General features: G+C 36.4%; 3 protein-coding genes and 1 pseudogene across 4 annotated transcripts in view; 3 read left to right on the top strand and 1 right to left on the bottom strand.

The window, feature by feature from the left end:
- The window catches only part of NMBR (neuromedin B receptor), an 18,628-nt gene extending 3,752 nt beyond the window's left edge, over nt 1–14,876 (bottom strand). The window contains exons 1-2 of the mRNA XM_039221759.1: nt 14,455–14,876; nt 86–434 (exon numbers count right to left, since the gene is read on the bottom strand). Of these exons, the coding sequence (XP_039077690.1) occupies nt 86–434; nt 14,455–14,876 (771 nt within the window). The remainder of the gene's footprint in view (nt 1–85; nt 435–14,454) is intronic.
- Nucleotides 14,877–20,101: 5,225 nt separating this feature from the next.
- Nucleotides 20,102–20,593, top strand: LOC120223559 (annotated as a pseudogene).
- A 25,292-nt stretch (nt 20,594–45,885) lies between these two features.
- Nucleotides 45,886–47,706, top strand: GJE1 (gap junction protein epsilon 1). The gene is made up of 3 exons (XM_039221760.1): nt 45,886–45,924; nt 46,599–46,781; nt 47,311–47,706. The coding sequence occupies exons 1-3, from the start codon at nt 45,886–45,888 to the stop codon at nt 47,704–47,706; spliced, it is 618 nt and encodes a 205-aa protein (XP_039077691.1).
- Nucleotides 47,707–58,268: 10,562 nt separating this feature from the next.
- On the top strand, nt 58,269–121,523 carry VTA1 (vesicle trafficking 1). Of its 2 annotated transcripts, XM_039221762.1 has the most exons (8): nt 58,269–58,408; nt 79,155–79,249; nt 82,025–82,152; nt 83,072–83,147; nt 100,562–100,670; nt 108,530–108,703; nt 114,671–114,751; nt 120,177–121,523. In XM_039221762.1, the coding sequence occupies exons 1-8, from the start codon at nt 58,297–58,299 to the stop codon at nt 120,320–120,322; spliced, it is 921 nt and encodes a 306-aa protein (XP_039077693.1). In that variant the 5' UTR covers nt 58,269–58,296; the 3' UTR covers nt 120,323–121,523. The 2 variants fall into 2 exon arrangements, with proteins under 2 accessions (XP_039077693.1, XP_039077694.1); XM_039221763.1 differs by lacking the exon at nt 79,155–79,249 and having other exon boundaries at nt 58,289–58,408.
- Nucleotides 121,524–129,754: the final 8,231 nt, after the last annotated feature.

A 129,754-nucleotide genomic window follows, 5' to 3' on the forward strand; every position in this document is an offset into this window, starting at 1 on the left:
TATTGAGAACTCACACCATAGAACAGCAAATAGCGATTACTGCATCTGACCCACACACTCCCACCCACACACCTACCAAGCTTACCTGTTTTTTGGTATGTTCGTTGTATTCTCCAGGAAGATTATGTGCACTTTTAATTAAGGTCTTTGCAATATGATAATAATAAACGCTAATAATAGCAAGTGGTATAAGGAAGTAGACCAAGAAGATGAGCACTGAATGAATCTTTGGGTGTAATTCATCCGTCTGAGGGTAGGGTACACACGCCGTGAAGCTGCCATTTTCAACGCTCTCAATGCGCGTCACTTCCGAAAACACGGCTTCTGGAAGCGCCAGCAGCACAGAGACCACCCAGATCCCCACCGCCTTCACGCAGGTCCACAGCAACGCCCCAGACATCTGGATGTCCATGGGGTTGACGATGGCTCTGTACCTGGGAAGACAATGTGACTCACATTACTCTCTTAGAAAGAGAAATGTAAGAGAGAAAGAGGAAGGGAGGGAGGGAGGAAGGAAGGAAGGAAGGAAGGAAGGAAGGAAGGAAGGAAGGAAGGAGAGATCCTACTGGCTGAGAGAGAGGTGGTAACACTTTTTGTTATTCCCTGGCTGTTTTGTAGTGTATGGAATACTTAATATCTCCGATGTCTGTCTGCCTATAAGACATTCCACTGTTTATTAGCACAGAAGACAGAAAGATAAGAGATTTTAAATTGTCATTCCCCAAATTCCATTAATTTCCTTACCTCTTTTGTAAGTATTTTTCTAAATCACACATACAGCGAGTATCATCTCTATTGAATATTTTCATTTAAATCACTGAATTTTCAAAAAAACTATCACTGCTATAATTGCAATAACAGGCAGAAACCCTGCAATATAAAATGTCTACAAAATAATGTTACCAAGTTCTATTTTGATGCTCTTCTTCACCTTCTGAGACTCAGTCTCCCACTTCTTTCCCTAAAGGCATTAGTAAACCTTAAGACTGGAATTTTCTCCATAATTCAATCATAAGAACCAAAAGAACTGAAGATGAAGTAACACTCTGTCTTTGTAGCTGAAATTTATTTCACATTGGCACCTCATGAATCCTCTCTCTTCCCACTATCATAGTGGTAAAGTAGCCAATCTCCAGGACACAAGGGCTTAAAGAATCCAAACAGCTAACTCAGCCACACACTTTAGGGTAATCATAAGGCAAACAAGCCAAAATTATATGTGAACATCAAATTATTTATATTTTTCTGAAAGTATTTCAGGTTGTAGTACACCTAGGAGGTTAACACGATGTAGTAAAAAAAAATTATTTTAGTCAAACAAATCTGAGCCATTTTCTCATCTCTAATATCCTTTGGAAAATCACTTAAGGTCTTTTTCATCATCTGTAAGGTGGGGATAAAAGCATTTCTCTCAAAGTTTTGTGATAAAACTTAGAGAGACCACCTATTACTGTGCCTGCCAATTAGCAGATACTAACCATGCCATGATTCTATACTTTCTCCTTATTTACAGTTGATTTTTTAAAAAATATATAACATATTTATTTCTGAGAGAGAGAGAGACAGTGTGTGCAGGGGAGGGACAGAGAGAGAGGTAGACACAGAATCCAAAGCAGGCTCCAGGCTCTAAGCTATGAGCACAGAGCCGACGTGGGGCTCGAACCCACAAACCGTGAGATCATGACCCAAGCCAAAATCAGATACTTAACCAACTGAGCCACCCAGGCACCACTACAGTTGACTTAGTATGGTGTTCTAAAATTCCAGAATGTTTCAAGCAACATAACAAGCAGACAAGATCTTCTGTAAGAAGATCTTCTGTAGGAGTGCCTGGGTGGCTCAGTCGGTTAGGCGTCTGACTTGGGCTCATGTCATGATCTTGCAGTTCATGAGTTTGAGCCCTGCATCTGGCTCTGTGCTGGACAGCTTGGATTCTGTGTCTCCCTCTCTCTCTCTGCTCCTCTCCTGCTCACACTCTTTCTCTGTCTCTCAAAAATGAATAAACATTTTTAAAAATTTCTTTTTAAAAGTCTTCTGCAAGAGGTTCTGTAAAGATGTTTCCCATTGCCCACCAGAAAGAAACAACTTCTAGACGCAACACCACTCTGAGGGGAGCCTCTCTTCTTCCTAATTTGCATCAAGCATCATTCCCAGACCCTCAGTCAGAGAAAGACAGTTTGCATTTTGATCTAGAGGGTCTTCCCCTGTATAACAGGAAACATAAAAATTAAAGTACAGCAACAGCAAAGAGCCTCAACACCAAATTAAAGTCACATACATACTGCGTTTATTTCGCCCGGACTTTGCACATGGCAGAAAAAGCATGTGTTCCTCCTCATTCACTTAATTGCATGTTCTGAAGAAAGTAAAAGAATTACAATTGGTAACTAGAATGAGCTGTCTTTTTCTGTCTCTTTTTAATGTTTTATTAGATTAATATATTCAAAGAGTTTTTTGTTTTGTTTTAAGGTTTTTTTTTTTTTCTGAGAGAGAGAGAGACAGCGTGAGCAGGGGAGGGTCAGAGAGAGAGGGAGACACAGAATCTGAAACAGGCTCCAGGCTCTGAGCTAGCTGTCAGCACAGAGCCCGATGCGGGGCTCGAACCTACAGACCGTGAGATCATGACCTGAGCCGAAGTCGGATGCTTAACCGACTGAGCCACCCAGGCGCCCCTCTTTTGTTTTTATCAGAGAACACTAACAGCCTAAAAGGAAAAACTGATTTCATTTCAGGTCCAACTCCTGGGTTGAACCAAATTTCATATCTTTACCTCCATTTGACTAAGAAATGTCTCTTGAATGAAATACTGAAGACATTTGCTCTTGACATCCTGTTATGGAAGTTGAGGATTTTCTCTCTTCTACACTTTTATCTCTCTTATTACCAACCTCCTAATTCTGTAAGTTATATTAAATGTTTATACAATAGCCACTAGAGTGTTATTGTGATCAACCAAATATCTCTTACTACAGAATTAAGTAATATATTGTCTTCTTTCTCAAACATGTCTCTGGTTTACCTGCAGTTGCTACTTGATCTTTTATTGTTTGCATAATTTTTCATGTACCTGAATTTGATTTTTTTAACTGTTCTTTTCCACCTTGCTGAGTAATTGGAGCCCTAGTATTTGAATCTCAATTCTTCCTTCTTAGACTTTCACTTTGTCAAGCTCCTCTCCACCTTCTTTTTGGTTTTGCTTTCTAAGATGCTTTATTAGCCTTAGTTCCCATTCCTTCATATATTTTTTTTTAATTCCTGACAACACATTTTTAAATGTTTTTAATTTTTATTTTGAGAGAGACTGACACACAGAGAGAGAGAGAGAGAGAGAGACAGAGAGAGAGAGAAAATTACAAGCAGGCTCCACACTCAGTGTGGAGCCCAATGGTGGGCTCACAACCCTGGATCATGACCTGAGCTGAAATCAAGAGTAAGATGCTCAACTGACTGAGCCATCCAGGTGTCCCTCTGCTATCATATTTTTAATTTCTAAAAGTTCTTGCTTCGCAAGTGAATAGATAATTAGAAGAAACTGTTCCCTTCATGAAGTCAAGTAACTATATTTTAGTACCAATATACATTATTTTCTCTGTGGATCCATTTTTTTTTTCCTTTTTGCATGTTCAAATATCTCTTTGCTTTTTTTAGCATTAATTACGATGATGTTATTGGAATTCATGGAAGTATAAGTAAAGCAAACTTTTAAACAAACCAAAACCGAACAAATACTTTTAGAGATATTTGTTTGGTGATATGTTTGCTTGGTTTCTTTGCTAGAATTTCTCCTCAGAAGGTAGATGTCTACAACCTCCCAACTCATATTTAAGGTCAAAGTACCAAAAGGCTGATACAAATTTTTTGTACATAGCAGAGATGGGGAAAGAGCAGAGAAGTTTTTGGGTTGATGGTTACCAAAAATTAATCAATTAACCAGCCTACCTTGTTGGATTGTCAGAAAACTCAAAGAATATTCTGAACTTTCCTTTGTGGATTTAAAAAGGAGGAAAACACCACTCCCTACTCTCATTCCCACCTCATCTTTAAGCACATAAACATAAAGGTGTTGGGGAAACTGCAAAGAAGAATGGAAGTTTTAGCTCTTTCATTGTAATAACATTGCCAATAACATTGTAATAACAGAGCTGTAGCAACAGCTCTTGGATTCTTGGTTTAGGGGAAGTAAGAAACCCAGTGGGAATATAAGGTATGGGTAGAGAAGGCCTTTTCAACAAGGACATTTCTTGGCCACATCCTGCAGGAAAGAGAAATAGACTTCGGATCTTCCACTAAATGGTATACATTTGCTAGAAAGGGAGTATTGACAATTCTATAAAGCTGGATTTATAGTTTAAAACAATAGATTATTGAAGCATCATTATTAGTACTTAAGCATCATTATTAGTACTTAACCATGGCTTAGAATTGTCAGAGAATAAGGTTTACACCGATGTTTCATGTACATCTTTGAAAGGATAAAAAGTAAAACAGTACAGTGCAAATTAATATGGATATATTTAATCATCCTTTATTTAAATATTTATAAAAGTATAGGAATGAGCGGCACGTGGGTGGCTCAGTTGGTTAAGCATCTGACTCTAGGTTTTGGCTCAGGTCATGGTCTCACATTTTGTGGATCTGAGTCCCACATTGGGTTTTGCACTGACAGTGCGGAGCCTGCTTGGGATTCTCTCTTTCTTCCTCTCTCTCTGCCCTTCCCTCCACCAAAAAAAAATAAATAAATAAACATTTAAAAATATATAGGAATGAAGCATCCCTCAGTACAAAAACTACCTCATTAAATGTAGTAGTATAATACATATGCGTGAAAATTTACATTTCTTTCTTCCAGATAGTCTCAGAAAGGTATCCCTAACTGAAAACTAAAAACAAAAATAATGGATCAAAAGGGATTAAAGAAAACATAATCACCATTCATGTATTAAATATCAATAAATACATATGCTTCTTCATTAATTTCTGTTTTGGATTTTGCACTTACCATATCTGCATATAGTCTAAAGTTAAAGAAAGGGATAATGAAATGTCATTGTATTAAAATACATACAATGAAAATTAGATAATTTGTAGCTCATATAAAGTCATCTCAGTTTCTCAAAATCTCTGTCTACACATTTCTGCACACATACTAGTTACACTATCCGTAATTTCTCTTTTTTTCTTTTATTTTCCTTTTTTTTGCTTATCATACTTTCTTTTTCTAAATTTTTTTTTTAGTTTATTTATTTGTTTTGAGAGAAAGAGAGAGCACAGTAGGGGAGCGGCAGAGAGAAGGAGAGACAGAATCCCAAGCAGATGCCATGCTGTCTGCAAAGAGCCCGATGTGGGGCTTGAACTCACATACCTTGAGATCATGACCTGAGCTGAGATCAAGAGTCATACGCTTATACAACTGAGCCACCCAGGCACCCTGTCATACTTTCATTCATAAGACACTAACAAAGAGTTTAAATGTGGACAACCTGACAAAGGAGAGGAAAGTATCGTGGAAGCAAGAGAAAGATAGAGAAAATTTCAAGAAGAAGTGTAGACCTCAGTGTCAAATGCTCCCTTTTTTTTTTTTTTTTTGTTAAATATTTTTATTTCTAGGAGAGAGAGAGAGAGAGAATGTGAGCAGGGGAGGGTCAGAGAGAGAGAGAGATACAGACTCTGAAATAGGCTCCAGGCTCTGAGCTGGCAGTCAGCACAGAGCCCGATGCGGGGCTCGAACCCACGAACCGCGAGATCATGACCTAAGCGAAAGTCAGACGCTTAACCGACTAAGCCACCCAGGCGCCCCTCAAATGCTCCTTAAACATAAAAACAAAAACAAAAACCTCCTTTGAAACCAGAGCCTGTGTCTTACTCATTGTATCTAAAGTGCATAACAGAATGCATGACCCGTAGTCATTTCTCAATGAACATTTGTTGAACTAATAAGGAAATGTGGTCCAAGCAGCAAGGAGAACACTTATGAAGACAGTTTTGGTAGAGTAGGATGGTCATCTTTGGGTACTAATTGAGGTTAAAAATGACATCAGAGATGGGGACAAAGTCTAGTGATACCCAAGCTGGATCAATATTCAGAATCACCTAGAGAGCTGAAAAAAGATAGAGTATTAGGTTTCTCCTGAGACTTAAGATGTAGAATGCGAGGTTCTACATTTTACTAAGATTTTCAAATGATTCTGAATATAAACCAGGTTCAGAAACCACCTTTCAAGAAGATTAACTGTGGCAGTGAGCATCTTTTTGCAAGACCCCTGTGAGCTTGTCTGGTGCAAAGGACACACATTCAGCAGTGGAGAGTATCTGGAATCCAGCAAAAGTTCAGTGTTAAGAACTAGATGTCTGCTCTTTACAATATGTCACATCATGTTTCAAAAAGTATTTACAGCTTACAGCAATAAAATTTATTCTGAATAAGATTACTAAATTTATTATTTAAAAATATATATTCACGGGGCGCCTGGGTGGCTTAGTCGGTTGGGCGTCCGACTTTCGCTTGGGTCATGATCTCACGGATAGTGGGTTCGAGCCCCGCGTCGGGCTGTGTGCTGACTGCCAGTTCAGAGCCTGGAGCCTGTTTCAGTCTGTGCCTCCCTCTCTCTCTGACCCTCCCCTGCTCACGCTGTCTCTCTCTCTCTCCTAAAAATAAATAAAACATTTAAATATATATATATATATATATTCATGATCATAGAACAGAATGTCTAAAATGATAATCTTTTAAAAATAATGTAGTAATTGGGATGTCACCTTGGAAAGGATGAGACATAGTGGATTCAATTACAGAGGGCTCAGCAGTTCCATTTGTCCTTTACCCTCCTGCCAAATCACTTTGTTCTTAACTGACTAAAGTGTATGACTTAAATAGCACATGAAAGTCTTGTGAGAAGGGCAATGACAATGACAAGTCACGCTGATGAAGGCAACAGGCTAGAACTAGCCAGTCTATGATTAAAGGAATTGGGGAAGGGCTATAGAAGGTAGAGAGATCATCTTCATTAATTTTACAATAGGTTCATTTTGTTTTCTACTTCAGTGCCTATTATCTGATAATTAACTACATATATGAATAAATATTGGCTTGAATTAACTGGTCATTTGCCATCCTGACACATAGGTGACATAGCAGAAGCAGTTACACATCAACCTACTGTTTGTGTGAACTATGTCAATTGTGTCATTTGATAAAATAATCCTATGCTGTAAAATTGATTAGTTTATCCATTTTATGGAAAAGTTCATTGAAACTATGGGATTAAATGATGTTGAAATAATCACAGAGCCAGTAGGCAGATGACTTAGAATTCACACAAGACTATCTTGTGACTTCGGACTCTATATTTTTTCAGCTTATGGCACATTGCAGAGAAGGCAACTGAAGAATTAAATGCTTGACCTATTCTATCCATTTTGGGACATTTGTCTCCTTTTTTTTTTTTTAAGTCAGTGATATTTTTAACTAGAAAGACTGAACTTATGTCCATAATTATGCCTTCTAAATTTAATGGCCATTTTTTATGGTAAAATAACTAAGCCTCAACAGGTAATATTTCATATTTTTAAGTCATCTCTAGAAACTGCATTTTCATCAAATCATTTTAAGTATCTATAATCACCTCCAGGCCAAGCTCTCATAATCTAAAACTAGCTCCTCATGAGATATTTAATGCTGGTTGTCTCTTAAAATGTGATTCTTTTCCAAAAATCAATGTAAGTTAAATCACAATTATTACAATTTTATTTTCAAAATATCCTCCCCAAATTTCCACAAATAATAAAATCAAAGAAGGTCTACATTTAAAGTTGAAAAAATATTGTTTGTTTGTTTGAGAGACAGAGAGTGAGCAAGCACACTCTCATTCTCAAGCAAGTGGAAGGGAGAGGGGCCAAAGGAAAAGGAGAGAATCTTAAGCTTGGGTCCATCTGATGGAGATGTGGGGCTCCATCTCACAACTGTGAGATGACCTGAGCCAAATTAAGAGTGGGACGCTCAATCGACTGAGCCACCCAGGCATCCCTTGAAAAAATATTCCTGATGAAAATCTGCAGAAGAAAAAAATCAAAACTTAATGGCAAATAGATGAATCAAGAGAAGGGCTGGGGACAAATAAATGTTTAGTGTTTATTCTTGTTCCCCATGAAGATCCATAAATAACTGGAAATATAAAATACTGAGCAGCACATCAATAAATCAGTGGTGTTCACCAAGATGGGCTATTAGCCTAATAGCATTGAATATTTTATATCAATAATTAGGACAATAAGTTAAGAGACAGTTCATTAAGCTTGAACCTCCCAATATTAAGTTAGGTCATCACTCTAAAGCTTGTATTGAAACTCAAAATAACTTTGGTCATACAGAAACTAGTAAAAATACAGGAATAAAAATAACAAACAATTAAAAAAGGATATGTAATGAAGATATACCTTTTTGTATAGAAAAATAAACAAATGGACTTTCCAAATACCAAGGTTGCCAGTATATTTGGGATGTGGGTGGAGTTCTCGATAGAGCTGAAAATAATATAATGGTTACATTAATATTATCTAAAACTTCCATACAATTTCAAAAGTAAAAGTAATAATGGAAAGTAAATACACAAATATAGCCTATAACTATCTTGTACTGAATATTGGATCAATACCTTCTAAAAGAGAATCATCTACATCCCCATATCATTATCAACTTTTCCAGAAATGCAATAAGTAAACAAGTAAGGACTAAATAAAAAACTTTAAGAAAGAGCTTATTGAATGGAATATTCCATAGCCATAATATAGAATGAGATCATGCCACTTGTGATAATATGGATGGACATAGAGGGTATTATACTAAGTGAAATGAGACCCATTGAGAAAGACAAATACCATATGATTTCATGCATGTGTGGATTCTAAAAAACTAAACAAATGAATTTTTTAAAAGGCCAAAAAGCGGAATCAGATCTACAAATACAAAGAATGAGCTGATGGTTGCCAGAGGGAAGAGAGGTGGGGAGATGAGCAAAATGGATAAGGAGAGTGGCAGATATAGGCTTCCAGTTATGCCATGAATGTTATGGGAATAAAAAGAACAGCATAGGGAATATAGTCAACGGCATTGGAATAGGATTGCACACTGACAGACGGTAGCTATACTTGTGTTGAGGATAACATAATTATGGAGAAGCTGACTCACTATGTTGTACACCTGAAACTAATATAACATTGATTGCCAACCATACGCAAATTTTAATTTTTTTTTTAAAAAAAGAACTTGTTGAGAATGAGAAAATAAAAATGCAATTAAGATTATTAAAGACCTTAGAGATTGGTCAACTCTCCTGAGGAATCAGCAACTGGAAGAACCAAAGTCAGTTGTTATTTTTGTTCTTTAAACACACAAACAGGAAGTACTGGTGGGACATCTAACAATAAGGAAAGTGTTGAACTTCACCCACTTCCTGGCTCAGCCAGAGCAGATGGCGCCCTATTTAAATGCACCACCACAGGCGAAAGACTGACAAGTGCGCCTTAGAAAGTGTTTCCTCTGAGAAGTGGACCAAATAGAATCAGCAAAAGTGATTAACCGAAAGACTTGTTGCAACATAGAGGGCAGTGATAGAGCCCCAGAGACAACACACCATTCAGCTGCCCCACCAATACTAGTGTCCCTTCTCCCCTGTGGGTCCTTCTCCACTCAATACTCGGAGAGGGAAATAATAGGATCCTATCTACAGTCCCTCAGCTCTACAGTTGAAGACATTATTCTTATTTTGCAAATGAGGAAAATACTCATTTGAGCATGTGTTTTACACTATTTTATCATCTTCTCCAACTAGAACATTTGAACCTAACAGATACAGGATTGGTACCCACATGCCCAGGGCATCCCTCCTTAGTTACAGTGTGTCCCAAAACTTTCAGACCAAGGTGGATGAATAATCTTCAAAAACTATAAAGTAGTCCACAAATTATGGCAATAGTATGAATATTGTGAGAATTATACAGCCTGTCCAACCTCTCAGATCCCTTCTAAAGAGAAGGAGAAAGGACATAAGCGAGAAGCATTTGAGACTGATGAATAAAAGATATCTGACTTATTGGAGTCAAATATAGCAACTTTTATTTAACAAAAAAAAAAATACCCAGATAAATTCAAATTAAAAACTGATAAATTAGTGCTGGCTACAATTTGTTCTGTTTTATGACTACATAAAACTAACAACTGAGCACTTCATTTATAAAAATTTTCTTTTTTACACTGGCAGATAGAAAGTTCACAAACATGTGACTCACATTTGTGACAGTATAGATTACCTTATACTCTTCAACTTTTATTTTTCCTCTACCCGGCTTTCCTCCCTTTTTTATATCTGTTGTATGTTGTATGTGTCTTTATTTTTAAGTTCCCTTACTTTCTTTCAGAACAAGTTGAAAATAAAAAAAGTCCTTGCTCTGGTAAAATGCGTTATCTGTAGGGTGAGTGTGGCGGATTCTCTTAGGTAGGTATGGCTGGTCTGAACTCCCCCTAAAGAGTTTAGAAACACACTCTAAGTGCTAATCTCAGCACCGAGAAGTAAGGGCTTCTGAATATACTATCCAGGGCTCCAGACCAAAGAAGAAAGCGTCTCCAGTGGGGCCAGCTGGTTACTCAGTACCTGAGCTTCAGTCAGGAGTTTTGGTAAAAACCCAGAAAACAAATTATGGCTTTCCCTCCCATCACTGGGCTAAGACTCATAAAAATGCTTCTGAAGGCCTAGGGAGTGTTAGATCCAGGGCCTACATTTGATCTGATTCAATATTTTAACAAATAATTATATTGAAGAGCATATCTGTTTGCATTGGTATAATATCCAAATAATGTTGATGATTCAAGGTTCATACCTAACAGAACCAGCTCAGTTATGGAATTAAATCTGATTATCCTAACTAGCTAAGAAAAGCTTGAAATCATTAATATATTAGCACTTTAGTTAGATTTGGTGAAAAATTACGTTTGCATTCAATCCAAAATCGGTTATTCGATACCAGAAAAACAACATTAAGTTAAGGATACATTAAATTAATATTAATTGCATTTTTATTATTTTACAGGTTGTTAATATTTAATTTATAAATGCATTTTAGTTCAGTTATATTTTAAAAAGAAAATATCTAGTTTTACATTTATAAATGCATAAAATTATAAAGTTTATAGTTCAGCACTAGGAAATCGGGGAAATTTTTCCTATGAAGGAAAGAGGAGAACTCATTCTTAAAAGTTATTTGCATTTTAATTAAGGGCTTATAGAGGTCAAAATGTCTTCATGAATCAAAGAAATTATATCCTAAGTTTGGAAGTGAAGCCACTGTAATAGATATTGAAGGAGATCTCTGTAAGCCAACCATAAACAAAATATGTTTATGGGACTCCGCTTGCTCAGTATCACAGCACGTGTGTGTGTGTGCGTGTGCGTGTGTGTGTGTGTGAAACTGTTAACATGATACCACAGAGAATATGCACATACCTTTAATCAGCTATTTCCTATTGGCAAGCAAGCAAGTACATTTTCAAAATATAAAAAAATCATCAAGATAAAAGTAGAAAATAAACTAAAATCCGCACACTCACCATCTCCGATTGGGCCCTATGTCTCCTTCCCACCTTGAGGTATGAAATGCCTCTGAGGCACCACTACAGAGGACACAAATGACCTTTCCTAAGCATGTTATCTGTTGAAACTTCTCAAGAAACCTCCGAAAGTCAAGGAATAATAATCTCAAAAACCAAAAGTGTCACCCACACAACCCTTTGGTCATATCGAACAAGGTGATTTAAGCCCCAAGGTAGATTCATAAATATTATATTTCTTATTTCAGTCTCTGCTCTCTACGGATGCTGCCACCAGTGCTCTATAACACTGAAGTCCACCTCACACTGGAATGTGCTTTCTGAAAAAAAATGATCTTCCTGTTTCTTTTTCTATATTACTGTGATCTCTACTTCTATACTCTCTATCTTTATTTTCTTCAGCAAAGGCATTTAAGCCACCTAGTGAAGATAGGGTATTTGGTTTAATGAACAATTGAATTTGTTGCTTAAAAAGTTTCCTATTGCTATCACTACTACTTAATTTTGAATTTTTATGATGTTCTTTTCTTTTGTTGAATCTAATGAATCAACTTTTGAGATCATTTTTCCTTTTGTACTCTTGGGTGCTTTGCTTTAAATTGAATTTTTCAGTCTATCATTAAATAGGAAAAATCATTAATAATTTCTTAGACCTGTAAAAATAATAATGTGGCTTAATGGTAAAGAATATGGGCTTTGAACTGAGCTCAAATGCCAGCTCTATCACTGTGAGTTCATGAAAACGTTGCTTAATTTCAAGACTTACATTTCTTCACTTTAAAATAGTAATGATAATAGTGTGTACTTCATAGTATTGTGAAGGTAATAAACTCACACACAGAAAAAAGCACAGTGTTAAGGACAATTAGTCTTCTACCTGTTTCCAGATTCACAGTATATCCAAACCTTTGGTGAGATAAAATGTGGGGAAATCAAATACTTAGCAACACTTGATCACTATGTTCTGGAAGAAAAAGAGAAATGAAGACAATATATAGCAAAACATTTCCAAACTGCTTAATTGACTATTAGGATGTATTGGGTAATTTCATCACCAATGATTCCAGATCCTTCATTTATAGTTCCAAAACACACATTGATAGGCACAAGTAGAAGCTAGACCAAGTAGAAGAGGCAACCCACCTTCCTTTATCCTCATTATTAAAGTATCCATGTAGCATTTACAAAGTACATGATATATATAACCAACCAAAAAAGCCAATAAATACATGAGTAATAGCATGTTCTCTAACCTTGGTGAGAACCAATTTACCTGTGGGTCTCCATGACAATAGATTGAGAAAAATCTCATAAAATAAATTCAAGCCCTGGATCTTGCTACTTACTAGTAGAAATATAAGCACAATGATAGTAATTTTAACTATTGTAGTCATAGATATTCATTACCTTTTATTCTAATCATTAAGTAGAATTTTTTTAACTTTCTAATTAAAATGGTTCCTATAAAGGGGGCAGCTAAACTAAAAAGTTGTATTTTAATTACAGGGTTCAAAAATATTTATGAAAGGTAATAGAAATAGTGTCATATTAACAAAAATCAAGTTTACCTTTACCCAAAGGCACTCATTTTTATAGGAATGTGGTTTTAGAAAGAATATGGCACAAACTAAAAACTCAATAATATTTGGTTTAAAAAGACAGAAGCTCTCAACTCTCCAGTGAGTATTGTCTTTCCTTCAATGAAGATTAACTCTTCAATGCCAAAGTGATGGAAGGGCATTGTCACAAATACCAGGACATTTAGATGGAGTCATTTTCCACTAATAACATGTAAATTGAAGAAGAGGATCGTAAACACTACCTTAATCATCCGAGTTCAACTGTTTATTTAAATAGCTTAAGTCAACACCCCATCCTGAAGGAAATTAAACCACGGCTCCATTCGCAATTGCCTAAGATGACAATTGTCCCCACCCCCATCCAGACATTTCCCCTGCTTAAATGCGAGCATGATGACTGAGACAGTGAGGTAGAGGCACGGACCAGCAGTCAGCAGACCTGGGTTCTCCTCCCTGCTCTGCCAGACTTACTTTCCCTGGGCCTCAATATCTTACCTCAATACCTAGAAAATGACATAGTTGAACTTAGTTGATCTGCAAGGTAAAATAATAGACACGTCCGATCTTTAAAATTTGTGAAAGCAGATTTGATATCAAATGAGTATTTTTAAAGCATCATTTTAAGATACTAAAATTCAGTACCTACCTGTTTGCGGGGGAGGGGATCCCTTAACTCGAGGTATTAAAGCAAGAATGTGTAGTCATCTGTCTGAAGAGCATTTACTATTGTAGTTGTTTGACTTAAATAAATAACAATTTAGTTAATGAGTATAAATGATGTTCCCCCATATTTGAAAAAAACTCAAAATCAAACCCTTCCCTAATATTAAGTCAGACATTCTTACCTTCAGGTTATTAAAAGACTAAGGAAAAGTGCAATTCTAAGATTTTAGCCCACTCAAAAAGCTTCTACATGCTACGTGTGCTGCTGCCCAATTATCCTACAGCTTTTCTATGAAATAGACAATAAAGATTTTCAGAGTGTGTGCGGGGCAGGAAGGAGACTAGGCTCTGCAATTTTAAAACTACTTTCAAACTAACACAATGTTAATTATTTTTAAAGTAATAATTTTCTTATATATTTTTTCAAGCTTCCAAGCTCACAGTCCTTTTTAACTCCTTTTACTCCAATTCCCAGATACCTTCTCTCTTCCTCTGTCCTTGCTCATGCTCGGGCTTTCCTTTCTCCCTTTACCCCCCACCCCCACCCCCAGAGACACCCTTGCTCCTCTCCACCGCTTTTCCAGGCCGCCCCACCTCTACCTGAGCCCTTACCTGTCGGCGCTGAGGGCGGTGAGTGTGAACACGGAAACCCCCACCGAGGTGAGCTGGAAGACCGGGATCAGTTTGCACCCCACCTTCCCGAACATCCACTCGTCAAAGAAGTAGCGGGAGGCGTCCACCAGGACGCAGGTGAGCAGCAGCAGCAAGTCCCCGGCGGCCAGGTTAGAGATGAAGATGTTGGGGGCGCTCCTCATGGCGCTGTTGGTGATGAAGATCTTCACCAGCATGATGTTGCCTAGCAAGCCCACCGTGATGATGAGCAGGTAGAGAGACGGGATCGCGCAGCGGATCGCGAACTTGGCGCTCGCCCCGTCGGCGGCGGCCAGCAAGTCCCTCTCGGACACCCCGGGAACGAAGCCGCTCTGATTCGCGCCCGCGGGCTGGGAGAGGTTGCACAGAGACTTGGGGGGCATGTTCTCCTTTCCAGGAAGGTGCGCTGGGGTTTTCATGCGCCCAGGTGCCCTGAAAAGTGCAACACTCACTTGGACGTTATCCGTTTCCCTCTCACGGGGACAAGTTTACTGTCTGGGGACAGCGAGTCACACTGCAGCGTCTTAAGAGGATCCGGCCTTGGTGAGGAGTCTGTCCACGCGCTGGGGCTTCACTTCTGAAAGGGGCACATGGCTCCTGCTGGCTCCCGATTGAAAAAAAAAAAAAAAAAAGGCAAAGCAATTGCGTCTTCGTTCCAGTCTTCAATGGTTTGTTCTCGTCTATAGCTAGCGGAAATAGTTCTTTTGTGAACAAAGACGTTTCCCTCTGAAATTAATAAAAATGCCTGCCAGACAGTTCGCGGGGGAAGAAGTCATTTTGTCCTTGCCCAGCGATCCGCAGGTGAACCCCCGGGTGCTGGGGGTGGGGAGGAGGGGGGGCACTTTGCTCTTTCCACAGCTTTGCTCTTGTTTCTGCAGTTCCTGCTGTAAGGTGTGGAATTGGAGGGGATCTGAGTCCTCTCTCTCATTCTGCGCCCCTACATAGTTACATCCTTGCCCGCCTCCAAGCGGGAGGAGCCCCAGTTTGCGACCCTCGGAATTCAGGGGCTGAGCTGGCAAGGCCCTGGCACTGTAACACTGAAGTTAGAAGATGGAAGGAAAAGGAGAGAGTAAATGAATGGAATTCCCTCCCCGCTCTTCTTCCTTCATCCATTTTTCTCACCCTAAAAATGGAAACTCTCTCCAACAGCTGGCATATTAGTTTTAAACATCTTTATTGAAATGTAGCATGCACAAAGTACACAGTTCTTCAATGTACAGCTTAATCTAACCACCATTCAGAGTCGACAATCTAGCTGCTATCCCTTGAAATAACCACTATTTATTCTGCTTTTTATCATCGAAGATTAGTTTGCTGCTTTTGAGTATCCTATAAGTGGAACCAGTAAGTATTTAATCTTGTGTCCAGTTTCTTTCAGTCAACATTATATCTGTGAGACCCACTCATGATTTTGTGTGTAGCATTTTTTCATTCTTGCATAGTACTCCAGTATAAATATACCCACTGTATATATCCCTTCTAATGATGACATTTAGATTCTTTATAGTTTTAGCTAATCCATTGGACAATGCTTCCATAAATATTCTTTGCCTGTCTTCTGGTGCATATTTGAATCCCAGGTGTATATGTATTGGGTCACAATGATTGAATATGTTCAGCTTTAGCAGAAATGGACAACTTTCCAAAGTGAACCCCATTTTTTTTTTCTTTTGGAAACTTGCTGGACAATATTTATTAAGGCTAAACATACATATGCCTATGACTGGGCAAGGTTACTTCTAAGTACATCCTCGATATATATGTAATACACTATTTTTTTTAGGTTCAGGTGCACGATAGAGTGATTCAGCAGTTCCATACATTACTCTGCGATCATCATGATAAGTGTACTCTAATCCCCATTGCTGATACACTGCTTTAAACAGGATATTCCTAAAACCAAAATGACTTTCCAAATTCACACCATTTAAGTTTAATGTAATCTTCTCAGAAGTGGCACAGTTCTGAAGTGAGCCAAATAACACTCTTCATTAGGAAAAACATTGGCTGATTCTCGGTAATTAAAGAAGAAAACTATGTGATAAAAAGAAAATTAGTCAAGAACTACCTACAATGATGTAACCGTAAGCTAATGAAATCTGCCAACCCATTTCTAAAAAGTATGCAATTTTTTCCAGATATTTCTGACCAAGAACAGCATTTAATTATCATAGTTCCATTAGACAAGTTAAACATTTGCACTGTAATCAATATTATGCTTTTTAACTCGATTAGAAGTCCTTAACTATACTCTTCTTGGATTTCATTATTTAAAATAATCTGTTATTAGGTTAAGTTTGGTTAAATAAAATAAGTTTGAATATATATATAAATCACAATTTTTATAAATCACTTTTATATATCATATATATCAAGGCAATTCTTACTACATATTACACGTCTCTAGGAATTTTATCTTCAAAGTTATTTAAAGTTTGTGTTTTAACACCCAATCGTATTACACAAAGCAAATTAACTACTAAAGCAATCTTCTACATTATGAAATCTCTCGCTTTCAAGCTGCAACTATCCCATTTTAATCTATTTTATATAAAAACATATTATCATCTAAAGTGCTCTACGAATATCTGTATTCTCCTCTAATTGTGTCTGTATGATGCTAAGCATTTAGGTGAAATATTTAGTCTAAAAACTGGACTAATAAATATCTAATTGCATGACATTATAGAAATGAGGCATCTTAATTATTGAATTTTGGCATTTTAAGTGAATCCATATGTATTTACTCAAAATATTCAGTTCATGGGTTTGGAGAATATAATGAATGATTTAATAATGATAGCATTACTCATATTTTATTAAAATATTATAAAGTTATTATTTGAATATATTGCCAAATTATATTTAGGTGTATGGGTATTGTCTCTTTTGTATACAATCATCAGAAAGATATCTACCAAAAGGACTTTTTTTTATCATAGTCAATGCTTTATACATCACATTAAGTTCCTTAAAGTCATATCTAATTTAACGTTTGTAAATGTTCTTGAAGAACATATTTGAGTCTTAATTTAACATATGAGAGAATCAAAACCCATAAAAGTATGTTAACTTGCTTAATTTTCTTAAGACTTTAGTAAAATTATCTTTTGAAGTTTATTATATTTGACTTCAAAGTCTACTGTATCTCCTTGGACCAAGAGAAAAAAAATTGTATGAAAAAATGGGATTTCTATATAATGAAAGGACATTTTAATGCTGAAATATTCAATGTTTATAAAATATATACTATATATTTCATTGCCCTGAGCTGAACAAAATCTTCTCAGAAGTATATATAAATATTCCTTGTTGTTTAAAATTCATCCAAAAAATAAATAAATAAATAAATAAAATTCATCCAAATAAGCTGTAAACCACAACCTAAAAAAGAAAAAAGAAAAAAAAAATCAGTCAATGGAAACTAAGCCAATAATGATACAGATATACAGATGCTATAATAAGTAGATAAGGATATTAAAAATATAACTAAAACCTTATTCCATGTGTTTGAGAAGGGAGAAGAAAACATTAGCATTAACAGAGAAATGACTATAAAAAGACATGTATTGAATTTCTACAGAGGAAAAAACAGTCTGTAATGGGAAATATTATAGGATTAACAAAAGATTAAATACTACAGAAGAAGAGATTAGTGAACGTGAAATATACTAATAGAAACTATACAAAATAAAAAACTGACATAAAAAAAACTGAAAAAAAGTGAACAGAGTATCAATGCACTGTGGGAAACATTCAGTGGCCTAATCTTTCAGTAAGTAGGTCCCTGAAGGACAGGAGAGAAAGAAAATTTCAAATAATGACCCCATATTTTTCCAAATTTGATGAAAGCAAATCTCAGGCAGAAGAAAGATAAAGAAAATTCTACTAAGAAGAAAAACTGGAAGCTTTCCCACTAGGATTGGGAAGAAAGAAAAGTTACCTTCTTTCACCACTTTTATTATACATTGTATTGAAAATCCTAGCAACATGATAAGAAAAGGAAATGAAAGAAGTTACACTGGTTGGGAAGGAAGAAATAAAACCTGTCATTATTCAAAAATGGCATGATTGTCTCTGTGGAAAATAAAAAAAAATCAACCAAAAATCTCCTTCAGCTAATAAGTGATTAGTTGCAAAGTTGCAGGATACAAGATTAATATACAAAAGTCAACTGCTTTTATTTAATACCAGCAATGAAGTGGAATTTGAAATTTAAAATGCAATACCATTTATACTAGCTCCCCCAAAATTAAATACTTGTACAAACCTGACAAAATATACGTAAGATCTATATGAGGAAAACTATAAAACCTTGATAAAAGAAATCACATAAATAAAAGAATGAAATAAATGGAGAGATAATCCTTGTTCATTAATAGGAAGACTCAATATTTTTAAGAAGTCACTTCTTCCATACTTGATTGCAATGAAATGTCAATCAAAATCCTAAGTTAATTTGTGGATACTGACGAAATGAATCTAAAGTCTATATGGTAAAGCAAGAGACCTAGAATATCCAACATAATATTGAAAGAAAACAAAGTCGGAGAACTTCAACTACCTGATTTGAAGACTTATTATAGAGCTACAATGACCAAGACAATCTGGCACTGGCAAAAGAATAAACAAGTAAATCAATGGGACAGAATAGAAAGCACAGAATAGACTCACATAAACATAGTCAACTAATCTCTGACAAAGAAGCAAAGGTAATACTATGGAGCAAAGATTGTCTTTCAGCAAACGGTATTGGGACAACTGAACATGCAAAAAAAAAAAAAAAAAAAAAACCCCAAAAAACGAATCAAGACATAGACCTTGCACTCTACACAAAATTAACCATCAACCTAAGTGTAAAACAATAAAACTCCTAGAAGATAACATAGGAGAAAACCTAGATGACCTTGGGCATAGCAACAATTTTTAAGATACAATATCAATAGCACAACATATAAAAGAAAGAATTTAAGCTTTACTAAATTAGTGAGTCAAAAAAAATGTACTTCTGCTCTGCAAAAATACTGTCAAGAAACTGACAAGTCACAAATTGGGAAACAGAAATATTTCTAAAACATATAGCTGGTAATGGGGCGCCTAGGTGGCTCAGTCAGTTAAGCATCCAACTTTGGCTCAGGTCATGATCTTGTGGTCTATGAGCTTGAGCCCCACATCGAGCTCTGTGCTGACAGCTCAGAGCTTGGAGCCTGCTTTGGATTATGTCTCCCTCTCTCTCTGCTCCTACCCCACTCATACTCTGTCTCTCTCTGTCTCTCAAAAATAAATAAATGTTTAAAAAAATTTTAAACATATAGCCGGTAAACGTTATTCAAAAATGCAAACACTTAATATTCAACAATAAAAAACAAAAAACTCAATATTAAGTAGGTAAAATAATCCTGGCCGCTTACCAAAGAACATGTACAGATGGCAAATAAGCATATGAAAAGATGCTCAACATCATTAGAGAATTACAAATTAATAAATAGTGAGCTTTCCCACCCATTTCCCCCTCCTCCAGAGTGCCCTTCTGACTGCATTCCACTTAACTCCCAGCTCTGGGCTCCTGCTAAGCTAGCACCACCATTGACTCTCTCTAGCCATTGTCATGACCATCTACGGGCACCTCACCCACCATGATGAGATGTTCTCCAATATCTACAAGCTGGGTTGTGCTTGGAGGTAGAGGGAAATATGGTCAGTAAGATAGAGAGTAACACTGGTGATTTGCTCATTAATGGAAATGCCTTCACTGGAGGCCCCATAGAAAGCATGGTAATCACTGATGTTGATATTGTCATGAACCATCACTTGCAAGAAACCGGAGTCACAGAAGGAGCCTACAAGAAGTACATCATGGATGATATGAAATCAATTAAAGGCAAACTTGAAGAATGGAGACCAAGAAAGAGTTAAACTGTTTATGACAAGGGCTGCAGAACAAATCAAGTACAACCTTGCTAATTTCAAAAACTACCAGTTCCTTATTGGTGATGCCATGAATGCAGATGACATGGTTGCTCTGCTGCATTACTGTGATGACGGTGCGGCCCCATATATGATTTTCTTTAAGGACGATTTACATGTGAAAAAATGTTAACACATTTGGCTGCTACTTTGGACATTATCACCCGTTGTCATAATTGACTGCTGCTTTTCATCCACACAACACCAGAAGTTAGACAAAGGGATTGTTGTCATCTTGAGCTCTTTATTTATTTTAATCTTGATTATTTGGAGTAGAGGCATTGTTTTTCAGCAAAAGAAACATTTCATGTAGGTTGCCTAAAAACAAAATGCGTTTAAATTCAAAACAACAACAACAGTGAGATACGAATTCACATCTCTTAGAGTGGCCAAAATTCAAAATACTGATGATATCAAATGCTGATGAGGATGTGGAATAATAACTCTCATTTATTGCCTCTGGAAATGCAAAATGACACAGCCAGTTTGGAAGACAGTTTGGACTTCCTTACAAAACTAAATATATTCTGATGATAAAATGTTTCAGCTGTGCTTCTTAGCATTTACCTCAATGAATTGAAAACTTACATCCACACAAAATCCTGTGTATGGAAGTGTATAGCAACTTAATTCATAATTGCCAAAACATGGAAGAAAGCAAGGTGTCATTTAATAAGTAGAAATATTAACTATGGTATATACAGAAAATGGAATATTTTTTGCCCTAAAAAATGAGCTATCAAGCCATGCATGATATGGGGGAAATTTAAATGCAAGCTACAAGTGAATAAAGCAATCTGAAAAGGTTACATAGTGTGTGATTCCAACTATATGATATTCTGGGAAACACAAAACTATTGAAACAGTAAAGGATCAGTAGTTGTCAGAGGTTACTTTAGGGAGGATGTAGAGAAAATGAGGCAGTGCACAGAGACTTTTTAGGGCAGTGAAACTACTCTGTATGATACCATAATGGTAGATACATGTCATTCCTTTGTCAAAAGCTATACACGATATGCTAAGGGTGAACTCTAATGTAAATTATGGACTCTGGGTGATAATGATCTATCAGTGTAGGCTTATTAATTAGAACAAGTGTACCAACCTTTGCAAGATGTTGACAGTGAGGCTATGAGGGGAGGGAATGTATAGAAAATCTGTAACTTTCAGTCAACTTTTTTGTGAACCTAAAGCCACTTATAAAATTACTCTAAAAAACAGGGGCATCTGTGTGGCTCAGTCAGTTAAGTGTCCGACTTTAGCTCAGGTCATGATCTCACAGTTTGGTTTGTGAGTTGGGCTCTGTGCTGACAGTTCAGAGCCTGGAGCCTGCTTGAGATTTTGTGTGTGTGTCTCTCTCTCTGCCCCACCCCCGCTTGTACTCTTTGTCTCAAAAATGAATAAAAGTTAAAAACAATTTTAAATGCTCTAAAAAACAAAGTCTTTTTTTAAAAAGATAAATATGAGAAAATCATAGTTAGCTACTAGGGTGCTGCATTTTACATGGACATTTATGTCTATAAGAACTCCTTGATAGAATTATCTGTTTTATATATATATTTTTTTTTTACAAATAGTTTATTGTCAAATTAGTTTCCACATAACACTCAGTGCTCATCCCCACAAGTGCCCTCCTCCATGCCCATCCCCCCTCCCCCCCACATCCATCAGTCCTCAGTTTTTGTCAGCATTCAGGAGTCTCTCATGGTTTGCCTCTCTCCCTTTCCCCCACCATTTCCGCCCTTCTCCCCCTTGTTCCTCCGTCAAGTTCCTCCTAATCCTCCTATACGTGCAAACCTATGATATTTGTCCTTCTCTGCCTGACTTATTTCACTCAGCATAACACCCTCAAGGTCCATCCATGTTGCTACACATGGCCAGATTTCATTGTTTCTCATTGCCATGTGGTATTCCATGGTATAGATAAACCACATTTTCTTGAGCCATTCATCTGTTGATGGACACTTAGGCTCTTTCCATGTTTTAGCTATTGTGGAGAGTGCTGCTATGAACATTGGGGTACATGTGCTCCTATGCCTCAGCATTTCTGTATCCCTTGGGTAAATTCCTAGCAGTGTTATTGCTGGGTCCTAGGGGAGTTCTATTGTTAGTTTCCTGAGGAAGCTCCACACTGTTTTCCAGAGGGGCTGTACCAGTTTACATTTCCACCGACAGTGTAAGAGGGGGCCCGTTTCTCCACATCCTCGCTAGCATCTAGAGTTCTCTGATTTGCTCATGTTAGCCACTCTGACTGGCGTGAGGTGGTATCTCAGTGTGGTTCTGATTTGTATTTCCCTGATGAGGAGGGATGCTGAGCGTTGTTTCATGTGTCTGTTGGCCATCTGGATGTCCTCTTTGGAGAAGTGTCTGTTCATATCTTCTGCCCATTTCTTCACTGGGTTGTTTGTTTTTCGGGTGTGGAGTTTGGTGAGTTCCTTATAGATTCTGGATATTAACCCTTTATCTGATATGTCATTTGCAACTATCTTTTCCCATTCCGTTGGTTGCCTATTAATTTTCTGGGTTGTTTCCTTGGCTGTGCAGAAGCTTTTAATCTTGATGAGGTCCCAACAGTTTATTTTTGCTCTTGATTCCCTTGCTTTTGGGGATGTGTCAAGTAAGAAGTTGCTGCGGTGGAGGTCAAGGAGGTTGTTTCCTGCTTTCTCCTCTAGGGTGTTGATAGTTTCCTGTCTCACGTTCAGGTCCTTTATCCATTTTGAGTTTATTTTTGTGCATGGTGTGAGAAAATGATCTAGTTTCATTCTTCTGCATGTTGCTGTCCAGTTCTCCCAACACCGTCTGTTAAAAAGGCTGTCTTTTTTCCATTGCATATTCTTTCCTGCTTTGTCAAAGATTAGTTGGCTGTATAACTTTGGGTCCAGCTCTGAGTTCTCAATTCTGTTCCATTGGTCTATGTGTCTGTTTTTGTGCCAATCTGTTCTATATTTTAATGTCAAAGAAAGTCTTTTGGGGATTGTTCTTGTTTTTTTTTTTTTAAACCTCTACCTATGGCTTAAACAAAATTGTGCCAAGGTACATCATAGTCAAATCAGCACTCAATGACAAAGAGATTTTGCGCTAGGAAGAGATAAGCTATGAAAGCAGAGTTCCAAAGCTCTCCCTAAGGAAACTACCCATATCAGGAACAGAGTATGAAGAAGTTCAAGGTAAAAGATGCTCTTGAAAACAATGAAACAAAGAAAGTGACCCTGACAAGAGTTCAAATATACGTGAAAAATCAATGAAAATGAGTAAATTTAAATAGAAAGGATGGCATATCTCTTCCTTTCACTTCTTTTAACTTATTTTTAAAAGCAATTAGATAAAACAACACATACAAAATTGTATGGTTGTGCCCATAACATATAGAAATGTAATAATATTTGACAATTAATGCACAAAGTAGCTGAGTGGGAACAGGCCTAGATAGGAGTAAGACAAAGATACTAGATGAATCCACAAGAACAAATGAAAAGAGCCAAGAATGGTAAATAGGAAAGTTACTACAACAAACAGTAAAAACATACTCACTCTTTCTTCTCCCAGCATCTTTAAAAGACATAAATTATAGAAAGTAAAAATTATAACAATGTATTGTTGGGCTTGTACCATGCTCATACACATGTATTAATTTAGTGTTAAGTCCAAAGTAGATTCTGATAAGATATGTATGATAAGCCCTAGAGAAACAAAATAGCAGAAAACAGGGGCACCTGGGTGGCTCAGTTGGTTCAGCATTCAACTTGGGCTCAGGTCATGATCTCACAATTCATGAGTTTAAGCCCAACATGCTGACAGCTCAGAGCCTGAAGCGCCTTTGAATTCTGTGTCTCCCTCTCTCTGTGCCCCTCCCCTGCTCACACTGTGTCTCCCTCTCTCAAAAATAAATAAATAAATACATAAATAAACATTAAACAAATTTTTTTTTAAGTTTTTACAAGCAGGGGCACCTGGGTGGCTCAGTTGGTTAAGTGTCTGACGTGGGCTCAGGTCATGATCTCGCAGTTCACAAGTTGGAGCCTGCATAGGGCTGTGTGCTAACAGCTCAGAGCCTGGGGCCTGCTTCAGATTCTGTGCCTCCCTCGCTCTCTGCCCCTCCCTGGCTCATGCACTTGCTCTCTCTGTTTCTCAAAAATAAACATTAAAAAAACCCCAGAAAACATATAGTAAAAAAACTATTTAAAGCATTAAAATATTAAACTAGAAAACATTTACTTTATACAAAATAGAGCAATAATGGAGGGACAGATGAACAAAAAAAAATATGAAACATGCAAAAAACCAAAAGAAAAATATCACACAAAATCCAACTGTATCAATAATAACATAAAAGGTGAGTGAATTAAACCAACCCAAGTAACAAGCAGAGACAGGCAGACTGGATTAAGAAAAAACAAAACAAAAACACAAGATCTAACTCTGCATGAGACAGATACATTTTAAATTCACATAAAGGTACACATAGGTTGAAAGGAAAAGCATGAAAAAAGAAATATGCAAACAGCAGCCATGAGCGAGCTGGAGTGCTATACTAGTATCAGACAAAATAGCCTTTATAATGGGGGTGCCTGGGTGGCTCAGTCAGTTAAACCTCTGACTCTTGATTTTGGCTCAGGTCATGATCTCATGGTTCGTGAGTTCAAGCCCCACACTGGGCTCTGCAGAGTGTAGCCTGCTTGGGATTCTCTTCTCTCTGTCTCTTTTTGCCCCTCCCCTGCTCACGCTCTCTCTTTCTCTGTCTCTCTCTCTCTCTGTCTCCAAATAAGTAAACATTAAAAAAAAAAGTCTTTAAAACAAAAAGGGTACTAGAGATAAAGAAGGGCATTCTATAATAATATATTGTTATATTGTATTATGCCTTTCATAAAAGGATTAATCCATCCAGAATATTTAGCAATTCTAAACACATTTGTGCCTAACCACTACATCTCAAAATACATGAACCAAATATTGGCGGAACTAAAAGGATAAACTGACAATCAACAGTAATAGTTGGAGTCATTAGTATCTCGCTTTCAGTAATGACTAGAACAGCTAGACAAAGAAGCAACAAGGAACTGAAGGCAATAAACAGACTAGACACAACAGACATCATTAAAACAATCTACTCAGCAGCTGAAAAACACATATTTTTCTCAAGTACATACGAAACACTCTCCAGGTTGGATCATAGGATTGGCCACAAGGCAATCTTCAATAAACATAAAATTATTAAGATCATACAGAGTATGTTTTCTGATCACAATGGATTGACACTCTAAATCATTACAAAGAAATTTAGGCAATTCACAAATACGTGTAAATTAAACCGCAAATTCCTCCTTAATTAACGGGTCAAATAAGAAATCACAAGGGAAAGGAGAAAATATTTTAAGATGAAAATAAGGATGTAACAAACCAAAATTACAGGAATACAGCCAAATCAGTGTTTAGAAAGAAATTTATAGGGGCGCCTGGGTGGCTCAGTTGGTCAAGCATCTGACTTCCGCTCAGGTCATGATCTCACAGTTCGTGGGTTTGAGCCCCGCGTTGGGCTCTGTGCTGACAGCTAGCTCAGAGCCTGGAGCCTGCTTCAGATTTTGTGTCTCCCTCTCTCTCTGCTCCTCCTTCACTTATGCTTTGTTTCACTCTGTCCCAAAAATAAATAAACATAAAAAATTAAAAATAAAAAGAAAGAAGTTTATAGCTCTAAACACCTATGTTTAAAAAAAAGAAAAACTTTAATGTAATATCCTAATCTTTCATCTTAAAGCAATGAAAAGAACAACTTAAACTAATCAGCATTGCTTCACTGGGTAGATTAAAATAATTCATATCCAATTAGGGAACTTATAGGGACAAGAAATATATTAAAATTTTCTCAGAAAATCCTACTGAGAAGTTGAATGGCTGTCTTAGCAGACTCCTTTCACTGGGAAACCATTTCACCTTGATCCTATAAAATCATCAAAGATATATGGCTATGCCCACAAAATATTTGTACCTTGAATTCATTAATGTATGGCCTTTGGTTTACACCACTGTGCACAACAAAATCTGGTACCTGGGAAGAGATCATTTTTTTTGGAAAGAGCAATGAATACAACAGTCATAATCTCTCATTTGTTGATAAAAAACAAAGTTAAATATGTTTCTTCATGAGAAAAAAATTGATCTGGTTATACAATAATGTGACTTATATGAGTTTACAATCATTAACATTACTTAGGAAGAAAATAAAAGAGTTAACTAGACTATCCTTTATATAGCCATCTCTTAACTTTAGTCATTTAGAGGGAACTTGCTTGAAGTAGTTTTATCTATCACTAGTTTCAAATAGGATACATAAAGGAATGCGTGGGTGGCTCAGTCGGTTAAGAGCCTGACTTTGGCTCAGGTCATGACCTCATGGTTCGTGGGTTCGACCCATGTGTCAGGCTCTGCGCTGACAGCTCAAAGCCTGGAGCCTGCTTCAGATTCTTTGTCTCCCTCTCTCTCTGCCCCTCCCCAGCTCTCACTCTGTCTCTCTGTGTGTCTCTCTCTCCCTCTCAAAAAATAAACATTAAAAAAAAAAAAAGAATGGCTCTTTCCTTACACTTTACACTTGTGCCACTGCAATGGATGAAACAAAAATTGTATCTTTGCTAAATTGATCACAGAAACTGAGATTCTATTGTAGTTTCCAGTTTGTATTAAAAAAAAAAATAGGATACATAAAAATGTGAAATTGACCACTTTATTCAAATTAGAACATAGACTTGGGATTCTATATTTTTGGAAGAAAATTAAATATTGAAAAACTGAAGATACCAAAAATGTCAAAGACCATTTAATCTACAAAGAAGTGTGACTTCAGAGAACACATATTAGTATGTTTTTAGTACTAACTCTGCTGAATTCCCTATTTAAAATGCAACTCTTTATTTCTTGGTGGGATATTGCTCAAATAACTTGCTCAGGAAACACCAGGGCACTTTCTAACACATGAATGTATGCTATTTGTGTACCTTAATTGTTAAATTGACAAAATAAACGAATACTTGAATCTTTTCTAATTAAATAGCATTTCCTTATTCTGAAAAGTTCATTTAATTGCCACAGTACATCAGTTTTTATGCTGAACGTTTAGTAGAGCCACAAGACAAAAGGAATTTTCCAGCTTGGAACACTTGACCTGAATCCTAAAATAGTAAATAATCTGCTAGGCATCCTCAAAGATAAATAAGATTATAATTTCTTGGGAGTTAGTAGTTCCCAAGAATCTCTTTTGAATTCCATATTTTGTGCTTAAAGGAATAAGGACAATGAGATTCAGTTTTTTTCCCAGCATATGAATGGAAGAAAGTTCACACAGGCAAATGAGTAGGTTTATCTTTCAGTGAAAGAAAGTGCTTTATTTTTTTCAAATATTATGAAATACACAAGAAAGAATAAACATTATCTTCAAACTCAGTATAAAGTAGGGGTTGAATAAATTTCTAAAGTCATTTCATGTGACATCAGCACTCCTCAAATGAGAAACAATGTGATCAAGTTGTCTTTGCCCCCAACATTCTTATTACTAAGCTAATAAAGTTCTGGCTGCAGGAGTTGACGATTCAATATTTTGTGTCTCATTAGCGCCACCTGCTGAGTGCTGCTCGCATTTCATAAATCTCAATTACAAATAAACCGCTTGTAAAGGCAAGAAGAACCAAATCAAAATAACAAAAGAATGACAATGGGATTATTATATCTCCAGCAATTTCCTTTCATCTGTGCTATTTGAGTCTAGGTACAGTAACCAGATCAGTGAATGTAAGGTCAGAAGAATTAGCTTTAAATTTTGTTTATATAAGGATGATACTTAATTTGATTAATAGAGGCTTTACCTTGACAAAATCAAATATTATTAAGTCATAGTTCTCTTACACATGTCATGGGTTTATATCAATTATCTAAAATAATGCATGCAAAAAAAATCTTTGTAAACCACAAAACATTAAAAACGTAAAACATCCTATATTATTTAACCCATAATGAAATGGCATTTTCGCTTTTATTTTAATTTTTTCAAAAATTGTTAAAATTCCATAGCTGAATTTATTATCCAAGCTAGGCTGATACTTTAGTTTCTATTGATTTAAGCATGTGGAAAAGCTGAAATATTTCATTTCACTGGAAAGCATTTTCCTGCCTTTGATGGTTTGGAACACCCTTCTCATATCTTCTTATTTCCAAAAACAAAAATAAAGGAGTAGGCCTTAGAGCCTAAAGTCATTTTTATTTTTCAGTTCTGAAATGCACTGAATCTCATGCACCAAACATGGCATAAGATGATTTCACTAACAAAAATGTAGTTGGTAATTCAAATTTTTGATTTTGCTGAGACTCCTGAGTCATGAAGCACATGAAGAACTCAATGTGGTTAAATATCAAGTTCATTGACTTTTGGCTGTTGGTGAGTATTATGAAACAGGATGATTTCATGTAAGAAAAGTTCCTCCCTCTAACTCTGGTTCTTTCACCACCTACCTGCAGATCTTGTCTAAAGTAATAAGATAATAATAAAAAAAAAACAAAACAATATAAAATAATAAGTAATAAAATAAAAAGGAAATAATTCCATATATCTGATCAAGTGAATTCATTACACTCATTTTTATATAGAACACCAGGACTGAGGAATCAAACAAATGCCTACATTGTTTATTTTCTTATCCACACTATCCAATTATATAATAAGCAGCTTACAGAACTTGGAATCCTCTAAATATGCATAAACATTCAAATATTTGTCATGAATTGTCATGTTGCCTGAATTGTCAACTTTTACCTGAATGCTTCCTTTTCACAGGGAGGCTTTCATATTTTATAAATAGAAACATAGCCAAAACATTGAAGTCACTTACACTCTCTGGAAGCAAATACGTGAATGTTTAACAAGTATCTTCTTTTGGCCTGATACTTTCCTACATTCCTATCTTCTTGGCTGACCCTACTCATTCCCCAAAGGTTTCTCAGCATGAAGAACCCAATTATCAAATAGGAAAAGTTCCACTCAAAGCCGATACATACAGTTACAAAGTGCTCTGGAGAGGTTAAAAGACTGATATGAATTTGGTCCACTGAATATAACCTGCAGCAATATTGCCAGAGAGGACAAGAATTTGAATGAGCTTAGGTTGGAAAAATAAATTACTTTGTCGCCTTGAAGGCACTCTCCATGGGTCAAGGCTAAGGTCTTTTTCTTTGGTGTTGTGTGGAGAATCATCTCTATCGCTGTTTTTTCCAGATAAGTAGGTGGTTTTGACATTTTTGTGGTTAGTAATCTGATATTTTTTTCACAAATTGTCTTTCAGAAAATGGAAAAAGTTCTCATTAGTTGAATGAGAATGACTGATCATACTAACAAATGTCTTTCTCAAAATCTATCATGACTTTAAATCAAGACCAGGGTATTAATAAGACTACTACCTTCCTCATATTTATTTTTTCTCTCTAACCTTATATGTCTATATGTTTCTAGCTAATAAAAACAGCAGAAAAAATAATATCTTGGTCCAAGAAACATAGTCTTGTTAATATTTATTTAAGAGGTACTGATCTAATAATGATCATCAGTAAACATTTCAGTCAAAAAAAGAAAAGTGCATTTGTGTCTACAAATGTATTGAATTCCCATACACAAAACTTTAATTCAAGGAGAAAAACAGACTAGCCCTGAAACTAACAATGGTGGCATAAAACATAATCATTGTGAAGGTCAATACAATTTACTGATTAGAGTTTGTATGCCAACTATCCAGCTAGACAATCTACATTCATTATCTTATATATTATTATCAATAGTATGAATTTGAATTTGGATAATATGAATATGAGTGAATTTCATATTTTATCCCCATTTTCCAGGGAAGAAAACTAAACCTAGAGAGGTAAAATAATATATCCGAGGTCAATCAACTAGACAATGACAGAAAAGAGAACTGAAATCTAGCAAATGTCCATTCTTTAAGCCCCACATTCTGGCAAGGAGCTGTATCTGTAAGGATTAAGAGGTACTTTTCCTAATTCACTTAGAGTCAGTCTGCTCACCATGCTGTGTGCCTATGAGACTGTCCGTCCAAATGAAGTGGGTTTTTCTAATTTGTTTACAGATGTCAAGTGGCCTAGTATTAGCCCTGTATGTTGCCAAATGTTTTGAAAATTCAGAGAGAACGTTTGCTGCTTGCTCAGTTGATCAGTAATGAAATCATAGACGTAAGAAATTTAAATTTTGCTGTACAAAATGGGTATGATTTTAGTGAGGAAAATAAACAGTATGGTGGGAAAATAAAATAGTGCATTCTTGGAAAATACAAAGGATCTACATATGGAAATGAATAATGCACATTTGAGGTATACGACATAGTCTGGAGTGGGTGAAGCATAGATTTTTCTAGAAGGATGGGAGAACAGACTGAAAAAAGCCAACTTGTGGAATACTCATAATGCTAAATTAAGGCATGTTGTCTATGGTCATTAAGATTTGGGGAGCAAAGAGGCTTTTGGAGGGAAACAACAAAACCATATGTAGGACAATTATTCTGACATTGTGTGTAGAAGCATTTGAGCAGGTAATATGGCAATAAGAAACAGTCTCGAACTATAATACCTGACCTGAACTACGCTAGCAGAGGTGGAGGAAAGAGGAGAGATAATCACTAGAAATACATTATAGTTCTTTCTTCCTATGAATGCTTTTTTTAAAGTTCTTAGTTCTAATATTTTTCCATGTATACATCAAGTTAAAACACTAAGGTCTTTTGAGATCTGATATAGGAGTAATGGTTATGAAAAATTATCCAAAGACCTTGAATTGTGATTTCACAGAAATATTAAATCAAAGAAAGAACTTCCATATCCATTGTTCTCTGCAGACTCTTAATCTCACAAAAAGATACACTTACCTAAACACATATACCCACATTTACACAAAAATATATCTTCAGCCTACAATCATTATAAGAAGCTATACATAGAATATTTGGCTCCAAGGGGGTGTGAAGAGTTGTTAAAATCTTATTTGGACACAGAGAAAACCAAGTTTTCTATATTTAGAAACTTTTATAAAGGATTCAAGGATAAACCACGAGAGAGAGAGAGCACACAGTGGGGAAGAGGCAGAGAGAGAGAGAGAGAGAGAGAGAATTCCAAGCAGGTGCCACACCACCAGCACAGAGCCCCATGCGAGGCTCAAACTCAAATCATGAGATCATGACCTGAGCCAAGTCAGACACTTAACTGACTGAGTCACCCAGGTACCCCTACTGACAGTCTTAAAACCCTAATAAATTGTTGATGCTTTTGAGTTCTGATGTATCAGCAATCAATGGAAGGTCTCTATATCAGATCTGTGATACCATTCAATTCCAAATTGCTCTATCAACTCCAGGAAATTGACCCCAGAAGAGTTTTGCTTTTTCACAAGATCTTTTCAGGTCATTTAATAACAAATGAGCAATTTTCAGCCTGGTAGTATTGAGGCATTCTTTTATTTTCTTATCCATTTACGTTTTTATTCATAATTCAGTGTTATATGTTTTTTAACAGATCTGTTGGCACAAAGTCCTCTTTCAGCTTATTGTTACATACTGCGAGGTTTAATGACTGTTAGCCAGATAACTTCATATTATTATCTTCATCCTTAATATAATTGCTTTTAATAAATAAACCTCTGACATTATCATGATTAACATTACTAGAAACCTGCCACCTCGCCCAAAATAAGAAGTTCCATATTAATTTTACAGATTAAAAAATGCTATGAGAAACTTGCAGCACAACACTCATCTTAGCTATTTTTATCTCAATAACAAACAAAAAATGAGATTGGTATCCATTAACTGCAGTGTCTAAGGATGCTTGTGATCATAGGTTCGCTAAATATCTACAGGACCTTTTAATACGTCTTGAAAAGTTTATGCCCCTAACATATAAAGCTGGAAAAGTCATTCCTTCTGAAACTATCAGAATATTGGATGGTTTTAGTTCATATGACTCATAAAACTCAAATAATTATAGTCATGAGCATATTAACAAAGTCATCTCACATATGGTTTCATATTTTACTAGCTTCAGTACATTTCCATCCCAAGATCTATATTAACGTTTTAAAGATAAATTAGCACATTCCAATACTTAATAAGTAAGAATTCATAGAAAAATGGCAATTAAATTTTCCTTATAAAAAGAAGCAAAGGTGGTTTATATATTAGGTGTTCAAAACAGAGAAAGGCATTAATCAGCTTTCAAAGGCTAAATTTGTCTCAAGCTCATTATTATTCAAAGCAATGAATTTTCTCTGGTAACATGTCACAGAGGGAATAAGGAATGGAAATTCTAATGATAGCCCAGCAATTTAGCATGGGGTTTTAATTCAGTAATCTGGAGTTTGTGCACATAAGACTGAATATATGCACTAAAGCTTGATTCTATAAGCATTTCATAAATTAAAGGAATGCTATGTATTTCAAAAATACAAAATAGGAGTCCACAGATAGTAAAATAAAGCAGCAGTTACCAAACATAGAAGGGTCACAATTCTCCCCACACAAAAGCATACAACAGGGATATTTACAATTTCTCAGTATATCCAACATTGAAAACTTACAACAAACTGATGACTTACAGAACTTATATTGGTGAAAATTGGAGTGAAATAAGGAATAACCACCAACAGAGAGGAGTACTAGACATGAGCTTCCTAAGTTTTAGTCTATAGCAAATAATTTTTAAAAAAACAAACCATATGCGATCAGATGTGCACCCCCCTAAAGCTACCTGGTTCATGAAAAATAAATAAATAAAACTGGGCATGCCCAAATGAAAAATTCAATATTTTTCAGAAAGATGAGAATAACCTTCAACTAATAAATCTAAAGGATCCATCAGTGCCACAATGCTCACTAACTCTTTCAGCACTGAAACAATTTGAAATAACGTGAACACTTGAACATGTAGAAAGGTGTAGGCTAACACAGTCCTATTTGTAGTCATCACAAAGATATTAATAGGAATATTAATCACGTGCACAGAGCCAATCCTGATGTGCAAGGTTTTCATTTGTGAATGGCAATTTGTGGTCACTTCAGATAAGAGCCCTCCAAAATCACATTTAGAAGACGCAGGTAGTTTCATAATGAAGAATCTTTCCATTGAGAAAATGCCAGACTATCCTTTTAGGTTTATCTAGGAATCGCTCTTAGGAGAAATGCCTATGTGTAAAGATCTTTTGAGTTATAATGATTATTTTGAAAGTGTCAGGGGACCTGAAAGATTTTGAGAAGTTAATGTGAATCTGAGGGCCAGGAAATATTTCATCTTCTGACACATCTGAGGTCAGACACCTAGATTGCAGACAGTGATATATATAAATTTTTTGAACATCGGAGGGTGCTGAGCTAATTGGTCTAACTACCATCTCCCTTTCTACACTTTCTCCATATACTTCCTTCCTCTTTAACCTCAGGTGTATCAGGCATGAGCTGTATACAGGAATACATGTTCAGTTTAAAAATATAAAACATTTCCGGGGCGCCTGTGTGGCTTAGTCGGTTGAGCGTCCGACTTTCGCTTAGGTCATGATCTAGCGGTTCGTGGGTTCGAGCCCCGCGTCGGGCTCTGTGCTGACTGCCAGCTCAGAGCCTGGAGCCTGTTTCAGAGTCTGTCACTCCCTCTCTCTCTGACCCTCCCCTGCTCACGCTGTCTCTCTCTCTCCTAGAAATAAATAAAAATATTTAAAAAAAATTTTTTTAATAAAAAAATATATAAAACATTTCCATGTTCTTTTGGGTGGCAGAAGATTGGAGTTAAAAGCCACAGGGAAGAGAGGCATAGGAAACCATCTGAACAGCTATACAATAACCTCGGATCTCAACACTCCCAATTCAGAGGCCTATGTCAGTCCTCAGAGAGCACCAGAGCAATGGGTTTTCTGCACTGAGAAAACAGCATTCTCTCATTGTGTAGTTTTCACACTCATTTTCCCCAAGTGTCTTAGCCTGGATTTTGTAGAAACAAATTCTGAGATGGCCACATGTATGCAGGAGGTTTACTGAAGGATGCTTTCAGGAGTTGACCCTAAAGGGAGACGAGGAAGGCAGGACTGAGAAGGTGAAGAAACACCTGCAAAGTGGTTGTACCCGAAAGCTCCATCACTCCAAGAGCTGAGATGCCCTGAAATGTTGTTCTGAAATGGAATGGGAGCAGACCTTTCAACTCTGCTTCAGCCAGTTTCTGGCCATGTGTCACCCTCTGGGAAGGGACACAAGCTGAGGTGAGACATTTCCCTGTACCAGAGGGCTATGCTCAGTGAAGGATGTAGTCATATCAGCAGCCAATATTCCTAGCAATATTCCTAGTGGGGGGATAGCATATAGGAAAAGCACCGTAGTCTTTAATACACAAGGAAGAGAGATATGACTCAGTCAGGCTAACCCCATTTAAATAAGAAGACCTCCTTATGCTTGGCCTTCTGAGTTAAGCTAATTCATGGATGGCTTTGGCTGGTGCCCTAAAAGCCGGTCCAGTCCGTTGCAGCCAAATAAATTGGTCTGCTTTCATCCAAATGATAAAGCACAAAGAATTTCCAGGGACTCTAGCATGGTGGGTACTTAAAGGCTTACTGACTCATTTTCAGTACAATAAATGACTAGCTTCTCAGCAACAATCATATCAACAACAATATAATAATATTTTATGTTAATTTGGTACTTACAGTGCTAGATATTCTCTTAAATACGTAATCTAATTCATTTGATCCTAATAGCAACCCTATGAGGTGGGCATTATTTTTTGTTGTTGTTCTAGATAAGAAATTGAAACCCATGAAAAAAAAAAAGCAGAAATGTATCCAAAATCACACAACTTATCAGTTGTATAGCTTGAAATGAAGCACTTCAGACTCCTTCATTCTAAGAAACTTTACTAAACTATCTATGTAGCCTGACTTATTGCTGACCCTATACTATTTGACACTTGGCTATAATTCTGTTGACTTCTTAATTTTAAGTATGAAGTAAGATATACTGTATTACACATATTGCCAAATTGAAATTATATTTATTCAGAGTTCCCATGACCTTTACTCTTCAGAACATTGTTGAGAACCATGAAACTAATTTTAAAGGCTTTTGTGTGATAGTAGAAATAGAGTGATGAGGACTGGATGTTCATTTCTACTTTCTGCTTCAAACAACTGGAAAACTAGACCCCAAAAGGAACAAACATTGTAAAATATGAGACAGGCATTGGAAACCCAGCAGCACAGGACTGAAGTCACTGGCAATAAGTAAATAAACATTGCAAGCCCAGCCTGCATGGGCTTCCCTACAAGCAGTCAGGGCACTGTTCGGGAGATAGAAACCCTAACATAGCTCATTGGCCTTAATGAATTGAGGAACCAGAAAGTAGTGTTTGAAGAGGCAAAGATGGCTAGAGTTTGGAGAGCAGAGTACTACGGAAGCAGGAGCAAAACAAAGAGAACCTGGAGATCAGCAGTGGGGAGTTCATTTGAGGCTTTGACTGAGTACTGATCTGCTCAAGCATAGGGGAAACTTTCCAAGGTCAGAGAAAGAACAACCCATAGAGTTGAGGTACAAAGTGGGTTGAGAATAGTTTGTGTCTCTCCAGCCAGGGTGGAAAGACTTTATAATACAATGTGTATACTGTAGAATACACAAGATATATACGCATTACTTTGGTCGTGAGCCTAGATTTGCCCTACTACAAGGTAATCTAAACTCATCTTAACACAACTGGAAGGTATCCAATGGATTTGAATGGCCTACCCACATGCGAGGAAAATTTCTAACACCACTGAAAGAAACACAACAAAATTCAGCAACCAACAAAATGTTAGGAATCCAGTTATAAATTACTAGGCATACAAAAAACAAGAAAATATAACCCATAATGAGGAAAAATTGATCATTAGGATAGACATAAAAATGACAGAAATGATGGAACTAGAAACAAGGACATTAAGGGATATCTGGGTGGCTCAGTCGGTTAAGTGTCCGACTTCGGCCCAGGTCATGTTGAGTAAGAGTTATTTTCCCCACTTCACAATTAAGTAAATGAAAACTTACAGAGTTAACACAGAATGTTTAAATAACCACCAGTAATGGTAGAAAAAGACACAAATTCAGGTCTTCTGGATTTATAGACTGTATTATCCTATGGGGCTTGACTGCATGGAATAAGCATCCGGAAAAGAAAGAAGGCATATGCGTTATATACCTAGAAACCATACAATATAGGCATACGAGAAATATCTAAAATGTGCAAACTCATTGATAAAGAAGAAAACTGAGGTCTTCAATTTGACCATTAGGTCAAGCAATTATTGGCGACATCCAAATTACTGACAAATCTCACTGCAAGTACAGTAACTCCAAGTATGATTATAAGACTTAGAATCCTAAAACCACAGTATTGTGAAGTTATTTACAGATTGTGGAATTCAGTCTATTCCTTTGGGAGACACGGAAATGCAACCCAGCAGGTTAAATCATTTGCCTAAAATAAACATGATTGGTTATTGACCCTTTCTGCTAAGGCAACCCCAGTTCCATTCCAGAGAATATGAATTATTCATGCCGAAAGACAAACCCAATTTTGGCAGGTCAGAGATTTCAGTGAGATGTGAATTGGTTAAGGATTGTTTATTTATGAATTGAGGCAGCTGTCCAGATTGCCTTATCTCAGCTGTCTTTCTGTGAAATCTACTACTGGGAGTACCTAAATTGATCTCTATTTCATCCCATTCAGCAGTCATTGGATATCTCATGAAGAGGAGGGTAAAGTAGTGTAATACAATGCAAAATTCTGAGAGTCAAAGAATGCTAGAGAGGAAACTTATAAAGAGATTATTTCACCTTGTTTGCCAGATATAAAATAAGCCAAGATAGTTTGTGACCATACTCTGAAGAATTAAATATAAATCATGCTTCATTTTAAGCAAATTACCAGCATTACGTAAACCACATATATTTATACATATGTATACATACATACTTACACATACAAGCACATATAGTCTACTATGAGATCCATGAAAGAAGGGTCTGTATTATTCTCACATATTCCCAACAATGTACATAGAAGTTGATATTGTAGGTATTCAATATTTATTGAGTGAATGAAAAAATTAAGGGTGAATAGGAACAAACACTAGAAAAGCATAGATGTAAAACAGTACATGTAGGGGTGCCTGGATCACTCAGTCAGTTGAGTGTCTGACTCGATTTCTGCTCAGGTCATGGGATCAAGCCCCACATTGGGCTCTGCCCTGACTTTGGAGCCTGCTTTAGATTCTCTCTCTCTCTCTCTGTCTCTCTCCCTCTGTCTGTCTCCCCGCTCATGTGCTCTTTCTCTCTAAAAAATAAAATAAAGTAAAAATAAAATAAAATAATACATGTGACTAAATTTAAAATATTAATTTAGAGCAGATTGTAAATAGTAATAATAAAAAAATATATAGGTTGATATATGTTAGCCACCATGACCAGGTGCTTTTCTACACTTTTGTTTCATGTAATCCTATCTTGGTTCTGCACAAAATTAGAGGTTTCTCACCTTTCTAGCCTATACCACACAGGTCTTAAATGTCTTTAATCTCAGAAATCAGAATATCTGTCAAAAGATTACATACAGCTCCCATGGTTTAGAGCACTACTGGAAATAGTAGTAATCAACATTTATTGATCAGCAATTTGTACCTGTATGTGAACATGTGTGTACGTGTGTGTGTTTGTGTGTGTGTGTGTGTAAGAAGCAGTAGTAGTAGACAAAGATCAGAGCCTGTCTTCACTCCTCTGCTAAAGTTAAAAGCCCCAAGCAAGTTTGAGCAAACAAGCTGGTACTACTGCCTCAAATTTTAGGCCCTTTACTTAGGAAATTGATGGGAGTGACCTGGTCATTTTAAAAATCTTTGGAGCTAGGAGAGCAGAGGTATGTTTTAATGATTAAATTTACTGAAGCTTCACTAGGGTTTGATTCCACTAGGCTTGCTGAGCAGAATCCCATGTCTTGGCACCTTAGGAGGCTCTAAAGAAGAGACAGTCCCTCCCAAAAAGATTAAACAGAGATAGAGGAGACACATTGAAAATAGACATCCATATTTCAAAGTTACTAAAAGAGTAAATATTAAAAATTCTTATCAGAAGAGAAAAACTTTATAATTATGTATGGTAACAAATGTTAACTACACTTATTGTGGCAATCATTTTGCCATATATACAAACATCAAACCATTACATTGTACACCTAAAACCAATATAATGTTATATGTCAATTATACCTCAACAAAAATTTTTAAGAAACAGATATGGGATTTGCATATGTTATTCATTCTTTCCTAAAGTGTTCTTATGACCAACACAAATGTTCTTTACGTTAGAGAAAGCAGTGACTCTTCCTTGTTTGAAAAGGATTATTAATTTGTTAACGTTCTGTAATCTGCACAAAAAAGAAAAGTTAATAGAAAATAATAGATGATTCAGGGTCCCAGCAAAGAAAGGAAGAATATTGAGGTGCCTCGGGGGCTCCGTTGGTTAAGCATCCAACATCGGCTCAGATCATGATCTCACAGTTGGTGGGACCGAGCCCCACATCAGGCTCTGTGCTGACAGCTCAGAGCCTGGAGGCTGCTTCAGATTCTGTGTCTTGCTCTCTCTCTGCCCCTCCCACTCTCATCCTCCCTTCCTCCCTCTCTTCTTCTCTCTCTCTTTCTCTCAAAAATGAATAAACATTTCAAAATTTAAAAAAAAGAAAGGAAGAATAGTCTCCCAAATGCTTTAATAATCCTCATCCAGCAACCCTGTGAGGTAAATACTACCATCATACCCAGTTGGGCAAACTGAAATTCAGAGATGGTAAATAACTTTTCCAAGATTTCAAATCTAACCAGGTGGTGAAACCAGGGTTCAAGTATAGTTTTTCTGATTCCAGAGCCCATGGTCTTAGATATCACATATTTCCTCTTCTTCATAAGGAGGCCAGATGAGGAAGAAACTCAGCTGAATTTCTATGGAATCCTTCATGTTTCTCAAGTGCTCCCCTGGCACGTATTATACTTTGTTAGTTCTCTGCTTGGCTTTTCCTCTTCACGTGGAGATCAGGCCAGAAGCATGGGATACTCGCCAAGCTCTACAGCACCATCCAGCTGCTGAGTATCCCAATCACCCCTGGGCTCTTCACGGAGAAACTAAGAAAGTCTGGGCTTATTTCCCCTTAATTCGTCATATTTCAGGGTCTGAGTAATCAGCCTAATAACATTCTCATGTGCCTGCAGCCCCACCAGTTAACAATAAGCAATTCACCACATACTAACTATAACTCTGGATAAATTACGTAAACTCTCTAGGCCCTACCTGTAGAATAGAGCTATAAGAATACATACCTCACAAATTTGTAAGAATTCAGGGAGGTAATTTGTTTTAAAAACTTAATAGCAAATAGAAACCATTCCATAGGCTAACACACTGTTATTGGATGTTTATTGTAAAAGATTCTTTTCCCCTCTGCTCTAGTTCTCCCATCCCTTTCACCTCAGGAAGAAAAGGCTCAGTGGACAGCATACACACATGGTCCCAAACTTTAGCTTTCATTAATTGATTCTAGGCTTGCTAGGAAGCAAGCACAAATCCTTGATTCCCAAATTGCATTTTGAAACAGATGCAGTTCTTGAATATTAGCTATTCTCACTTAATGCCCCCTGACTTGGGGTTGATTGTCAAATCACTACAAATTCCTCACCTCTCCATCCTTGCCTTTGGAATGTAACTTCAGATCTTCTTGCTGAGAGCTAGAGCCCAAGTTTGCTGTGAGACTCGCTTTAGCCAGTGGGGCATTAGCACCTCTGAAGCAAGCAGAGGCTTGAAAAGCTCTTGCACTTTTGGCCTTTACAGTCCTTTCTGCTTTGGATGAAATTCTGCAACCCCCTCACCCCCTCCACAAGCAGAAGTCTGGGCCAGTCTCCAGAATGACAAACAGACATGACCTTTAGTCACCCTGATCAGTCTGCCCAACGTCTGCCAACCTTCAAGCATGTGAGTTAAGTCATTCTGGATAATTCACATAGCAGCTGACCTGTTGCCTGACCACATACGCATGCAAGGACCCAGCAGAGATCACTGAGCTAGCCCAGAGCAGGAGAAACAACCACTCAGACCATGAGCTATATAAGTGCTTGCTATTTGGTCACTAAATTTGAGAATGCCTGTCTATGAAATAATTCTTAACTGATATAGATGTTGCTACTAAGGGTCAGGTACTACTATAACAAAAACCTAAAAATGTGGCAACATCTTTGGAACCAGGCAGTACGCAGAAGGTGGAAATGTAACAAAAACTATTACCAAAGGCAGGAAAAGCAATGTGAAACTCAGTGGAAGCTGGAAAAGCAGTAAGGGAATAACTGTAGCAGGCTAGAAAAATGGTGAATGTTATCCTATAATAGGAAGCCAATCTGCACAATAGTCATCTGAAATCACTTGGAAGATAAAAAATATACTAATGAAAAATTGGATTTGGCTAAGAAACAATCCAGAAAGGACTCTAAAGGTAACAGTTTGTTACTTGTGGGTGTAACAGGAGAGTGATGACGTAGTGAAGGAGCCTAGAGATGAGTTTGCAAGCAAAATTTGGGGAAAATATAGAGAGATCAGGATTTACAACATGAGAATTCTTTTCTTTCCTTTCTGTTTCTAGTGTCCCTGGCAAGTAAAAATTCCTAAGGCAATAGTAAGACATAGTAAAAAGCAAATCAATAATATGGCTACAACATCCTTTGATAAAGCTCAAGATACTTAAGACATGACTGATGACCATCTCAATTACACAAAAGTTTTCTAAAAATCTTTAAAAGCACAGTCCCAGAGAAGTCTAATCCCAAAACAGAAGTAAATGTGTGTATATATATATATAGAAAGAGGTATTTCTCTAAAATAATTGTAGATATAACTTCTTTTCAAACTCAGTACATTAAAACTGATACATGGAAAACTAAAACAGTGATTAAGAGAGTTCTACCAGCAAACAAAATAAAACAAGCAAACAAACAACAAAATGGCTAGTTTGGATCAAACAAATATTGATCGAATTGTAAATGAAACTTTTGGTCCTCCAAATGTCCAGCAGAGAGCGGTCTGAGGAAGCTCTTCAGCTTCAAACACAGCCATTGTTTTAATGAAAAAGGTCAGATGTTTTCAGTGAAGAACACGAGAATGGAGCCACAGACTACTGATACTAATGAACTGGGGGGTCCCTGGGTGGCTCAGTTGGTTAAGCATCCAACTTTGATTCAGGTCATGATCTCCCAGTTCGTGGGTTTGAGCCCTGCATCGGGCTCTGAGCTGACTGCTCAGAGCCTGGAGCCTGCCTCAGATTCTGTGTCTCCCTGTCTCTCTGCCCCTCCCACGCTTGTGCGCTCACGCTCTCTCTCTCTCTCTCTCACATAAATAAAATATTTTTAAAAAAATAATGAACCGGGAAACCACCTGGATGAAGCACAGTCCAGTGGACTGGGGATCATCTTTCAAGGGGCAATGCTATGCCTTAACCATGGGATATTCTTTACCTCCAGAATAGGGAGAACTGGAAATATGTCCTGTGCAAAATTTCAGAATTGCTATGGACCAGTGACAGCAGTGTGCCTCCTGTTCTTCCCCTTGGGAAGTGGAGGGTCTATTAGAGTCATTCTATCCCTGCATCATTATTGTGCATTAACGTTGTGTGCAAGATAACTTTTGTTTCATTAGATTCTGAATCACAAGGAGCCCCATCTCAGCCACATCCATTTGCACATGACAGAAATTCACAAAATCCTGGATTTCAACCCTAATGCTATAATTAGGTAAGAGTTTCTACATTCTGGAATGAGGGTGAAGACGTGTGGAAGAAATGTGAATGTAGGTGATGAGAGGGCACATTGTGGTAGAATACAAAATCAGTTACAAATTTTTCCTGTTTCTGCACCCACACTTCTGCAATGTGACCGCAGATCCTTCAAGAAGTAGTGGTTATTTCTCGAATCTGGGTGGTCACTGCAACTTGCTTTGCCTAATGTCATATTAGCAAACAGGAAGCAAGCAGAGGACTAAATGATGCTTGCACATTGGGGATTGCCTTTTTTTTTACTGTTTCTGGTACTCTGCAAGTCTTAGCATGTAAAGGAGCTCAGGTTGTCATCCTAATTAACAGCCCTACGAATTGCCATACATATGAGGCTAGCGTCACTATAACCACTGTCTTATCTGGTGAGTTTGTCTTACATTTGGAAGGTAAAACTGGCCATTCATCATTTCTTATCACTTTCCCCTTGGGAGCCAGTTGTCCCCAGAGATCAGCACTCTTACTCTGCTCTTCTCATATGTAAATCTCATAGAGGCTGGGAGGCACTTCATGCAGGGAAGGCAGCCATGATACAACATTGGCCAGGCCTGCATCTGTGTGTGCCTAAGAATCACACTTTCCCAAAGAGAAAAACCATGTCCCTCTTCCAACATAATCTTTATGGTAATAAGTATAATAAAGGCACAATTTTGGCCTCCATCTGCTATATTCCTTTGTCTTATGACTCATTTGGATCATAACCTATAAAGGGAAAAGCAGTGTTATTTTTTTTAATTTTTTAATTTATTTCTTAAATTTACATCGAAGTTAGTTAGCATATAGTGCAACAATGATTTCAGGAGTAGATTGCTTAATGCCCCTTACTCATTTAGCCCATCCCCCTCCCACAACCCCTCCAGTAACCCTCTGTTTATTCTCCATATTTAAGTCTCTTATGTTTTGTCCCCCTCCCTGTTTTTATATTAGTTTTGCTTCCCTTCCCTTATGTTCATCTGGTTTGTTCTCAAAGTCTTCATATGAGTGAAGTCATATGATATTTGTCTTTCTCTGACCAACTAATTTCGCTTAGCATAATACCCTCTAGTTCCATCCACGCAGTTGCAAATGCAATATTTCATTCTTTTTGATTGCTGAATAGTAGTCCATTGTGTATATATACCACATCTTCTTTAGCTATTCAATCCATCAGTGGACATTTGGGCTCCTTCCATACTTTGGCTATTGTTGATAGTGCTGCTAGAAACATTGGTGTGCATGTGTCTCTTCAAAACAGCATACCTGTATCCCTTGGATAAATACCTAGTAATGCAATTGCTGGGTCATACAGTAGTTCTATTTTTAATTTTTTGAGGAATCGCCATGCTGTTTTCCAGAGTGGCTGCACCAGTTTGCGTTCCCACCAGCAGTGCAAGAGAGATCTTCTTTCTCCACATCCTCGCCAGCATCTGTTGTTGCCTGAGTTGTTGACTTTAGCCATTCTGATGGGTGTGAGGTGGTATCTCATTGTGGTTTTGATTTTTATTTCCCTGGTGATGAGTGACATTGAGCATTGTTTCGTGTGTCTGTTGGCCATCTGGATGCCTTCTTTGGAGAAGTGTCTGTTCATGTCTTTAGTCCATTTCTTCACTGGATTATTTTCTGGGTGTTGACTTTGATAAGTTCTCTATAGATTTTGGATACTAATCCTTTATCTGATATGTCATTTGCAAATATCTTCTCCCATTCCATCGGTTGCCTTTTAGTTTTGATGATTGTTTCCTTCACTGTGCAGAAACTTTTTATTTTCATGAGATCCCAATAGTTCATTTTTGTCTTTGTTTCCCTTGCCTCTGGAGATGTGTTGAGTAAGAAGTTGCTCCGGCCAAGGTCAAAGAGGTCTTGCCTGCTTTCTTCTCAGGATTTTGATGGCTTCCTGTCTTACATTTAGATCTTTCATCCATTTCAAGCTTATTTTATTTTTCTGCATATTGCTGTCCAGTTTTCGCAGCACCATTTGCTGAAGAGGCTGTTTTTATTCCATTGAATATTCTTTCCTGCTTTGTCAAAGATTGGTTGGCCATACATTTGTGGGTCTATTTCTGGGCTCCCTATTCTCTCCCATTGATCTGAGTGTCTGGAAAAAGTGGTATTATTTATTTGGCCTCACATAGATCCCAACAATGAAAATGCTACTGCATTTCTCCCATCTACACATGCAATTACATGCAATTAAGGTCCAAGTCAATTGTGTTCATCTATATAAAACACAGGAAGCCTTTGATGGTTTTCACGTGTCTGACCCTAGTATATGTTGCTCTAAATGATCACATTCATTACTCTACATAGTAGACGTCAAAGAAAGATTCCTCCCATGCAAAAGATTGTTTTGGCTTTGGGCTGTCTCTTCATAGGAATTGATACATAGCAAACCTAGAATTCTTTTTCTGAACAAGATGAGAATATATGCCAATTTCTCTCATGCAACAGCTCTGAGGGATCATTACATTGTCCGTGTTTATTTTTCTCTATCCGCTACAACACTGATTCAACAAAGCCACTGCCCTTGCACATTGGCTACAGTTGTACATGTTATATGGTTTCTTCTCCACTTGCTGAGGAGAGCAATGCAACTGTCTAGACTTACACTCTTGCAGATCACAAACAAACCAAATATGAGAAATATGATTCACCATTGGCTGTATGGAAGTATCAGTGGGTGGAAGATATTATACAGATATATCAGTTGGAAGGCATCCCCTTGTCTGTTTTGGCCTCTGCTGATCTCAGCACCCATAATAATGTCTAGCAGATGACGTGTCTATTGAAGGACAAAAAAAGGAAGGCATTATTGATCACATAATTGTGCGAGATCATGGTTTTATCTTGGTTGGCAGGAAACTATCTTTTTACTTAGAATAGAGATCTAACTACAGATTTTTTATGTCGTGGTTAAGCATTTGACAAAAAGAGAAACAAAGCAACATCAGTAATATTCGATGCTGTAATATCTATCATAATCTGTGTTACAATTTCTTAAAAGTCCCAGGAATTAGTTCTATTCCATAAAGGTAAACAAGAAAGAAAGAAACAGGAATATTTTCCATGTGCTTATCTTTTCAGATACACCTAAATGGGGGGGGGGGGGGGGGAATCACTTGACATTTTGGGAAAAACTCTAAGCTTAAGAGTCCACTGACTTACATGTAGGCAGTTCTCAGGTAACTGAGAGGCACTGAGTGTTGAGAGCCTTTGTCAGTCTGGGCTCCTGCTTTGCTGGCACTCCCATCTGGCTGGCTGGCTGTGCTGACAGTGTAAGTCAAGGGATTATTAGGTTGAACACATGCCCTCAGCTTTTCTTTGTTTTTGTTTTGTTTTGGGACAGAGATAGGAAAGTTGACTGGGGCCCCAGAGATCTATGAAAAAAAAAAAAAAAAGACAGAACAGGAGGAGGGGAGAGAAATTTGCAGTGATAAGTGTTTTCTGCTGTAAGAGTCATGAGAGAATATGAGTTTGGCTCTGGCAGGAGCAAAGTGTCAATGTGGGTCAAGAATTAACCCACAGGGATGCCAGGATAACAACTCCTGAGACATGTCTCTAAATTACATCAAAAACTTCTATGAAGGATGTGTAAGTATTATGCAAACAAACAAACAAAAAACAATTGTTTTAGTCTTGTCTTGTACTTTAACCTGATTTGCGTAAGTGTTGATCAATAAGAACCTCTACATGTGTGGAGAATAATATACATATTAGCTATATACTTCAAAATATGCTGAATTTAAAACTATATTTGGGAAATGCTTTTAGCTATTAGTGTTTTAAAGTAGCGCACTCTCTTTCAATTCGATAATTAAGAAGTAGAAAATAAGCTGTAATGACAATTAAATAAACATCATTTGGTTGTTAAGATAGTGTGCATACCAATGAGTTTAATGTTAGATTTGTTATCTAATATTCTAAAAGAGGTCCCAGATATTCTAACATTCTCTTGACTTTATTGCAGAAGGATTAGAGAGGCGAGGATACTCATTAAATTCAGAGTTTTTTAAATATTTCCAAACTTATACATTTGATTAGCAACATGTCCTTGATTGTTGCATTTCATATTTTCAGAGTGAAAAGTGCTGGGCAATCTTTTAATGCAGAATACACATTGGGATTAATGATGTCTAAAGTTATACCTTGCTTCAAAAATTCATGAACCTTAAATATTATAAAATGTGATCATGAAAGCATCCTTTAAAATGTACTTCTTTAATGTTTGTTTTCAAAATATTTTTTTCTCCTAAAATCATTAACAGGTGAAGCCTCCAACCGTGATCGGCCAATTCCACACCCTATTCTTTGGATCAATAAGAATGTTCTTCCTTGGAGTGTTAGGCTTTGCGGTCTATGGGAATGAGGCTTTGCACTTCAGTTGCGACCCAGACAAAAGAGAAATAAACCTCTTCTGTTACAATCAGTTCAGGCCAATCACTCCACAAGTAAGTTTTTCTGTGTGTACATACACTTTCCTCTACACCAGATAAAAATTGGTTTCTTTTTAAATGTAAAATTATGTCATAATAAGATGAAGAATATCCTAACAAGCATTGTTTGTAGAATTATTACTTTTTCTCTAACTCGCTGTATATTTCAGGTACATTAATTTGAGTTGGTCAAGTGTTCCTCCCATCTCCAGAATTCTGTTATCTATTGATGTTAGAATTATACTCGATGCCTGTAATTAGAAAATGGAAATTGGGTAGTACTAAAATAAAGTAGTTCATTATAATTAATCATTGGTAGATACGACAGCAAAATATAACAATTTTTTTAGTAATTTTTCCTTTAAAATGTTAAAGATCTCAGTAATTAAACATATGCAACATTACTATCTTCCTTATACTATTTTTATTGCTTGTAAGACTTATGAAACATAATTAAGTTTGCTTCTGTTGAGAGACAGTCTCTTTAGTGTGTTTTTGGTAACACATGGATTGATTTGACTATGATGTTTCTGACACACTTTAGGTGTTCTGGGCGTTACAATTAGTGATTGTCCTGGTTCCTGGAGCTATTTTCCATCTTTATGCTGCGTGTAAAAGCATCAATCAAGAATGCATTCTTCAGAAGCCTATCTACACTGTGATTTATATCCTCTCTGTTTTGTTGAGAATTAGTCTAGAGGTGATAGCATTTTGGCTTCAGATTCACCTCTTTGGTTTCCTAGTTAAACCTCTCTACTTGTGTGATGCTGGATCTTTTGGAGAAAAATTTACTATTATAAAATGCATGGTGCCAGAACACTTTGAGAAGACCATCTTTCTCATTGCAATGTATACATTTACTGTAATTACAGTAGTATTATGTGTTGCTGAAATTTTTGAAATCATATTTAGAAGATTCTGCTTTCTAATCAGGCAATGACTGAAAGGTTGACTACCTATCGACATGCCACAATTCTTTATCAATCATGTTCCTTTCATTTCATCTTATTCAATGAATATCTCAATTTCATACATAAATATCTATTCTCTAAACTTACCTCAGTGTGTCTACACTTTATGTCTAATATAAAATATAATACTAAGCTCTAAGGCAAGTATTCTTGAACAAACATTTCATTGTATTTTAATTTTGTTATATATTAGAAAATATATACAGACCTAATGTTAATTCTTTTTAAAATAGACCTTGTATAGAGTTCTCACACATATAACATCTTAATCACAGTATTTCGTGGCCAGAGAAACTTTTATTATCTATTTCACACAGAGTGGAAAATTGAGTTTCAAGACAGTTAATATGTATGGCTAAAGTCATACAACCACATTAGAATTAAGATCTCCTAAATATAAAGGCTGAACTCTTTTGGTTAAACTTTGACATAATTATATTTGCGTTCATATAAATATAACTTATTTAAGTGCAAAAGTTGTAAATTAATTATTAAAAGTCATTCTATAGTTTGATCACTAACTTAAAGAAATGGAGTAATTACATTTTTAATATTATACTGTTTTCTTGACATTTTTAACATCAAATGATATGATAACATAGCCACCAAGTAAATTAAAAATGCTATGGCAAATATTGCGAATGTTTCTTTGTTTCTTTTTTTAAAAATATCTATTTATTTTTGAGTAGGAAGGAGCGGCAGACAGACAGGGAAACAGAGGATCAGAAATGGACTCTGTCCTGACAGCAGAAAGTCCTATATGGGGCTTGAACTTGAGAATCATAGGATTATGACCTGAGCTGAAGTTAGATACTCAGCCGACTGAGCCACCCAGGTGTGCTGGGAGCCACACTGGCCTCGCTGGATGACAGTCACAGAGAGGAAATGGCAGTGTTTGCACAGCTCCTGCCATGAGAAGTGAAACTTGTATCTCCTTCTGCTACTACAGGCTCATGTTGGAAATGAGCCTGCTGGTATTGACCAGGCCTCAAAATATTCCAGATCAGACCGATATTCCCTACACAGATTGCTCATAAGGAAAAGCATATTCCTGCCTCTTCAAAAGAGACTTTAGGTGAAAGCACCGTGGATGATTGCCAAAAGGCTCTTCCTATGGGCCTTGTAGATCCAAGACTTAGATAATAAAGGGGGCTAAGAACACAAGAGTTACAATGGAGTCTGGCCCTGAGACAAAGAGCCTAATTTAGAGTTAAAGACAGATATCCACCCCCACCCAATTGTTTCTGCTTGGAACACTCTCGCCCCCCACCCAAGGCATTTGTGATCAATATTTGGAGTAACTTATTCTGGCCTTGAAAATGCTGATTGCACCCTGTGAAGGAACCTATTGAGGAACTTTTTCTTTTGTGATTATGGGAGCAAACACTGTGTTTCCTGAAAGATCTGTTTTTCTTGATACTTCTCCTAAAACAAACAAGCTATTGACCCCTTGCTCACAAAGAACTAACTTCACCCTTTTTATGCTAAAAACATTGTCTTGTATGCTAAAGATACCTTCCTTCCCCATAGGATAAGCATCTAAATCCCCTACCTCAATCACTATTGATAAAGGTAATGTAGGAGTCTTCTACAAATCTATGTTCTGGGAAATTCTTACATATCAGAGAAGTTTGTCATCAGAAATCATTGTCTAAGGCAAATGCCACTGCTGTGCCATCCCCCAAACACTTAATTATAAAATAAAGTTGAGCCCCAGTCAGAGCAGAGATGCTGCCTGGTGACCAGAAAGACTCTCGGGGTGCTCTCTCTCTCTCTCCAACACCGCCCATCCTTCAGGGACCCTTGACCTGACAGGAGACGGCCTCCAACACAGGTGCCCTGGTTTCCTTGTTTCTTATTGAAGAAAACAAAAACAAAAACAAAACAACTCTGTGCTCACAGATATTCTGATAGCTTTTATGTTCAAAATTATTGAAATAGAAAAGTATAGTTATATTAAGTTAGACTTCCTAAAGAGTTATAAGGTTATTTCAAAGAAATTTATATTAGTTCAGTTTATTCTTTTTATATTTACCAATAATATTCATGTGATATCATTTAAAATCTTTTGTTAAAGTTTATTTTGAGATAGAGACAGAGAAAGAGAAAGAGGGAGAGAGAGAGAGCACAGTGGGGGGGGGGCCAAGAGAAAGGAGAGAGAGAGAATACCAAGCAGCTCTTGCACAGACCCAGTGCAGGGCTTGATCTCAAGAACAGTGAGATCATGAGCTGAAATTAAGAGTCAGACACTTAAACTGACTGAGCCACCCAGGCACTCCTCATTTAAAATCTTTATGTATGACTGCCTTGTACCAACTCCTTATTAGTAAAGAAACTATAATCAGTCAAATACTGAGGTTTTTCATTTTTTCTTAACCATTATTCAGCCTATGTTTAACATAATGAATTTCTAGATGTAAGGGTTTTTAACTGAGGCTTCATCCACATAAAAAGCACAGGAGAAAAGCCAACTCACTTTCATTCAACAAAGAGCTGCTAAGTATCTGTCATTTAGCATGCACTGCATTAAGAGTTCATATACAAAGATTGGGACACCTAGGTGGCTCAGTTGGTTAAGCGTCCAACTTCCACTCAGGCCATGATCTCATGGTTCATGGGGTTCCAGCCCCACATCAGCCTCCACGCTAAGTGTGGAGCCTGCTTGGGATTCTCTCTTTCTCTCTCTCTGCCCCTCCCCAACTTGCACTTTCTCTCTCTCTCTCAAAATAAAAAATAAACTTAAAAAAAATGGTTCATATACAAAGATAACCAAGATTCAGTATCTTTATGAGATATTTAGTGAGTGGTTGGTGACACATCCCAAAAGAGTGGGAGCTGTGAAAATAGCTCACCCTGAAGGGAAGAAGTATTTGCTTATTCAATATCTTTGTTTCAAATTACTGCAGGGCACCTGGGTGGCTTAGTCAGTTAAGGGTCTGACTTTGGCTCAGGTCATGATCTCACAGTTCATGGGATCAGGCCCCACATCAGGCTCTGTGCTGCCAGCATGTAGCTTGCTTGGGATTCTCTCTCTGTCTCTCTGCCTCACCCCTGATCATGCTTTCTTTCTCTTTCAAAAAAAAAAAAAAAAGGAAAGAAAAGAATCACTGGCTATGTGCTAATAAACAACAACAATGTTTAGTTCACTTTATTCTTATTTCTAATTCTCTATAGATAACACACCTTTTACTGTCTGCACCCAGGGAAGATTGCTTTCACCAGTCTTTCCACAAACACGTGTTTATTATGGATCATTTTCCTGCATCTTTGGAAGGCTGGTAATTTTAATTTTTTTTTTAATGTCAGACATTGTGTGCTTTACTTTGTTGTTGGATGTGGGATATTTTTGTCTTCCCATGAATATCCTTAAACTGTAACCTGAGGCACAGTTAAGTTGCTCAGAAATGGTTGATCCTTTGCAGTTCCTTTTAAGTTTTGTTAGATGGGACTAATATAGCTCTCACTGAAGGGCTAATTTTGTCCCTTTACCAAGGCAAACCCTTTCCGAGTACTCTATCAGATGGCTCTTTATTTTATTTTATTTTATTTCTTTTATTTTATTTTTTAAAAAATATTTTTAATTATTTCTGAGAGAGAGAGACAGTGTGAACAGGGGAGGGTCAGAAAGAGAGGGAGACACAGAATCTGAAACAGGCTCCAGGCTCTGAGCTAGCTGTCAACAGAGAGCCCGACGCAGGGCTCGAACCCACGAACTGTAAGATCATGACCTGAGCTGAAGTCGGAGGCTTAACTGACTGAACCACCCAGGTGCCCCTATTTTATTTTATTTCTTAATGTTTTATTTATTTCTGAGAGAGAGAGAGGCAGTATGAGCAGGGGAGGGTCAGAGAGAGAGGGAGACACAGAATCCAAAGCAGGCTCCAGGCTCTAAGCTAGCTGTCAGCACAGAGCCCAATGCAGGGCTTGAACCCACGAACCGTGAGATCATGACCTGAGCTGCAGTAGGACGCTTAACTGACTGAGCCACCCAGGCACCCCTCAGATGACCCTTTAGTATTTTGTAAATATCATGTTTCCCTAGAATTCTCAAAATTCTATCCCCAAACTGGTTCACTCCTCTTAGTCCATTTGAGCTGCTATAACAGTGTACATAGACTGGGTGGTTTATAGACAACAAACATTTATTTCGCAGTTCTAAAGGCTGGAAGTCTGAGACCAGGGTGCTAATACAGTCAAGTTATGGTAAGAACCCTCTTCTGAGATAGACTTGTCCTGGCAGAAAAAGATGAAGGCCCTCTAGGGTTCTTTTTATAAGGGCATCAATCCCATTCATGAGAACTCTACCCTCATGACCTAATCACCTCCCCAATGTCCTACCTCCTACCGTCACATTGGGTGTTAGGATTCTAAAATATGAATTTGTGGGGGGGAGACAAAAACATTCAGTTTGTCACACTCATGAATGCAACATAAATTGCTATAGCTATAGAAGCAGATCTTTGCTGTACTCAAGAAGGGAGAAAAAGCAAAGGACATTCTTCTGGTTTGCCTCTTAGGATTTCTTTCAGGGAAGACTTTTCTTTCCTTTTTTTCCCCAAAATCCCACAACAGACTTCCTCTTAATGTCATTACCCACTCTGATTTATACTCTGATTCATCCTCTAAGACATTGTCAAAGTTTAACTCTTTTAAAAGAGATTCTCTAATTTGGTTATTGGGAAAAGCAAGAAGTCTCAATCTTGTGTCAATCTTGGATATTGTTGCTTTCAATCTTTTCAGGAGTTCTTTTCCTTTAAGGATATTTAAAGATGTTACACTGATCAGGACTCTGTTGGAGACCCTTTACAGATCTCTGGAGTTCTCTTGCTTTGCAGTTCTTCCCTCTAAGGTAGCCTTCCTTGCAAAATCTAGCTTCCTTACCCTCTCCCCCCTCCCCCAGGCTCTCTCTCCTCACTGGACAGGTGATGGCATTTCTAAGCCACTGTAAAAACTGTTTACCTCTGCTTTTTTTCAGCAAACAGTACCTGTTATTATGTTTAAAGATCCAGATCCAGTGAGAGAGTTGGTTTGGACAATCTTTTTAATTACTTACAATTCTTCTCTTTTATGATTTTATTTCCTTGGTAAACTATATCAGGATTTTAGCAAACAGCTATATGCTCCTGAATAATAAATGATATATATAAATATGGCACTTACAAAGCAATTATAAAATATATAAAAATATATTTTCTAACCAGAATGCAAATATAGTAAAAAAATTAATAAGAATGTCAAAGCTAGACAAACATTTAACCATTTGAAAATGCATTTAAAATTACTCCATAAAAAGCCTTTGGAGCAAATAAGGTAATTTAAAAAGAAATTTTTTCTATATTTATAAATGAACAACAGTCAAATACTACATATCAAAAGCCTGAGATGAGACCAAATCTGTAGTACACAGAAAACTGACAGCTGAAAATATATTTCTTTAAAAACATTATTTTATTTCTTAAATTTTTAAATTTTTTAAATTTTGTATAGTTAGTTGTCAAGTTGGTTTCCACATAACACCCAACGCTCATCCCAACAGGTGTCCTCCTCCATGCCCAACACCCATTTTCCCCTCTCCCCTAGAAAATATATTTCTTATTAAAAGGAAATAATAAATGTAATTTAAAAAGTAAAAATAAGAACTTCAATATACAACTAAAAAGTGAAAATTTGGAGTGCCTGATTGGCTTAGTTGTTTAAGCCTCTGACTCTTGATTTCAGTTCAGGTCATGATCTCACAGTTAGTGGGTTTGAGCCCCAAGTTGGGCTCTACCCTGACTGTGCAGAGCCTGCTTGAGATTCTCTTTCTCTCCCTCTCTCTCTGCCCCTCCTGCTCTCTCTCTCTCTTTCTAAATAAATAAACTTTTAAAAATGCAAAAATAATTAGGATAAAGGCAGAAAGTACAGTAATAAATTAGAAAACAAACATATAAAATGGTACTGGAAAACAATAATAAAATAGATAAATCTGATGAATCAAATTAAGTGTGATACTACACTATTATAAGATTTTTACAATATATATAAAGTTGTATATTATCACTTAAAGTATACAGTGATAATATATCTTTAGATATATGCTATAACGTATAAGTTAGCTGATTAAACAAAACAAGAAAATTTGGGCTGAAAAGCCAACAAAGATATTAAATGGAATCATAAAACACTCAATTAGTCCAGAAGGTGGCAGAAAAGAGAAAAAAGGAACAAAAAATGATGGGACAAATTGAAAGCAATGATAAGAAGGTAGACCTAAACCTAAAAATATCAATACTAACAATACAGATAAAAGCTCTTAGTGCCCTAAACAAAAGCAAAGATTATACGAATGTACTCTTTTAAAAGCCAGACCAAACAATTAACACAAACCCCACTTTAAATATTTTTGAATAATTAAAGATTTAAAGATGGTATTTAAGCCATTCAAATATTTTTACAAATAATAAGAAAAAATGGAAAAAGATAGATCATGCAACAGGGTTAGGGAGCTGAATTGGTTATAATATGAGAAAACTCAAGTAGATTTCAGGGCCAGGGATAATGACAGGGATAAAAGAGACATTTAATAATGATTAAAGTGTAATTTTATCCGGAAGCATAACAGTTCTAAATGTGTATGTCTTCAGTTACAGAGTAGCAAACTGAACAAAGCAAAACCTGGTAAAATTCAAAAGAGAAATAAATCCAATTATAATTAAAGATTTCAACACCCATCTCTCACTAATCGAGAAGATAGAAAGAACCTCAGAAAGGATATGGAAGTCTTAAACATTACTGATAGCTGACTTGAACTAATTGATATTTAGAAATCCCTTCACCTAACCACAGCATATTATGCTTTTTTTCCCCATGTGTCTATGGAACATTCACCAAGAGAGACTATATATTGGGCCATGACAAAGTCTGAAGGAATGAAATCACACAGTATATAAGCTGATCACAATGGAATTAAACTAGGGATTAATAAAAATAAGATACCAGGAATACGCCCAAGTATTTGAGAAACTAACAATACAAATTTATTAACCCATAGATCAAAGAAGAAATTATGTGGGAAATTGAAAACTACTATAAATAAATGCTAATATAAACACAATTTCTGAAAAATTATGGAAACCAGCTAGAAGAGTAGTTGACAGAACATTAAAAGTTCTAAATGTTCTATTAGAAAAAAAATTGAGTATATTATAAAGTGATTTAAACCTCTCCCTTTAAGAAAGTATAAAAAGAGCAGTTTAAATACAAATTAAATAGGAAGGAAATTAAAAAAAAAAGCACAAATCTTTGAAATAGCAAAATGAAAGACAATAGAAAAAAATCAATGGAACAAAAGTGGTTCTTTGAAAAGATTAGTAAAACTCATACATTTTTCACAGACAGATTGAGATAATAAAAGAGAAAATGAAAATTACTCAGATCATAAATGAAAAAAAGGGGCATCACAACAGAATATTTAAATGCTTGTAAGGAAACATCATAAACAATGTTATGCCAGTAAGTTTGCTACTTATATAAAATGAACGAATTCATTGAAAAGCATATGTTATTAAAAATTTTAAACAGAAAATATGAATACCTTTATGCCTATTAGAGAAATTACATTAAAAATCAAAAGCTTTCCCACAAAGAAAATGCCAGGTCTAGGTAGCTTCGCTGGTGCATTCTATCCATGCCCTCCTCCACCTCGCGTAGATTCAAGCCCCAACCTAGAAGGTGTTATAAGATCCTTGAGCAACCGTTCAGAGCTGCAGGGAGGAGAGTCCGGGTCTTTCTTCATAGTAAGTTCTTCATTATAAAACATCAACAAGAAAAAGCAATCTCATGTTAATATCTATTTTCTTTCACAGCATAATTTTAATGTGCTGTTACTCTAACAGTCTCTGTTTTTCTTCCTCATATCAATTATCCTCTCCTGATGGGAGTTCAGTGCTCAGAAAGAAGAGAGCATGTGTTGGCAGATGGAGTAAAATCCAATTTTAACCATTTTACTTACTTCCTCCTAGAATATATGCCAATGAGAAAGAGACCTGAGCAACCTCCAGCCCTGAAAAGAGAGACCAGGAGAATAACAGGAAGGGGCACCCGGGTGGCTCAGTTGGTTAAGTGTGACTTTGGCACAGGTCAGGATCTCACGGTTGGTGGGCCTGAGCCCATGTCGGGCTCTGTGCTGACAACCTGGAGCCGGGAGCCTGCTTTGGATTCTATGTCTCTCTCTCCCTCTCTCTGCCCCTCCCCTGCTCACACTCTCTGTCTTTCAAAAATAAAAAATAAAAAAAATTAAATTAAAAAAAATAATAAACAAAGGAGAATAACAGGAAGGTACAGTCTTCATTGGGAATAGGAATACATGATTTTCAGACGACGATTCAAAAGGAAAAACATAAAATACAATAACATACTGGTCTAGAGACATTAAAGTCAAGTAGTAGTGGCTAGATTTACAGGCTCTGAAACCAAAGCACATGCATTTTAATAACAAACATTCATATTTACTGGCTGTCATCTGGTGCAAGTTACATTAACTTCTAAGTGCTTCATTTTTTCCTCTGTAAAATAGTGAAAATGATAATACCTATTCATAGGGTTGTTGTAAAGACTAAATGAGTTGACGTTAAATCCCTAGAAACAGACATGATTCATGATAGATGCTCAGCAAGGGCTGGCTAGTTGTTATTACTTCACTGTGGCATAGGTGAAGTCAAACAATTCATATCTGGTGACCTTAGTCTCAGTAGCAGGAATTTCGGTGTCTGCTCAGGGCAATCAGGGCAGAGGGTCTGGCTTAAAGAGGGTGGAGAAGAGCTGAAACATCAGCTATGTGTTGAATATGCGTTATGGCACTAGTCCTCACCTCTAGATGTGCCATTAAAATTTCTTGAGACCTTTTAAAAATACTGATATTTAGGCTCCAACCCAGAACAATTACATCTGAGTGCTTGGGAGTGATATCTAGATATGAGTCTTCAAAAAACAAAACAAACCTTTCTTAGGTGAACTTTAAGAATAAGCACAGTTGAGAACAAAGAATGGGAAAAAAAAATAAGTGAGAAGCCTTAAGGACAGAGTGATGACATTTATGGGCATCCCATTCTGCTTTAATGGGACATTTTATGTCTAAGATATGGGATCCAGCGCGGTCAGGCTCTGGTGAGACCCTTCTTCTAGGTTGTTGCCCTCTTATTGTATCCTCACATCATGGAAGAGCCAGCTAGCTTTCTGGGGTCTCTTTCATAAAGGCATTAATCCCATTTATATAAACTCTGCCTTCATCACCCAATCACCTCTCAAGGATTCCACCTTCTAATACCATCCCATTGGGTGATGTATTTTAACATATTCATTCTGTAGCACATACATACTCAAGTGATAGTGAATGTGTTACTGAGATTGGGGAGAATATATAACTCAGTTTTTTGTCAGGTAAAAAAGGCAGACCGAGAGTAATGAACTCTGCAAACAAAGACAGACAAAGGGTGTGGAGTAGGGGTAATAATAGGGACACAGAGCAGTTTCTGCAAAGGTTGGGGGAGAAGGGAGGATGGTTTGGTGATTAGATAACAGCATGCAGGGTAAATCTCAGAGCTGGAGGTCGTTTTCTTTGGAGACAGTATGATTTCAACAAAAATTAGTTTTGAGATGAGCCTCGCTCAAAACTGGGAACTGAGAAAATACAGCAAAAAAGATCAAGATTATTGGAAGAGAAAAATGGAAGTGTAAGTCCTGGAAGATGACAGAGTGAGATGGAGAAGAGAGAAAAAGAACTGAAGTCATTGGTTGTAGAAGGAAAAGTTAATGCCTACAATGGGATGAGTCAAAATACTTTACGAATTGCTCATCATTCTCCAGAAGTAAATGATCTTCAGATTATTCATTCGCTAGTGTGTACCTATCCAGTTCAGAAGGAAAAGTCCATTTTCTTTAAGCTTAATGTGCTTAAGGGTTGAAGTTGAAAAAAGTCTGGTTATTTTATCCAATGTGTCAATAGAGAAGAATTCAACACAAAAACTTAAACACATCGTCTCTCATCTTATGCGGTAATTGAATTTACTGTTTCTACAATCAGAAAGGTTTCTGTGGACGCTATTAAAATAATCTGAGGAACTGGAAGTGATAATTCCTGAATGGTGTCAACGACAATTCACGACTTTACCCTTATCCCAATCAACAAACATAATTCTCTTCCTGTTTTCCCCTTTCTACCTTCCGTGTCGCCAAAAAGGAAAAAAAGAAAAGAAAAGGCAAAAAAATAAAAATAAAAAAGGGCCTGGGGGAAGCAACAAAGTAAAATAAAACAAAAACTCTTTTCCCGCCCATCCGCAGCCAGCAGAGAGCGCTGGTGCCACAAGCCGCACAACCACGGAGCCGCTTAGCCTATTATAGGATGTAACTGCCAGGAGCCGGGGACACTGAGATTGTCCCTGCTGGGAGCCCGTAGTTGACTCGCTGTCGCTAAGCAACGGGAAAGTGGGCGGTATTTTTGCCCATTCGTGCGCGCGACCTCCCAGGCGGAAGCGGAAGTGCCGGTAGCGCGCGAGTAGGAAGTGGTGGTTCCTGGAGTAGAGATGGCCGCGCTTGCTCCGCTGCCCCCACTCCCCCCCCAGTTTAAGAGCATACAGCATCATCTGAGGACGGCTCAGGAGCATGACAAGCGGGACCCTGTGGTGGCTTATTACTGTGAGTCTTTCCGAGTCGCCGTGCCTCTCCTTACCCTCCGGGGCCCACACACCACCCCCTGGTTTTTAGGTCAGGCCCCGCCCCTTCAGCTTTAGACCTGAGCTTTGACCTCTGGCCTGCCCTGGGAACACAGTGCGGCCCCGCCCTTTTCTGGGATTTCCCCACCTTCTATCCTCTCTCCTCGCAGGTCCCAGAGAGGCAAAACTTAAAAAGCCCCCTTGTTGTTCGTCGCCTCTCCAGTCTTGTGTTTAAATAGTCCTAACCTGGCTGCATGGGCTCATGAGCTCAGTAACACACTGTCTTAAGGTTTTCTGTGTACACTCAACAAGAGGCTCCTGTCTCCAAAATAGCCTCTACAATTAAGTAATTGTGTTGGGGCTAAAACAGAGGTGAGTGTCCCGAGGACAGTAGTGATGTGGACAGAAGGAAGGTAGACTAATTGAAAACATAGTAATAAGTGCAGGTTAATTATGACAACATGCAAGCCCATTCAAAAACTCCTAAATGGTGAAATGGAGAAGAGTTGCTAAGAAGCCAGCACTTGAATTTGACCATTTTCCCACCAATGAGAATTTTACGTCTTGACTTCTTTGAATAATACTTGGGGTTGAGACATTTGGTAGCAGTGCAATCACTTTGGTTGATTATGAAACATAATCAACATAATTCTTTTCTTAATTCTATGAAACAGAATCTACAGTTGATAGAGAACAAATTAGGTTGTTCAAACTTTTTCCTTTGTAGTAAGTCTAGTAGTTTTTTTTAATGTAAACTTCAAACTCAACTGCAAATAAAACAAGTGACTAAGCAACTGTAATCTTCTGTGAAGGACTTTTAGCACTGAAAAGCTCAATATAATGTGGCCTCTGTTGTGAACATTGAAACGTTCACTAAAATCTGGTCTACTTTCATCCCTATCAAACTCCAGTACTCCATTTTCATTTCTCAAGTGTTCAAAGCCGTTTCCAACCTCCATGTTCTTCAGTTTCTTGGAAGGCCTACCTGTTTTTTTTCCACTTGGCAAACTCCTCATGATTCAAGATCGAACCCAAATGTCACCTTTTCTGTAGGTAGTAAGCTGAGTGTTCTCTAGGCCCTCTCCACTTTGTTCAAATCATACAGCATTATTTCCTTTAAGTTTGTTTTTCAGGTTCCACAAGTAAGGTGTATTAATCATTTAATCACCTTGTATTTATTTAACTTCTTCCTGTATCAAGCATTACCAGGCACTGTGGCTGCAGTTACTGCATTCATACAAGTGAGGAAGAGAGGGGCTTAAACGATAAAATGAGTATATTATATGGACTGTAGAAGGTTTTGAAGACGGAGAAAGCAAGGTAAAGAGAAAGGAATACTACTAGGAGAAGGGGGGTAGGGAGCAAGGAGGGAATTTCACTTTGAAGGTAGTCATGGAATGCTTCACTGAGTTCACATCTGAGGAAAGACTTGAAAGAAAAGAAAGACAGACTTTGCATCATCTGGAAAAGAGTTCTCTTCATAGAAGGAATAATATATTCAAAAGTCATGATGCAGGGGCTTGTTTGAAGGAGGACCAAGGAGCCCATTGTAACTGGAGTGGGTATAACAGGGAGAAAAGTGATGTGAGAAGGCCAAAGAGGTAATTTCTTCTAAGAGTGAAGTAGGAGCCATTGTACCTGTCTAAAACAAATACCTGTCCCTGAGTTCTGTATTATATACCTTTGTGAATGCCCAGGGACTTTTATTTTCTGTGTCGTCATCCTCACCCTTTTGCTATTTCTTTCTAAACTTGCCCCAGTTTTTTTTTTTTAATTAAAAAAGAAAAGAAAAGAAAAGCTGCTATTATGACATTCTTCTAAAGTTATAGTCCTGTCTGCCTAACTTCAGAGGTAAGCTTGAAATACCCATCCGAATTGTCTTTACTCCCTTTCTTATAGAGCCTTTTCAGCTTGTTGCAAGTCTGCTTTTCATGCCTTTTATTTCACCAAAACTGCTTTCAACAGGACCATGAACAAACATTTGCATTGCTAAATCCAAGTGGTAGTTAAGGAATATTTTTGTTATGAAACCTATGCATAGTAAAGAACACATAATGTGTGTATGGTTTAAAGAATAATAAAATGAACACCAAGGTACCCACCATATTTGAAGTTATTAGACTTTTTAATTTTGGCCAATCTGGGGAGCATGAAATTCAAGCTGAATTTGCAATTCACTGAGTCTTAATGAGGTTGAGTGTCTTTTCATATGTTAATTACCATTTGTGATCCCCTTTTGAAATACCTATTTATTGCTTTTATCTATTTTTTTAATTTCAGTGTTTATCTTTTCTTAATCATGTACATACTCATCCTTTGTTACATGCAATGCAGATGTCTTCTCCAAGTTCATAGTTTTTTGACTTTTTGCTCTCTGAAGTTCTTGATGTTCACGAGTTCTTAATTTTAAAAGATAGCCAATTTGTCACTCTCATGATTTATATTCTGATCTTCCAGGACTTGATTTCTTTTTGTCTACTTTGGGACTTTGACATCCTGGATTTGCAGATGGGTGTCTTTCATAAAGTTTGGAAAATTCTCTACTATTATCTTTTCAAGTGTTACTTCTCTATACTGACATTTTGATTAGACATGTGTTTGACTTTTCTCCTTTGTCTTTTAATGGTTTCATCCCTTTGGCTCTCTGTACATTCTGTATAATTTCTGTAGGTCTGTGTTCACCTCCATATATCCTATTGTATAACCCATTTGTTGAATTTCAATTTTCATTTTTTTATTTCTGGGTGTTTTCTGCTTTGTTATTTTTAAATTGGCGTAGCCATTTCTGATAGTCTTTTGTTACTATATTTTTAAACACTTATTTCTTTAAAAGCTTTATAAATATTTGTTTATATTCGCTGTCTGATCATTCCTGTAGCTGCTGTACGTGTGGGTCTGATTCTTTTGTGTAACAGAAGACTGCTTGTGGTGACTTCTTTACTGGTAATTTGTGCTTTACACATACCAAACCTGTGTTCTTCAAACCTTGGTGTCCAAGTAATTCTACCGGAATCCTCTCCCCAGTTCTCAACTCCTGTGTTTCTTTTCTAACAAAGCTCCTTTGATCAGGGTAGCAAAGTAGTAATGCTGCTTCTCTTTTCCCACATCCTGTTGACAATTGCCCTTCTTCTCCTTTAGAGAAGAAAGGCATACTCTCATGCATCATGAGTATTTTTATGGTGTATTGCCCTGGGGGAGAAGGTGGAAAACCTTCCAGGGTGTCCGGAAAAAAGGGACAATTTAAATTACTGGTATAGTGAAGTTTCTGTTAATTAAGGTATTATGGAGAGCATCCTGTCCCTCCTTTTTTATGTGGAAGAAAATCAGAGCAAAGAATAAGCCTTTATTTGAAAACGCCAGGCATGAGAGAAGATGTCAAAAGCAACATTCTAATTTGGGGAACGAGGGCAGAACATTTTATAAGGGTGAAGAGAAAGAATTGTCCTTAAATATTAGTAGCCATTGTTTGATCATTTGGGATTTTATCCAGAGGGGTGCCGAGGGTCATTTTGGGATCAGAGTCGTGTGAGAAAGTGTGAAAAGGTTTAGCTGTAAGGACAAAGACATGCAGGGACCGCAATGGAAAAATCTGTCTGTCAGAGGTCTCTTACACTTAAAAATACATTCGTAAGGGTAAAGCCTCACTTTAAAACCTGGCCTTGCATTAAAACCTGAATTCCCAGAACGTAAGAGTTTTCATGCAATGACCTCATCTTTTCATTTTCTATTCATTATGAAAGAATATTCCTCATAGAAGAGCAAACCCAAAAAAGCAAAAGAGAAATGCTGAAGGGGATAGTGCCCCATTTCATCTAAGTGACATAAGGATCTTTAGCTGACTGAAATTTTGGAATTAGAAATCAGATGAGATGAGTCAAATAGGGACATGGGTTAACATTTATTTGAGTTAGAAAATTAAGTCATGTTTTTCTGAAAAGTAAGCCTCCACTGGCTGTTTGGCATTAACAGCAGGTTTTGCCATTTATGTTACATGGTAGACCTTCTCAAACTAAATGAGCCTTACTTTTCGGCTCTGAGGTATTCTGTTTTTTCAGAACTACATTTAAAACAGTGATAAGATAAAAACATTTAAATTGGTTTTGAGTTTCTTTTAATGTTTTTGTTTTCTTTGCCAGAGCATGTTGAAATGAACAGCATTTCAGTTTTCCAATCTTTCAGTGTCTCAGAATAAACAAGTCTCTGAATGAGAAAATATGATAAATCTTTGCAAGATTTTTTTGTATGCTTCCCAGGGTTGAGAAAATGAGTAACTCTAATAATGGGGCAACAAATCCTTTTCTTGTTTTAAAACAAATTTGGAAGCTGACCTATATGAAATACCAGCTAAGAGATATTATTAAAAATAGTATTTGATGATAGATGATTATATGCTTTTTAGCCTACAACCCAGAAGGAATTAAAAGAATTCTGTGATTTTGCTGTGACAAAACTTCCATTCTCATCTACTGCTTTATGCAAATGAACTTTCTCCCATGTGAAATTCATAAAGATGAAAGTGGAAATAGAACCAGTACACTACTCTTGATTCATTATGACAGTAAATCACATTGATTCCTAAGGACACAGTTTAGCTCATTATGGGACACATTTACAACAAATTTTACTTTTTATTTTTAATGATTATTAAAATGTGAAATACTGATGTTTTGATCAGTTATTCCTTACAGTAATCACAAAAACCTCAAATCCGGAGGAAAAAATTTAATGCTTAGCACCTTATCCAGCAGGACATTTTGATAAATTTAACTTCAATTTTTACACATTTTAAAAATTGTTCTAAATGTTTACTTTGAGAGAGAGAGAGAAAGCAAGCAGGGAAGGGGCAGAGGGAGAGAGAGAATCTCAAGCAGGCTCAGCACCGACAGGGCTTAATCTGAAATGGGGCTCAATCCCATGAATTGTGACCTGCTTCAAGTTAGGACTTCTGAGCATACAAATAGTTTTATAATAAAATTCAGTAGGATAAGTAAATGGAAATATAGGTTAAAAGAAATTACAAAATGTATTATTTCTGACTCTTGAAGAAAGAGCTTTTTCCGTTTTAAAATAGATTATGATACCAAATTGTTATGATACTTAACAGCTGAAAGAATTATATAATTTTAGATGTCTGTATTTGATGTACAGAAGTTACATCTTTTATACTTGTGTAAACATCTGCTGAAAAGTGATAGACGTCAACTTAAGAATGTGTGAAGGGATACATTTCAATAATCTTAGTGCAAACAATTTTCTCAAATTCCTAGAGCAAAGAATTTTTGGTGAGGAAAAAAAGTCCAGATTATTGTGCTGAAGTACTTGCTGACCAGTAAAGCTCCCTGTTGTCTTTTACCTCTGAAGCTTTGCCTGGAATCCGCCTGACTTGCTCTTCATGGGGCTAACTTACCAGTACTGATTCAGTACAAATTCTGCTTTTCACAGGCTGGTTTTCGTTACCTCCTAAGGCTAGTCTAGAAATTGTTCCTGTTTTTTGTCATTTTAATTACATTGTGTTGTAAACACCTTTCTACCGTTTTATCTTCTGGATTCTCCTGAAGGACAAGGACAACTATTTTGTTTTCTCTCACCACCTGGCATATATCTGACATTCGTGAATATTTAATGAATGCCATCTCTCTAAATTTTATTAATTAATATTTCACTAGAGTGTAAGCTCTATGAGAGCAAGAAGTATGTCTTATGTTGATGAACTTTGAATCTTTAATTCCTAATATAGTACCTAAGATATGGCGGATATGTGTATATTTTGGCTGTTGATTGAATAAATGAACTATATAGTAACCATAGAGTAATTTACAGCTTTTTAACATGGTCCGGCTACAGTAAGGAAATGTAATGGAAAGAATTCCAGTGCTCTGTGTTTTATAACTTACCTTACTATGTTTAAAATATTTTTTAACATTCATTTTTTGAGAGAGAGAGAAAGGAGGAGCATACGAGAGAGAGAGAGAGAGAGAGAGAGAGAGAGAGAGAGAGAGAGAGAGAGGGGGAGGGGCAGAGAGAGAGAGGGAGACACAGAGCTTGAACTCATGATCTGAACTGAAGTCAGATGCTTCATTGACTGAGTTACCCTGGTGCTATTTACCTTACTATGTTTATAATGAGTTTTAAATTAAATCATTGGTATATTATCATAAGATATACCTATTGTGCCTCCTCCATTTTGGTGTTATGTGATTTCTAGAAATGATTTATCTTTGGCCTTAATGTGAATATCCTAGTGTTTTACCATTTTTAAAATTATGACTTTAATATTTCTGTATTTTTATGTTGTTTTGGTCTTTTGTTTTCCTTTTAAATCAGGAATGTATGTTGAAATACTATATATTAAGTTACTTTTTTTTACTGTTTGTGCAAGTGCTAATATGCTTATGCTTACTTTAAACTTGTTAATTTAGTAAGTTATAACAGAATAGTAAATGTCCTCATATTTGAACACCCCTCCATTCCTGGAAAGAATCCCATTAGTTTTTTTTTTTTTTAATTAAACTTTTTTTTTTTTTTAGGTAATTGTAGATCCACATGCATATGTCAGAAATAATACGGAAATATTCTATGCCCCTTACTCCATGTCTTCCAGTGGTAGTATCTTGCAAAAAAAACCATGTAGTGTAATATTATGACCAGAATATTGACATTGATAAAATCCACCAATCTTATTCAGACTTCCCCAGTTTTATGTATATTCCTGTGTGTGTATGTGTGTGTTTGTGTGTGTGTTGTGTGTGTGAGATTTACTTCCAAGCAGTTTATCAGATACAGGTTCCTGTATAACCATAGTCAGGATAGAGAACAGTTTCCTAAGAAGGATCCCTCATTTCTTTTTTATAGCCACATCTGTCTCTTGTCAACCCTACCCTATCCCTGTGCCCTAGCAACCACTAATTTATTCTTCATTTCTAAAATATCACTTAAAAAATATTCTATAAATGGAATCATACATACCCTTTTAGGATTGACTTCTTTTCACTCAGCAAGTAATAATTGCCTGGAAGCTCTTCTAAGTTGTTGCATGTATCAATAGTTTGTTTCTTTTATTAATGCTCAGTAGTATTCCATGGTATGAATGTAGCAGAGTTTAACAGTTCAGCAGTTGAAGGACATTTGGGTTGTGCTATGATCTGAATGTTTGCCTCCCTCCTCCACAATTCATGTTGAAATCCTAGCCCTCAAAAGTAATGGTATTACTAGGTGAGGTCTTTGGGGATGATTAAGTCATAAGGATGGAGCCTTCATGAAAGAGATCCCACAGAGCTCCCTACCCCTTCCTAGTGTTTAGTTTTACAAGAAACCAGCAAAACTTTTTCAGATTGGCTGTACCATTGTACATTCCAATCAGCAGTGTAAGTCATGAGTTTCTCCATGTTATTGCTGGCATTTGGTGCATCACTCTTTTTTTATTTTATTTCATTTTTTTCTTAATTTTGAGAGAGAGAGAGTGAGCAGGGGAAGGGGGCAGAGGGAGAGAGAATCTCAGTCTTCATGCTCAGCACAGAACACTTGATGAAACTAATCAGATGCTCAACCGACTGAGCCACCCAGGCTTCCTGTGTCACTGTTTTTATTTTAGTTGTTCTGATAGTTATGTCGATATATACATATCTCATATTTTAGGCTTGAACAAGTGTTGATATAGTAAAGTTTTCTAGAATATCTTCCATTTCTGTCAGATTTGCACAGTTATTAACTAGAAATTACAAACTTCACCTTTTTCTCTTCTCTCATATCTCTCACAATCAGTCATTAAATTTTTAAAATTTTACTTAACTCCTCATTTTCTTTTGGTAGACCATACCCTCATCTTACACCTAAACTATTGACATAGATTCCTAGTTTCTACTTCAAACAGGTAGTCCCTTGAGCCACTGGATTAGAACAGGTAGTCTGCTTTAAATTCTTACTTTAAGAAATGCTAATTATTAAAATTCAGCTTAATTAATAATGTAAATTAAAATCATTGAATTTTTTTGGCTGTAAAATTGTAACTTAGTGCAGATGAATATACAGTGAAATCTCCATTGACAACGCTTTGTGAATTGGTACAAAAGTTTTGGAAAGCATTTTGGCAAAATGGATGGAATTACAAAAATATCTGTAATTCACTAATTCTAGTTTTGGAAAGCTTGTGTTTAGGAAATAATCACAAATGTATTAAGAGCTTTATGTGGAGTTCTCTGGATGATTATACATTTGTGAAAAATGCAAAATAACCAAAATATAGATCATTGTGGAGATGATGGTTAATTAAGTTATGGCATATCTTCTGGGTGGAAAGTAATGTAATCGTTTAAGAATTACAAAGCATCTTTTGTAACATGGGAAGAGGTTTATATGGAAATGCAGTATATAAAATTGTGTATACATATATATACTATGCTTTGAACTTTTTAATGTATATATACTTGGAGAAAAAGATTGTGGCTTTTAGTTTCATAGATAGTGTTCATTTTGAATTTTCTTTTTGAGTTGTTGTTTAGTAATTTTCTGTTCTGTAAGTGAACATATTCCATACCATAAAAAATTTAAAAGCAAAAGCTTTATTAAAAGCAAATCAGTTTTTAAAAGCCACCTATAGTAGCTCTGTATGTAAGTGCCCTTAGTGATTTGAACTCTGAAATCATCTTCAGCTGTTCTAATCAAGCTGAATTTCATTCTGTTTCTGGAACCTCTCTCTTTTTTTCTCTTGTCTTCAAGTCTTCCAACACTCTGTTCCCTCTGTCCTGACAACTCTTTACTTCAACACCCTCACTCTTACTTTATCCTTAGGTACTAGCTTGAATGCCACTCTTCCTGAGAGGCCTTCTCCTAAACCTGCTAAGGCGCTTCTTTTCTTTCTCCTCATTGTGCTGTGTATGGGTTTACCTTCACTGCTTTTCATTTTCTTTTGTCTCCTCCAGGTGTTAAACCTAAGGCTTGCACCCTTCTGGGTGCTTTTTATCTACTTACAGTGTCAGTGCTAGGCCACTAGAGACATTTACACACTAAAGAAAAAGTGCTCCAAAAATGTTTGTTAAATTGACCTGGATTGTAAGGCAGCCAGTGGTCCCTAGAGGGAACTATGACCATACAGTTGTCACTGGATAAAGAAGACAAATAACATTCATGTAGCTCTTGGCTTTGTAACAATGTTTTCTTTCTTTCTGGATATCTGATTTGAACCCTACAATCATCCTGATCCTTTTGTTAGTAAGTGGTGGAACCAGACCTGAATGGCAGATGCTAAATGAGAGAGAGTTATATGGAAAATTGTTGATAGTAGGTGGTAATTAGAAAACCAGTTACAGGGGCACCTGGGTGGCTTAGTCTGTTGAGCGTTCGACCTCGGCTCAGGTCATGATCTTCATGATTCATGAGTTCAAGCCCCGCATTGAGTCCTGTGCTGACAGCTTGGAGCCTGGAGCCTGCTTCAGATTCTGTGTCTCCCCCCACTCTGCCCCTCCCACGCTCATGCTCTGTCTCTCTCTGTCTCTCAATAATAAATAAAACAGGGGCGCCTGGGTGGCTTAGTCGGTTAGGTGTCCAACTTTCGCTTAGGTCATGATCTCGCGGTTCGCGGGTTCAAGCCCCGCGTCGGGCTCTGTGCTGACCGCCAGCTCAGAGCCTGGAGCCTGTTTCAGAGTCTGTGTCTCCCTCTCTCTCTGACCCTCCCCTGCTCACGCTGTCTCTCTCTCTCCTAGAAATAAATAAAAACATTAAAAATAATAATAATAATAATAAAACATTTAAAAAAAAAGAAAGAAAGAAAGAAACCAGTTACAGAGTGAGTGAGGGTAAAGGGATTAGTCTAACTGGTGAAAAATGAAAAGGGGGCAAAAAAGCCATTGCAGTGGAGGGTAGAAATGGAGGACAGGCTTGATGTTATTAACATTCTGAGCATCATGTGTCTCTCTTTTTCCCCTTTAATGAAGCCAAAGAATATTTGAGTCTCTAACTAAATGTGGATAAGTGTTTTGATTCTGTCAGATTTGGTGCTGTAGATAAAGCTAAACCCCATAAAGAATTCTTCCCTTGAAATTTGCTTAAGTAACTAAACGTAGTTTCAAGCTCAGTTTTTTAAAGTTTCCTCTAGGGGGTGACAGTGTACAATTAACAGACTTAATGAAAATGTAGATGTTCCTTGAGAGTCATTTGTTTATATGATCATAGAAAAATTAAAAACAGTTGTTCAGGAAGTTGTAAATAGGTATGGCCATTTCATTTCTGAGATGTAACTGGACACACAGTGTAAAATTGTACTTTAGTTTGAATAAAGGCTAAATAATCTGGGATTATTTTACTTTATATGTTAAACCAGATGGATTTGATAATTAATAGCCAGTTGCCTATTATATTTTTTTCTGTGGTTAATCACACAGAAATTGGGTCTTTTAAAGCCAGTGAGACAAAGTTAACTAAACCAATAAAGATATTCCCCTTTCTTCCTGATTTGTGAATCTCTGTGATTAATGGAAGTCTGTAGTCCTGTTGTCAAAGTACTTGTTTTTTATTACAGGCTGACTCAGGCTTCTTTACTGTAGCAATGACAGGTTAATAATAAAAACAAAGTTGGGCACCTGATTTATCTATTAACATTTCATTTATTTGCCTTTTGTTTGTTTCTGCAAATATGAATTTTATTTTGTAAAAAATAGTCACTTTAATAGTTACTCCTATTTTTGAGTAAAGTAAATCATTTCACTTTCAGACTCTCAGTCTGTCCCTAAGGTTGAAGGCACAGGGATGGTGGTGTCAAGTAATTCATCCTTTACCATCATTGTTTTGCTTTGGAGCCCATGCAAGTTAAAGCATCTTTTTTTTATGACAATTATGTTTGATGTTCAAGGTGAAAGTTTATTCTTGGGCAGCATGTTACTACATGAAAGAGGTTTCAGTGCTTGTGAAGTTCCTGCTTTCATTCAATTCATCGTTTATTTTTCTGTGGTTTGTCAGGGTTTTTTGTTTTTTAGACGTTTTTTAACCTCAGTTACTGCTTCTCTTTGGAAGCACTCTGGATTCCACTGTGCCTTGACTATGGGCTTTTTAGATATTCCTCCTTGTTTTGTTTTTTAGTGGTTGCTCTGACGTTTGCGTTAGCTTATCATAGTCTACTCTCATATAACATACCACCTCGCCTTCCAGGTAAGAGCTTTTCTTTTCCCTTCTCCTGTCCTTTGTTGCCATACATTTTACTTATAGATATGTCATAAACCCTAGAATATACTTTAATTTCTTTAACTGTCATTTTTTATAAGAAATTTATAAAATGAGGAGATGTTGAGATATTTTTGTGCATAATTACCATTTTCAGCACTTATTACTCCTCTCCTTAGACCCCACTTTAAAATCTGGTGTTATTTTCTTTCCTGTGGAAGAGCTTTATCATTTCTTACACAGGCTTGCTGCCAGTAAATTCTTTCAGGTTCTACTGTGTGAAACAAGTTTTTATTTCATATTTATTTTTGAGAGGTACTTTTGCTGGGTAAAGAATTTTAATTTGTCTGTTTATATTTTTCTTCACTCGATTCTTTTTTTTTCTTTTCCTTTTTGGCCACACGTCCCCACCCTCTTCGGGGAATCCAGTTACACATATGTTAGAACACTTGTTTGTTTGTTTGTTTTCATAACTCACTGAGACTCTGGTTTCTTTTTCTTTTTCTTTTCTATCCCTTTTTCCCTGCATAGAGTAGTTTTTACTGCTAAGTTCTGAAGTTCACTAATCTTTCTCTCGTGGTGTCTACACTACTGTTAATCCCTATCCAATACATTTTTCATTTCAGATTATTTTTCGTCTCCAGAAGTTCCATTTGTGTTCCTCCTGTATGTTTTGTTTCTCTCCTCATTTTATTCATCTTTTCCATTAAATACTTTATCATGATTTCCCAGTAATTTAATGTCAGTCTTCTATTGTTAATATCATTGTTATTTTATCAGTGTTTGATCTTACTGGGCTGTTAACAGTCTCCTGCTTATTGCCACCTTAGTAATTTTTGTTTGGTTGCAGGACAGTAAATTTAAGTTCCTGAATGTCTATAGAGTTTATAGTTTTTAAACAGATTTGATCTGTTTAGTGAAGCCAGCAGTGAAGTTGGTTGCAGTTCAGTGTGATATGTGTGTGCCTTATTTTGTTTGTTTTTAGTTTTGGCAGCAGGTCTAAAGTAGCTCTAAGGACAGGATAATCCTTTACTAAAGCATACCTCAAATTTAGGGTCTCTACTGAATATTTTGGGTGAGCATTTAGGGCTCTGCACCCTGGTTGGAACTTGAAAGTATCCCAGGTTTGGGGATGTGCGTTGGGGATGGTTCCGCCCACAGCTTCTGCTCACCCTTTGACTTTGTGGAGGTTTCCTCTACACCTACACCTGGTAGTATTCAGCTTAGCCTCAAGTTTGTCCTTGTACAGATTTCTGGGATTCTTTTCTGCATGGCTTCCACTCTTCAGCACTCTGCGCCTCCACTTATAGCTGCTTCGGGTGACCTGAACTCTATAGTTTGTTTTCTCAACTCTATTGGACTGTGTTCTGCTTGGGTCTCCCCCCACTCCTTAGTTTATAATGTGCCTCCAAGGGGGCACCTGGGTGGCCCAGTCGGTTAAGCTTCCGACCTCGGCTCAGGTCATGATCTCATGGTTCTTGAGTTCAGGCCCAACTTAAGCCCTGCGTTCAGAGCCTTGTGCCTGAATTATGTGTCTCCCTCTCACTCTGCCCCTCCCTCGCTTGTGTCCTGTATCTCAAAAATAAATAAACGTTAAAAAAAAAAATTGTGCCTCCAGGAAGAATGTTAAGATGATCGTAGGTGTGGTCATATCATTTGTTTCTTTCTCCAGGTGTCATGGTCTTCCCAGCTGTTTTCATTTGTGAAAATGTGTTTCATATATTTTGTCTAGTTTTTGTTGCATATGGTGGATGGCAAGTCTAGTTACTCCATCATGGCCAAAATTTGAATCTGGTCTCATTTTAGTAATCAAATAGTCACTTAGTATTTGCTCTATACCAGCACAATCTTCTAATTCAGGAACAGCCCACCTTTTCTTAAAGCTACTATATTATTACAGGAGTTACAAAAATATTGTTTAATGAAGGAATGAGCAAAGTAAACACCCTTTATTAGTAGAAACTCATTCATACTTTCTGTTTAATCTTTGACTCAGAAGTCCCTTGATAAAAGCCTAATACTATCCATATAGCAAATATTTACAATATACTTATGAATAGAGTAACATATTCAGTTCCGTTTATTGGAATAAAATCTTCTAAACATCAGTGTAAATCAGAATGATTCCTATTTGAGTGCCATATTTATTTAACCTATCAAAGCGTCACTCTTCACAATTGCCTTTATATATCTTTTTTTGTATATGTATACCATGCATTTCATAGTTTTATATTTCTCATGTGTAAGCAAGGATGTGTTAGAATGTTAGTGTTTAGATTTTATGGAACTTTGAATTACACATACCTTCAAGATTTGTAAATGTTTATCTCCTAAATGCTTCACATTAAATTAAAGTTAGGTTGGAAAGTATTTAATCCTTTTGCAAATGTACCTCATTACTCATCTTCAAATAATATTTATTCATAAAAATAAACACATTTCCTTGATGAAATAAATCAAATATATTTTCTTATACATGATTTTAGCTACATATTTGTTCTGTTTTAGTAGGTAATTTTCCATGTTAGACATTAATTTTTCATCGTCCTGCTGCTGCTACAATGAATTCCTTGTCTTGAGCTGTATATGAAAGTGATTCCTTTTCCATCCCTTCTGGCAAAAAGATCTTTTAGTGTATGTATTAATTTTCACAAGTAGATAAGGTCTTCTTGCTTTTACTAATATGAAAAAATGTATCAGAAGATAGTTTTCTGTATTTAAGAAATATGCCACATGAGATATTAAAAAATGTAAAAGCCAGGCCAGTTTTATCTTATTTCTAATTCTGAGATGATTCTTTCCAGTTCTTCAATTAAAAGTGCTGCTTATACTTGCAAAGACTAAATTGTACATGTAAACCAAGAAAATGCATGTAAGGAAAACCAATGAACTATATTACATTTTACATCATTACATTTTGTAGCAAGTATCAAACATCTGTGTTAAGGTTAACTTTTAAAGGACAGGAGCCATATTTGTTTGTATTTGTGTTATGAGGAAGGATGATAATGGTTGTGGTAATAGTGAATTGAGAATAATTTGATTTTTTGCTTCTGAAGAGGTATAGATATAGGAACTCTCTATTTGTATTGTAAAGAACAGTAGAAGTAGTTACAATTAATAACAAATTAGAAACAGAATTGTACTTAAATTTTTTTTAACGTTTATTTATCTATTTTGAGATAGAAAGAGCTGGGGAGGGGCAGAGAGAGAGGGAGAGAGAGAATCCCTAGCAGGCTCCATGCTGTCAGCACAGAGCCCGACTGGCTCTCTCACAAACTGTGAGATCATGGCCTGAGCTGAAATCAAGAGTGGGATGCTTAACTGACTGAGCCACCCAGGTGCCCCCTGAGAACTATACTTTCTACATGTGAATAAACCACTTAAATCACTTTCTTATGGTAACAAGAAAACAAGGCAATTAATTTCTTCATGTTTGCTTAATGATTAAGTCCTAGATGGCTGCCACTTAAGCCGTTGGAAACCTAAGAATCAGTCTCATTTTTTCAACCTATCTATGCTGGAGAGCCATTTATCCCCAAAGTTGGTTCACCAAGTAGCTAATTACACTCCATGGATTGTAGGATTCATATAGTGTTCACTACAGTATTTAAGGAGATAAGGAGAAGGACCTCCTAGGAAAATCAAACTGTGCTGTATTTCTTCATGTTATCATGACATCATGTTAGCCAGCAGTATATATAGGTAGTGAATAATTAACATATATTAAATTTTCTGTGCATGTTTTTCAGTGAGGTTGTTTTAAAGAGATTGATACAGGGGCGCCTGGGTGGCTCAGTCAGTGAAGTGTCCAACTTCAGCTCAGGTCATGATCTCATCTTCGTGAGTTCAAGCCCCATGTCGGGCTCTATGCTGACAGCTCAAAGCCTGGAGCCCGGTTCAGATTCTGTGTCTCTTCCTCTCTCTGCTCCTTCCCCGCTCACACTCTGTCTCTCTCCCTCTCAAAAATAAATAAACATAAAAAAAAATAGATTGACATATGTTTGAAATAGTTATTTGGGAGGTCGGGAAGGCAAGTATTAAGCTCATTGAGGTTGATAATTTTAATAATTATAATGGTGCTAATCTACTAGTGGTCTCTGTTGCTCGTATATAGACACGGAGAATGAGGATTGTTGAGTTTATACATGACTGTACTTTTGCCAGAGGAATATAGTAAAAGTATTATGGGGAGTAGGACATAGGGCAGTAAATTTATAGAAGAATATCATGTAAAATCAAAGCTGGTTGCTGAGAGAAGTTAAAGAAGAGACTGATTGTGATGAAGAAATAGACACCCGTGAACTGGACACCTGTTGTAATAGGCGTAGTTTGAAGTTGGAAAAAAGAGAAATTGTATTTAGAGTTGTATTTGGAAGCACAACAGTTTGAGATGGTAATTTAATTATAGAATGACTGGCATATAAGGGAGAGCGCATGCAGTTACTGGAGACCAGGTCACTAAGAATTGAGAACACGATACTATGCATTAATTAGGATTAGATTTTCTTTCTTATTGCTGAAAATCCAAAATAACGATGGCTAAATAAAAGAAGGACTTCCTCATTTAAAACAAAGTCTCATGTTGGCAGTACCCAGTGTGTATCAAATCCATGAAGTCTTCATGGATCCAGATGCTTTCCAATTTCAGATCTACAAGCCAATACATGATTACCATTTGCAGGGTTGCATTGTGGTCTGAGCTATCTACTAGAGTTTCAGTCATTCCATTTCTATTTTAGGCAACAGGAAGCAGAAGAGAGAAAGGGTCAGTGAGATCTTTTCCCAGCTTCATTGCCCTTTCAAGGTGACTGCCAGACTTCTCGCCCAACAACTTCCGATAATATGGTACCAGTCTTAGTTACTTGGTCATATCTTGCTTTGAGGAAAACTGGGAAATGTAATTTTTTGGCTAGGTACATTACAGTGCCCTTAATAACATAGGGGTCTTGTTAGCAAAGAAGGTAGAAAGAAAGAATGTGAGTAGGCAGTTAGCAATCTCTGCCACAAGTATTAATTATCCACGTGAACAGTGGACTTTTCAAGGTGATGGAAGGACAAGAAAGGACGTTGAGGTCCTTGGGCTCTTATAGGCATTAACAGGATAAGGTGCAAGGAAGAGCAGGGCTTGAGCCCTAGACCAGTGTGTTTAGAAAACATTGAGAGACTGGGGCACCTGGGTGGCTTAGTCAGTTAAGCGTCTGACTTTCGCTTAGGTCATGATCTCGCGGTTTGTGGGTTCGAGCCCCGCGTCGGGCTCTGTGCTGACTGCCAGCTCGGAGCCTGGAGCCTATTTCAGAGTCTGTTATCTCCCTCTCTCTCTGACCCTCCCCTGCTCACGCTGTCTCTCTCTCTCCCTCCTAGAAATAAATAAAAATACTAAAAAAAAAAAAGAAAACATTGAGAGAAATCTAAGTAGCAGTGGAACGCACAGGAAAAAAAAAAACAAAAGAAAACAAACAAACCAACCAAAAAAACCATTACACTTGCCAGTCCCGAGATAGGAAGAATATAAGAGAATTTCTTCAAGTGACATCTAGGTTTAGTGAAGACAGATAAGGAGAAGGAATCTGAGAACATGTAGAGGATTTCACCAGTTATAAAGCAGTAGCTCCAAGTAACACGGTAGAAGGCATGGGGACCTGTGGAAGGGGTAAGCGCTAGGTTGGGGTAAGAAAATATAGTTTATAGTTGAGAGGAGTAAGGATGCTGTGAGTAGTGATTCTTCACCTTTTGATCACCTGTCCATGAGTTAAAAAAAAATTAATCTCTAATATGTTATGTAAATTTATAAGTTATATTTGCATATTGATGTGCTAATATTATATTATAAAAATACTACGTATTATTAAAGATACAGAAACATAGAAATTAGAAAGAATGGTATAAAAATTATTGGTAGAAATGCTACTGTGTTCTTTCCCACACTCCAGCCAGTTATGGTGCCAATCCTGGGATCATGTAGGTTCCAGAGGCTGTGGTTTCAGCATAGCATTGGGCAGGGACTCTGTTAGGGGGACTGTGAACGGCCTGGCATGGAATTGATCCCTACTGCCAAGCAGAAGCCTTCGTCTTAAAAATAGAGCAAGAATACTTAAAATTCTTGGTAGAATTTTGGTAATACAGTAAAACATGGGAAGGTTAAATTTAGAGAAAGAAAAGTATATTAACAGTTACAGATATTGTCATGTGTAAAGATGGCATTTGATCTGTCATCTCAGCAAGCCAAATAGCCAGGAAATCTAAAAAATAAAAATATAATAAAGAGGGAACCACAGACCGTTAGAGAAAAGAAGGATCATTTATTAAGTGTATTTGAGATCGGTGCCAATAACTTGGGAGGAGAGGGAATGCAAGGTAAAGAGTTAAATATCAAAAATTAAAACATAGGAAAAACAAGAAAAATCATGTAAATGAGTATCAAGTCCTTTGGATATAAAAGAACTTTTCTAGGCACAGAATTGACAGGAAAAAAAAAATCACAACTAATGGCTTTGAGTACATAAATATTCCAAGTCTCTGTGTTTCAAAACAGCATTTAGAAATTGAAAGATGGTATGATATTTGCAGCCAATATGTTTGTTTTTCAAAGAGCTCATGGGATGCACTGTAGAAGAAATGCAACAGAAACACTGGAAGCAAAAACCTGAGCAGCCCACAAAGAGGAAGTGTTGGGGAGTTCAGTCACAGTTGTAAGAAGAAAAGTAGCTTAAGACAGGGGCAAAGGTCTTGAACAGCTCATAAGAGACGTGACTGGTTTAAAAGGAAAAGGTGTTCAATCATGCTTTAAAAGGTGTGGGGGGAGGGAGAGATGACTGAAACCTAACAGATACATGCTAAAGAAATATGACCAATTAAAAGAAAGAGAAAGAAGAAAATTTGGTCACATTTGTGACCAGTGGATGTTTAAACCGATCGGGTTTTTTGCTTTTCAAATTAGAACCTTATTTTGGGTCAAAGTGATACCCAGTGCTGGCTGGTATGCAGGGAAAATGAAAACGCCATGCTTTTTATACTGTGTAGCAGTGTAAATCTGTACGGTACTTTTGGAATTCCATTTTTTTCCTCTCATAAATACCTAGATGGATCAGATCCTTAAATTTGATATATGAAAATACATTATTAAATTAAACATCAAACTCTGTAACATGAAATAGCCTAAAAGTCTAATAAGCATTAAAAAGTAGTTTCTTCAATTAAAGCTATTAAAATTAAAAATCAAGGGAATAAATAACTGCGCATTATGTTTATCTTAATACATTTTTAAAGAATATATGATCGAGTAGACATAACTGAATTGGAAATCCTGAAAGTAACTAACATATACCAAGCCGTGTTATAAAGCTCTAGTGATGGGCCAGTAGACTAATGAAACAGGATAGACGGTATACAGAATTGGGCCCTTTTATTCATGGAAGCTTAATATATGATAATGAATGATGAAAGTGGCATTTCAGTCAGTGGGGCAGAATGAGCTATTCTTTCATCCATGTATTTATCTATTCAGAAAATGTTTATCGAAGGCCAAGCACTATCCTACATGCCAAGGGCACATCAGCAAACCAAGTAGATGAACATCACCATCATCAGAGTTTAAATTCGAGTTGGAGTAGACAGTGGATAAATAAATAGAAGAAGATTACATGCTGAGAAGAAAAGTAAAGCAGGGAAGGGGGATCGTGTTCACAGGATGCCATTTGAGGGGAAAACATATTCCTCCTTTGTACTGTGTAAAGAACTACCACAAGGCAATTTGTTGAAAAACAACTGAAAATTTGGCAGATTTTTTCTTTTATTTGATCACTACTACTAATTGATAAAGGAGGATATAGAGCTATGCAGTAAATATGCAGTACTTTTTCAGTAATGAAAATGAAAAATCACTTAAAATTCCAAGGCTGTTAGAAAGTTTACTAATATCACATTTTTGTGGGTTTGGGGAAATGAGTGCTTGCATATGTTGGTGATATAATTGCGTATTGGTAATCTGTTTTGGAGGACAGCTTATTTATTTATTTTTTTAAATGTTTTTATTTCTGAGAGAGAGACAAAGCATGAGCAGGGGAGGGTCAGAGAGAGAGGGAGACACAGAATCTGAAACAGGCTCCAGGCTCTGAGCTGTCAGCACTGAGCCCGACGCGGGGCTCGAACCCACGAACCCTGAGATCATGACCTGAGCCGAAGTCGGATGCCTTACCAACTGAGCCACCCAGGCGCCCCTGTTTTGGAGGACAGCTTAAAAGTAGCTCTCACAAGTGGAAAAGATATGTATCCTATGACCCAGGAATTCAATTTCTTGGTGTTTGCCTCCAGGAACTCTTGAATATATTCTCAAGAAGGTGTCGTAGCACAATGATTTGAGTCATACTGTGCTTGGATCACAATCCAAGAACTACCTGAATGTGAATGTTGTGTCCGTCCACTGGGTGGACACCGTAGCGCTGTCACAGATTTCCAGAACAGAACTTGTACACTCTGAGAGTAAATTACAGGTGGTAGTAACAACAACTGCTATAGAACTATTTGTAGCTCCCATCACTGGGAAAGGTATTAGGGTCATGGTGTCACAAAGGTTTTTAGCTTTAGCATTTTCTCTAATATTTTTATTAACTTTTTTAAAAGAAAGAATGTATATATTTTTGTATCTATAAAAATGACTAAAGCTGTTCTCCCTGTTAGCCTCAGCTCAAGTTACAGTTCCCAGTATTCTATCCCATATTATATATTTTATCAGTATCACTTAACTGGCACGTGGGTGAGTACTCTTGTATAAGTAGTTGTTTTTCTTTCTTTTTTTTTTTTTAATATTTTTATTTATTTCTAGGAGAGAGAGAGAGAGAGAGACAGCATGAGCAGGGGAGGATCAGAGAGAGAGGGAGACACAGACTGAAACAGGCTCCAGGCTCCAAGCTGGCAGTCAGCACAGAGCCCGACGTAGGGCTCGAACCCACGAACCGCGAGATCATGACCCAAGCGAAAGTCGGCCGCTTAACCGACTAAGCCACCCAGGCGCCCCAAGTAGTTGTTTTTCTGAGTGCCTTAACTTGCCAATTAAATTACATGTCTTTTTGACAGAATAGGAACTGGTCTTTTTTTTATCATAATGTCAAAAAAGGTCTTGGTAAAAAATATTGTTGGTATCATCATGAATTTTTTGTATTCTTTGGTTACTATTTGTGTGTTCTTTATTTTTGTTAATAAGATCTATAGTAAATCAAAGTTTTATTTCTAAATTCACTTAAATTATTTATTAGAACATGTATTTTAAACATTCAGTAATAGAGGGGCGCCTGGGTGGCTTAGTCGGTTAAGCGACTGACTTAGCCTCAGGTCATGATCTCACAGGCTTGTGAATTCTAGCTCCCCCTGCCCTCCAACATGTCGGGCTCTGCTGACAGCCTAAAACCGGCTTCAGATTCTGTGTCTCCCTCTCTCTCTGTCCCTCCCCCACTCGTGCTCTGCTTCTCTGTGTCTCTCAAAACTAAATAAATAAAAACATTAAAAAAAATTAAACATTCAGTAATAGAAAGGAACATTTAAAAATGAGACTGTTCAAACCATCTTATTTTTCTTTGTAGGTCGTTTATATGCAATGCAAACTGGAATGAAGATTGATAGTAAAACTCCAGAATGTCGTAAATTTTTATCAAAGCTAATGGATCAGTTAGAAGCTGTAAGTTAACACCAGTCATTGATTTTCTGATTAATGTTTTTAAGTGACATTTTATTGCATTTGCGTATATGAATTTTGCCATTTTGGTTCGTCCCTTGATAGCAATCAACAAAGTCTTTACAGCTGAGGAAAAATTAGACACAGATTTTTTTTTTTACATCTTCTAAAGGAGTTAGTTGTAAGCATAAGTTAACGTAGTTTTCAGTATCTTTGCATTTACCACTGTATTTTGTTATTGTAGATATTACAGATGGCCTTTGCATCGTTTTTTCATAGGTGACAGACCCTTTCTAACCTTACTTCATGTAGTCACATGGACAGTTGATTTGGGACGTGTTAGATAGCTCTTATAATAATGAAATGGGCTATCTTGTGAAAGGGACAATGAAGAAAGTGTTATCAGTTGCCTGTTGTCTCTTTGTCTCGCTTTTGGTGCCAGGACAAGATACTTTTATGGTCCAGGCATTCTTCCCTCTAACAGAAATGTGGTAGGTGACTAATGTATGAGTCACCTTCTTGAACCATGATATAATTTCACAGGTTACATAGAGGCATCCAGGGAGAATTGACTGGGTTGGAAGTACCGGAAGGCAGGGGTAGCGTTAGTAATCCCGCTTCGTAATCAGCGCTCCACCCTGGGCCTCCTCTCCCCGCTGTCCCGGTTTCTCTTCTAACGATGTCAGGGTCTGCTCCTCATTAATTCATCTCTTCAGAGGCTGTTATGTTAATAACTTCAGCTTTTTATTTATTTATTTAATTAGGTGACCTGCTCAGGAGAATTATAAATCTAAATATTTACTTAACTAGTTGTATTATTTGTTTAGAGAGACAAAATTTAGATATATTAAAAATCAAAAGACTTAATAGTCAGCCCAGAGCTTTTATAAGTTTTGGAAGTTATTCAGATCAAAGCCTCATTAGATTAAATACCCGTGGGCAGTAGCCTTATAACTTGATATGGGCATCTGGCCTTCTGACCCAGCATCCCTGTCATTGCCACTATTAAGCACCCGTGGTGAACCTAGTGGCACTGCCGATGGAAACCCAGCCGTCCCTGAAGCCCGTCTGTCCTTCCGCTTCTGACGTGGGTTCCGTCGTCCTTCCACTTCGGACGTGGGTTCCGTAGGTACAGGAAAACTGTGAGTGCTCTTTCTGAAGGTGGGGCTAGGTGGTGAGAGGAGAAACGTTTCAAATATAACAGTACATTTAGAAAGTTCTGTTACTAATAGACTTTATATAGGATATATCTCTTTATTAGTTTCACAGTATAAAAATAATTAAAATAATAGTTTATGGATAAGATAGAACTCAAAATAGTTCTTTATCATAAGTGAAGTGTAAAATCACCTTTATAAAGGGACTCAGCAAGAGTGTATTATTATCTAAACCACATAACAGGTAGAGTAAGTCTACTGCACAGTGAGAGCCCGCCTGCCTGTGCTGTAATGTTTAGATTACAGTTAGGAAACTGTACTGTTTTTGCTGCCAATATTTCATGTTGAAGATGAGAAGAAATGACCTACTGCCACTAAATTTTTCTAGAATTAAATCTAGAATTGAAGCATATCATAGTATGGATATAGTAAACTAGTGTTAAATGTGGGGTTTTTCTCTGTTTTTGATCAGGATAAGCATAGCTAAAACATCCTTAAATTCCAGTATTAAATCACTTCTGAGGCTTTAAATTATTCTGTTGTAATTTTAAGAATATTTATTTTCCTAATTTTGTGTAAAATCCTGAAGCCTTTTTTAAATTTGATTTTTTATTTTATGGTGTCTTTGAGGAAAGCCATTTTTAAACAGTAGTGTGGTACTCAGGTATAATATTCCAGAAAGTTATTTCATTCCAGTAGAACAGTCTGGGTAAGATGTAGGAGCTTAATTTGTTGTGCTTAAAGTATTTTAAATTGTTGGGACACCTGGGTGGCTCAGTTGGTTAAGTGTCTGAATCTTGATTTCAGTTTAGGTCATGATCTCACCATTGTAAGATCGAGCCCCACACTAACAGCACAGAGGCTGCTTGGGATTCTCTCCCCCTCTCTCTATTCCTCCCCCGCTCATTTTCTCTCTCTCTCTCTCTCTCTCAAAATAAATAAACTCGAAGATACTTTAAATTATTGTATGTGTAGGAAAAGGATGTACTGACTGAAAATTTACAGTTGCAAATTGTGTTTTAACTTGGGGTATGTATTTGTCTAAAATTTAAAAACCTGTAATCTTACTCTAAGTTTCTGATCTTATACTGTAGAATTACATCTGGTTGTTTGTTTGTTTTTTTTTTACACAGTATGTTCTGAGTGATACTATTTTAGGATTAATGATTTCTCTAATTTCATTTTTTTAATATTTGATAGAAGAAAAATGAAATGGGAATAAATTAAAATCCTAAATTGTGATCAGGAATTCCTAATCATAAGAGGTTCCCCATTCTGTTTTTAGGAGGTCTAATAGTATATTGACCGTTATCTTGAAATACGATGTGATGCTTACTATGGATAGTTGGATGTGTTATCTTTATATTCTTGATTATTTTGATTTTTAGAGCTAAATTGTCCTTTCAGGTTATTATGAGTATGTTTCTTCAAAATTTTGTAAACATTGGATTTTCTGAAAACCTTGGGTTGTGGTAGAGCAATTTTTACAAGATTTCACTGATACATCTACTGAAATGAGTGTAATTTTTTAAATATAAAATGATTATTAGGATTATTTGCACTTAAGCATACACTTCTTGTGAGTCCAAAATCTTAAGCTTTGTACCTGATTTAATTTTAGCTTAAGAAACAGTTGGGTGATAATGAAGCTATTACTCAAGAAATAGTTGGTTCTGCCCACTTGGAGAATTATGCTTTGAAAATGTTTTTGTATGCAGATAATGAAGATCGTGCTGGACGATTTCACAAGTAAGTAAAGCGAAAGAAAAATTAAATTAAAATTACTGTGTAACTGGAATGATTCAGTTTTCCATTGAATACTTTCACACCTCTTGATTAATGATTTAGATTTTTTTTTTTTTTTTGGTAATTACTTCTAGAATATCAGAATGATTTTGTACAAGAGCAATGCTGCCTTTTTGGAGAAAATTGCTGAAGGAAGAATACCAAGGGCAGACTTATTTTTTCAGTAAATATACTACAAATAGCCATTCTTTAACATTTGGTAAAATCTAAGAGTTGATTTTAGCCAACAACAGCCTGGTGCAGGGAGACTGATTTTTTTTTTTTTTTTAATTACCACAACCTGCCAATATAAATGATTTATCATTATTTTTATTTTTATTTATTTTTTTTAACATTTAGTTATGTTAGAGAGAGAGAGAGACAGATAGAGCATGAGTGGGAAAGAAGAGAGACAGAGGGAGATACAGAATTTGAAGCAGGCTCCAGGCTCTGAGCTGTCAGTACACAGCCCAATGTGGGGCTTGAACTCACAGACTGTGAGGTCATGACCCAAGCCGAAGCCCAACACTCAACGGACTGAACCACCCAGGCGCCCCAAAATGATTTGTCATTATTAAAATAACACTTACATGCAAAACATGCTCATGGCTTGATACGGATTTAGATAATACTATAATTGCATTTTTTAATGAAAAATATACTGTAAAACTTTGCTATAGTATATTTACTTATGACTGTTGTTACTTCCCCCAATAACAGATTATAAAAGGAGTTTTGTTGTGTTCTTGAAATCTGATTTTATTTAAAACATTAATTTTGGAGTGCTTTTATAAACACTGGAATTTTTTTTTCTTATAGTTACATGACTAAATCTGCAGTAATGGTTTTCATTGAACTCAACCAGCTCTCTCTTCTTTTTCAGAAACATGATCAAGTCCTTCTATACTGCAAGCCTTTTAATAGATGTCATAACAGTTTTTGGAGAACTCACTGACGAAGTGAGTATGCATTCATTCTTGTTTTATTAGCTGAAGACCACTGTTGTCACTCTATTGGTTTTGTTACTGGGTTGGTTACTTACAGCAACATGTCTGGCAGAAGTGTCAGATAAGCAAAAAATGTTCCACTGGCTACGTTTGTAAAAGTAAGAAGATGAAATAATTGTTAGTAATATATTTTATTTTTAATAGTATATGTTCTTTAAATCTAGTGTGTATTTTACAGTTTAGCAAATGCACAGCTACTGTACTGGGTAGCACAAGCTTAGGGTTTGATTTTTATTAGGTGTTTAAGTATTATTAATTCCGTATGCTATTAAATTTCTACATTGTTATTTCATACATATACTGGAGGCAGAGACTTTTAGGACTTTTTTCCTATTTCATTTCTAGTCAGAAATATTATGATTTGTCTCATTGTAAAGTACCCATAGAATTTGATATTTTCTGAGATACTTCATATCTATTTTGTTATTTAGTTTCTCATAACCTCTAAAGTAAGTAGAGCATATATTCATTTTATACATAAGCAAATTGAGGCTAAGTGACAGAGTTATTGCTGTGAGTTCTGTGGTGTTTTCACTGTAGCAGACTTTACCATTGGTGTGGAAAATGTGCTTTTTGAAAGGGGAGATATTAATCTAGAAATAGAAAAAACACAGCTACAAATGATACTGATAAAAGCATGTTATATTAGTGATTTGGAATTTATGAAGAACATTGCTTTCTGTGATGTTTTTTCCAAATGATGAGCAGTTCATAATAAAGTTCCAAACAAAATATTATCTATGAGATGTTTGCATTTTCATAAAACAATATAGCAAAACTGTGCAAAACATTATGTTTAAAATTTTTTTTAATGTTTATTTTTGAGAGAGACAAGAGTGAGCAGGGGAGGGGCAGAGAGAGAGGGAGACACAGAATCCAAAGAACACTCCAGGCTCTGAGGTGTCAGCACAGAGCTGGACGCAGAGCTTGAACTCATGGACCGTGAGATCATGACCTGAGCCGAAGTTAGAGGCTCGACCAACCGAGCCACCCGGGCACCCCACCGTTATTTATGTTTATACGTAAAATTAAGTTAAGCTCTGAGCTTGATGATATAAGATAGCTAGGTTTTTGCATTGGCAGAGATGTGCAGGACATTTCATGGTTGTGCCCAATGAAGAACAGTTCTTTCTACTATATGGAATTGCACTGTCTCTTTTATTTCAAAACATCAAGCATCCCTGGCCTTGCCCACACAGCATTTCCCAATCATTCAGCTAGCCAGAAACCACCCCCAGATATTTCCAAAACAATGTCTAAGGTATGGGGCAATGCCCATTGTAAGTCAATGTTCTTTAGTTTCCTTGAGACAAAGTAGTATAAGAGAAAACAGACCTGGAGTGTGAAACCTGAAATGCTTCTCAGTGGGTATCCCTTTTCTGTATTCTGATGGCCCTATAGATCCGCTCTGTTTTAGCTCCCTTTTCCATCCTCTGTTCGTGCTGATCGGGTGTTCTTTTTCGTTTTCTGGTGGGCAGCACCATACTAGATACTTGAGGATGCAAAGTGGTTTAAACATGATGGTAGAATAGTCATGTTTAAAGCTTAAGATAGTTGAGTATGGTTTTGGAGAGTACCAGGTGGGTGAAGGAGAATAATGAGACTTCACATTAAACAAATAAGTCATAAGATGGATCAGAAGGATGATAGAAGGCCTGGAATCTTCAGTTAGTGGATTTTCTGAATAAAGAACTCTACTCGGGTGTGCTTTGCATGCTAGGAATCTGTAGAATGGACTAGGATGAAGAAGAACTGCAAGTCATTTGATGAAAGAACTTATTGTAGAACTTTGTACAAGATGGGTTTTTTATTTGAGGGAAAATGATACGTTCAGACAGATTATAAAGTTTGAGGTGCAGGTATGGTATCCCCAAATAAATCAACACAAGACCCTTAGAAGTAAAGAGAAGATGGGGCACCTGGGTGGCTCAGTTGGTTGAGCATCCAGCTTCAGCTCAGGTCATGATCTTACATTTGTGGGTTCGAGCCCCTCATGAAGCTCTGTGCTGACAGCTCAGAGCCTGGAGCTTGCTTCAGATCCTGTGTCTTTCTCTCTTTGCCCCTCCCCTGTTCGTGCTCTGTCTCTCAAAAAAAATAAAACATTAAAAAAAAAAAAGAATAAAGACAAGAATCTGTAAAATAGAGGTGACAATTCAAGTTAGATTAGACAAACACTCAGGGGAGAGGATAGTTTGAAAGAGTGGATGGTCAGGTAAACATCCTAGTAAACACTTATATTGAAAATACAAGAGGAAGGCATGAATAAAGAAATAGAGAAGTGTAGAAACTCAAGATATGAGAGGAGAAGATCATGATAGAGCAGAAAAGTAGATCGAATTTGTCCAATATTTTCAAGAGAACTGGCCTTGCCTCTCCCTCTTGCACTTAGGAAAGCTGCTTTTGTTCACCTATTTCAGAAGCAAGACCACAGTCCTTTGAACTTATAAATGCCAACCATGAGTTTCACCGATAGTTGATAAAATAATAATATAGGAAAAAAAAACCCAAAATATCCCGAAGTCTTAAGTGAGTAGTTCAGGGTGGGTTTTTTGTTTTTTTTTTTAACTTAAAAGATACATGAATACTTGCACATATATTAGCATGAGGTTCATCTGTGTTTCAGAAGGAAAATCTAGGTTTACATTTAGGTATCCTTAACAAAGAACAGCTTCCTTACTTATTTGAATATAGTAACGAGGGCAGGGACTCTGAACAGGGCAAATGGGAGGGCTTCAAAAGGAGTTAGGGGAGATTGTTTAGATACTGAAGAATATACGTAGCAACAGAGTAAAGACACATTTTCCCAAAATATTGACATTCTTTTCTTTCCCTCTCTCACCACCCAACCTGCTACCTAAGTTCTTCTGCCTTGCACTGGTACTAGACTGAAATAGCGTCTGTGTGGTGGCTAAAGGATCCAGGAGCTGGGGGGCTCTGCGATGATACAGAGAAAAGCAATTAGGCATTCTAAGCCAGCCTGAAAAGGAAATGTTGTTAGTTATTTGATTGGGCTGAGTTTTATCCTTTGGGCCTTCGCCATGTAAATCATGCATATTGCTTGATTGATTAAAAGCAACCTTATTTTTTAAGTTTGTTTATAGAGAGACAGAGAGAAAAAGCACCAGTGGGGGAAGGGCAGAGAGAGAGAGAATCCCAGACAGGCTCCACACTGTCAGTGCAGAGCCTGATGTGGGGCTCAAACCCACATACTATGAGGTCATGACCTGAGCCAAAGTCAATTCAGGCCCTTAACTGACTGAGCCACCCAGGTATCCCAGTTGTGCACATTTAAATTAGGAAATGTGTGTACACACAATGTGCAATTTTATGTATGGGCTTTTCAAGTGACTTACATATGTTCGTTATAACATGCAGAGTTTGTATCTCCATTGAAAGTTGTGCATATCAAAATCTACAAACTGCTTGACACACAATGCTGACATTTTTCATATTCATTATCATCCAGTAATCTTATTCTTATATGACTTGTGAACTGATTTTTGACTATGAACTAATAAGGTTGACTAAATACAGAAAGCCAACAAAGAAAGTAAAATAAGAGTGAGACTGTCCACCTGCCATTAACATAATGCCCAGGCCAACCAGTTTTTCAGTGTACTTGAGAATTCTCTTTTCTCTTATTTTTAATGTTGGATATTTGTTTCATACTTTTCCGTGTCTGGTAATGGCATCTTCGTCATTATTACTGAGATTTAGATTTTTCAGAATAATGGTTTGAAATGTCAGATAACTGTAGGTAAAGCTCCACTGAGTGCAATAGGGAGCAGTCCACTCTGGCTGGGACTTTACCAGCTGTCACTAGTACAGCTGAGCAGGATGGTGATTAGCGTCAATCCTCCCCAAAGGTCTTCGTGGTTGTTCTAAGAAAATCTAGGGCTTGTGCTTTAAAACAAAACACTAACTCTTATAACATTTCTTATTTCTAAATAGCTGTTAAAAAGATGAGCTGTTTAGGGGTGCCTAGGTGGTTCAGTCAATTAAGCATCCTGATTTCCGCTCAGGTAATGATCTCACGGTCTGTGAGGTTGAGCCCCGCATCAGGCCATGTGCTGACAGGTCAGAGCCTTCTGTGTTTCCCTCTCTCTCTGCTCATGTTCTGTCTGTCTCCCTCTCAGAAACTGAATAAAACATTAAAAAAAAAATTTTTTTTAAAAGATGAACTGTTTTAAAAGCTGTGGGTATAAACTGGCTACTTGAAGCATTTAGCAGTTTTAACTCATTCCCTGCTTTGCACTTCCACTGTAGTTTCATCCACTTGGAAAACACTAGCAGAGACACAGACTGGAAATAGGTGGGAAAAGAATGAGTTTAAGGGTATCAGGCAGGCAGACTTGACTCCTGTAGGTATAGTTTGGGATTCTGTAACTTGTTCATGTATAAAGGTGAGTGCAGTGCTTCATTTAACTTCATAATATGCCAGAGCTTTTTAACAAAGCTGAAACTTTCCTCGAAAATACTTGTTTTCCCTTGCTTCTCAAAGAATGCTGTTTTAAGAAATGCTAAACTCCATAACAACACAGTGGGGAGGAAAAAGGCATTATAATTGTCTCATAATTTTATTTTGTGTATTTTTAAATTATCTTACTTTTAATTTTATCATCTTTACAGACAAGGGAATGGTAGTTTTTAAATTAATGCTTTTTAAAGTTCTTAAAATGTTGCTTTTTTCCCCCTCTTTTTGGCTATCAGCCCTGAAAATTTATTTTAAAAGAAAAGAGATAGTGGTTGTCAGAGGCAAGCCACACTCAACTCCAAACCAAGAAGTCATTTGACCTCTTTGGACTTGGTTTTTCTTCTGTAAAGTGGGAAGCCGGGTCCACCGGTCTGTGAGTTTATGTGCCACTGTGGCAGAGGTTATGGGAAAAGGAGAATGCAAAACCAAGATGAAAAAGCAGACGAATAAAGGAGAGAAGCAAAGCAAAAATAGTTTTAGGTTAGAGGCTATAGAAAGAGGGGTGAAAAAACTAACTTACGTAGTTACATAAATGAAAGTGGGATGTAGACCCACTGAAAATATCACCAAGTACAAATTTCTAGTAGGAGGAAGGGAGAGGAAAGTGAGCATTATCTGATCCTTATAACACAGAGAGTGGGCAGGCTGAACACCGGGGCCTTCCGTATGACATTCGTATGTGAACATTTCAAGTTTTCTAAGTAGGTTCTTTTTATTTGACATCCAGTCCTTTTTTTTTTTTTAAAGGTCCAAAAGCTACATTACTGCAATGCACCTGATAGTGTACTTTCCTATTCGGGGCTCTCTTTACCTACAACACACTCTCCTCTGTTACTGTTTTAGTGAAGGACCTACCACGGACTTGTCATTTCTGGCATTGGAAGTCCAGACTCCTACCCATGCAACTTCTTACCAGTCCTATTTTGTGTTTGTCAAAGATAACTCTGTGTGGTTTGCCTGCTGGCCCAAGCCTTACTTTCTCTTTGAGTCTTAGGTACATTTCTCTTGCCTTTTATGAATTTCCCCATTCTCTCCAGACTTCATCTTTAGAGTCTTAACTGTAAGAATGTTACAGTGTAATAATGTATTGTCCATAAATTCTATGCATTATATTTTGGAGTAAATTATACTGCAAGTCCTTACAGGGGGGACTTTGTCTCATTTTCCTCTTACATCTTCTTTGGCATTAAATGTAAATTTTCACCCTCAGGAAAATCTCAGAGTGAAAAACAGTGGCTGATTAATTGGTATTTCAGATGTTGCTATAGTTCAGCTTTTCATTTTTCTCTCGATAGGTGGAGATAAGTTTCAGACTTGTTGACACAGAACTTCTTTCCAACTCTTCTAAAATGTAATAGATCTCATTACTCACAGCATGTTTCTTGGTCAATTTCCTGATATTTTTCCTTTTAAGTTCAGATCATAGTTGCACAAAAGTAAAATCTGTATTTTCTTTAGTCTTCAACTAATTTTTTAAAACATTTTATCTGCCACTATTCTGTTTCTTTATTATCTCTGTTTTGGGTATACCTATTTCACTCTTTTAACTGTGCCTTCTATAATTCCATCTCAGTATTTAAATTTGTTGTTATATAAACTTCTAGCGTTTCTGTAGCTACATGGAAATCAGTGTCCCAGTTTTAGCACCAGAGTATGTATTAAGATGTTTAATTCTGTATTTTAAAGCAAAAGATGTTCAAAACATAAATATTTTATTTTCCTTCTATAGCATCTTGTGCAGTCTCTTCATGGCCAGTATTATTGATAGATTTCGATGGTATTTTAGATTTGTTTCATTTCTTGCAGTGTTGAGGAGTAGACATTTGCTCTTTTTCCTTCATAGTCTTTGGTTTAGGTTTAATACTGCAGTTTAGGAAGAAAATAAAAATCCCAGGTAAAAGTAATAATACTATTCTTACCTATGGAATTTCTGCTAATTTTGGGGGGAATCAAATGAATGTGGCATGTTGCCCTCACAGAGCTTGTGTTCTGACTTGAAAAGAGAAGCAAAAGAACTAATTATGAGGCTGTATGGTGTAGTGATGATAAAGTACAGGGAAGAGATTCTATTCCCACCACTTCCCCAACACTGTGCCTACACAATTTAGATTAACCTTATTTCATCTTTTATAACTCTGAATTACAGTGAGAACACCAAGGGTCAGAAAATATAATTACCTTGTCCCCAGATGCTGTGGCCCAGAACAGAGAGTATTCTCAAAGTCTGATAAATATCCAGCTTTTTTTCTTTTTTTACTTTGTTCTTTCCATTCTGTTGCAGACTGATAGTTTCGTAAACTACAAATAATAATTAAATAAATAGCTAGAAGAGCGAAACTTAAAGACGTTTAAGGGGCTCCTGATTTTGGCTCAGGTCAGGATCCCAGGATCGTGGGCTTGATCTTGGTGTTGTGATCCACACTGAGCCGAGCATGGTGCCTGCTTGAGATTCTTTTTCTCCCTCCCTCTGCCTCCTTCCCTGCTTACAAGCTCTCTCTCTAAAATAAAAATTAAAAACAAAATTTTTTTTAAAGACATATAAAGTACAAGCCTAATTTGTTACAAGTTTCCTAAATATTCTCAGTTTCTGTACTATCTTGTCACAAACTGGTAAGCAGTTTGCACACCAGTACTGGGTATCTTTTGATGGGCACTGATCTAGAGCCCTCTCTGGGAGTCCCCGGGGAGTCCTGTTTATATCTGAATCTGACTCTCCTTGCTCAGAAAACAGAGCTTGGCCACATTACTGCAGTTGTATATATGAATAGCAGGCTGGGAAGGAGGTAATCTATCTAAAGTATCCATTTGCACTGGAAGGTTCTAAATTAAGCAACATCTTATTGTTAACCTAGAAAACCATGGTAGAACAGTACCTACACCATACCTTAGGTTTTTATACTTTTACTGTATCTATACTGAAGGTCTCAGCAATTATAATAACAAACAAAAATATGAGAGTAGTATCTCTCTTACTAGACTAGGAATTCTACATATTTTCTGTTTGTTTCTATATAGTAATTGCAAAGAAGTGTCATACACCTAATACTCGATTAATTGTGAATGAATGGAGTATGTTTGCATGTAGTGTTAGTATAATGTGACTAAGAATGCTACAAGCATTGGCTTCAAAATTCCACATGCCACTTCATGGTGTTACTTTGGCAAGTTATTTGACTTCGGTAAGCCTGTTCCAATGTCTGTAAGGGAAAGAAAATTGTAATAGCTATTCTTCAAGTTTTTCTAGACTTAAATGAAAAACTGTGCGTAAAGCTTTTAGCAAAGTACCTGGCATATAGTAAATGCTTAAAAAACATTAGTTTTTTCACTTCTAGATGGGTAATGTTGTACTGTACTGTATTTAGAAACATCAGCAAATACATGAAAATTTTAATGGAAACTGTCCTAAATCGCTCAGTTTTATATATTTACTTAAGAAAAATTTACTTAGAAATTAATAGTTTAATATATTATAAATTATAATATATTATACTACTATGTTTGGAGATCCAACATGTGCAGTTGGAGTCCCAAGAAAGAGAGTAGAAAGAAAATATAGAAGAAAAATACTTAAAGAAATAAATGACCATGGGTTTTCTAAAATGAATCCAACAAGGTCAGTGAACCCTAAGTAAAATAGATGCAAAGAAAACCATTCCTGAGAACATTATAGCCAAACCAGTGAAGTTCAGCGATGGGAAAGAAAGTCTTGAGAGAGCAGTCATGGGAAACTATGTTATATACAAGGTAACAGTGCTTTGAAAGATAGTTGACTTCTCATTTTTTAAAAAAAGTAGTGACAAAAAGACAGTGAAATTGACATATTTAAAGTACTGAAAGAAAAAAAGGAAGACAGAGGAAGAAAAAAACCCTATCAATTTATTCTTTGTAGGTCAAAGCTATCCTTCAAAACATGAAGGTAAAATAAAGGACATTTTCAGGCAGATTAGCTCAGTGCTAGCAAATCTGCTTTGAAGACCTAAAGAACAGCAGAAAGGAAGTTTTTTAGGCTGAAGGAAAACAACACCAGATGGCAACTTGGATTTACAGGAAAGAATGAAGTACACTAGACATAGTATACCTAAGTAAATATATCTAAAAAACTATATATTTTCTCTCTTCCTTCATTTCTTTAAAAGATATATGCTTGTTTAAGTAAAAATTATTATACCTATATATATTTGGTAAACCCAAAAGAAGGCAGATAAAGGGAAGAGAGGAAAATAAAAACAGATGGGACTAATATAAAACAATTTAGCAGATTTTAGGTCTAAATACAACTATATCAGTACATACTGTAAATGTACATACTTTTAGATTAACATTCTAAAAGTAAAGATTGTCAGACTATATAAAAAAGCAAGCTATAATTTTTTGCTGTTTACAAGAGATACTTTTTAAGTACAGAAACATATTTTGAAAATGAAAGCACAGAAAAAATATTGAATGCAAATATTAAACAAAATTCCAAGTGAAATATTAATATTAGACAAAGCAAACTTCTAAGAAGATGTGTTAGTAGAGGTAAAATGGGACATTTTATAACAATAAAGGTTCAGTTCATCAATAAGTTATTATAGATGTGTGCATAATAAGTTTTAAGCTATATAAAACAAAAATTGACAGAAATAAAAATATAGAAAAATTCATAATCAGTTTCAGATATTAACACCCCTAGTCATCATTACTATGAGTAGTTTAAAAACAGTAAAATTAATAAAGACTGGCCAAATATTGGTTAGAATGTAGAAAAACAAGAGCTGCGTACATTGCTTGGTGAAAATGATAAATGTTATAACCACTTTGGGAAAAGATTTGGCAGATCTTTATGAAGTTAAATATACACCTACCCTGTTGCCCAGCAATTCCTCCTTGGTATGTATCCAAGAGAAATGAAAACTTATGTCCAGAAAAAGACTTGTTCAAGACAGCTCATAGGAACTTTATTCATAATAGCCCAAACCTGGAAACATCCCAGATGTCTACCAACCTATGAATCGATAAATGAATTGTGCTGTTACTGAGATGTAAAATGGCACCACCGAAATACCCTGCAACACAGATGAATCTTAAAGAGATTATGCTGAGCAGAATAAGACTTGAAAGAACACAAACTGATTCCTTTCATATAAAGTAGTACAATATACAAATTTATTATAGTGGAAAAGTTATGAATTGTGTCTCTATGAGTGGCAAGGGAAAAAGACATTGAGGAAACTTCTGGGGAACTAGAAGTATTCTATTTGATAGGAGTATGTTTTATATAGGTATATCTGTTTGTCAAAACTCCTTATATACAAGATTTATGCATCTTAAGGTATATCACTATTAGAGCAAAAAATAGTTAAATATTGAACTGTGGTTTGTAAGTTTGGTTTTAATGGTATTGGGTTGGCGTTTCTAAAATTGCTTACTCTGTAATCCTAGGATTGAGCAAATGAGTAGAAATATATTGGGAGAGCCAGTTTTCTCACTTGTGGGGAAAGAAGTTACAATAGGATGGGAGAAGACTAGATTGTATTATGGTGTTGGATTAGAGTTGGAAATGTCCATACTATATGGCTTTTTAAATATGTTACATAAATAGAGCAAAATAGATACATGTAGTATAGTAATTGGGTAGTAATATAGGTAGTATATATAGTATAAATGTGTGTACAATCTATGTATCTGTGTACATACATATAACATACGTACATAGATGTGTGGATACATGCATATAAAATATAGTTCTTATATCTCTGTACTGCCGGGACCTAGAAGCAATGAATCACTAATAGCAAGAGAGCACCCCACTGTCTGATTTGGGGTTCTAAGTACTGTTCATCTATAAAAGGAACCAGGACTCTTAGAGAAAGGCTGCATCTAGGACTGGGTCAGGGAAGACACTAGATGACGCTGACCCTTCATCTTGTGCTAGAAAGTACAATATTTGATGATAATTATGTATGATCTTGGGGGCGTGTCAAAAGGATCCAGAAACCAACTGGAAAGGGTTTCCACTGTCTACGTCAGGGACAATTTTGAGAATCAAAATGAGAATGATATTAATGATGACTCAATGAATAAAATAAGAATTGGTCGGTCTGTACTGAAACATACAATGAAATACATGAATGAATGAATGAATGAATGAATGAATGAATGATGGAAAAACAGAGAAAGCCTGTACAGTAGAATTCTAAAATAGAAATAATAATGAAGGTAGAACTAATGGGATTTAAAAACAATGGGTGAGAGGTTGATGAAGAGGGAGGTATTTATATTAGTTTCTAAATGCCTCCCCTCAAATACTGTATTAATTTTAAAAGGGAAAAATAGTCTCAATGGAGAAACCTGTCTGACATCACTTTAACCAAGTCATCGAACCTAATGCAACCAGTATTGGGACCAACCAATACCATATGCCTTCTAATAAGATGAAGCAAGAAAGACAAACATCACTTAATTGCTATTCCTGCTAAAAATGTATAACCTGAACCTAATCGTGAGGAGATACCAGACAAGTCCTAATAAATAGATGCTTTACAACTTAGGCTGGTATTTATTTTTAATGTCAGGGTTGCAAAGGCTGGCTGTTCCAAATTAAAGACTAAAAAGACATGGCAACTAAATGATGTAAGCTTCTTAAATTATATACACCCAGAAGAAGAATAACTACTGGGGTATTACTGATAAAATTGACAGAATTTGTTGGGCCTGTGCATCAGAGAATGTAAGTGTTAACTGCCCTAATAACCATCGTGTATGACATTGTCCTTGATCTTAGAAAATGCACAATGGAAGGGTAAGGGGCACAGTGACTTCTGACTTACTCCTAAATGGTACAGGAAAAAATGCGTTTATATAAACACACAATCTGCATATTAATATATGTATAATATTAATATATTAATGAATTGATAAAATGTAAACAGTTGGGGAATCTACATGAGAGGTATATGAGAGAGTATTTGTAAAACTTTTTTATAAGTTCATGAAATCGTATAACTTCTTTCACAAAACTACGTCTGTGTCTCTATATATATATGTATATTTTAAGATAATTTTGCTTCTTTCTTACCCCAGTGGATTAAGTATTAAACAGCTAATAATCATATGTTCTTTAAAAATCTTTTGGCTAATTTGAATGTACATTCCAAATATTATAAAACTAGAGTAGTTAAATTTAAGTATTTACATATTATAGTTTTATATATTTATATAAGTATGTGTAAATGTAAATATGTATTATAGGTATGATTTTTTTGGTACAGCTTTGTTAAAATTCTAGTTGCTTTGAAAAATATATAAAATGTATAAAAACGTTGAATAAATCCCCATTAGTAATACAGGTAATTTGTGTACATGTAATTTGTGATTATAAATACTTCAATATTTGAGTCATTGGGTATTAAATTTGTTGAATGTGTGTTTTTCAAGCATTTCTCATTGTATTTTATCCAGTGTTCCTGGGAATTTAATAGAGCTCTTGTTTCTATACTATATTTGGGAGGATTGAGGGACTAAATATAAATGTATTATCTGTGGTATTGCCACCAAGTTAGAGATCATTCCTTTCTTTTGTATCATTAACTGCTTTGAAATGTTATGAAGGCTATGGATTCTCTCCCTTGCATTTGTGCATCACATTTTTGCATACAATTCTGGGAGTTTCACAGATGCCCTCTACCCTAACCACTGACCCTTCTTTGCAAGCCCAAGTCAAACTGCATACTCTAGTGTAATATTCACATTTATTCATTAGTGAAAAATGTTTTCCAGTTTAGTGTTTTTCGTAGTATGGCTCCAAGACAGCCCCCTTCAGAATCATTTGGGGTATTTGATTCTAAAAAACATTTAGTTTAGAATCTACTGTCCTTTCATTCATCAAATATTTAGTAAGCTCTACTGTATATCAAACATGGTTCTAGGCACAAATAATGCAGCAGTGAATAAAATCCCTGTCCTCCTAGGAATCACATTTCTCTGGTGGAGACAGACAATGAAAAAAATAATAAATAAAATACATAGTATGTCAGATGACAAGTGCCATGGAGAAACTCAAAGTAGAGATAGGAAGGTCTATTATAGAAGGTGGTTGGGATGGCCTCATGTTTAGCAACATTTATCAATGCCTTGAAGAAGATAAAGGGAATGAAATACAGAGATGTTCCAGAACAGGCAAGAGAAAGTGCAACCCTTTTGAAATAGTAAAGGGGGTCTGTTCAAATTCAGGTAGTAGCAGTGAAGACTGGCTGACTCTGGAGTGAGAGAGATTAATAGGAAGTGAGGGTAGGGAAGGAGGAATTCAATGAGGATTGATAGGATTTAAGTGCTATTTTTTAAGTATTTCTTTTACTCTAATGGGCAAGGGCAGAAGTATGGAGACCCATTAGTTCATTGTCAAATAAAGTGAGAAGTGATAGTGGCTCAGACCAGAATTTGCAGTAGTGGACCCTGAGAAGTGGCTGGACTCTGGATCTATTTTGAATGGAGAGCTAACAGACTATAAAAGATTCATTGGTAGGTTGTAAGATAAATAGAAGTGACTCCAGTGTTTTGGGCTTGAACAACTATGGGAATGGAGTTGCCATTTTCTAACATATGGAGGAACAAATTTAGTAGGAAAAGATCAGAAGTTGGTGTTGAACTTTGAATGTTTTCAACTATCAGCCATACAAGTGAAATGTTGAGGTGATTCAAGCCTGGAAGTTCACAAGAGAGAACTGAGCAGAAGGTATGAATTTGGGAGTTGGCCCCATAAGGTGATACTTAAAGCCATTAGAGTGGATGAGATCCTTCAGGTAAATTGTAGGAAGAGAAGGTAAGTCCAGGATCACCCTGCCGGGCAAAGAAAACCAGACAACTTTGATAACCAGGAAACCAAGTGAAAGGAAGTTGCAAGGAGGAGGAAGTGCTCAACTTTTCACTCTGATAGAGTCAAGTAAAATGACTTCTAAGCTCTGGACTTTGCAAGAGAAAAAGTAATCTGTAACGGAAACAAAAGCAAGAACTTGACTGGGTGGGTTCAAGACCAAAATCCAAGAGGAAGAATTGGAGCATTCTTTTTCAAAGTGGCTTTTTGGTATGCTAACAGAGAATGATTTTTGTCAGCTTTTCCATAGTTCTGCTAAGAGTTTTTGTTATTATTATTATATCTTCATGTGGTTCTTCCATGCACCAGGTTTGAGAACCCCTGCTGTAGCCTCTGCTTGGTGTTTGCTAACCATTCTTCAGTGTAGCAAGTGCACATGATTTAAAAATTAAATGAGAATTCTACTTACCACTGCTGACTCTAGTGGCCCAAATTTGCAGTTGTCAGTGATTCTCATCAATTCCGTAACAAAACAGGAACTTAAAGGCCAAGGACAAAAGTAAAAGTTCTTTTTGTAATTCCTGTTTCCCAGAAAGGATGTCTAAGTAGCCAAAAGGAGTTAAAAGATCTCAAAAATATTGGCATCTTAAAAATTTCCTCTTAAAAATTGTTTTATATCTAGCATCCTCTATTTTAAAGAAAATTAAAAAGCAAATTCGTTTTGAGTTAACAACTGCCAAAATTTTCTGTGAAGTATTACATATTACAAGCTCCAGTTTGCAGGGGTGTCTTGAAAATAGTACAAAGTAAAAAACAAAATGTATGGATTTATCTGCTCTGGGGAAATTTTTTTGAATGTATTTACTAAAATGAAACCATTTTAGGTTAGCATAACGTTTTTAAACTTCACATCCTAATGAAGGAACCCAATGTGGTTTAAACATCTTTACAGTATTTGTGCTATGATATTAGGAATGGAGGAGCCTCCTGAAGTTAACACAATACAACTTAACCCAACTCAGTCTTTAGCATTAAATTATTTCAGGCCAAGAATAAGCTGCCCTAGTTTTAAAGCTAAAGAAGAAGTCAGATTAAACTTTCTTAAGCAGTTTATTCATTTTCTCTCAAAGGGGCCCTCTTTATATATACCAAAGTATAACCTATATTTAATATGCATTAAGTAGCTGACTAAACTTTTAAAGCCAGTTTTCCCTTATTTCATATAGTCCCATCCAAGTGGAAAATGGCAGTATTCTAATTGTAGCTTAGGGCAGCCCAGAATTGAGTGGTTGGCTTCAGTGCAAAATAGTGTGACCTGGGTAAGTCATTGACTTTTGTACTGCCATTTCCTCATATTTATAACAATGGGATTGCAGAATCCTAAGAGAGAAAGGTGAAGAAAATATAACAGACTTCAGGTAATTCCGGTGCCACATTTAGTAATGGAAATTATTGCCCAGCTTTCCCCTTTGGATTCCAAAGTTCTGACCTACCTTTGTTCATCCCCAGCACTTAGCATAGTGCTTGACTTGAATAAATGATAAATTATCTATTGACTTGTAGGTAGTCAGGGATGTTGATAAGGGAGTAAACATTTGAACTGAGCCTAAGGAGTCTTTTGTCAGAAGAGGAAACCATGTTCCATAGGGAAACTAGCATGAGAAGACTGTAGCTGAGACAATCTTATCTGGACTGTGGGGGAAATAGTAGGAAGTAGACTGAAGCAATATCCACAATGTGGAAGGCCTTGAATGCCAGGTTAAACAGTATTTACATTGATCCAGTCTTTTAATGTCTCAGAGCCTTGGAGTAAAATGTGACCTGTCTAAATTTCAAGGTTATTGTGAAAACCAAGTAAGAGAAAAATGTGTAAGTGTTTTACAACCTGTGAAATACTATAAAGATGTTAGTCTATGACTTTACTCTTATCTTCGATTTATCTTACCAGTCCCTAATATGTGTCTTCCATCCATGGCAAATTCACTTCTTAACCTTCATTCTCTAAACACTTCATTTATTTCTGCCTTTCTCCCCAGGATAATCTTACTACTATTTTCCATCTTTCACATCATACCCATTCTGCGAGGCCAAGCTAGAGTACTACTTACTTTATCAGTTGTCCATTATTATGGGTTTAATAAAGAAACAAGTTTAATAATTTCTACCTACTATATTTTTATAGTCATATTCATCTGTATTTTAGTTCTGTATCCATAGCAAGACGATCAGCTCTCTAAGAGCAGAAATAACCTATTGACTTTTTGTTTATCTCCCACATTGCCTGTGTGAAGGTCTTGACTAATAGGAATTATTTATGGAACCTAAAAAATGTTGAGGTTATCTGAGGTTATCTCCCAAATAGGGAGAAGTCACTGGAAATTTTAAGTAACTACCTTAGTTGGTGGCTTTCCTAGTATCTAATTATATGGAAACATAATTAATATTTAAAATTCTGTATGAATCCACATTAATTGAGCCCACCCATTTACAGTATCTGCCAGGACATGGTGCGGATGTTTATTTGGAGATGAGGGTAGAGGGTTAGTAAGTAGCCAAAGATGAGAGGGAAAGCAGGAGAACAGAGTGTCACAAAAACCAGGAATGGAAAATGTTTCACAAAGTTTAGAATGGTTTCATGCACTGCTGAGAGATTTGATAAGATGATGCCTAAAAGCGTCTGTTGGATTTGCCAGTGTGGAGAGTGCTGTTGGTGACACTGGCTGAGAGCATTCCTTAAGGGAACTAACGACTTAAGTGAGGTGGAGGCTGGAATATGTGGGCTCATTGCCATTAAAGTCATGGGATATTCACATTCTCTGACCTTTTTGTGATGAAAATGAGAACCAAAAAGAAAAGAAACTTTTTTGTCTCTAGAGTAATTGTGAAGAAGTGAAAACTTTAAATGTGGATGCTTCTTTTGAAAAGCTTCTTTGTGAAGCAGAATAAATTATAATCATACCTGGAAGAAAATGGAAATCAGTGTACAAAAGGCTTTTTAGTAGAATATAAGTATGGTACAAATTCAGTACTCTGGGGGTTGCTTTTTTTAGGGTGTATATACTTATCTGTAACAGTATCTAGATCATAAAAAATAAGTATCTGTGCTGTGTGCTATATTTGTACCTATTGGTGACTTAGTGGATCTTTGCAAGAGGCAAATTCTAGTTGTTTCCAGCATAATGAAACTGCATGCGTTCTCTCAAACTCTAATGTACATACAGGTTGCCTGGAGATCTTGTTATAATGCAGATTCTAATTCGGTAGGTCTGGGGGATGCTTAAAGAGTCTGCATTTCTAACAGGCTCCAGCCCATGAGTATCATAAAGGTCAGTTACAATATAAACTAAAAATGACTAACCCATCCAAAATTCCAAAAGATTTTACATTTATAAATTTTTGTCTTAATTTTGTAGTGTGTAAGCATAAATTTTAAGGCAGGAAAGAAGAGGAGGCAACTGGCAGGTTCTTTACTGATATTTTCAGTTCTTATAACAACCTCATGAGGTGTCCCTTTTTGGAATTAAGGTTAACACATTAATTAATGTGTTAACACATTAACACATTTGGAGCTGGTCAAAGGGTTAAAAGGTCAGATTTGCCTGTCTGTCTGTCTAGTGTCTGTTTCTTTTAACAACTGCATCATCTTAGTTTTCCTTTTGTTTTCATAAGTGTGTTTCATAGATTTGTACAGACCAATTTTTCTTCTTTGGTGGAAATAGTTGACTCTGTTGTTACTGTCTTTTACAGTTTAATTTTAGAATTCCATTTAGCCTAGTTCCCCCAGTTCTCTCTATTAGAGTTACAAGTTTTGCTGGAAGGACACCGCCACATTTTCATTGCACGCCTTTTCTAAAATACAAAATCATAAAAGGTAACTAGTCATGTGTTTTGAGGAAGATAGCTTTTTATGGTCTATTGAGTGCTAGACAGTTAGTAGAATCCAGTGGGGAAAAGGGGATGCTTTGCCATATTCCTTCAGAGATACAACATGCAAAAATGGATTTTATCTCAGAAATACCATATAGGTTATCACAAATGTATATTTTTATTTGACGTCTTTACTGCAGTCTAATATTAATATAAAAATATTCCCTTTAGAATGTGAAACACAGAAAGTATGCAAGGTGGAAGGCAACATATATCCATAACTGTTTAAAGAATGGAGAAACTCCTCAAGCAGGGCCTGTTGGAATTGAAGAAGATAATGGTATGTATGTATTTATGTAAGCAAAATGATTTAGCAGAATCATAATTGTTCAGAATATTATTACTCAGAGTTTTTTGGAAGAAACTATACACTTTTGTTTGTCCCATCAGGTCTAAAATCTGTGAAAATTTAAGTGTGAAATCATAAATTTAGGGAAAGTGAGAGTAATCTAAGAAAAAAGAGAAATGTACTTACTCCCAAACATAGTTACTACTGTATGGAATATAGCCTATAAAGAAGCCACATGATTCTTACAAAAATAGTATTCTAGGAAAAGGCTCAACTGAAGGGAATTCTGTTAAGATTAAACGCTAGGTTCTCCTGTCCGTTTTAATTCAGTATCTGCAAAATGGTATTACTTCTAACTGGTCATTATTAACCTATACTCCAGCAATAAAAAATTACATATTTCATATTTCTAGCGATTTATTAAACTTTTTCTCTTTCAGCAAACCATAAGATACAGTTAACCTCAGCACTTTTTAGCCTTGGTAAATATTTGTTGTTAAGACCTGTAGTATGAGAGATATAAAAATAAGTCCATACATTATTAATCCAAAACGTAATCTTAGTGTCCTAATCTAGTGTTAATGTTGTAACTTTAACAGTATCTTCTCAGAAATGTCTTATGGCTCTACAAAAGGATGCAATTTTACAAATACACATTTTTTGAAGAATTTGAAAATAAATTGGATATACATTCTTTTACTTCTAAATATTTCAAATATTAAATTTGATCAGTTGATTCAGTAATCTCCTTTGTGGGTTTTTGTCTCTCGTCCAAGATCCAGTCTAAGATCAACCCGTTACATCTACTTTTCATGTCTCATTAGTTCCTTTAACCTAGAATTGTTCTTCAGCCTTTCTAGTTGTTTCTTAGCCCGACGTCTTTGAAGAGCACAGGCTAGTTAGTTATGGACTGTCCCTCAGGTTGGGTTTGCCTAATGTTGCCTCATGATTATATTACCATTATGCATTTTTAGCAGAAATACCTAGAATGAAATTGTGTTCCTTACCTCACACTGGAAGTGAAATAATGGTGATATTAATTGATCACTCAGATAATGTGGTATCCCTTTGTATTAATAAGTTGTTTGTGGGAGATACTTTGAGACTGTGTAAATACCCTATTTTTAATGAAACATTACCCCACCATCTTTAGCATCTACTGATGATTTTCTAACACCATTATTCCTTCTATGTTAATAAGTTGGCATTATACTGTAAGAGTGTTCTGTCTCCTTCATCTGTATATTTACTCATTTAATTATTTATGTCAGTATGGGCTCATGAATTTATAGTCAGTGATTGTAATCCATTAGTATCATTCCTTTTGATGATGGTCAAAAGTGTCGTAGATTCATACAATGGGGTTTTTTCAATCTGGCCTCTGTGTACTTTTTGTGTGTTTCTATCATTGGTGATTTGCACTTCCTTGCTTTCTGACACATCAGAATGCTCCAAGTGCATCTAGTTCTTTTTTTGACCCAGCACTAGAATCAGCCTTTTCTTTAAAGAGCTCTTGGCCCTTTTTACTGGAGAATGATATTTAGAAGCCAAGACCTGGGCACCTGGGCATGTGGGCACTGGGTGTTTGCATTGCTGCTGGTATATCATTGCTTCTAGGCCTCCTAGAACACAGAGCAAGGGAGACACACACACACACACACACACACACACACACACAATATTTTTTTCATTCTTCAACAGTAAGTATCCCAGCTTTCATTAGCTTCAATTTAGTCATTCATTTACTCATGTCTGGAAAACAAATTTTGGTAATCTGACTAATTACAAATTGAAGTTTACCTGTTTACTTAGAGTAATTCAGTGACTCGGTGGCTTTTGACACACATCCCCCTAAATAAAGAACATTTCTATTACCCCTCAGAATTACCTCATACCCTTTCCCAGTCCATTCCTACCTTGAGAAGCAACTGGTTTAGTTGTTTGTGTAATCAAAATGTGGTTTTACCTGACCTAGACCATTGTGTAGACAGAGTCATACACTATTCTTTTGCACTCAGCTTCTCTCTCTCAGCATCACATCTGGGAGATTCATCTGTGTCTTGTGTATGAGTAATCCATTCTTTTTTATGGCTGAGTAGTTCATTTTGTGGATACCAATAATTTATCAGTTCATCTGCTAACGATTTTTATATCTGTTTCTAGTTTGAGGTTGTGAAAAATTAAGCTTCTTGACATTTAAATACACGTGGTTCTTGACATACTTCACATTGTACATGAACACATGGCATGTGTCGCATTGCTCTGGGCCAGTAGCAAGAGCAGAATTGCTAGGTTATATATGGTTAATTTTTAAGGAATTCCCAAGCCATTTTCTAAGGCCGTTGTACTGTTTACACTTCATCAGCCATGTATTAGAGTTTCTGTCGTTCTGTGTCATTGCTAACTAACACTTGGTATTATTAGTATTTTTAAATTTAGCCATTCTGACCCATGTATAGTGGTTTTTCATTGTGATTTAATTTGCATTTTCCCAATGACTAAATGATATTGAACTCTGTTAAATGTGTTTATTAGCTTTTTCTATATTTTTTTGATGAAGTATCTATCTGAATCTTTTGCCCATTCTTTTTTGTTGTGGCAAAATATACATAACATAAAATTTACCATTTTAAGTCTTTAATTGTGCAGTTCAGTGGCATTAAATACATTCGTATTCTTCAGTTTATCATCACCGTGTATCTCCAAAACATTTTTCGTCTTCTTAAATTGAAACTCTGTACCATTAAACTGTAAGTCCCCTTTCCTCTGTGGGTCCCCAGCCCCAGGTCACCACCATTCTGTGTTCTGTCTCTGTGAATTCAACCACCCTAGGTACCTCATACATGTGGAATCATAGACTTTTGTGACTGGCTTATTTGGTTTGTTGTAATATATTCAGGGTTCATCCATGTAATAGGATGTTTGAAAATTTCATTCCAAAGGCTGAATAATACTCCATTGTGTCCACGTACACATTGTATTTACTCATCTTTTGGAGTATGTTGTGCTTTTACCATATTTTGGTTATTGTGAATAACACTGTGAACATTAGTATACTTAACCTGTTTTTAATGGATTCTCTGTCATTTTATTATTGATTTGTTTTATAAATTATGAACAGAAGTTCTTTGTGACATACATGCTTTACCAGTATCTACTCCCAGTCTGTTGCTTACCTTGTTCTTTTAACTGTCTTTTAATTACCAGGAAACTTTCATCCTGATGAAATATAATTTATAATTAAAAAAAAATGTATGGCTGTGTCTTGTGTCCTGCGAAGTCTTTATTTCTACCTCAAAAATTCTATCGTATGTATTTAATCTTGAAGGTTTATAGTTTGAGCTTTTACTTTTAGGCTTGTGAGAGACCTTAAATTTTTTTGTGTGTATGGTGTGAGGTAGGGATTTAGGATTCTTTTCCCCCTCCAGGGTATTCTGTTATTTCATCACCACTTGTTACAGGTTGTCAAAAATTCAGTTAACTTTGTGTGATTCTATTTCTAGACTCTGTTTAATTACATTGGTATATATTTTTTTATACTAATAGCACACTGCCTTCTGTCTTTTTACAGTAGATCTGGAGGTCAGATGGCATAAATCATCCAACTCTTCTCTTTATCAAAATATTATTAGCAGTTCTGTGTCCTTTGAGTTTCCACATAAATTTTAAAGTAGGTTTTTCAGTTTCTATTAAAAAAAACAGCCTGCTAGAATTAGGATTGATGCTACATTGAATTTATAGATCAATTTAGATACTTTAACAAAGCTGAGTCTTTAATTACATGAATATGATACATCTTTCCATTTATTAAGCCTGCATTAATTTCTATCAGCGGTATTTTGTATTTTTTCGGAATATAGATTTTGTAACTCTTTGGTTAATTTCCAAGAAATTTGTTTTTTCATTCCCTTGTTTACTTCTAATATGAAATACAATTGATTTTTGTATAATGATGTTGTATCACGCAACCTTGCTAAATTTACCTATTAGTTCTGGTGGTTGCTTTGTAGATTCCTTGGGAGTTTCTGCATAGGTAATTATGGTATCTGTAGGGAGAGACAGCTTTGCTTCTTTCTTTCCAGTCTTTATGTCTTTTCTTTCTTTTTCTGGTCTGTTGCAAAAGCAATGATATTTCTGTGCATGTTTTTGTTTTGTTTTGTTTATGGCCCTTTCTCATCTAAGGAATTCCCCATGCCCCAACCCTCCCCACCCCACCTTGGGAACTGAAAACTTGTCTTAAATGGAGATTAAACTTTATCAAGTGCTTTTTATGCATTTGTTGAAATTACCATATAGTTTTTCTTTTTTATTCTGTCAATATGTGTGACACTGATTGATTTTCAAATGATAAATCAATTCTGCACTCCTTGATAAACTCCATTTGGTCGTGATGGTGTAATATCCTTATAATACATGGCTGGGTTTGGTCCTCACACTAAGAATCATTGTATACGTGTTAAAGTTTATGAGGTTTTGCTATTGGAGTTATACTAGCCTCATAAAATAAGTTGACTGATTCCTTTTCCTGTTTCCTGAATGTTTTTGCATAAGATTGATATTATGTCTTACTTAAATGTTTGATAGAATTTGCCACTTTATCTAGGCTAGGCATTTTCTGTATAGAACTTTTTTTGCTATGAGCTCAGTTTCTTCAATAGATATAGAACTATTCAGGTCATTTCTTCTTGGGTAAGTTTTGGTAATTTGTGTCTGTTTCATAATGATAACCGTACAGATATTGAAAGGATAATGACATTTCCCTTAGGTTGTGTAATTCATTGGCTTTATATTTCCTTTCTGTCCTCCTTATCCTTTTAATATCTGAAGAATGTGTGTTGATAGTGCCTCTTTAATTACTAATATTTATAATATCCATTTCTCCTTTTCCTAATCTGGTTATTTTTTAGTTTTTTTTTTATTGTTTTAATAATATCTTTATTTTGTTTCCTTTATGTTTGCTCTTACATTATTTTTTCCTTCTTTGTACTTGAGGTTTAATTTTCTTTTAGTTTTTATTTTGTAGCTTTCTAAGAGAAAATGTAGACTTTTATTTCAAGTCTTTCTTCTTCATTAAAACAAGCATTTAAAGCACCAGTTTTCTTCCCTCTGGGGACTGATTTAATGGCATCTCACGTATTTTGATACCATTTAATTCAAAATGTTTATTTCCTTTGTGATGTCTTTTTTGAGAGATGGATTATTTAGAAATACAATGTTTAATTTAAAAATATTTGAGACTTTTCTTTTTGATTTCTAATTCAATTCTCTTTTGGTCAGGGAACATACTTTGCAAGATTTCAGTATATCAGAGTTTATTAAGATTTATTTCGTGGTCCAGAATATGATTTGTCTTGGTGAATATGCTACGTGTAGTTGAAAAGAATATATTCTGCATTTGTTTATTGTGGTGTCCCATGAACGGGAGTCATAGAAGCTTATTAAAATTTCAACTGTGGGGATATTACTAGTTCTATCAGCTTTTGTTTAATTTTTATTAAGTACATACACATTTATAATTGTTTAATTATTTTTAATGACTTGACTTTTTTATCATTATGGAACATCTCCTTGTATCTCTGCTAATATTCCTTGAATTGAATTCTGTTTTGTCTATTATTGAATTTAGCCACTTCAGCTTTTATCTGCTTTGTATTTATTTACATTGTCTATCTATTTTCATTCTTTTAATATAAACATATCTGAAACTTAAAGCGTATAGGATTTTGTTTGTTCGGTTTTTTTTTTTTTTTTTTTAAATTTATTTTGAGAGAGAGAGTAGGGGAGGGGCAGAGAAAGAGGGAAAGAGAGAATCCGGAGTGGACGCTACACTGATAGCGCAGAACACAACTCAGGCCTCGAACTCACAAACCATGAGATCGTGACCTGAACTGAAACCAGGATGTCGGGCACTTAAGTGACTGAGACACCCAGGGGCCCCCTTTATTTTCTTCTTTTGCTGTTGTTGTTGTTGTGTTTTTTGTCTGTCACCATCAGTGCTCAAAATAATGTTTGGTTCATTTAATTTAATGTAATTATTGCTGTAGCTGGATTTAAGCCTATTATTTTTACCATTTATTCTCTGTTACCATTAGTCCCATCTGTTTTTGTCCCTCTTACAGTTTCTTTTCTCTGGTGAGTTTTCTTCTTTCATTCATTATGACTACATTTTTTTTTCTGTGATTTTGAACATATTTATAGTACCTGCTTTAATATTATTATTATTTTACTAATTTTTATATCTAGGTCATTTGTGGGTCTATTTCTATGTACTCTCTTTTTCACCTGACTCTGGTCACATTTTCTTCCACCCTCCCCCTCATATTTCTATTAATTTTTATTGTTGATCACATCATGTAGCTCCTTTGCATTTTATTATCTTCCCCTGCAAGTTCTTGCTTATTGTTCTAATGGGCAGTTAACTTGCCTGAACTCAAACACGATCCTTCTTACTTTCAACTTAAAGGCTGTTTCTTTTACCAGAACCCTGGAGAGTCTTTCCGGACTATGCACACATAATTCAGGGTTGTACAGTATTTAGTTGGGGTTCATGCACACATTTCAAGGCTCACTTCTTTCCAGCTCTTTCTTTTGCTCAGACTGTTGAGTGCCTGCAGGTGAAAAGCCACATGAGAGCAGATCTTGCCTGGTGAGATTTCCTCTCCCAGGGGCCATCCTCACTTTAGTTTCTACCAGCTTTGTCACTTTCTCGGGCCTTTAAACATTGGATGGAGGGCTTCCTTCCTGTCTTCAGGTAGGATGAATAAATGTTACAGTTCTCTAATAGAGAAAATTATTTTAATGTATATAAAGTATAAATCATCTACACAGTTACTCAGTAACATGTATCTCAGAGTGGGTAGATTTTTGGTTACTTAAAATTATCTACATTGGATATATAATGTGGTTATGATCAGACAAAAAAGTTATTTAAAAAGTTGATAGGAAATAAATTGATTTCAGATATCTGTTGCTCTAGCTTGCATTTCAAATTACTAAGATTCCCAAAAGTGGCTTATTGTCATTTTTTTCTTTTCTTTTTCTTTTCTTTTTTTTTTTTTTCATGTTTGGGCAGTAGGAGGGGGAGAAAGAGAAGAAGACAGAGGATCTGAAGCAGGCTCTGTGTTGACAACAGAGAGCCTGATGTGGGGCTCAAACCCATGAGCTGTGAGATCATGACCTCATAAGTCGGACACTTAACTTAGCCATCCAGGTGCCTCACTAATTGTCAGTTTTAAATAGACTATCAACATTTAATTTTCTCAAGGTAGTTATCACTTTCAGCTAATAATATAGTATATTTTAAGTCTTTATCTCAAAACTTCTTAACACCAGCCTCTTACTACTCCTTTCTGTGCAGGTAGCTCAATGTGACATTTCATTCCTTTGTTTTTTGTTGATTAACCTAATACTCGAACAACAAACACACAGGTAATCATTTTATGGCTAGTTTAAACAACAAATACTAAAAGGCCACTGTCAGAAAAATAAAGTTCTTATGGATAGCATTAAATGTGACACATTTTAACAAATGTATCCTGTTTTTCATAAGTTTAAAGAGTGAGTTTAAAGAAAGTTTATTTTTAAGAAAAAGATACTATATGCAAAGATTTTATATAATTGTAAAAAGTATTAACTTAAAAGCAGTGACAATCATACTGTCAGGCACAATTAAGTGTTTCAAAAAAGAAAACAGTTAAAACTAGTATTTCCAGAGATAAAACCTGCTTATCAACTGCATTAAATAGAATTACATTTGAAGGTCTGTCGTATCTGTGTAACAAAATAAGAATATTTGGCATATTTATTTCAAAATACCTGATTTCACTTAACATATATATATTATATAATAGATGTTGAAGAAACAGAAGATGGTGGAGCCACACCCCTGCCTACCCAGCCACCCCCGCCGTCATCTTCAACCTATGACCCAGGCAGCATGCCGGCTGGCAGCTTCACGGGCGTCCAAATCCCCCCTGGGGCACACGCTCCTGCCAACACGCCAGCGGAAGTGCCACCCAGCGCAGGTGGGATATTAACGTTAACCAGTTTTGAACTCTTCTTTCATAAATAAGAACCGCACTTCTTCTCGTGTCCATGCATCACAGTGATGGTCATAAAACATGATAAGATCTTTAAATTCTATTTGAGCCCACAAAAAATGTTGAATCCTTTTTGTTGAAGTTTTAATGGTAATTGTCTTTAGTTTTTTGAGAAATGACAAAGCATTTAATTATGTTACTATTAACCTTATATATTTTATGACTAAGAATTTCTGTGCTTTTCGTGTGTGGTGTTATTTTCTTTTTTCCCCTCCCTTTCTTTGCCCTTCACTGTTATTCAAGATTAGCAGGGAGGTGAGCCTGGTCTATTACAGGAAATGTTGGTCAGCGGCCCACTGTATGAGCAAGATTTCATTTTTCTTGCTTTATTTCCTTAGGACCTGACCTCTGCCCTCAACATAGACAGTGTTAATGTAGAGAGCAGGCACTGAGGCACAGAATCTCAATAGCAACGGAATCACAGAAAACTGTAAAGAGGGGATTTGGGTTGTTTCTTTTTAATATTACAGTTGACTAAAGGAAAAAAAAGGGAAGTGATATCTACTATCCTTGAATAAATCAGTACCATAGGTCTGTACTTTCATGGAATAGATCTGACAACACTAGTCTCTAGTAATGCCAGTGTCAGTTAATAAAAGATAATTTTTAAAATTGCAGGCATTTACTTTTATTGTTGACAAAATGTCACCCTTACTTTCAAATAGAAGGGTATTTAAAACCATAATTTACATCTCGCATTTTTTCCAAAAATTATTCTTAACAGTATTTCTTTTATCTCAGCATAAATATAGTCTATGGTAGTAAACTGTACCAACATTTCAAAATATATTTTTTTTAATGTTTATCTTTTTTAGAGAGAGCATGTGTGCAAGGAAGGGAGGGACAGAGAGAGAATCCCAAGCAGGCTCCCTGCTGTCAGCACAGAGCATGACATGGGGCTCGATCTCACCATGAACCATGAGATCATGACCTAAGTTGAGATCAAGAGTCGGGCCCTTAACGAACTGAGCCACCCAGGCGCCCCCACACATTTCAGAATATTTAACCGATAGGATGAAACTCATTCTCTGAGCTCTGATTTCTATTGCATAACACACCATTACTTCATTGACTTTTAAATTTTCAGTCTCAGTTTCCCCAAACCATTTTAGGTTATTTTACGTGAGTTGAATAACATCCAAAAGTTTTCTACGTGACCACTGTAGCGCTAGCACCAGTTATTAACAGTTTCTTTCCTCCTATTTTATTTTATTTTATTTTTTAATGTTTTTAATGTTTTTTATTTACTTCTGAGAGAGAGAGAGAGAGAGAGAACGTGAGCAGGGGAGGGTCAGAGAGAGAGGGAGACACAGAATCTGAAGGCTCTAGGCTCTGAGCTGTCAGCACAGAGCCTGACATGGGGCTCGAACCCACGAACCTTGGGATCATGACCTGAGCCAAAGTCAGACCGCTCAACCGACTAAGCCACCCAGGCGCCCCTCTTTCCTCCTATTTTAAAACTTTTAGCTTTAAGGGTACCTGGTTCAGTGGCTCATTCGGTTGTGCGTCTGACTTCAGTGCAGGCCATGATCTCCCGCTTCAGAACCTCTGTCGCTCCCCCACTCCCAGCGCCTCCTTGACCCTCTTTCTCCCTCAAATCAATCAATCAAACAAACAAAAACTTTTTGTTTTATTTATTTATTTTTTAATGTTTTTTATTTATTTCTTAGAGAGAGAGAGAGCGTGAGTAGAGGAAGGTCAAAGAGAGAGGGAGGTACAGAATCTGAACAGGCTCCAGGCTCTGAGCTAGCTGTCAGCACAGAGCCCAATGTGGGGCTTGAACCCATGAACTGTGAGATCATGACCTGAGCCGAAGTCGGACGCTTAACCGACTGAGCCACCCAGGCATCCCCTAAAACTTTTAGTTTTATATTACCTGCAAGTATTGCTGTTATTTTCTCTTGAAGAATATTGATGAATATGATCATTTTAACACTGACCTCTTTAGTGTCATCATTCTGTATATTTTACCCTGACTTTGTCTTATGGTCTGTGTGATGGCTTAAATAGACAAACCAATTTGAGTTTTTTTTGTAAGTAAAATTTCATGGAACATGATTATAAATATCTTCTTTTCTTTTAGAAATGCTCTGTATTTCCAGAGTAGAATAATATAAGCAACAACAGCTACTTAGATGTATTTGCCTTAGGCTAATACTACTCTAATTATACTAGTGAATTTAAACACCAGCCAGGAGTCTCAAACACACCGGTTTTAGAAAATACAATGTATTTTGAAGTCAAATTGTATTGGTTATTAGTTCCTACCCCTTGCTTAACCGCAAACTCAACTGTTACACAGCTTCTCCCCACGTAAGTTTTGCCTCTTTCTAAAATGAAATTAATCATACCTCTCATTGTGATTTTAATTATTAAAGGGGAAAAGATTTGAAAATTCACTACTACTATGCCTAACACAAAATCAGTGTTCAGCAAATTAGTTTCCTTTTCCTTTTTTTTCTCTTCCTTCCTATTTCTGTGCCAAAGACAGAGTATTTAAGAGCAAGCTAATGAACACTTAAAATCATTTTGTGAATCAAGGGAAGTGTCACCTTTGGGGTAGGATACTGACCTTAAAAGTTGTATGATGGTTGTTGGTTTAGACAACATATCTTTGGGCAGTATTCTGGTATAGGCATATATATTTATTTAATATATAGTCCTACAGTGCATATGTAGAAGAGGGAAAGCTGATTTCTAGTCGGAGGGCAGAATTACGTTTTGTACAACAAAAGTGATCAAATATTAGTAGTTTCATATGTTCAGACTACCAGTATCTCCTGCTTAGGATATATTGAGGTAGTTTTCTATTAGGAAGTTTTCAGGCATAAACCGTGCATTTTGATCCAGTTAACTCTGGCATGAGCCTTATTTCTTTTTTCTCTTTTGTTCCTCAGAGTGAGCACATAAAACCAAGAACCTTGGAACTTTTTTAGGTTGAGGTTCTAATGCACTACTTTATGTGTACTCTTATAGACTTAGCATTTAAGTAAATACCATAGCTATTTTATAAATTAATTCTTACAGCAACTATATTAGAAATTGCTGGCCCTAATGTACATACTGTAAAGAAATTAAGCAATTGTCCCATGAAAATAAATGTACAGGCGTACCTGTTAGTGACAGAACTAAACTTGGAACCCAAGTCTTTCTGATTTTATGTTTTTGGCACCTCCTTTCTCTTCCTCCAATGAACTAAAACCCTGTTAAATCAAAATCTACTTCTCCCATCTAATATTTTGCCCCTTAATATTGGTTTGAGATTTTGGAATCTCCTCTTAGCTGGCAGATTTTTTTTCTATTATATTTAAAACAGTAAAAAAAAAAAAGTCCCCAGTTGCCTAATAGCAAATGAAATAACATTTCTAGTTTATAAATATAGCAGATGTTTCCCCTCTTACTCACTTTAAGATTGATTTACTTTCCCTCATATAAAGATCCCGGATGCACTTTTATCAAAGGGAAATCCTTAAGATAGCTGAAAAGAATAGTATTTACTAATATACGGTTTTTAGTTCTTCCATGAAAACGCACCAGGGTGCAAGGAGGGCAGCGATAAGGATTGTTTAAGCAGGGGGAGTGTTGGCCTCTTGTATTTAACCGCCGTGGACTCTCCGATGTCAGTGATGGAGCGGATGGCTTTTTCTTTCTCTTGAAAATACTGTAAATACTAAGGAAGAAGGTCTCAGTAATAAATCTAAATTGATTCAGTATTAGAATTATTTTATAATTAATGCCAGCCTTTTGATTATAAATGTAGCTCAGCACATATGTAGATCAAAAACTTAGCTCTTTTATGTGTTGTTCTTTTAAGTATCAGTACTACATAGGAGTTCTCCTATACAGCTTTCAAAGTTGTTAATATTTTGTCCTAATCACTTCTATCAATGCCATTTTCCATGATTATACTGAGGTTTTACTTAACACAATCCTCCTGTTTTGTTACCTTTGCTTACAGTGTAGACAGCATGTCTTTCTCCAGATACTACTCCTCAGGGCTCTGTTTAACTATACTTTTTGGATCACCTTCTAGTTTTCTAACCAATACCTATTTCTCCCTTTTCAGAATCCCCACATCATGTAGACAATAGAACAATTCAGTACGTATTTAGAAATGTGTTGATGTTTACTTCTTGAATGTATATTAATGCCATTTAATAGGCCATGTAAACATCTACTTAAAAATTAACCAGAAGTTACTTGTTAATGCTTCTTTTTGTTAAATTACAGAAAGAAAGGATATTTCCAACACAGTTCTGCTTTCCCCATGAACATCTTTATGGTCACATCATTCCAACATACTGTAGTCTTGGGGGCTGCAATCCATTTGTGAATTGACAAATGAGAACTTTGCAAATCCCGAAAGAAAGAAAACTAGATTTGGGCATCTTGGAAAAGAAAAAAAAAAAAAGTAACATAAACCACAAGCCATTTTTACAATTTTAACAAGTATTTATGAGCCTGTGCTGGGCCTGTACACTAGGTCTCTGTGGGAACATGTCATGATGGCTGCCAAAGGGACCGGCCTTGGCTCGGGCATCATGACAAATGGAAGCAGCATATTCTTCCTCCTGCATGAGGCCTGCTGAGCAGCCTGTGTTGTCAGTTCAAGTCTTAGTTGAAGGACTGTGACCAGAAGTTCTTAATAAAATACAGAATACATATTTTTTTTAGTATTGCTTAAATAAAATTTTACTACATAACTTAATTTTCTGTGTAGATTCTATTTTGTTCTTGTTAATTAATGTTGTCTACTTGGTCATATGAAGATACACAAATAAGCATTTCAAAGTTAATAAGAAGATGCTGATTGGGGCGCCTGGGTGGCTCAGTTGGTTAAGTGTCCAACTTTGGCTCACGTCATGATCTCAAGTTTCATAGGTTCTAGCCCCACGTCAGGCTCTGTGCGTACAGCTCGGAGCCTGGAGCATGCTTTGGATCCTGTGTCTCCCTCTCTGCCCTTCCCCGCTCATGCTCTGTCTCTCTCTCTCAAAAATAAACATTAAAGATTTTTTTAAAAAATAACAAGATGCTGATTAATAAAAATATTCCTTCTCCATAGAGAAAGGGATTTGCTTGGAGGATTTAATTTAGGCAGAAACACAACTTAGCAAGGAATGGCAATGATATCTAGACTGGTCTGCTCATTTTTTTAACATTAATATGAAAAAGAGATAGTCATGTCCCTCTGCTTTAGATACTTCAAAGCACTACACTTGACTGGGTAGTCTCTGAAGGTCCCACCCAAATGTTGCATTCCCTTGTTAATGGTATTTATAATGTGCCTTTAAAAATTAGCAAGTTTTGTGGGAACGGTTATGTCAGATGTCAATAGTTTAATATATTTGGTTAGCAGTTATTAAAATCAAGCAAGAGATAGTCATTAAATTGGTCAGTTCAAAATTTGTATGTCACCCAAATTTTTTCTATGAATAAATTCATACACATATATTGTATATATGTATACAATGTATAAGAATATTCACTGTAGTGTTATCTATAGTAGCAAAAGAATGAAAGCCACCTAAATGTCCATCAGTAAAGCACTGCTTTATAAATTGTGACTCATACATGAAATGGAACACTTATGTAGACATGTAAATTAATAAGGTAGATTCCTAAAACATATTAACTGAAAAATGCACAAAATAGTATAGCATGCAGACATATTACCATTTGCATTAACTGTGTACATAAGCACTCAAAATGTATTTTCCTGCATATTTTTCCATTGCAGCTTCCAACATCAAATAAATATGTCCAATTATAATTCATTAAGGTTTAGAAATACTAATTAAGAAACGAAATTCCTTCATGACCCTTTAAATGCTTTCATAGGGTATAATTAAGAGGTGTAACTTTAATACCCATTTGTGCTTTTCTGATATGCAGGTGTAACAAGTAATACTATCCAGCCTACTCCACAGACGATTCCGGCTATTGATCCCGCACTTTTCAGTACAGTGTCCCAGGGTAAGTCAGCTGTTTTTTGTGATGTATTGTATCTCCTGTTTTGGGTATTTTTTTGTAATTTTACCTTAAGAGTGTTGTATATTTGAATGCCTGGGTAATTTGAAACACATTTCTTTGAATGCTCTGTTCACTAGATTCTCCAGTGAGCCAAGGTTGTTTCATATTATCCAAAATACCTAACTTTGAAGGCATTCCCTTTTTTTTTTTTTTAAGTTTTACTGTTCCATTTTTTATATACTGCTGGATATAGTGGCACAAACATATAGCCAAAGCAATCATGAAAGCTTACACTAGATTACTTTGGTTCAGAATTATCATGTGTTATGATTATGATCTTCCTTATCTACATTAAATTATTAGGTTATCCAAAAAGAGAACTGATCATAGTTGAAAACAAGAACAAAAAAGAACCTGTAATAACTGGCAAATTACCCAAGAACACAATGGAGAATATTTATCTGTTATAGATATATCACCTGCCCAGTGAATACCATATTCCTCTGTTAATCTTGGTTTCCAGACTCCCCTCTATTAATCCCACTCAGTTTTAAAAGTTCTGTCTAAAATCTGCTGTGAAAATAATCTGAAAAAGACAAATCAGTGACACAGTAGGGAATCTGGAAACCAGACCACACAATATGGAAATTATAAAGGTGGCATTTGGATCAATGTTGTGAGAATATATATTCAAAAGTGATGTTACAACAGTTGGTTATCAGGAAAAAATATACATTAGATACTGTCTCCCAGTTCTCGTATCTGATTTAGTTGCATCTTTTTTTTAAATTTTTTTTTAATGTTTTATCCATTTCTGAGAGAGAAAGAGACAGCATGAGCAGGGGAGGGTCAGAGAGAGGGGGAGACATGGAGTCCAAAACAGGCTCCAGGCTCTGAGCTGGCTATTAGCACAGAGCCCGACGCAGGGCTCAAACCCGTGAACTACAAGATCATGACCTGAGCCGAAGTTGGACACCTAACTGACTGAGCCACCCAAGCACCCCTGATATAGTTGCATCTTAACAGGCTTGACTAATAAATTCCACACCACAGAAGATTCCCTCTTCCCCATTATGTTCTTAAAATGCAACTAATAGACCGGGAGGAAATTGAAACTTAAAAATAAGGAATTAATGTCCAGAGCATATATAAAGAGCTTCTACAAATGAATAACTAAAACTCAATTCAGAAAAAAACCAGGCAGAGAATGTGGCCAGTAACGCAGATAAGCAGGGCACACGTGAAAGCATGCCTAGCCGTGCTAACAGTCAGGAAGGCTGAGAGTCGGAAGGAGTTTGGTTTTATGTCAATAGATAAAAAAATATTCTAAAGGATTGATAATCTGCAGAGTCATTGAAGACCTAGGGAATGACTCTTGGCATGCCGTTGCTGAGAAGTATACATTAGTAAAGTTTTTTACAGCAGTATTATTTATGTCACTATCAGAATGACAAATGTAATTTTTTTTTACCCTGCTATATTCCACTTTGAGGATTCTGTCTCAAAGAAATACTTAGACATGAGCTCCAAACATATTTACAAGGGTATGGAATTTCAACATCCTCGTAGTAGTAGAAAATAATCTTGTGGGATTATTTAATAATAATGGGAAGGTCCATTTGTCCTTTGGACTACTGAGCACGTGTTAAAAAAGAGTATAATAACTCTGACATTAAAAGATCTCCTATCATCATTAATTAAAAAAGCAGGCTGCAGAACATTCTGTATAGTATGACCCTGTTTAGGAAAAAAAAGCTCCATCACCCTTCATGTACAAATGTGTTTAAGTACATAGAAAAATTCTAGAGAATGCACAGACCAAAACTTGTAGTCTCATAGCCATCACTAGCTTCACCACCTCTAATACTCCCTAAACCCCTTTGCTGCTACATTTTTCTCTTTAGTGCTTAGTATTCATCACCTTTTAATACCCATATTATATGTGTGTTAATATTAAGATATTTAATATATTTACAGTCAGTTTGTGGCTGACTGTGGGGAGGAGAATGGGATTGGAAAGGTGGTAGATGCGAAGCAGAGTGTCCCCCTTTTTAACTGGTTTATATAGTATTAGAATGTGAATAACAGCTTACCTTATACATTTTTTTGAGGATTAAATGGAACGTCTGAAAAGTATTTAGCACAGTGCCTGATGCGATCAAATTCTGCTTCAAATCATTACTGCTGTTGCCATTTTTAAGTGACGTATCTTGGATATAAGGCTTCAGTACTGAGCTGTTTTCTGGGTATCAGATGGTTCCCCTATGATTCTGCCTGTGCTTTCCATTCAAGTCAGAGGATAATAGAGTCCACTAGGGTGAGATTATCCAAAGTCTCTGACATGACTCTCTAAAATTACCAAATTAGATAGGAAAGAGTCTCTAAAGACCCATTTTGGGAATTTTTACGATAATATATTCTATGCTCTGTCATGACATGAGATAAATCAACCTTGGAAATGGATTCTTATATCAACTGAGCATGCAGGGATTTGTCTTTACACCAAAAATGGTCTCTTTGATCCAGTGCTGACCCGGGCTCTGTCTGCTGCAATAGGGAACTTCACTAATAGCTCTAGCTGCCTGCCGCCTTCTTGTCCTGCCCTGTAAAGGAGCAGAGCAGCCCCGTGATGGGGACTGTCTTGCCTAAAGCCATCGGGAACATATTAAGCATAGAGTTCAGAAAAGAGATGTTCTGCTAGACGACCTCTCTAATCCGTTAAACACCTTTTAGGTCCACAATATGCTCTCTCTCTGGTGTGATTAGGGCCTCTAGTAAATTTTAGTAAATTGGAAAAACAGCTTCTATATGGGTGCATTAAGCAGTATTTACAGTATCAGATACTGAAATTGAACAGTTCTCTTCTTATGTGTTATTCAGTTTCTAACTGCTAATTTAAAAGAATCATAATTAAGAAGATTTTATTTTTTTAATTTGAAAGTTTAATGACATGTTTTATTATTGATGGCTCTTAGATGATTTTTTTTTATTTTTTTATGTTTTTTATTTATTTCTGAGAGAGAGGGAGAGACAGCCTGAACAGGGGAGGGTCAGAGAAAGGGAGACACAGAATCCGAAACAGGCTCCAGGCTTTGAGCTAGCTTTCAGCACAGAGCCCAATGCAGAGCTGGAACCCATGAACCGTGAGATCATGACCTGAACCAAAGTCAGATCTTTAACCAACTGAGCCACAGAGGTGCCCCAGATGATATTTGTTAAATGAAGGAAAGCCTGAAGTGTTACAAAATAGCAAAAGTAACTATTTGACATGGCTTTTTAAGTTCTTTTAACTATTGAAAATAAATCTAACATCTCTCTATAAATCTGTAAGTTACATTTTGTATCTGAATGTGTAAGATGGTTAATATCTAGTATTTTATCTGATAGTTACATAATTTTATACATGTTTTTAAGATAAATATTATATATCTTTAATGATACTTTTCTGTTAAAAAACTTTCCTTCACATTTTCTGAATACTTGTGTTTTAAGATAGTTTTATCATTGGTCGATAAGTTTAGTTTGTAAAAACTAAAATAGTCACAGAGTTCTTGCCACTACAGACATCTGATCAATAAATAAGTGGTATGTCAGCAAACAGTGCTAAGGCTGATGCTATAAAAATATTCATTCTGTGCACTGGGGCTTTCCAGCAAGGCCAGTAAATTCTAGATGGATGCCCTACATAGTTAAAAATTGCCCTGAGATAAGAGAACAGGCTGTTAAAGTACAAAATGATTAGTGGGGTAAACCCAGTTTTCAAAGGTGTCTCATGCACCCAGATAGTGTGTCTAGCTCTAGATGACCAGAGTCTCTTAATATACTTGGAAAAAACTTGGAAAATCTAGTAGGTATTTTCAACACAGCCTAAAGTGTCCTAACTAATTGTGAGTAGAACTGCAACCTAATTGTTTTTTAGGTTTAAGGGTAACAAATACCAAGTCACTAAATACTAAAAGAATTATGGAGAACTTTTTTTTTTTAATATATAATTGCATTTTACTAGTTTATTGATTTGTATTTCTTGCTTTTTAAGCAAGACTGAAACTTCAGAAAATTGAAGTAAGTTCTGTCAAAATTGGAATGTGTAGTCTCTTATTCACAACAGTAAGATCAACCATTATAACTTTAATAATATTCAACAAGTATTTGAAGAATTTATATGTAGCACACTGGCTAGTTACCATATGTAGATATATGTATATTCTCTTAAAATCTGAAATTAATGTATAATTCTGTATGAACTTGATTCATTTTTAAATGTAGGAAATAGTATAAAGTAGGAACATATGCATTCATTAAAGTTATTCAGCACTTATGGGTCCCTGGCCCTGCCCTAGAAACTTTAGGATCCATTATTCCAAAACTCTTGTGAAAACTTTAAAGAAAATAATAATATGGATCAGACTTAGTGTCCAGATACCTGGAGTTGTTACCTACTTTGAAGTCCTTACCTAGGCAATGTCGAAGTTGTATGCTATATATGTTAATTAAAGGTAACTAAACAAAGATAGTCTATTTGTAAGTATGAACTTAGAATTTGAAATTATTTGTTCATTATATTCTGTACCCCAACTTCCTATCAGTTCTTTTTAGAATCTCATAAAAAATTGTAAAGAAAATGGTATTTCAAAAGATAAGACATAAAGTCAGTTTTTAATTTCACCTTTAGAAATATATGTTCAGGTATATTCAAATCTTAGATGAAATGTTTTTAGTATTTTGGTTTTTTTTACCCAGGTTATTTAGTTGGGCATTATCCATATTAATCATATGTGTAACTGGAAAACTTGCTGAGACTAAGTTTTGGACATAATTTGTAAAGGTTGTTCACTTGTTGAATTTTGTAGTTTAATGATGATAGTATCTTAGTTAAACCTTAGAGGTTTCTATATGGATAGCACAAAAATGCAAAATATTTTCATACTAAAATAAAATTTAAACGGCTTATTTAAATTTTAAACTAATGTTTGTTATTTATTTTTTTCATTGAGAATTATATTTATATTCTAGTTCAAATGAGGGCTGAATGGTTTAGTCTGTGTGTATTGTTCCATGAAAAGAGAGGCTCGGCGTTTCTAGCATAAACACCGAAGCTCCTGTCCTTATTTTACACAGAGTATATTTTTTTTGCAATTAATTTACCAAAATATAAAGGCCTCTAGTTTATTACTTTGGGAGAAAATATTTTCATAAATACACACATATTTACATATTGTGTACTGCCATGTGTATAGGTATATGAGTAAGAAAAAAATTGAAAAGCATGGAAAAGACTTATTTAAATCCACCTGGGGCTGAAAACAGCCTTCATGTTTTTATATAACCTTAAATATTTTTTATAAATTTAAACATAAGTATCTACCAAACCTAATAGAATACGTTTTCTCTTCTTAGAGCTATCTTAATTATTCTGTTTTCCCTCCAGCGGATATCCGTCTGACACCAGAGGACTTTGCCAGGGCTCAGAAATACTGCAAGTACGCGGGCAGCGCCCTGCAGTACGAAGACGTCAGCACGGCCGTGCAGAATCTGCAGAAGGCCCTCAAGTTGCTAACTACAGGCAGAGAATGAAGCTTTTGTACCGCACGTCGGTGCATTCTGGCTTAAAGAACTAACAGTCCATTACTCTCTCCTCAGCCTATCAGGAACACAGTTTTAAGGAAGACTTCAGTTGCATTGACTATAACAATGAAATCTGTGTCCCTGTATCAGATTCCTGTTGAAGCATTCAGCAGCAGTCTCAGCCAGTTTTCATTGTCCATTTAGTGGATCCAGTAATCTCCGGGTGTATCGGGCTGATGTTAGCAAGATCCTCAAAACCCCCATTGAACCCTGCTTCAGAGAATGAAATCCCACTTCTGTGAAATTCACATTGTATCTTAATATACATAACAAAGATTTTTAAAAATCTTATAATTTGGACACATAGGCTGTATTACTTTGCTATAAAATTCTAAATGTAACTTTCAATAGAAATTGCCAAAATATTCTACATTAGAGATCATGTCTCCCCCCCCCCCCCCCCCGGACTTATAAAACGAATATGGACATCCCAAACTGTTAGGTGAATTTGAAAGGGATTATGTTCAAAATTAAATTTATGTTCATGTTTAATAGAACTACATTAAAAGTAAAAATTGTTACAGAAGAAAACAAGGTAAAGAGGTAGAATCACTTTTAGACGTAAGAATAATGTTGGTTTCCCAGCAGCTTTCTCTTCTCCGTTGAAGCTTAAAGTGGATTGGTATTTATTCATAGGCAGCTTGACTGCATGTGTTAGGGAATGAAAAGAAGACATTTGTAGTTATGCCTGGAAACTTGGTGCTTTAAGTTCAGGTTCTCCTCTGCTGCTATGGAATGGATTCCATAAAGCGTAGAGCTCTGAGTGCTGCAGAAGAATATAAATTATGGGGAATCATGGACTTCCTGTGTGTCACCTACATTTGTGCTGTGTAAAAAATAAATACAAGGATTCTTTTAACTTGTTCAGCTTATTACAGAGCCAAATGTCTGTTTTAATTTGCATGCTAGAGTTGTCATTTTCTTTAAGTCCTTATGTTTAGTTACAGGAATATGGATGTTTCTGTAGTGAAAGGCGAACAATTTTTTTAAAAAGGGAGGTAAATTTGCCAAATTTACCTGGAATTTATCTGGTCCATTTGATTCATCCCACTGAGATTGGAGTCATTTAACGTAGGGGTCCACAAACTATGTATGGGCAGACCACCTGTTGTGTAAATAAAGTTTTATTGAACTAAAGCCTTACCCATTATTTATGTTTAATCTCTGGTTGCTTCCCTGACTACAGAATTACATGGCCTGCAAGTCTAAAATATTTACTCCTTGGCTCTTTAAGAAAACATTTGCTGAACTGTTCTAACAGTCTGTTGCAAAGAAGGTGAATCATTAACTCATAACCATTCGTCTTTCATTTTTTCTTTGCTTAAGTATAAAGTTATTGCATAGCGTTTGATAGGATGAATACTCAGAATAAACTCTTGTAAATCATTGCAAAAACAAGCCCCACAAACCATGCCTCCTGAAAAACGTTCTCATACCTTTTACAACTAAATTCCTATAGCATTTGTGGAGTTCAGCATTTGCGTCTAGAACTCCAGTGCTCTGGAACATTCCTCTAGCACTTTATTGTAGTAGAAGAGTATCTACGGTGATCTTTAGTGTTATAAGAAGTAAATAAAATCAGTGAATTTTAATTCAGATGTTAACGTGTGTGGATACTGGAAAGAAAACTGGCACCTCTCATCTTACACCCTACTTTGTAGCTCCCAACTGGGAGAGCACGAGGAGGGGAAAGGATAAGGAGAAAACCCTGGAGTCTGCTGATAAGTGGGCCGGCTGTGTTGCAACAGCCCTTATCTATAAAATGGAAGCAACATCACTAGCTTCCTCAGAATTTGTTAGAGGAGATACTTTATATGAAGTGTTCAGCAACTAGTAGCTTACCATAAATGTTTATTGTTAATGTTAAGATACTAGTGAAAATTAATAATAATTTGTTTTCCAAATATCAGGAAGTCCCAGTTGTCTCCGGCAGTGCTTTCTTGTCTGAGAGGATTGAACTATAAAGATTTTTAGCCTTGCGTGTCTTTATATAAAGTGTGGCAAGTTAAGGTTAAAATTTTTTGATGTAGTGCTAGATTAAGTGGTTTTCATTAGTCACTCAGCATGTATTTATGGAGCAGCTACTGTGTGCCTAGTATTGTCCTTTGCATGAGAAAACAGCAGAAAATGAAAAAAATTCTTGCCCCATAGAGTTCATATTCTTATGGAAAGGAAGCTAACTTAACAAAAGGTTTATATTCAACCAGTGGTTTTCAAAGGATAATTGTTACAAATGCAAATCAGGTCCCGCCCCAGTCCTGTCCAATCAGAAACTTGTAAGGGTTGGGCCTGGCATTCTGAGTTAAGAAACACTTAAGTCTGAGGGTCTCTAACGTTTTAAGTAAGTCTGCCTGACGCACATCACAGTAAGTATTTGGGAGGAGAGATTTTCCTGAAGCAGTAGCTCACAGAGTGTGTGGTTCCTGGACCCGAGGCCATCAGCATCACCTGGGAACTTGCCAGAAAGTTCTGGGGATCATACTTGAGGAGTTTATGTATTAGTGATAAATTCAGTGGGGAAAACTAGAGCATGGGATAGGAGATGCTTAGGTGGGTGTAGAATGTGCATGTTTAACTAGTATAGGATGGGCCTTACTGAGGTGACTGCCTGAGGGGAAGGGAGGTAGACAGAAGAGGTCAGAAGATATAGTGGCAAAGGGCACCACAGCCTCTTTATAAAAGATCTGACTTTGGACAAAATGAGCTGCTGAGAGGGAAGAGTGTCCTGATTGTGACTTAACTTTTAAAAAGACCATATTGGCTACTGTGTGGAGACTAGACCATAGCGTGGGTAAGAGTGGAAGCGGAGAGACGAGTGAAGAGTATTGCAGTAATGAAGGGGAGATATGATGGCTTAGATCAAGGGTAGCGGTGGAGGTAATAAGATGTCATTGGTTTCTGGCTGTCCTTTCAGTAGAGACATAGTATTTCTGATAAACTGGATATGAGGTCTGAGCATAGGAGGAATGAAGATTGACTCCCAAGTTTGTAACCTGAACACCTGGACAGAAGAGTAGTTGTTAATTGAAGTCTGGATAGTGGCCAAATTCTGCTGACATTTAGGCTGAAGTACAATGTTCCCAAGTTCTGGTAACTATCCCAAGTGAAGCTCTTTGATAACATTGTTTTGCCAATGCAGACGAGGGGGGAGAAAAAAGATAAAGTTCTGTCTACAATGATTGTCACACACATCTCACCAAATCACTGCTAAAACTGGAGCTAAAAGCCAAGGACAGTTCCCATGGTTAGCGTGGCCAAGGAAGTATGCAGACTTCAAGATTATGCCCAGAAAAAGATCCCAGTTTCAGGTCCTGAAAATTAGTGTATGGTGTTCACAGTATTGCTCTATATATATATACATATGATTTGTACTCGAAGAAATTTAAGGTTACTGTGTATGCATTAAAAGGTTATATGCTGTTCTTTCTAAAGAAACTTACACCCTCTTAGCAGCCTGATTATAAGTATCTTCAACTGAAAGAACAATAACTGATGAGGGGTTGAAAAGTTTTGGTTATCTGCATAGCTTCCTTTAACCATCCCCATTTTAAAAAAATATATCATTTCATGTATCCAAGCAAATGCAGCAGATCATCTACTTTGGACCCTAACTAAACCTCCACCAGTAGAAAAGTTCTGTAGAAAAGTAATGTTCACAAAATTTTAAGACACCCCTCAAGTGGAGGTATGCTTACCTGACTGGTTATAATCTCTGATGTCTATGAAATTCTGATACCGAAACCTCATTCACTTGACTTTATTTAAGTAGAAGTAATTCCAAGTAAGTAAACTTTATAATAATAAATATAATAACTCTCATTTAGGTGCTTACCTGGGACCAGGCACTAAGTGTTTTACAGGTATTAACTCATTTAATCCTGGCAGCGATCCTGAGAGGGGGTCTTATCATTGTCCCTGTTTTATAGGTGGGGAAACAGCCACCAGATAATAAATGTGCCTGAGGCTATATATCTAATACTGAAAGTTTCTCAGCTCAGTTTACCTGTTTTGGACAATACGTATCATCCATTTAGGTAAATCATCAGTTAAATTATTGTGAGTAAGTTCTAAATGAACTCCACATCATCAAGGTCATGGGTCACAACCAAGGTCACAATTCCTGTTATTAGTGAGAGGTCTATCAGCTTGATTTTTCTGTTCTCTAGGCTATGTGTTCCAACTAACTGTGGGTGCTAGGCAGTGAATAAAGACCATGAACACACATTCTGGAGCTAGTGACCCGGCAGCAAGTGGACTGAGTCCAGAGAGAAAATACCCAGGATACAAATGGATTAATATATTCTCTTGGAGAGGGTGTCCCACATTGCTAGGGAGACCTGAGCTTCCCATTCTTCAAATAACATTACTATCTTCATTTCAAATATATAACATCTATTTTAAATATTTTTATTTTAAAAGCACATTAAACTTTACCTTCAGGAAATGAGAGTGGGATATGAATGTCAATACAGAATTAACAATAATCTTTATAATTAGTCATTTCCTCAAACTTCCCTCTGAAAGTCTGAGGCAAGAGCGTCTCTTGCTTCAGAAATTCCCTGAAGTTGAGGGAGGCGGGGGGGGCAGAGATTAAAACAATAGTCCACAATAGAGCTTTCTAGAGAATTAGCTCTGTAGTTCAGCAATATTAGGAGATCTTGTAAAAATATTAGTGTCTTTCATATGTTCACAAATATTGAAATGTATTGAGCATCCTTTGTCAATTAAAGCTTAACGTGATATTGCTATATTCTTGGAGGTTATGTATAAAACCAATAATTCTTCCTGGGAAGAGTCAAGGAAGGGCTCAAAGAAAGGTTGAACCTTAGATTTGCCAAGCAGAGAAGCAGGGAGAAGTGAGCAAAATTAAAAGCATGCACAACAGCAGGAGGGGAAAAAATGTAGGAAATTAGGGGAATTTGAATAGCTTAGTGTTGCCATGGTGGAAAGCCTCTCAAGAACAAGAGATGTAAATGCGAGATTGCACAGGTGAAGAGGCGTTAAGGACTAGATTGTGTCCTGCCAAACTTCGTATGTTAAATCTCAACCCCCCAGACTGACTATATATGGAAATAGGCCTTTCCAGAGATAATTAAGATGAAATGATGGGTGGGGCCCAAATCCCATAGGATTGATGTCCTTATAAGAGGAAGAGGTACCAAATCTCTCACTCTCATCTCTCTCCTCTGCCCTCTCTCTTCCCTTTTCTTTCTTCTTTCTTTCTCTCCATGCACACAGAGACAAGGCCATTGAGGACACCGCAAGAAGGCAGCCATCTACAAGCCAGAAAAGAGAGACCTCCCCAGAAACCAGCCCTGATGGCACCTTGATCTTGAACTTCCAGCCTCCAGAACTGTGAGAAAACATTTTCATCACTGAAGCCACCCAGTGTGTGGTATTTTGTGACGGCAGCCCCAGCCGACTAAAACGGGCAAGAAGATAAAGGCACTGAGAGTCCTGCCAAAGAATTGACATTGTCATCTCAAAAGTGATGGAAAGTATGATTTCCAATTCTCAGTTTCCTCTAAAATCTGTGGCTCAATTTGCACTTTTAAAAATGGTCTTTATCTACGTATCTCTATGAAGGCTTTGATTCTTTCAAATATGCTCTCCACCATATTGCTTGCTTTATTGGGTAACCCATAGAATTCATCTTGGCTCTTTGACCCCTCAGCTATGATATTTGTGTTGCAGTATGGGGGACATTCAGAGTTTCTTAAGAAGGAGGTTTATTTTTTTTTTTAATTTTTCTAATGTTTTATTTATTTCTGAGGTGGGGGGAGAGAGAGAGCGTGAGCAGAGGAGGGTCAGAAAGAGAGGGAGACACAGAATCTGAAGCAGGCTCCAGGCTCTGAGCTGTAAACACAGAGCTCAATGCGGGGCTCAAACTTATAAACAGCGAGATAATGATCTGACTGAAGTCAGCCTCCTAACCAACTGAGCCACCCACTAACTGGTAAAATTAATGGATGATTCAGAGAGGACTGAAGAAATTATACTGAAATCATGAAATTAAGGTTAATTATATTCAGAAAACTCTGTTCTCTGCTATTGTGTGAGATAAAACTGTAATAAGAATTGCATCGAAAAATTCTGAAATTATTCATTAATCATTGTTATGTAAAAAGCCCTCATTTGGTAACATCAGAATAGTGGGATATTGGGTAGAGTTCATCCATGCCACCCAGAAAGTCATGATTCCTAATTCAAGTGCATGGTTCTTTATCTGTTGAAATCATGAAGGGTAATGGTGAATTGAATGTTCCCAGAACATCCTTATATATACACTAATAACATCCTAATAACAGCACCCATGTTCTCTGCAGATAACTTCCATGCTCTTGGTCTATCCATACTCTTGGAGAGATTAATATGCTCAAGCCATCAGGATTTTTTAACAGAAAAACCTGCATGTGTTAAAAACAAGGGAAAAAATACGTGGACTACGTTGAAATTGAAAATAATTATTGTGTCTGAGGGAATTGTAACTGAAAAATTATTTTGACAGGTGAATGGACAAATAAGTGGACATTTTAAATTACAGAAACTGCCCCTGAAACCTGAACACTTTTGGGGCAATCGGAACTCATTTGAATTTTTTTCCCTCAATGTATATACTCTCTTCTGTCCATTGTTCCAAAGACTGGACCTGGAAAAAGGCATGAAGATTATAAAGCCATGGGCATAGGGTGACATAACGTAAAGAATATTCTTTCTGAGTCAGGACACTGGGTTTCTGGTCCCCTTGTTGCTATAGTCTTGTCAATCAACTAAGAGAATTTTCCCTTCCTGACCCTCTGAGCATTTGTCTTGCCACAGCACAAGTGGGCGGGGCCGGATACCTAACATCCTCTGAAGATCTAAGAGTTTTCAACTCGGAATAATTTTTAGACTTCTGTAGACAAAATCTGAGGTCTGTAACCCTCGAATCGCCTTTCACTAGAAGTAGATGCATTGTTACATTATGTTTGCAAATTTCAAATCGTGACACCCATCCCATTTCATAAATGAATATCCCCTGAATGTCTTATGTTAATATGTCAAAAGTTCCATAAATACATCCCTTTGAATAAAGTTGATCCAAGGATCAGGATGGCTAAGTAATTACTGTTCCTTTGGTTAGGGATTTTCTTCTGCCAGTGTGAAGATTGCCAGTGATCAAAACTCTGACAGCAAAGATTTCAGAGCAAAGAATATTCCCAAGGATAGAGAGTCTTTTCAAAATGATAAAGCAGTCAATTAATCAAGAGAACATAACAATCCTAAAGGTTTATGTGCCTACCAAGAGAAGTTCAAAATACATAAGGCAAAAACTAATACAATTGCAAGGAGAAATAACAAATACACAGTTATAATCAGAGATTTTAATACCTATCTCAATAATGACAGAACGATAGGAAAATATGACTGGTATAACTGGACCTTAGATTTGTCCTTATGACCTTGTTTTTCTCATGAAAAAGACTGCATAAAGTCATGTAGACTTTATTTCTACATATGTGGGGATTGCAAACATGTCTGCCTTTTTTGATGATGAATTAAAATGGGTGCATTTACTTATCTATAAATGAGTATATATTATTTATTGAGTATATGTACTTATTGATTCTTTTTTTAATCCTGTCTTGTGATGCTGCTTGTAAACATCTCCTGAAAGAGGCAGCTGGGTGGCTCAGTTGGTTGGGCATCTGACTCTTGATTTCAGCTCAGGTAATGATCTCACAGTTCATGAGTTCAAGCCCTGAAACGTACTCTACGCTGACAGAATGGAGCCTGATTGGGATTCTCTCTCTTTCTCAATCTCTCTCTCTCTCCCTCTCTCTCTCTCTTCTCTCTCTCTTTCACTCTGTCTCTCTCTCTCCCCTGCCCTGGCTCACGTGTTTACTCTCTCTTCTCAGAATAAATAAAAAAAAAAAATTTAAAAATCCCTGATATTCTAAGTATTTTCAAAATGAATTAGTTGGAGGGGCACCTGGGTGGCTTAGTCGGTTAAGCGTCTGACTTTCGCTTGGGTCATGATCTCGCGGTTCGTGGGTTCGAGCCCCGCGTCGGGCTCTGTGCTGACTGCCAGCTCAGAGCCTGGAGCCTGTTTCAGTCTGTGACTCCCTCTCTCTCTGACCCTCCCCTGTTCACGCTGTCTCTCTCTCTCTCTCCTAGAAATAAATAAAAACATTTAAAAAAAAAAATGAATTAGTTGGAGAGCTTTTGCTACAGTCACTTGGAATTAAATTTTTTTCCCAAGCTGCCTGTAAGGCTGCAGCTTGGAAAAAAAAATTTTATTCCAAGTCAGTAAGGCAAAAACTTTCAGATTAACTTTATTATTTATTGGTATCATTTTGAGAAAAATCCCAGTACTGCAAGAATAACATAGAGAATCCCATTAAATATATTTTGTGTGTGTTTATAAAATATTATATATTATATATATCTCATGTGCATGTATATTTGATGTTTACATAACAGATAGTAGTAATCCTTTTGATGATAATCTTTAAAATTATGTGTAGCAAAAAGCAAAGAAAATTAGGAAATAACTTATTTCCTATTACTGTAACCTGAGGGCATGAAGTTTTATCAGAAATCTCTGCTGCTCAAGAGATAAAATCTATGTAGGGATGTAGATGTACACAAGAAAACATAACTGGGGGCATACTTTTAACTGCCATAAGGAGAATATTAATGAATTGCTACTGAAACTTAATAATTGTTTTTTTCCCAGGGTGCCTGGGTGGCTCAGTGGGTTGAGTGTCCAGTTTTGGCACAGGTCACGATCTCACCATCCATGGGTTTGAGCTCTGCATTCAGCTCTGTGCGGAAGCTTCAGCTCAGAATCTGAAGGCTGCTTTGGACTCTGTGTCTCCCTCTCTCTCTTCCCATTCCCCACTCACGCTCTGTCTCTCTCTCTAAAATGGAATGGAATGGAAAGGAATAAAATTAAATTAAAATAATAAAATATAAAATAAAATAAATAAAAATTTTCTCCCAAACTGGAGAAGCTGAGCAGGACATTTTCCTGAGATGGTGACATTTGAGTTGCACCTTCTTCCCATAAAATGAAGTGGGCAATTAAAATAAAGGGGAAAGCATAAAAAGAGAAAAATAGTGGTGGGAAAGTGCATGCTAACTTTTCTTCAAGTATACCAAAACAGCCATAAAGAGAAACTCCCTAACGCAATGAGTATAGTCAAGTCATCCCAGAGAGATAGGCAGCAAAATCTCTTAAAGATGGAACAGTTTCAAGTCAAACCTTTTCCTTCTAGATAAATCCTAAGTAAATTCTAAATCCTCCTAAATAAAGTATTTTTATTCTTTCTGAAGCTGGATGTATATGTACTTGCAGATCACAACTTTATATAAGGCCAGTTCTCTTGACAATCTTCA

Source organism: Hyaena hyaena, unplaced genomic scaffold, assembly GCF_003009895.1.
Source record: "Hyaena hyaena isolate Hyena2069 unplaced genomic scaffold, ASM300989v1 scaffold_1008, whole genome shotgun sequence".
Classification (NCBI taxonomy): domain Eukaryota; kingdom Metazoa; phylum Chordata; class Mammalia; order Carnivora; family Hyaenidae; genus Hyaena; species Hyaena hyaena.

Excerpts from the sequence above, each read along its gene's own strand:
- GJE1 (XM_039221760.1), top strand. The coding sequence starts at position 45,886 with ATGTCTCTAAATTACATCAAAAACTTCTATGAAGGATGT. Across the intron at positions 45,925-46,598 it reads AAAACTTCTATGAAGGATGT|GTGAAGCCTCCAACCGTGAT; the intron begins GTAAGTATTATG and ends AATCATTAACAG. Across the intron at positions 46,782-47,310 it reads TCAGGCCAATCACTCCACAA|GTGTTCTGGGCGTTACAATT; the intron begins GTAAGTTTTTCT and ends GACACACTTTAG.
- VTA1 (XM_039221762.1), top strand. The coding sequence starts at position 58,297 with ATGGCCGCGCTTGCTCCGCTGCCCCCACTCCCCCCCCAGTTTAAGAGC. Across the intron at positions 82,153-83,071 it reads CGTGCTGGACGATTTCACAA|AAACATGATCAAGTCCTTCT; the intron begins GTAAGTAAAGCG and ends CTTCTTTTTCAG. Across the intron at positions 83,148-100,561 it reads TTGGAGAACTCACTGACGAA|AATGTGAAACACAGAAAGTA; the intron begins GTGAGTATGCAT and ends TATTCCCTTTAG.